Source organism: Mastigoproctus giganteus, chromosome 4, assembly GCF_048544385.1.
Source record: "Mastigoproctus giganteus isolate SK-2022 chromosome 4, ASM4854438v1, whole genome shotgun sequence".
Taxonomy (NCBI): Eukaryota; Metazoa; Arthropoda; class Arachnida; order Uropygi; family Thelyphonidae; genus Mastigoproctus; species Mastigoproctus giganteus.
The window spans coordinates 240,797,252-240,941,430 of record NC_143578.1 but is presented as its reverse complement, the minus strand read 5'-3'; the positions used below and the strand labels follow the sequence as shown (position 1 = coordinate 240,941,430).

Below are 144,179 nucleotides of genomic sequence, written 5' to 3'. Positions count from 1 at the left end.
TGGGACCATGCACCTTTGCGATCGCTCTTTGTCTTCTTCCACTTAACCTTTCATCCACTGTAATATTCGCATCCACTGGATATCGTATGTCGGGGAGCAGTTAATGATAGTAGAGGGCTTGCTCTTCGCGTCAGGGACGGGCACCGAAGAGCACCTATCCTGGTTATCGCTGCTTTCTGGAGCTCTGACAAGAGTGTCCTACTACACTTAGTAAGAGTAGAAGTAGTAGTAATGACAAATGATGCAAGGAAGCAAGTTTATACATCACCGGCCAAGAAAACAACAAAAACTAACCTTCCCCATTATCCATTCACCCCAAATGCTTGTCTAGAACTTATTTAAGTGTCAAATTCCACTGCGACAGATGGAAGTTTGTTCCAGCAATCAACCACCCTTTGGCTGAAGGCAAATTTCCGCACATCTATTCTACAACTGTCTTTGCTCAATTTGACTCAATGTCCCCTCAGGTGGTAATCTGAGCAAGGGAATGTCCAGACCACTCAAAATATGAGCAAATAAAAAAATAAATAAAATAAAATAAGTCGGGAAAACACAGTGGTATCGTTCGACGTCGTGCACATAAGATTAGAAACTCTCCAAGTCGAAGGTGGTGGTGGTGGTGAAGATGGTTGTTGAGCTAAAGATAATGGTGGTATTACGAAATGGCGTCGATGGAGGTGATGGTCTGGACCGGAGGTAGAGCCAGAATAGAAGTAGTTCCTGGAATTGAAACACTACCGATCAGTTGTCCACGTCTAGACGGCTTTATATGCACAGTATTGCAGAAGATTGTGCATATAAATCTTGATTTTCAAACTTAGAATCTGATGAGAGATTTTTGAATCCTTTCGAGCGTATTAATATTATTTATCCCAAAAGTACTCCAGAATTGGACGAAAAACGATGTATAAGCCAGTTTAGGGATACCAGGACCAACAAAGTCAAAAGATTAAGCCAAGTAATTGAGAGGCTCTGCTGCCAGTATTCTAGGCTGCAACAGTTACTGAGGGGAGAATCAAACAGGTTAAACAAAGCAAGTTTAACACGAAAGGAACCATGGCCGGTTAGAAGAAAAAGATGTGGAGACTCGGACTGAACCATTTTGAATTGAGGAAAGAAAGTTGTAGAAGAGATGTGCGGAAATTTGCGATTTGCCAGCGGGTAGTTGATTGCAAGAACGAACTTCCATCTCTCTATTAGCTAGTGGATAGATAAGTATTATTAAATAAATCAATATCTTCTTACTTTCTTGTCCATTTTGCCCTCAAATGCTTTTCTTCATCTTCTTAGGTTTTCTTCAGTTTCAGTTTTAACGCAATTCAAAACAAGCGAGTTGAATTTCCTTTCTACACTTTAAATACAAGCGAACCTTGTTACAAAATACTAAGAAATTTCTTTCTGACAAACCTCTAACAAAGAAATTTATAAAACGAATCGTGGTGTGGTAGATAAATTGAGATTTTCTGAGAATATATTTTATAATTATTTTCATTTGTAATTTCAAATATAAGATCTTTCTTAATAGAAATATAATTTCAAAATATTTTAGAATTGTTTTAAACTTTATTAATTATAAAGGAATGTTTTATAAGAAATAATAAAAACATTTTATATTTTAAAAACTCGTTTAAATTTTAATCACCCTGTTGGCCCGGGTGGACACTACAATGTTGGGTCAGTTTGCTGCGACATCAGCAATGGGTAAATAAAAATTAGAGCAACAGAGTGTTGTTGGACTAAAGGCTGCGATGACTACAATGTGAGGAGTTCGTGTGACATCCTAAATGGATGTCAGATGAACTAATGAGACTCGTGGCAGGGAAGAATAATGCGTGGGATCCACCCAAATTATCGCATGATAATTTTTATTCATGATAAATATGCATTCCTTGCGTACAACTCCTCGGTCACTTGGTGGGGTGAATGGGATTTGTGCGCTGGTGGGAGAATGGGATTTGTTGCCACAGAATCTCATAGAGATCCTCATATGGAGCATGGTTGACAGCTGTCAGGGCTGTTAGCGTTTAAAGGGATCATACGCAGTACTGCTGTTATATGACCACATTTTCGAGCATCTTGTTCCGATTTCTGTAATGCAATCGGTTTGGTTATTCTTATAGAAACCCTAAAAATGTCCCTTATACTTGTCCGAAGTCTCTCGCTGTCTCCTCACATCACCGACTGCGAAATGAAACAGTTCCATTTCGCAGTCGAAAATAGATCCACCCTAACAAACCTAATGGCCGCACAGACATCAATTCTTCAAGGCTTCGAAACTAAATCCGAATTAGCTGTAGTGTACGCCGATATCGAACCTGCTTTTGACAGCCTAGACGTCGCAGCCCTTCTCAGGCTCCTGGAATTCTTTTTCAGGATTAATGGAGACCTACTAGCTTTCCTCACCGCCTTATTGAGGAACAGAAGTGTCCACGTCACTTTGAAGAAGACCACTTTACAAGAAAAATCAATGCAGGAGTCCCACATGGTGGTGGTGTCCTGTCTGGCCTTCTCTTCTCAGCCATTCTGATTCCTTTCATGAGTCCTCGTGATGATGCTCTAATATATGGAGGCGATATAAAGTTTCTTACCTTAATCTCACCGTCTGCAAACCCAATGACAATTACGTCTTCCATCACAGAGAACTTGACCGCCCTTTCAACTTACTTGAAGATGTTTGGATTAAACCTTAACCCTTCAAAATCTGCAATAATGATTTACTCATTGAAACAGCAACCAACTATTTTATTCGCTGCTGAGATTTGGGCATCTGCGTCGCCCTCACTTCAAAAACCGGTGTTCGCGTGTGAATACTGGACCCTGAAATGGGCCACAAATAAGCATCCCCGACCCCCTCAATTGAGAACAACTGACATGGCTGAGCAGCTAAATGTACCCAGGCTCCCGAGGTTAATTGACAGCAGGCGTTTAATGACTTCAGTAAAAATGTACACAGGAGTGATAAACGCCCCAAACATCTGGGATTTCTGTCAGTGGCACAATCCTCTGCCATCCTTGAGGTCAGACCCCATACTAATCCTCAAATACAACCGGTTGAAATTGTGTAGTCAGTTCCTACCTGCCCAGGCACTTCTCCGCCTTGGAGTCCAACTTCAGAAATTGGCTACCGACTACAAATACCGTCACACGCTCCTCGAGTGGATTCCATCTGTGGATAATTTCCTCCATATGACGTTCAGTCCTCGTATTTTCATTATTATAATTTTACACGTTTGTAACTCATAATTTTCATGTAACGCTAAATTTTTCTTTTTTTGCCAATTAATCTAATTTATAATGTAAAACTCCTGGCCATGTCGAGTATTATTGTCTCTAGTACATGTCCTGTACTTATTAGCAATAAAGAATTTATTTATTTATCGTTATTCCACGCCACCTCACCGTGCCAAATAGTTTTCCACTTCATCGCATGCTGCACGACTTAAACACGTTCATAGGTGGTGTTCTGTTAATTTTGTCGATCAGTGTAGATCCAATAAGCCCGGGTAGTAAAATTCACACAATTCAGTTTTATTTTGTATGAAGAAGATTGTGGGCATGAAGTGTGACTAGAAAACTTTGTCAATTCTTAAAATTACTTTAAACAACAGCGCTTCACTGTGACATCCGTGGAACTTTTTTTCTAATCTTAATTTTTTTTTCTAATATAAAATTTTCAATATTAAACAGCAATGTGCACGTTAAAGAGCGCTTGCTGCAGTACATAAGAAAATGCAACACTATTCAAAACATCCTTTCTGTTTTGGTACTCGTAGGAATGCAATACCGAGGCAACTCGTTGAGAATAGAAGCGCCTACGCCATTTTATGCTTATTGTCCCACCGAACTGTACATCCTGAAAGAAGCCTGATTTTAAACTCCTAATCCTTCACATTTTTGTTACACTCCTGAAAGAAGAATTTTATGATCATGCTCTTTCAATTTTCTTTTTTTTTTTTCACACTTTTGAACGCTCCATTGCAAACATACTTCAGTTCTTCAAAAAATACAAAACATTTAGTGGTGTGCTTTATAAATCAATTAAATTTTCCAAATATTTCATAAATTTTAAACTATTTTATAACCTTTTTAATAATTAGTAATAGTAAATGAAGATTTTATAAATTAATTTTGAGGATTTTTAATTTTTCACAACCCATTTAAAATAAAGTTGTCGCTTATAAACTTGCGTTGAAATCTCTTGCAAGTTTGCATTTCCAACCAACATTATTACAGTACAACTCGGATAAGAAGTTTTCCAAGGGACTGCAAAACTTCTTATTTAGGTTTTTCTCGAAATCTCCTGGAAAAATTTCAGGAAGTTTACAAGTGCTCGTCGCCTGCGTATCCAGGAGGGCAAGAGCAGCACGCGCTGCTTGATCAGACCGGGGTTCGAACCCGTGACCACCAAATACGGAGGATGTGGAAAGGTCAGGAATAACCACAGCAATATGGCCTTAGTTGCTAATGCTCCTAAAAACCAAATAACAAAAACTTCTCACGTGAAAAATGACGTTAATGGTACGAAATATTAACTTCACAAATGAAAATGAAATAATTTAAAGATGATTTTTAAGTACTGTTTCAGAATTTATAAACGTTTTACTCTGAATCCATGGGAAACATTTTTAAACTGAACATTTCTAATTGCTTAATATTCTGTTCATTAAACTCCTTACCAAATGCTCATTGCCAAGTTGGAAGGATGAGTTCCTTTGGAGTTTGAACGTCCTTAAAAGGTCGCAATTACAATAAAACAGAGAACAATCCAAGAAGTAATGAGAACTTCAGAAAAATCAGAACTTAACGGCAAATGATGGTCTTCACGTGGTCTACGTATCCAATTATGGATATCATGAAAACAATTGCAACATGTCACTTCCATTATACAACTAACAGAAAACAATATTATTATTCATATGGCGGAAGGAAGCCTGAGGCTTATGCTGCACCAGCCAAAAAAAATTCTCAGTTACCCTGAGAGGGACAGAAGTAAAAAGGAATCACCAAGAAAGAGAAGAATGATGATATCCATCTCAGGACCCTAGTTGTACCAAGCCTATACTCACCAGGTGTGAGCCCCTGATTTTCCCTGATATTGAACTACCTAGAATAAACAATGACAATGGATTCTCGGCGGATACCACCACCACCACCACCACCCCTGGATGGTGATATCTGCCGAGAATAAGTAATATTAGTCTTCTCAGTGGTGAAGCGTTGCTTATTGGAGGTAGTGCAATATCAGGGCAACTCGTTGTGAAGCCATTCACAATATGAGATGTAAAAAACGATGCCAATTCACCTACTTTGGTTTATTTCCAGCTAAAATGATGCTTGCCAATAACTTGTTCGGTTTCCAAATGTTTATTTCGTTTAATATTTTTTTATTATTTTATTCTTAATATTAGTATTATTATTTTTTCAGTAATGCTCGCATGAAAACAATCAACGCCTTCACAACGAGTTGCCCTGACATAGCACTACTTTTTCGAAAACTATCTTATTTGTGTCATTAAATCACCAAAATGAGTTTCACGACTTAATACGAAGATCAGTTCGTGAAATCTAGGATTAAACATTATGCGTTCAATCCTTTGCAGTCGTAGCATATGATAATAATAATAATAATTTAAATTTACATACCTTAAGAGTTCTTAACTGTTACCCCAACGGGACATGTTATCTAGATGTTCTGGGGGCAGAAACATTTCACGTGAGCCGGTAGCTAATGCCAGGTAGGAGAGCCTAAAAATCTTCAAGGGTTGTGTTACGGTTGTTAAATATACAAGAACAGTAAGTCTTAATTGCTTATATAGTAATGTATTTAGGAAGGATAGGGTAGATAGAAGGGGTGGTGGGGTAATCCTTATCAGAAGCAGCCTGAGTGTGACGATAGCTTTCCCGGATTCAGACATTTCACATGCTAGTATAGAGTCTGTATGGTGTGAGATAGTTGGAAACAAAGGTATAATGCGAGTAGGAGTAATCTACAGACCAGGTGATTGTGACCATTATGACAAAAGCCTCTACATGCAAATGGAATGGGCAAGTCAATGTCTTATTATGGGTGATTTCAATCTGCCACTAATTGATTGGAATGAAAGGGAAGGAAACTCGACATGGGGAACAAAATTTTTAAATCAACTAGATGACTGTTATTTGTATCAACATGTCAGGGAAAAGAATACTAGAGAAAAGAATATCCTAGACCTCATTATCACACATGAATCAGATGACATAACAGGGCTGATAGTAGAGGAACCAGTAGCAGGAAGTGATCATGGAGTTCTACCCTGGATGATGGGGAGAGAGGTAGCAGCATCATCATGATGATGATGATGATGAGAGAGGTAGCAGCAGTAAATGGGTTTTAATTTCAGAGAAGGAAGCCTGAAGCATATGTTGCCCAGCTGAGGACCCTAGATGTGCCAAGCCCATACTCTAGATGTGAGCCCCCGGGGTTGTATATGGACTGTGAGGCATATGAATGTAAACAATCAGCATATACCAAGATCAACGCAATTCCTTTAAAACGCGTAAGATGGCGTTATGTACAACCGAAGGACTTCAGGAGGGTTGTACCATTGGGTTGTTAGAAGCTGGATGGTCAAAGCTGCAAACTGGCAGTCGTGTAGATTATGATGTCCAAATGGTTCAGCTTTTTGGGGAACATTGGGTACAAGCAGATATTCGGACAATTCGTCATGACTCGGGTGGCATCACAAGAACGTTACAACTGGATCGATGATCGACAGGTTCGCCAACTAGCGAAAAGAGTCGTCATTCTCGCCTTCAGCTGCCTCGTCTGCCTCTTGCGCCATTCCATTGCAGCCGGCCTTTGTAGTGGTGTAAACAGAAAGAACTGCTTGGATTTTGATATTGCGGTGGATTACTGTAGACTTCACCGGACCGCTGTTAATGATTTCTGCTGATTATTTATTTATTCAGTTGGAGATCATAATCTCACCCCTGGACAGTAAGTTGCTAGCGGGGTTTACATTAATTACAAATCAGTAATGACAATAATTATTTATAAGACTCAAGAGACAAATAATTAGTGTATAACAGTAATAAAAAAAGAGATTTAGGAAGTTATGGGAATAAATAAAATTACATTAAATGTATAAAAACAAGAGTAAATTTGTTCAAATTAATTTTATAAAAATGAACAGAATTGATCAATCCAAATAGTACAATAAAGTCTGAGGTCCATTTTGAACTTCATCTTAAAAAGTGACCATTGGAAAATCCAAGACTAAAACAGCACATCCCGAATTGGGCCCTGTCAGCAGCTGACTTGGAGTTTCTGGTTTGTAGAGCTAATGAACCATTGAATCGCTCGTGCTGCATCAGAATTGGACCACGGATAAGGTTTCAGCCAGCATTAGTTTTCTATATTTCTTTTCAAAACATATTTTACTAGGGTCTATTTCAAGGACGTTGTAGAAATTATGGTATTGGAGGACAACGTGTATTTCATACATGTTCCTCTCCAATACCATCAGAACAATTTGGTCATTTTCCCCGAGTTCCCCTGGGGAAAGATGACCAAATTTCTGATGAGTACGTAATCACTGGGACGATATCATCTCTGGACATACTGAACGATTAGACTTGCATTACCAAAACGGGTGAGCTCTTGCTCAATGGCTCACGCAGCAGAGAAGTAATTGCTTCTAATGTCCATTAAGTGAGGGAAGAAAGTGAGGCTTTGGTCCCATGTTAACCCGAGGTCTTTGTGATGAGAAACCTTCCTGATTTCGGAACTATTAATGATGGCAGGAATGTGATCCTTCATTTTCTTTTTAGTGGAAGGAAACTGCGCTGATTTGTCTTTATTTATTTGTAAAGCAATGGAATGTAGATACTCTTCAAAGAATGCGACTTTCCGTGCTACTTCATCTGAGATTAAATGGGCGGAGTTTGGATCTCCCGGAGTGATGAATAGTTTCAAATCATCGGCATAGGACAGGCAGTCTTGGTTCACATACAGAAAGGGTTCCAGTTCAGCCTCAAATAGTGTTCAGGAGAGGACGCCCTCTTGTGCAACATCCCTCGAAATGGTGAAACTTCTGCTGAAGTACTTATGTGCGACTAGCAGATGTCTTGGCTGAAGGATTGATGCCAGAACTTTCAGGAGATTGTCGGTTATATTGAAATAGGATTCCAGAACGTGGAGGAGGACACGGACATCTGATCATATGCCATCTTTATATCAAGAAAAAAAAATTTAAAAAGTTGCGACTTGCGGTTAAAAGCCCTTTGTATCCTGAAAAGTGTGTCTAGGTGGTTGGTGGTGGTGGTAGATCTTCCACTAATCACTGAATGCAGATAGGAAGGTCTAGTGGTTAGAGCAGTGGTCGATTATTGCTGTGTGGATGACTTTTTCAAAAACTTTTAAGTAGTAAGCATCCTACTGAGATGGGCTGAATATCTTTTGGACACTTTGGAGTTGTAATTTTCGGGATTGGCTTAACAAAGTAGATGATCCAGATTCTAGGTATCATAGCAGTTTTGAGGATTTTACGAAAAATTCTTAAGAGAGTGTAAATTATGTAAGCTGCATAACTTGATTATGAATACGGGAAATCCATCTGGTACCATCGTCGCTTTATTGGAGATATCGTTAATTACTGCGATGAGGTGATCTTTCGAGATAGTGACTGCTGATACGGCAGGTCTATTAGAGGGTTCAATATACGAGTTGGACATCATCACGTGCGAACTCACCGAATGTATTGTCAGCCCACTCAGAGAAGGTATGCTCGTCAAGAACAGTACTGGAATGTTTGGAATAGACCCGCTTGGCTTTTGAAGGACAATTGAAAATCATAAGAGTGAGCTTGCCTCTTCAGTCTGATGAAGTGGGCTCTCTGTCTTTCTTAAAGACGACTTGATATTCTGTTGTTTCAGTTGTTTTTTTTTTTTTTTATATATTTTCTAAAAGCTTTTTGCTTTCTAGGGAAGGCTTTTTCAAATCTCTGGAGAACCTCGGAGTGATAGTCTGATCTTTGGAAGCACCAGAAAGTGCAATTTGAGAAAACTCTTTTTAGAGCTCTAGTCTCGCGTCTTATATTGATAAGGAGCACATGCTCTGCCAATCACTGATCCTCGGTTGCTGAATAATGACCTCTGTTTTAATAAATTTTGCCGGCGAACATAAGTCATCAGTGGAGAATTCAAATGAGGGAGGCTGATGATCAGATCTAAGTTTGAAATTTCGTAGGATCGGAACCATGCTTGATAGATTGCGAATCTGCGCGATAGTGGTATTGTCACTGTCCTCCCCTCCTCACACTGGTTGGTAAAGGGCCAGGCTCGAATTCCGTCGATGAGGCGAGGAACTTTTGTGGGCTTTTTTCACTCCGTGGCTGAGTTAGTCGGTCTCAGGCGTAGATAACGAAGTTTTTTCCCCCACAAACTGTGATTTTTTCGTCCAGCAAAACAGGCAAATCGACCAGAGAACACATGCAATTGAGAACACATGCATTCAATTGCGGGTAACCCTAATATAATAATATATTTTTTTTTTATTGTGATAGATAAGATAAGATCGAGGGCATCAGATCCACTGGTAGGTGGAATAATCTCTTGCTTAAGTCCAAAAGGCATTACGGTGGAGTCAAGATTCTGTTTGGCTTCCTGCATACCGTAGTTGAGGCGTGTTAAAGTCGCCCACTAAACAGTAGGAAGGGCTGGTTGTAGGTGATGCGCAATCCAAGCCTGGAGTTCTATTCTTGAATCTTCATTTTGGTCTGGAGGAAGATATATATATATACCAACCAGACATGGGTGTAACACTTGTCAACTTTAAAGGAACTACAAAGAGCTTCAAAGTTATCCGATATACTCGATTCGACTCTCAGTTGTTGACAGCAGTTGGAGTAGAAAAGGAACACTCCGCCACCACGTCCGTTCTTCCTATCATTGCTGGTGCAGTCATAAGTGGAAGACCCAATAAGTAGGTCAAGCTGTTTTGTGCTGCGGCCGAGCCAGATCTCAGAGAGGCAAATGATGGTGAATTCAGCGTGGAAGAGCAGGGTTTGTAGATTGTGGAGTTTGTTAGATATACTCCTCACATTCTGGATACAGCAGGAGAGGAAACGACTTGTGTGTATTGATCTGTCATGCCTGGTTGGCGCATACTTTCGATCCTTAAGGCCACATATTTGGGCTGAGAACAGCAGGGAGATGTTGCACTGTGCATGTTGTCTGAAAAGATGCACAAGAGGAATGTTTCGTTTTCATTTTTCTTACGTTCTTTTTTAAACCGAGTTGGTCCCTGATCATGGCTCGAAGAGTTGTGTGGACAGTAGAAGGGTTACATTTTAGAATCCTGGCTCCGTATCATTTGTTGTGCTTAGTTGGGAAAGATTTGTAAAGAGCAGTTGGGTCTTAAAGAAAGGAAAGTACGCTGGATTGAGTCTTGGAGTAGGATATTTGAGAGACGTTTCACTGAAAGTTAGTTTATAGGATGTCAGGTTTCCGAGGCTTAGAGGAATAAGGAATATAAGGCTTAGAGGATATAAGGATTCCAAGTTTTCCCAAGTTTTCTAGGAATATTTTGCACGAGTACAGCACACTGAAAGTCCCCAGCCTGTCCACATTCTACTCTGTGAACACGATAATCAGTAAATTCATTGTTTCCTTCGCACAACTTTCTGACCAGAATGTCATTTCAGAGACGGTTCAATATTTTTATCATCTGTGTGTGGAAAGCTCCAAAGAAACGAAGGCTGTGAGAATCCGTATATTGCCGAGGAAACAATTGCTGCTAGAATTAGTGAGTATACAAATCAAATTTAATGTTTGGTATGCAATTCGGAGGACTGGATATCAGTTTGTATGACAACATCTGAACATTTACGGGTTAAGAACAGATGCTTATAAGCAGATTTTGGGAAGAAAGCGAGAACAGAAAGAAGTAAAATAACATTAAATGAGAAAAGGGAGGGGATTTACCATCGCACGCCTCCAATCTCCTCAATTTATTACTAATTGATAAATTGAGGAGATTGGAGGATATTTCCTACTAATATCCTAATTTATTACTTTAAGTTTCCTTAAAGTAATAAATTAGGATATTGTAGGAAAATGTGAAGCATAGTGGAATCACAACTAGCATAAACAAAACAAATCGTATGATTTTAAAAGCACATCGAAATGTTTAATTAGCATTAGCATTAGTAGAAGCATTTGATGCAAGAAAGCAAGCTTATGCAGCAGCACCCAAAAAAAAAAAAAGAAACCACTTCCACTTCACCCCACTGGACAGGTATTTCCTTCGAAATACCTGTCCAGCTGAGCCTTAAATTTATTTAGGCTATCAACTTCCACGACAAGGGATGGAAGTCTGTTCCACCAATCAACCACCCGCTGGCTAAAGGCAAATTTCCGCACGTCTATTCTACATCTGTCTTTCCTCAATTTGAATTTATGCCCTCTCAGGTGATTATTCTGAGCTAGAGGAAGAATCCCATCAGCATTGAGCATGCTCAAACCATTCAAGGCTTTATACACCTCTATCAGATCACCTCGCTGGTGCCTAGTCTCCAGACACTGTAATTTGCAAAACTTAAGCCTTTCTTCGTAAGAGCACCCCTTTGTTCCATTCACTAATCTTGTTGCCCTTCTCTGTATTCGTTCCAGCAGCTCTACATCCTTCTTGAAATGAGGCCTCCAGACCTGTATACAGTACTCTAGGTGTGGCCTGACCATTGCCTTATACAAGGGAATAATCACCTTCTTATCCCTGCTAGAAAAATTCCTATATATCATTGACAATACACTATGAGCTACTCTCATGGTGTCTTCTCAACGATATGTATTTGTGAGCCCGTCTGCACTGCTCAGAGAACTTCATGTCTGCTTGCACAATTACCCCCAGGTCCCTTTCATTCTATTCCACTGTCAGTGTGGTACTACAGAGTTCATATGTTACTCGGGGATTACTGCTTCACATATGTAGTACTTTACATTTGTCAATGTTAAACTTCATTTGCCACCTCTCAGCCCATCTGCTCAACGTTTCCAGAACCTGTTGCAGCAGCATAGCATCGGTAGTGTCCTTAACAACCCTGCCAACCTTTGTATCGTCTGCAAACTTGGACATTAAGCTTGATATACCATCATCAATATCATTTATAAATACAAAAAAACAATATTGAACACAACAGTGAACCTCGAGGGACTCCACTAATAACATTAGTCCACGTGAGCAGTGTCCATTGATTACCACTCTCTGTCTTCTCCCCCTCAACCACCCCTTTATCCATAGCAGCAATTTGCCTCCAATGTCACACTGCTCCAATTTGTGTAGCAGTCTTCCATGTGCAACAGTATTAAAAGCCTTTCTAAGATCCAAATATATAATATCAAAGTTATTCCCTGCATCCAGTTCTTTTGTGACTGCATCATAGTATCCAATCAAGTTGGTCAGGCAAGACTTCCCCTTAACAAAACCATGCTGTGTCTGAGCTATAACTGAAGTCTTGTCTAAATGATCCTGCAGTGCGTCTTTAACCAGTGCCTCCATTAATTTTCCTGGAACAGAAGTTAAACTAACAGGTCTATAATTACTTTTGTCAGCCTTTGATCCTCCTTTGTGAATTGGGGTTACATTTGCACATCTCCAGTGTATGGGTACCTCCCCTGAGTCCAAGGAAGCTCTCATGCTCGTCATCAAGGATCTCATCAAGGATGGCTCGGGGTTTGCGTACTTCCTCTGCTGCCTGCTTTAATATAACTGGATAGATCCCATTCACCCTGGGTGCCTTTTTTATGTTTATCCTCAACAATTTCTCCTCCACTTTCCTCTCAGTTTTTACAAAATCATCTAGCTCACTGCTAGAGTTTAATTCACATCTGGCATTCCCCTTGCTGAATAACTCCTCATGTGTGAATGTAGATGCAAAATACTCGTTTAGATTGTTAGCCACCTTAGCAGGATCCTCAACGGCTGAAACATTAATATCCAGTGGACGAACTGATTCATTCCTTTCCTTCTTGAGTTTAAATAGGCAAAGAACTGTTTTCTGTTTTCTGATCTAATTTGTAACTTGGTTACAGATCAACTTGTATCTATCATAGGCTTCTGTGTCACGTGTTAATTTGTATGTATCCCATGCATTTTTCTTCTCTGTCACATGTCTAATTAGTTCATCTGACATCTATTTAGGCCTAAACCTTGAACAATATTTCTTAGTTGGTATGTAAAGCCTAGTAGCTTCCAAGATTATTTCTTTGAATGCTTCCCATTTTGAATTTGTTGTTGGTAACATCATCAGTTGGTCCCACTGTATAGAATTTAAATACTGTCTCAGACCATCATAGTCGCCTTTACGAAAGCAATAACCCTTACCCTAATGGTAGTTACCTCTTTGAGTAAATCCCACTTCAGCACACTGTGATCACTGCCACCTAGTGGTTCATTTATCTGCAGATTCTTAATGCATGAAGAATCACTGCTGATAATCAAATCAAGAGTATTACTCCCTCTAGTTGCCTCCCGAACATGCTGATGTAGAAAACAATCATCCAAAGAACTTGCTCAAAAACTAAGTCACTATGGAATACACGACCCTTTACTGTCCTGGTTGATGAGTTATACAAATGTATTTCACATCGAAAACATAGGGTGATCATCGGACAGGAAGTCTGTAGGGGATTTTTTCCATCGAGAGGAGTACCACAGGGATCATCTCTTGAGCCTCTTTTATTCACTATCTTTATCAACGATCTTCGGCAATTTGTTGAGAGAGGTGGTATTAAGATCCTAATGTCTGCCGACGATTCAGGTATCAACAGTCAAGATGATGCAGTTAAGCTTCAGGCTGCTCTCAACCGTTTCGCTGATTGGGTTGCTATGAATGGGCTGGAGGTTATTCCTAGGAAATGCAGCTCTATTTCCTTTGCAGCTTCGAGGAAAACTAAGGGTTTAATTAATCAATATTACATCGAGGAGATGCCGATTTCCAGAGTTGACGAAGTTAAAGATCTGGGAGTTACTTTTACCGCTGCATATGGGTTTGATAAACATGTTAGAAATATATTAAACCGAGCGAAAACACAAATTGGCTTCATTAAACCGCAGACGTACAGATTTCAAGATCCTCTGGTCTCTGTGCTCCTATCCAAGACAACTATACTCCCTATAGTGGAGTTTGCTTCTCCTATATGGAACACACACTATGCATACTTGATACAGCAAATAGAATCGCTCCAGATCAAATTTATCCATCTTTACAGAGGTAACTCCATGTTTTACCACAGAATCTTCCATCGGAATCTCTGTTCCTACTTCAAGCTTCAATCCTTGGAAACTCGACGAACTGTTCTTGATCTCAAACTGTTGTACCACATCTTCGCTGGTTTGACCTAGACGTAACCCCATGTTTTACCGGAATCCATTGCCGAAAGGAGGTCTCACGGCATTATAGACAAAGTACATTGTTAATCCCTTGGGACATTCATATAAATAGTACGCGTTACATTTACATAAATGGTGTCTTAATATTTTTTGAATTATCAAAATTATTCGGAAATATATTTAAAATTTTTTGTAATTTTTGAAAAGAACTATTTATTGACGAACTCTTTTATAAAAGTAAACTAAAAATTCTAAAACCTTTGCGTCGCATTAAAACAATTCCAAACACGACAACAGTTACTGCAAACTGCGTTCACTCCATCACAATTGTCAATCGCTTTTGCTTTTATCCACTCAAATATAAAAGTGCATTTCAAAAGAAACTCAGAAAAATATTTCTTTAATAATACATTTGCATTATGGGTATATTTCTTGGCCATCCACGTCTTCTTTCTTTTCTTTAATTTCACCGCAATATTTTTAGTCGGTTTTAAAACAGGGGGGGGGCGAGTCTTCATTTTTAAACATGCCACGTGTGTGTGTGTGTGTGTGCGTATATATATACACTGAGTGATCACTGAATTATGACTGTCCCTATTAAATCTGAACCTCGTACCACAGATGAGGTGTCAGTGGTTAAACAGGTAGCAAAATTCAGAGTGAGGGGTAAAAGGCGGGATTTGTCGGACTTTGATAAAGGACAGATTGTGGGTGCTCGACAAGCTGGTGCCTCGATTTCCCAAACGGTTGAACTGCTGGAGTGTTCGAGAGCCACCGTTGTTAAAGCGTACCAGGACTGGCGTCAAAATGGTCAAACAACGACGACGGCAAAACTGCAAAGGTCAGCGAAAGGTTGATGTTAGAGGTGAGCGCCGGGTCCAAAGATTCACACAGGATTACAGGCGCAGCAATGTTGAAGGGTTGACTACTCAATACAACAGAGGCCAACCCGAAACAATATTCGACACGAGCACGCGTCACACGTATGGGTTATACCAGCAGACGACCAGACAAATGCTCACTTTTCACGACAGATTTAAACTGTTTCCATGCCGATCGGGCTAGTCGACTGGGTAAAGCGCCTGCCTGGCAACCCAAAGGTCGCGAATTCGAATCCCACCTCGGGCTCGGATCAAAATATAGCAAAAAACCTTGGGAGGTGCATTATGGCTACAGAAGCCGATTCACCAACAACTACCAAAAAAAAAAAAAAAAAAATTGAAGTGTTTCCGTCCCCAGAATGCCACCGATTATTCTGATGTTGTGTTTGAAGATTTCTTGAGTACTGCGTACAGCTCTGGAGGATTCATTTTAGCAAGGATGTAGATTTGCTTGAGCGTGTACAGAGAAGGACAACAAGATTGGTGAGGGGAATGAAGGGATCCTCTTACCAAGAGAGGCTTAAGTTCTGCAAATTGCAGTGGCTGGAGACTAGGCACCTGCGCGGTGATCTGATTGAGTATATAAGGCCTTGAATCGGTTGAGCACGCTGAATTCTGATGGGATCCTTCCACTTGTTCAGATTACGAACCTACGGGGACATAAGTTCAAATTAAGAAAGGACAGATGCAGAATAGATGTGCGGAAATTTGCCTTTAGCCAGCAGGTGGTTAATTGCTGGAACAAACTTCCATCTGTCGTTGTGGAAGTTGATAGGTTAAATAAATTTAAGGAGGAACTGGACAGGCATTTGGAGGGAATGGTGTGATTTTTTTTTTTTTTTTGTAAGCTCATACACTTTCTTTCTTGCATCACATGCCACTACTATTCGCATATTAAATCGAAATAAACTTGCTTAGAGGTTCTCTGTAGTTTATTTTTAAACCCTACTGAAAACGCCACGGCAGAAGAAGGCCATGAAAGGCAAGTCAGCAAAATGGCTTGATTTAGAGAGGGAATTGAAGATATGGATTGAAAAGCAAAGGGCAATTGGAATTCCTGTGTCCACAAAGATGGTTCAGCACGAGGCAAGGAGAATTGCTGATGAAAAAGAAGTTACTGATTTCAAAGGACACAATTGGTGCATTAAGTTCATGAAACGGAATGGACTAAGCACGCGTACACGGACCAGACTTGCCCAAAGGATGCCTGAAAGCTATGAACAGAAGGTCCTTGAATTTCATCGTTTTGTCATTCAACGTCGGAAGACACATCAGTTTCAGTTGGGACACATTGCAAATATGGACAAATATGGAAAAAAAAAACCCTTCAAAGCTGCCATGAGAGACGAATGGAACCAATGGATGAAGTCTTCTGGGGACAATTTGACACCAGCAGGAAGAGCGAAGAAACCAACTATAGGAGAAGTTTGTACCTGGGTGAAAAGATCCTGGTATAATATCAAGATTGAGATCGTTGTCGAATCATTTAAGAAGTGTGGCATTTCAAATGCCATAGATGGAACTGAGGACGAGGCAATATGAAGACAGTGATTCGTCACCAGACACAGATGAGGACAAGCTAATGGATGGGAGTTTTGACAGTGATGAGGAGTTGTATGAATTTTATGATGAATAAAAGTTGAGTTCAATAACTTTATGTAACACATTTTTTTCAAATTTCGGGCTATACAATTAAGGTGCGCCTTATAGATGAGAGCGTCTTATACTTGGAGAAATACGGTAAATTTCACTCGGATTTTGATCCGTATTCGCAGCGCCATCTGTTATTAGGATTAACCAAAAAATACAAATGCTCACTTTTCAAGGATATTGTGGATTTATGTGGACCTAAGTGTGACTCTATTGTCAGGAAACGGGAAACATATTGTGCAAAAAGAATAGCTGGATCAGAACCAGGGGCAAAGGTTGATGACGTTGTACAGCGGAAATCATCTTTTAAGGGCACAAAAGGTGATGTTGTTGTACACGTTGTCACTTACGATATCAAGAGTAGGAAACCGGCAGAATTACTCAACAAGTACAGGTCACTGTTAAAAAAAGCCGTGAAATAGGGTTGAATTTGAAAGTGTCTGCAATTCTGCCCAGACACGATAGGAGGGAGTATATGATGAGAGCCTTGTCGATCAATTCGGCCCTGGAAAGATTGTGCAAGGCTCAAGGGGTAGAATTTTTTTCAGCCTGCTCTGTACTTGTTAACAGGAGAGACTGCTTCTACAGGGATGGGATACACTTAAATAGAAAGGGTGCAAGAATATTTGCTGATGCCGTCGAGGCAGTTTTAGGTGGGTCGGAAAACTGCTAGCTTGGGGGGAGACAAAGACCAATAGGTTAACAGTAGCCACTGGCAGTTGTTGTTGTTTGTTTGTTATTTGGTTTTTAGGAGCATTAGCAACTAAGGCTATATTGCTCCGGGAATATGCGGTGGTCATTCACTTGACCTTTTCGCATCCTCCGTATTTGCTGGTGACGGGTTAGAACCCCGGTCTAATCAAGAAGCGTGTGCTTCGCACTGCTGCTGCTTCCCATAAACACATGGGTTGTGTTATTGTAGCTAAGAATAGAAATAGGTGCATGTATACTTGCGTGTACACCAATGCTAGGAGTTTAGTAAATAAATTTGATGAATTTGAGGTATTGCTCAAAACATCAAAGGCAGATATTGAAAAATCACTACTGATAATCAGATCAAGAGTATTCCTCCCTCTAGTTGCCTCCCGAACATGCTGCTGTAGAAAACAATCATCCAATAAATCCACAAAAGCCTTGCTAGTGGTACGTACGTCGAGGTTCAGATTTAATAGGGTCAGTCATAATTCAGTGATCACTCAGTGTATATATATATATATATATATATATATATATATATATACGCACAGACACACACACACACACGTGGCATGTTTAAAAATGAAGTACTCTCCCCCCCCTGTTTTAAAACCGACTAAAAATATTGCGGTGAAATTAAAGAAAAGAAAGAAGACGTGTTTGGCCAAGAAATATACCCATAATGCAAATGTATTATTAAAGAAATATTTTTCTGAATTTCTTTTGAAATGCACTTTTATATTTGAGTGGATAAAAGCAAAATCGATTGACAATTGTAATGGAGTGAACGCAGTTTGCAGTAACTGTTGTCGTGTTTGAAATTGTTTTAATACGACGCAAAGTTTTTTCGAACTTTTAGTTTACTTTTATAAAAGAGTTCAGCAATAAATAGTTCTTTTCAAAAATTTAAAAAATTTTAAATATATTCCCGAATAGTTTTGATAATTCAAAAAATATTAAGACACCATTTATGTAAATGTAACGCGTACTCTTTATATGAATGTCCCAAGGCATTAACAATGTACTTTGTCTCTAACGTCTGGCTCATTAATAACAGATATTTTGTTCATAAATTTTGCAAATAATGAGTGTGTCTTCCAAGCGGTTTTGTTTTTTGTTTTTTGGTTTTTAGGAGCATTAGCAACTAAGGCCATATTGCTCCGGGATATGCGGTGGTCATTCCCTGACCTTTCCGCATCCTCCGTCTTTGGTGGTGACGGGCTCGAACCCCGGTTTAATCAAGAAGCGTGTGCTACGCACTGCTGCTCCTTCCCACCTGGCTACGGAGGCGCCCTTCCAAGCGGGAACTACCACAAAGAACAAGAAATGTCTCCATGGCATCCATTCTTACCACAAAGGGCACCTCTGTAGCCAGGTGGGAAGGAGCAGCAGTGAGAAATTATTAAGATAACACATTTATAAAAATAAATAAATAATAATAATAATAAATAAGTAAAATGGAAGAAGGTAGTGGTGCTGCTAAAAGCCAAATAAATTAGTAAAAAAAAAAAAAAAAAAAAAATATATATATATATATATGTGTGTATAATATATAAATGCATAAATAACGAAAGTGATTCTACTGAAAAAAAAAAAAAAAAAAAAAAAAAATAATAAATAAATACATAAAAGAAGGAAAGTGGTGCTGCTAAAAAAAAAAAAAAAAAAAAAAAAAAAGATAATATATAAATGCCTAAATAAAGAAATTGATGCTACTAAAAAAAAAAAAAAAAAAAAGAGGAAGAAAGAAAGCACTTAATTTTGTCTGCAGGCCGAAGAAAAAATTCACTTCTTGAGGATTTCAGTTTGTATATTATTAAAGGAGATCTAAGCAGCTATGCATCAGCAGGACTGTTCAGATGCTGCATTCTGTTCAGATCTGTCCACACTGAAGAACGCCTTCGAAAAAATACGCCTTGAGCGAAAGCCTGAAGAATCTGATATTAATCCGAGCTTTGAAGCAGAGGCGATTCCTGTCCTGGTTGAAAATTGGTAAGTGCATGAAGAGGAAGTCTGAGATCGTCATACAGGGTGCAGTGATACAATATGTGATCCCAACTCTCTGGTGATCCACATGAACAGAGGCCTGTTTGGCATAAATTGAACCTAAAAAGACTTTGGTTCATCGATCCGTGTCCTGTCAACAGGGAGGACGTGAACATGTCCATAAATTTTCTCGTTGTTGCACCAACGGGAGCTGTATCCCATCGAGACTGCCAGATTTTAACTAACTCGTTCCACAGTCTCCTTCTTTCTCTTTTTGCATCATCTTGAAGGTTGATGGTTATTCCAATAAATTCGGTCTCATGTGTTGATGAGTTGAATTGTCGGATGATCTCAAAACATCACTCTGGGTAAGAGGAAGGTCGTGAGGAATCCCACTGACGCCCTTTCTTGTGTCGCCGGCCGGACTATGCAAATTAGACTCTTAACACAGGGATAGATGGGCTATCGTGACAGAAAAAAAACCTCCATGGAAACCATTTGAGTGCAACCAACAAGCCATTTCATTCCTCATGCCTTCGTTTCCTTCACACTCTCTTTCCTCCAGCCTTCTTTATTGGAACATAATTTCATCTTCAACCGTGACGTCACTGGCAATGACAGAGCAACGCACGAACAGTCAGAGGATACCGTCACGAATGCACAACTCTCTCTCTCTCTCTCTCTCTCTCTCTCTCTCTCTCTCTCTCTCTCTCAGGCGGCTTTTTCTTTCTTCCTAAGGTCGATGCTGGAGAACAGTTACTGCAAGAATTTATTATTAATAATAATATGAAGATTTTTAACAGACCTCAACAGTTCACCACGTTCTCCAGCTTCTCCGGAGAATCAAACATTGATATCACTTTCTCAAATTCCTTCTGTAATCTAGCTATCAACGATTGGACTGTAAGCCTAACTGGACAACTAGCGACCATCGGGCAATTTCTTTCTCGGTCTCCATACCTTCTCTTCCCTCAGATTCGAGTATCTGTGTGCCCGAATACATTCGCTTCTCAATTAATAACATTAATTGGGACATATTTGAATATTCTGTAAATGCTGACTCCTCCAAACTGACTAACTCTCATTTTGACGCCATGCCTGTGTCTGAAGCTGCGACACAGATTCAGAAATTTCCGATGCATATAAATTATCAAAGAAAAAACGTGTCAATATTCCAGAACTTGTTCGTGGTGGTCGTCAGAATTGTCTTCTCTTCGGAAACAGGTCCACCACGCCCGATACCCACATCGGCTTAATGGTCATTTGTCTCAGGCTGATGTTCGCATCTTTTGTAATTGTTACTTTGGTCTCAAGAAACGGGATGCGAAGACAATTGCTACCAGAAAGAAAGAAACGTGGATGGAATTTGTGCGCAACCCTGGTAATGCAGACCCGTGGGGGCTACTTTATAAAATCGTAAGAAATAAATTATTTACGTAAGAAGTGCATGGATCGATCGTATACAATGGTCCGGAGACCACTAACTGGACGGATTCTGTGAACATTATTCTGGATAGTCTTTTTGTACAGGGCAATATGTGCCCTGATGTTGATTTTTACACTAATATTCGTTCTGCCAATTCTCTGTATGTTTCTTCAATTAAGACTGAGCCTTTTAGTGCTATCGAGCTGGAAACAGCGGTGAAGCGAGTGAAAGTTCAGAAATGCCCAGGGATGGACATGCTGGAGAGTACCTTTATTGTACGGCTCGCCAAGATTAAGCCCAGTATACTTCTTCAACTTTTCAATAAATGTTTAGATGCTGGGACTTTCCCGGATCTGTGGAAAACTGCCCTTATAGAATAGAATCTAGAATAGAATCTTTATTTGCAGCAATGATAGACATACAATTAGTCCCGTCACGGCATGGTGGTGCCAGGGGTTAACAAAACATATTTACAAAAGAGATACACATGAGAAAAAAAGATAAATCAGATTATTAACAAAGCACAGTTTTACATTTTCAATTCGACGAGGATACCCTTCCTGTACTTTTTATTATTGACCACTTCTTGGAGGTCCCCGTCGATGGCTTGCAGTGAGGGCAGCATTTGCTTTGGCAGGAATCTGTCGGTTAGTACTAGCCGGTTACGGTTTGCTAGCAGCTGTGCTGAAGACCGGAGATAAGGGGGAGGAATGCGCCAAGAGCAGTGATCCCAGAAGTTCGGCTCTGTAATTTTACCGGTGGCCATCTTGATGGTGAACAGCAGCCTTCTTTCTCCGATGTAGGACCGGAGCCTGCGTAGGTGAAGAGCTTCTGCCAACTCCGTTGATCTGAGAGCTGGGGGAAGGGGGAGTTTGCTGTTGGCCCATTTTAGAAGCCAGAATTCGGCAGAGAATATTCTTTTAATGTTGGATTCGGCAGCCGAGGCCCATATCTCTGAAGCATACAGTATTGTCGGGTAAAGGATTGATACGATGTATCTTTTTACCAGTTGTGGGTCGATGGTGTGGAGCAGCTGTTGTTTGGCGACCCAGCGTAGTGAATTCAGCCTCAACTGTATGAGGTTTATGTGATCGTTGAAAGATAGTTTGGAGTCGAAAACGACCCCCAGGTCTTTGTGTGTTTGAACACTTGGAACTGAGGAGCCGTTACGCACAGGCTCCAACGTTGTTGGGCTGCCCTTTAGAGAATAAGTTATTTGTGCCGATTTTAGGGGGTTGATTTGGAGGTTGAAGGTATTGAGGTAGTCAGCCATGTCCTGCAGTTTGCTAGTGATTTGCTGAGTGATTTCGGCTGCCGAGTTGGATGGCGATATTCTAGTAAGGAGCTTGACATCGTCAGCATATGTGATCCAATTGCACTTATTGGTCACAAATGGCACCATGATTGCTGAGAAGAGAATGCCAGACAGGACCCCCCCCCTTGAGGTACACCGGCAGTTATGTGGCGCGTGAAGGTCTTTGTTCCGATCTTTAGAACAAGGGTCCTCTTGGATAGGAGAGATTCTAGGAACCAGAGAACATCGCCGCGAAAATTGAAGTAGTTTTCTAAGAGACGTAGGAGATTAGGTATATAGATGGCATCAAATGCGGAATGGATGTCAAGATATATAACTGACAATTCCTGTCTTTGTTCGAAGGCTTCTAAGATGTGCAGAGTGGTTGTTACAAGGTTAGTTATAGTTGACCTTCCTGATATCCCATAGTGTATTTGCTGAGGACTGTCACGGAGAATTTGATGGGTGACAGACGGTAGCAATGCGTTCTCCAGAATTTTTAGCAATACAGAGGCGCAAGCGATGGGCCTATGTTGGCTTGGGAGCGTCGATTGTTGGTGCTTAGGAAGGGGCCAGACAGAGTACCTGTTCCACTGGGGTGGAAAGAAATGAACTTCGAGGCATCTGTTGTATAGGTTGAGGAGTGAGTCGATGATGAAGACACGTAAACATTTGATTATGAACTGGGGGATGCCATCGTCACCGGTGGTTGTTGTGAGAGGGAGAGTATTAATGGCCTGCATCAGTTGTTGCTTGGAAATTCGGATCGTAGCGAGACTATCAAGCTGATTAGGAAACCAGACAAGTCCCCTCGGGAACCGAGGTCTTATCGGCCTATAGCCTTATTGGCCAACCTTGGTAAACTATTAGAACATTCAATAGTCCTGCAATTAAACAACTTGTTATTGGAACGGCGACTATCACTCCTGTAAAGTCCTGCGAGGACGCCCTTGTTGACTTCATTTCTTCTGTTGAACACTCCAGTTTCAAGTATAGTCTTGTCTTTTTTGATTCCCTTTGGTGGGAAAGGACCCTCGAACGTTTACGTCATGCCGAATGTTCCCAGCAACTTTATCTTCTAATTAACAGCTATTTCTCTAACAGAATAATCGCCGTCAGATCTAAGTTCACACAAATTTGCGTTAGTTCCTTCGAGGGTGTCCTCAAGGCTCCATTTTGGGACCAATTTTCTGGAACTTTTTTCTGCAAGGCTGGATTACCCGAAACTTTGACAACGCGAAGATCATCGCCTGCGCGGATGATTTGACAGTCCTCGTTAGTGCCAATTCAAAATCTACTATTGAAATATCTGCTGAGAAAGTTTTATCTGATCTTGAACTTGGACGGTTGAATATAAGTTAAAAATTAGTTCTACCGAGACAAAAATTACGTCCTTGGCTCTAAATTGGACATTCATCGACCACCAAGAGTTAAAATAAACAATATACAAATACCTGTAGTAACGGATATTAAACTTTTAGGAATAGCTAGTGACAGCAGGTGAAATTTTCTCCTTCATTTATCAGAAATTTCACTGGCGCTACTGTCAGAGTTTCCAGAACCGAGTGGAGTGTTTCTAGACGATCTTTAAACACTTACTATACCTCTGTGATTTTCCCTACAGTTGTCTATGCTGTTGGCGCTTCGTTGTATAGGGTGCGAACTGTAAATTTCAGTCAAAATTGATGTTAATCCAGAGTACAATGTTACTTTGCATTTTGAAGATTCGTCGAACGGTTTCAAAATGTGCTTTGCAGGTTCTATCTGGGACATTACCAATCGATGTCTATGCAATTTTCAGTCTTATATTTTCACCCGAAACGTCAGATTTCCACTGAGATCCTCGGAATTTCTATTAATACTAAAGTCGATGTTAAAGCTGAACAACAAAGAATTTGGCAAGAGTTGACCAATTTGTGGCAGAGTAGGTAGGATAGCACAACGCTTACTCCCGAGTGACTGATTCTGCTCTTATTCTTTGCGTTTATGTCATGCGGTTTTTTTGGTTAAAGGTAAGATTTTTATTATTTTATTTTCAATTTTTATTTATTTTTTTTCATTACTTCTTTTGACATCCTGTTTGATAACATCCAGATTAAAAGTTTCAGATAGTTGTCTAAGTCGCGAGTTATTGTGTACGCGAACGTGAGAAACAAAAAACGACTTGTAAAGCTGCTAAGTAAAGAAAGTAGGTTTTTCTTCAAAATGGATACACCGGAAACGGAAATTACAACATAATGCTGCTCTTTAATCATTTATATTAACTATAAAATGGCGTATGTCTACAAATGATAAATGTGTTATAAAAATTTAAAAACAATAAAACATTTAAAAAAAAACAAGTTTCAAATTACAATTTACATCTTTTTACTAAAAAGTATTTTTATTTTATTTTAATATTAATATTTAAATGGATTTCGTTCTATTTGATTAATAGCTCCAACAGGAACTTGTCTCTAATGGTTCAATATTGTATCGACTGAAGTTGCCGTGTTTGTTAAAGCTTTTTCTTATTTTCTCACTTCTATCTCTCTCTTAATAAAATTGTTACGTTCTTTTAAGGGAATATATTGCAATCGTCAACATCAGTATATTCCTACATTCTTTCTTCGGTTTACTTCAACATTACAGTTTACTGCTTTTCTTTGTTAATACACCAAATATTTTCTTATTTATTGAATTTTCAAATTTACTATAAATGGAATGAATTCTGAACTTTGCCTGTTTCAAATGTTTTTTTTTCACCACAAATCTTTTAGAAATAGACATATGCCCTTCGCGCATTTAAAGTAATAACATAAGTTAAACCATGTTTTACCACAGAATCTTCTACTGGAATCTCTGTTCCTGCTTCAATCTTTGCAAACTGGACGAACTGTTATTGTTACCATTGCCGAAAGCAGGGCTCACGGCATTACAGACAAAGTAATTTATTAATGCCTTGGGACATACATATAAATAATAAGCGTTACATTTACATAAATGGTGTCATAATATTTTTTGAATTATCAAAACTATTCGGGAATATATTTAACATTTTTGAAAAGAACTATTTATTGCCGAACACTTTTATAAAACTATACTAAAAATTCTTAAAAAAAATTGCGTCGTATTAAAACAATTTCAAAAACAACAACAGTTACTGTAAACTGCGTTCACTCCATTACAATTGTCAATCGATTTTTCTTTTATCCACTCAAATATAAAACTGCATTTCAAAAGAAACTCAGAAAAATATTTCTTTAATAATACATTTGCATTATGGGAATATTTCTTAGCCATCCACGTCTTCTTTCTTTTCTTTAATTTCACCGCAATATTTTTAGTCGGTTTTAAAACAAGGGGGGGGGGGGCGAGTACTTCATTTTTAAATATTAGTATTTTTTAGTATTACTATTAGTAACGGCCGCATGGTGCAAGAAAGCCTATGGCTTATGCTGCACCAGCCAAAAAAAAAAAAAAAAAAAAAAAATTAAAAAAATATAAATCCGAACAAAACAATGATAAAAACAAAAAAATAAAAATAAATAACTAAATAATAATAATTAATAAAATAAAAAATAAATAAAAAGGAAATTAAACCTATCATCCTATGTGCTTCCCTTACCCGAAAGTACTATCCAGATGACCTTTGAATTTCCCCAAACTGTCGGCCTCTACCACCCATGAAGGCAACTTATTCCAGTAATTTATAACTCGCTGGCTAAAATAGAATTTCCTGCAATCCAATCTAAACATTTCCCCCCGTAACTTGAATTTATCCCCTAGTTCTAGCATCATTTATAATCTTGAAAATTTTGTCCTCATTCATTTTACTGATGCCTCTCAGAGCCTTAAACACCTCAATCAAATCTCCTCTAAGGTGTCTAGTTTCCAAACTCTGCAACCCACATATTCGAAGTCTTTCTTCATAAGGACGCCCTTTTGCCGATCTCACCAGGCGAGTTACCCTTCTTTGCACCCTTTCAAGAAGCTCGATGTCTTTCTTCAGGTGCGGTCTCCATACTTGAACAGAGTATTCCAAGTCTGGTCTAACGTAAGCCTTATATAATGGGATTATCACGTCCCTATCTCTACTTGCAAAAGTTCGATAGATCATCGATAGGACACCATGGGCCTTCCTTGCAACCTGTTTACAATGCTCAGAGAATTTCATGTCTGACCGTATCGTAACACCCAAGTCCCTTTCCTCCAGTACTGGGTTTAGTTGAACTCCACCAAGTGAATAAGTTTTTTTGGGATTACTGTTTCCCAGGTGTAATACCTTACACTTTGTTGGATTAAAGCACAGCTGCCATTTTTCTGACCATTCTTGAAGTCTATCGAGGTCTCTCTGAAGAAACTCAGCTTGACAGTGATCATTAACTACTCTACCAATTTTAACATCATCTGCAAATTTAGACATCACGCCCTCTATCCCTTCATCAATGTCGTTTATGAAAATTAAAAACAACAGTGGTCCTAATACTGATCCTTGGGGAACCCCACTTCTTACATCAACCCAATCTGAGGAATAGCCATTTATCACAACCCTCTGCCTCCTGCCCTGAAGCCATCCTTCTATCCATCTAAGGATTTTCCCAGTGATTCCAACCTGTTCCAGCTTATAAAGCAACAGCTCATGTGAGACTGAGTCAATAGCTTTGCTGAAATCTATATAAACAATGTCGAAATTATTCCCTAAATCCAGCTCGTGAGTGACCCTTTCGAAATAGCGAACCAGATATGTTAAACATGATTTTCCCTTTACAAAACCATGCTGAGTATCCTTGAGAATTTCAATTCGATCCAAATGATTCTGAATTCCACCATTGATCATTGCCTCCATAATTTTCCCTACTACTGAAGTCAGACTGACAGGTCGATAATCTGCCACATCATTTTTAGAGCCACCCTTATGTATGGGAGATACATTTGCACTTTTCCAATCCAAGGGAATCTCCCCAGAGTCTAGTGATGCTCGCATAATTAGCCTCAATGGTTCAATGCACTCGCTTGCCGCCTCTCTTAAGATTATAGGGTATATTCCATCAACTCCAGGAGCCTTACTGGTCTGTAATATGCCATGTGTGTGTGTGCGTATTGAGTGGTATGAGTGATCACTGAATTATGACTGTCCCCATTAAATCTGAACCTCGACCTACGTACCACAGATAAGGTGTCACTGGTTAAACAGGTAGTAAAATTCAATGGTGAGGGGTAAAAGGCAGGATTTGTTGGACTTTGATAAAGGCCAGATTGTGGGTGCTCGACAAGTTGGTGCCTCGATTTCCCAAACGGTTGAAGTGGTGGAGTGTTCGAGAGCCACGGTAGTTAAAGCGTACCAGGACTGGCGTCAAAATGGTCAAAAACGACGACGGCAAAACTGCAAAGGTCAGCGAAAGGTTGATGTTAGAGGTGAGCGCCGGGTCCAAAGATTCACACAGGTTACAGGCGCAGCAAGGTTGAAGGGTTGACTACTCAATACAACAGAGGCCAACTCGGAACAATATTTGACACGAGCATGCGTCACACGTATGGGTTATACCAGCGGACGACCAGAACGGAATCCTCTCCAGCATATCGATTCTCCTCCAAGGCTCATCGCCGTAAAACACTCGCCTGCTGCAAAGAGCGTGCAAGTTGGAGGTTAGAAGACTGGAAGAAGGTGTGCTGCTCGGACGAGTCACGTTATTTACTCCACACCGTGGATGGTCGTGTACGGATTTGGCGTCAACAACTGTTCATCCATCGTGCACGACATCAAAACTGAAGGGGAGGCGGTTGTACGGTGTGAGGAATGTTTCGCAGATAGGAAATGGAACCCCCCCTGGTGCATACGGAACAACGTATCAGTCTAAAAAAAATGTGAATTTATTCGAAGTGAACTGTTCGCAGCATCACTTTCACCTCAGTTTAAGAAGCATGCATTGGAGTTGTTAAAATACGGTGGACACAATTTTTAAACCAGTGACTGCTTATTTAAATTTTTTATCCCGAATGGACATCATTTTATCTTATAAGATGACTTTCTTATAAGATCAAACCCATTGACACGACAGATTTAAACTGTTTCCATGCCGATCGAGCTAGTCGTGTGGGTAAATTGTCTGCCTGGCAACCCAAAGGTCGCGAGTTCGAATCCCACCTCGAGCTTGGATTCGAAATATAGCAAAAAACCTTGGGAGGTGCATTATGGCTACAGAAGCCGATTCGCCAACAGAAACTACAAAAAACAAAAAAAAAATTGAAGTGTTTCCGTCCCCAAAATGCCACCGATTATTCTGATGTTGTGTTTGAAGACGCCTTGAGTACTGCGTGCAGGTCTGGAGGCCTCATTTTAGGAAGGATGTAGATTTGCTTGAGTGTGCAATAAGATTGGTGGGAATGAAGGGATCCTCTTACCAAGAGAGACTTAAGTACTGAAAATTGCAGTGGCTGGAGACTAGGCACCTGCGCGGTGATCTGATTGAGGTGTATAAGGCCTTGAATGGGTTGAGCACGCTGAATTCTGATGGGATCCTTCCACTTGTTCAGATTACGAACCTAAGGGGGCATAAATTCAAATTAAGAAAAGACAAATGTAGAATAGATGTGGAGAAATTTGCCTTTAGCCAGCGGGTGGTTAATTGCTGGAACAAACTTCCATCTGTCGTTGTGGAAGTTGATAGGTTAAATAAATTTAAGGAGGAACTGGCCAGGCATTTGGAGGGAATGGTGTGGTTTTTTTTTGTTTTTTTTTTTTGTAAGCTCACACACTTGCTTTCTTGCATCACATGCCACTACTATTCGCATATTAAATCGAAATAAACTTGCTTAGAGGTTCTCTGTAGTTTATTTTTAAAATTACTTGGCCAAATCATAATACAATTTGATATTCTCGTTTAAATATGATTACATTACGCGAGATCGCCTTCAATTGCAAATCCCGTATGAAATCATGCAGTTAATATTACGGATGATTAGAAATTTGTGTAATGAAAAATGTTTCTAAAACGAAAGAATTAATGGAATGACGATCGTTATACAACTGTGCTGCCATCTATCGACAGTGCATCGAACCACTATCAGCTGTCTTTCGAATGACCTTAAATTATTGATTGACGCCCAAGACCGCCACAATTTATGCGTTCTGTTAACACACTTCTTGTTTTGCCTTGAATCCCTTACTGCTCTCTTTTATTCAAGTCGTTTACAAGCGCCACATTAAGAAGTTACTGATTTCAAAGGACACAATTGGTGCATTAAATTCATGAAACGGAATGGACTAAGCACGCGTACACGGACCAGACTTGCCCAAAAGATGCCTGAAAGCTATGAGCAGAAGGTCCTTGAATTTCATCGTTTTGTCATTCAACGTCGGAAGACACATCAGTTTGAGTTGGGACACATTGCAAATATGGACAAATATGGAAAAACAAACCCTTCAAAGCTGCCATGAGAGACGAATGGAACCAATGGATGAAGTCTTCTGGGGACAACTTGACACCAGCAGGAAGAGCGAAGAATCCAACTAGAGGAGAAGTTTGTACCTGGGTGAAAAGATCATGGGATAATATCAAGATTGAGATCGTTGTCAAGTCATTTAAGAAGTGTAGCATTTCAAATGCCATAGATGGAACTGAGGACCAGGCAATATATGAAGACAGTGATTCGTCACCAGACACAGATGAGGACAAGCAAATGAATGGGAGTTTTGACAGTGATGAGGAGTTGTATAAATTTTATGATGAATAAAACGTGAGTTCAATAACTTTATGTAACACATTTTTTTCAAATTTCGGGCTATAAAATTAAGGTGCGCCTTATAGATGAGAGCGTCCTATAATTGGAGAAATACGGTAAATTTCACTCGGATTTTGATCGGTATTCGCAGCGCCATCTGTTATTAGGATTAACCAAAAAATACAAATGCTCACTTTTCAATGATATTGTGGATTTATGTGGAACTAAGTGTGACTCTATTGTCAGGAAACAGGAAACATATTGTGCAAAAAGAATAGCTGGATCAGAACCAGGGGCAAAGTTGGACGTTGTAGAGCGGAAATCATCTTTTAAGGGCACAAAAGGTGATACAGTTGTACATGTTGTTACTAATGATATTAAGAGTAGGAGACCGGCGGAATTACTTAACAAGTACAGGTCACTGTTGAAAAAAAGCCGTGAATTAGGGTTGAATTTGAAAGTGCCCAGACAAGATAGGAGGGAGTATATGATGAGAGCCTTGTCGATCAATTCGGCCCTGGAAAGATTGTGCAAGGCTCAAGGGGTAGAATTTTTTTCTGCCTGGTCTGTACTTGTTAACAGGAGAGATTGCTTCTACAGGGATGGGATACACTTAAATAGAAAGGGTGCAAGAACATTTGCTGATGCTATCGAGGCAGTGTTAGGTGGGTCGGAAAACTGCTAGTTTGGGGGGAGACAAAGACCAATAGCTTGGGGGGATACAAGGACTAATAGATTAACAGTGGCCACTGGCAGTTGTTGTTGTTTGTTTGTTATTTGGTTTTTAAGAGCATTAGCAACTAAGGCCATGTTGCTCCGGGAATATGCGGTGGTCATTCCCTTGACCTTTCCGCATCCTCCATATTTGCTGGTGACGGGTTCGAACCCCAGTATAATCAAGAAGCGTGTTTTTCGCACTGCTGCCGCTTCCCACCTGACGACGGAGGCGCCGCCACTGGCAGAGGTGGAAATGATTCTTGCAAATGAGCAGCAGCCTCGAAAATCACCGACACTTATATTGCGGTACAAGTGAACACATGGGTTGTGTTAGGGTAGCTAAGAATAGAAACAGGTGCATGTATACTTGCATGTACACCAATGCTAGGAGTTTGGTAAATATATTTGATGAATTTGAGGTATTGCTCTAAACATCAAAGGCAGATATTGAAGAATCACTAATCATAATGAGATCAAGAGTATTCCTCCCTCTAGTTGCCTCCCGAACATGCTGATGTAGAAAACAATCATCCAATAAATCCACAAAAGCCTTGCTAGTGGTACGTAGGTCGAGGTTCAGATTTAATAGGGACAGTCATAATTCAGTGATCACTCAGTGTATATATATATATACGCACAGACACACACACACACACACACACGTGGCATGTTTAAAAATGAAGGACTCTCCCCCCCCCCCCCCCCCGTTTTAAAACCGACTAAAAATATTGCGGTGAAATTAAAGAAAAGAAAGAAGACGTGGATGGCCAAGAAATATTCCCATAATGCAAATGTATTATTAAAGAAATATTTTTCTGAGTTTCTTTTGAAATGCGCTTTTATATTTGAGTGGATAAAAGCAAAGTCGATTGACAATTGTAATGGAGTGAACGCAGTTTGCAGTAACTGATGTCGTGTTTGAAATTGTTTTAATACGACGCAAATTTTTTTAGAACCTTTAGTTTTCTTTTATAAAAGAGTTTAGCAATAAATAGTTCTTTTCAAAAATTTCAAAAATTTTAAATATATTTCCGAATAGTTTTGATAATTCAAAAAATATTAAGACACCATTTATGTAAATGTAATGCATACTAATAAGCTACGTTACTTTCAATGATGAGCAAAATCTGTTCAACTGTGCCTCGATCCGGAAAACTGCTAAAATAACGAACACAACACATGACCAAGACTCTAATTAACATATCCACTTGTAAAGCTGTTATTTTGTCCATAAATCTTGCAAATAATCAAATAATGAGTGTGTCTTCCAAGCGGGAACTACCACAAAGAACAAGAAATGTCTCCATTGCATCCATTCTTACCACAAAGGGCACCTCTGGAGCCACGTGGGAAGGAGCAGCAGTGAGTAGCACACGCTTCTACATTAGACCGGGGTTCTCGGGGTTCGAGCCTGTCACCACCAAATACGGAGGATGCGGAAAGGTCAGGGAATGACCACCGGATATCCCCGGAGCAATTTATATGGCCTTAGTTGTTAATGCTCCTAAAAAACCAAATAACCAACAAACAATATTCCCATAATGCAAATGTATTATTATTAAAGAAATATTTTTCTGAGTTTCTTTTGAAATGCACTTTTATATTTGAGCGGATAAAAGCAAAATCGATTGACAATTGTAATGGAGTGAACGCAGTTTGCAGTAACTGTTGTCGTGTTTGAAATTGTTTTAATACGACGCAAATTTTTTTAGAATTTTTAGTTTACTTTTATAAAAGAGTTCAGCAATAAATAGTTCTTTTCAAAAATTTCAAAATTTTAAATATATTCCCGAATAGTTTTGATAATTCAAAAAATATTAAGACACTATTTACGTAAATGTAACGCATTCTACTTATATGAATGTCCCAAGACATTAACAAGGTACTTTGTCTATAAGGCCGTGAGGCCTGCTTTCGGCAATGGTACTAGTACAAAGAACAAGAATAACAATTGGCTCAATTTCTAATTATTGAATGAAACGTAACAATCGTTTTGTTTCACTTAAAACGCAACAAAGAGCCTCATTCTTAGACCAGCTCTGAGGGTCAGTTAAATGAACGCAATGTTTCGAGAACGAGTGCAAACAAATAGGGGAATCCATTTATTTACATTTACATTTCCTTTAAAACAATTTTGTCATTGGCCGTTTTGCGACAATAACTCTTATCTAACTGCAGCACGTTCATCGGTTTCCCCGAGATAATCAATCACACCGCCAACTGAAATTCCGATACTCACCGGCATATCCAACATTTGACGCCATACAAAAATAACTCTTAAAGAACAACTACCATCATTTCGTCTGTATCTCGTAGTGTGCTCTTCCTTCACAACGAGTTGCCATTGCACTACCTCGAATAAGTAACGCTGCACTAATACAGAATACTGTAGTTTCTCGATGTCTGCTCCGTTTCAAAGCTAGTTGGCTTTTCATCGGTGGGTGGTGGTAAGAAAACTAACAATAGTCTTGTTCCACTTAGTGCAATACATGGGCAACTCGTTTTGAAGGAAGAGCACAATATGAGACGATGCCTTTCGCGCTACTATCGTACTTTAACAGATGGATCTACACCAATATTATATAGAATCTTAAACTCTTAAATATTATTGCATTTAGTTTATTTAAGTAAATTAATTAATTAATTAATTACCCGGTAATAGATCTATCATATTTTTTTTTTTTTTTTTTTGGTTTTTGCAGCATAAGCCGTACTGTTTCTTACAACATGCGGTCGTTACTAATACTAATTATAAAATAAGATTGTGTTCGTTATCCAAAGTGATTAATTTGCAGTTATATTTTCTGTTTATGCTTCGGCGGTTCTACATCGTAAGAGGATCTTTACAGATAATATTTTTTTATTAGAAAGCACTCGGTATCGTATTTAGCAGTTACGTGAGCTCGAACCAGTCAATCCAAGCTAGTGGGCAACCGCACTTCTACGCTTCACCAGGCAGATATGTAAGATGATCGACGTTCCACTGTATCTTGTTCGTTTTGATTGATTCGTGAAATTCCTGCGAATCGTGGTACTGTGTCATCAACCAGATTCGCTTATAATCGAGATTCAGTTCTTTGCAAATAAGCAATCTGCACTTTGCTATTATGCGACTAAAAGTTTCTTCGTCCCAAATAGTTGGATGGTTGTACATTTGAAAGGAGAATAGAAGAGAGAAAGCAAATAAAAGAAAGATTCACTTTGAGAATAACTTCGTATTTTCAAAGAATAAACTCGAAAGAAAAGTGATAGCAAATGAAGCGTACGAAAGAGTACCAAGTGAGGAGTGAATTATCTGTCCCGGGTTGAAATCACGACCACAAACGTATCCCCGCAGTGCACAACTCATTCTGCTTCGTACTTTGAAGAAATAAAGCAAATCTCATTAATTAGTATAAAATTTAAACTGGCGCGTGATACGCGTCCATTTATGTGGAAACAACTGAGGGGTGTTGTAAATGAATTAATATTAGGTTTCGGATTAACCGGATACGTGGTAGTGCTGCTAATCGATGCTTTAGATATTTTCACGTTTATACTATTTATCATTATTATAAATACTATAAACTCGTTATTATTATTATTATTATTATTCCACTGGAGGGCTAAGTCTACTGTATCAGGGCTCTTAGAGTAAATCGGAAACATTTGCAATTTGTAAGTTAATAATAACAATAACATTCTTTATTAACATAAATTTTATACACTAGCCATTCCTTACACAGACAGCCAGAGGAATCTTACAATTTGTTGTTCATACTATTGATTTTGTTTTATAAAAAAAATAAAAAATAAAAATAAATAAATAATAATAATAATAAAATAATAATAATAACTATATAATAATTAATAGATCAAAGCAAAGATGATAATCAAAATGTGAAAATGAATGAAGTAGTAATTACAGCGAAAAAGGACTACAAGTTGAGCAGAACATGAAATTACATCGGCTAACTAAGATCGGCACTTACATAAATGTCCTTTACAAACAGCAAGATGGGCAAGATGCCATCTCGATATGCCTTCTCTATAGTCCACAGGTCGATGTCGATGTTGAACGAGTTGAGAGTGTCCAGAGTCACATTTGGGAAGTGTCTCTTGAAATTCTGTAACTGCTGGAGCCTTGAGCACAGGGAGGGGGTACTACGGAGATGTCTGCCTGGCAAACGCCAACCAACCGTGTTCCAGATGTTGATGTGATCCTGCTTAGCTGAGCACAGATGAAGGAATGCGTTTATTTTTAGCACATGGGCTCTGTGGACTATGGGCCTATTGTATTGCAGGTTGCAGCAGAGAGTAGATTTAGATGTTGTGTAGATCTGGTGCGACCACAAGTTGGCCCACTTCAGCACCCAGAATTCGAGGCCCCACAGTTTCCTGAGGCTGGTGGGAGGTGCCGCCGACCACATTTACACGGCATTGGACAGTACACTACAGAAATAAGTTGTGAGATACTTCTTGATTATTTTCTTATTGTGCATTTTGCACAGATCAATTTTCATTCCCCAGAACGCTCTCAGGGCTTTGGAATACTGAGCTTGGATTTGTTTTTTTTAGGTGAGGTTAGCATCAAGGATTACTCCGAGGAATTTGACACTGTCTGTGGGACTCAGGACGTTTCCTGCCAATTTCGGAAGTAGAGAAGATGCAGTATCAGTAGAAGTCATTCGACTTGGCGTAAAGATGAGATAGTTTGACTTCTCTGGATTGACTGACAGGCAAAAAAATTTAGCATACTTATAGAATGTATTTAGGAAGCTGTTTACAGATTCAGAGGCGGTTTGTCTTTCTTGTGAAGGACCAACATTGCGTCTGCATGGCATGTAGCAAACAATATCATCAGCATACGATAGGAACGATGGAATTTGATCCATCAGTGGAACGAATATTGCTGCAAATAACAAGGCTGAGAGACAACTACCTTGTGGGATCCCGACTTCGACGCTTTTAGTGACTGTAATGCCATTGCCTGTGAAGTGAAGCATTCTCCTAGATAGCAGGTTATTGAGGATCTCGAGCATCTTTCCGGATATCCGGTAGAATCTCTCAATTAAGGCAGGAAGGGGTGTTATTTGGACTGAGTCGAAAGCAGATTTCATGTCCAGAAAAATGGTGTGAAGATCTTCGTTGTCATTCCAGGCCTGAAGTATTTTCTGTGATAATGACTGTACCGTAGATCTATTAGGCATGGCATAATGGGTATGTTCTGGCCTATGCGCAAAGATTGCGAGTGCTACATCATTATAGATGCACTTCTCGAGGCATTTCAGGAAGGGAGAGGCAATTGATATTGGCCTGAAGTCAGCCGGTCTTTTCGCATGAGGCTTTTTCGGAACTGCTACGACTCTGTATGATAACCAGCTTGAAGGCACCTGTGCAAATTTGAGTACTTTGTTGTAGAGCTGAGTGAGCTCTTTGCTGATGAAATAAGCAACTTTTAGACTAAAAAGGGATATTGCGTCAATTCCTGTAGTGGACTTGTCAGGTAGTGAATTCATTATTTTTATTAGTTGTTCTTCGGAGATTTCTGTATTACTAGTAGGTGAAGAAATGTTAAACGCTTCGCTCCAAGGATATGCTTCGGACACACGGTGATCTCGCTTAAAACGCAGCACATGCTCACACCATTCCTGGACATCTAAAGATAGAGGGACGCAAGTATGACTAGTGGACCACACACGTTTCCACTGGATAGCTGTCCGTTTATGAAATTGTCAATAGAAAATTGTTTCCTCTTCTGGAAATCCATCCTTGCTTTGGAAAATTTCGCGTATGGCTCTTGTGAAGGCGACTTCTTGTAAGAGGCGCGGGCTTCCTGTTTTTCCCTAAAGGCCTTGGTCAGGAGGTCATTCCACCAGGGCTTTGAGTGGGGACTTAGAATGCAAGTGTTGGACATTGCAGACCTTGCAATGAATTCCATCCATCTCGAAAGCCAGTAGGCAGCCTCATTTATGTTAAGCTCAGCAAGTATGTTCCATGGGTAAAGTTGGAAAAGGGTAGTAACTTTTCCAATGTTGATGTATTTTGGACTGTATACTCTACTGACAGAGTTTGTAGTTTGTACTTGTGTACGTTCATCCTTAGGTGCCTGCAGAGATATCCTCGCAGCAATCGGAACATGATCGGACGGGAGGAAGTTCTCAGTTATGGTCAGGGTTTCCTCTACTAAACAGTTTGAGAAGATCCGCTGCAGGGTGGCATCGCCGTGTGAGGGAGGAACATGAATAAGACCAATGTTTAATCCTTTCTTCTGTTGTTTATTTAGTGCGAGTGAATTATCTGAAGCGTCCGTACTGAAATATGGTATAAGGGGAAGACTCAATCAACTCCTAGCAAATTATTTAACCGAAACAAAAATAACTGTAGAAGTAGAAAATACAAAGGGAAAAACACAAGAAATGCGTTGGTGTAGGTTGGTGTGTTTGTATTCTGTTGTTGTGTCTGGCCGCTCGGCCCTCAGAAGCATCAATCACCTGGAGAGACGATTCTGGGTACTCGTCCACTCCACGGAAGGAGGGCTACTCGATGTAAAGCTTGTACTTTTTCTGAAAGACTCTGACCCACCAAGTGTTTGCGTGCAGGTGGGCCAAGTTCGTCTCTGAACCCATTCAAGACGGACAAACAAAACAGAGAACAGTGAGAAAATAAAACCGTGGCGCAGTGAATTAAAAAAAATAAAAGTTAAATTAAAATAATAATAAATGAAAAATCGCGCAGAGTCCTAGTTGGTGCGGGTTTTTCATTAAGGGAGCCGTGTCCAGTAAGCAGGAAGGAAATCTCGGTGGTAAAGGAAAGCCAGGATTGGACAGACTTAGAGGATGTAAAGGAAAAGTAGAAAGAAGAAATGCGTAAGTTTGTCCAAGAGCTACGTCAACCAGAACAGACCTCTCTAACAGCAAGACGAGACCCTGTGTCCTCTCATTAACTGTGGCTGGAAGTTACTGCGGTCACAGATGAAAATATTTCCAACCTGACTCTTAGGGAGGCTTAATTAAAGTGGACTCTACACAAGGAAGGCTAAGATTTCTGTCCCATTAAACCCAAACCAAAATTATGATATTTCTAATTTTCATATCACACTAGTCTTCCTAATGTCGTGTCCAGATGTGTGTGTGTGTGTGGAGTTTTTCAAAGGTCTGCAGATTAATAATTTTATAAGAATCCCCAGCAGTTTTGTTTTTCTGCTCTGGCCGAGAATCTTTCCACAAAAGTTCTTTTTGTCTCTGTCCTACATTACTGACGTCAGCCTCAACCAATTCGATATGCTTGTTTACAATATGAACATATTAAGCGAGATCTCCTCGAATTACTCTATGAAATAATGCAGTTAACATTAGGTATGATTCGAAATTGTGTATTTTTCTCTAATGAAAGAATTAATGGAGTGCCGATCGTGTAGTTTCAGTTATACAATTGGTGTACGCTGCCATCTATCGACAATGCATCGAACTACTATTCGAATAACCTTAAATTAATGATTCACGCCCAAGACAGCCATAATTTATGCATTCTGTTTACACACTATGATCAGTTATTTTATTCGAGTTATTCACAAGCACCACATTTATTTTTACTGTTAGTACATTAAACTATATTTGTTCAAAATCAATACATAAATTTCACTCGCATTTTGGTTCGTATTCGTGGATTAACCATAAAATAGAAACGCTCAGCATTCCTAAGTGGAACAGCAAAATGTGATGAAGTAAATCGAGTTGCGTCTGAATCGATTCATTCTGTACAGTGTAATTGCCAAATGCCATGTGGCGACCTGAAGAGGGCACCCTAGCCACCTTCATCTTTGAATCACACTTCCCTGGGTGGAAGGGAGGGGATGGGGGTTCCCCCCTCGTCGAAAGAATCCCTCTTGTGGCACTCCTCGCGAGATGGTAAAGCAAGATTGTAGCTTTTGGTGCTTAACAATAAATTTTCTATGTTCTAGCAGGCTGGTTATTATAGTTAACAAATTTCCTCTTACATTAAAATAATTCCTTAAAATCGCAATGAGCGCTGGAATTGAGACGTTGTCGTAGGCTGCGGAGATATCCAAAAAAATAATATCAATTTGCTTTTTCTCATTTAGTGCTTTCTGCACGCGAAAAAGGGTTTCCAGTAAGTTTGTTATTGTTGATCTACCGGAAATAACTGAGTGCAAATGTGGTGGTCCATGGCTGAAGCAGTGTTGATTGATGGTGGGAAGCAGTGCTTTTTCGAATACCTTCTGTAGGGTGCAGCTGACAGAAATTGGTCTGTAATCCTTAGCCAATTTTGGGTGTTTAATCTTTGGTATTGGGGTTACAATGTAATTTTTCCAGGCTTGCGGGAAAGCTCCTGACCTAATGATTTCCTGATAGATGTGCAGTAATAGATCTATTATAAATGGGCTACTTATTTTAAGGATGAACATTGGAAATTTGTCTGGTCCAACAGTGGCCTTATTGGGCAGATCGTTGATTGCTTTCATTGCGCTCTCTTTGGCGATTTGTATTTCACTCAAAGGAGGTCTTGTTGGTTTCTCTATTGCCGAATAGTTTCGCTTGTTTAAATCTTTCAGGAATTCAAAAATTTTGTTACCATTATCAGTGTTCTCAATTTGATTCAGTCCATGCAGGTTACTAAAAGTGTTATTAGCCCATTCCTTGAAAATGCATTCGGTCATATTCTCTGTGCTATTTCTATTGCTAGTAATTCTTTTTGCTCTTTTTAGTTTATTTTGAACAACACTGCAGTGTGCCTGTCGTTTTGCTTCGATGAAACGTGCTCTTTCTTTCTTATAACGAATGTGATCGGCAGGATGACCCGTTCTTTGCCATTTTCTGTATAGTTTATGCTTCCTGAGGAAACTTGCTTTCAGTTGTGGGTTAAACCATTCTTTTGTTCTCTCAGATATTTTGATTTCTTTTGCTGCTCCTTCCATTGCTGTTTGGTATAGCTCTTTCTTGAGGGATCATTTCTAAAGCTTCGTCTACTGGCTTTCCTTGCAGGTCGTTCCAGTTGTAACTAGTCAGGTGACTGAGAATGACCTCTGCATTAATATACTTCACGGAGAAAAGATACTTACTTTGCTTTTCCCAGTTCGTGTGGTTACCCTGCATGTATTTGTGTATCTTCAGTGCTGCTTCTATTTCAATGGGATTGTGGTCCAACTTAAATTTTTGTGGTCCGACTTTCTATCACGTCAGGCCCATTTACAGTTGATCTGTCAAATAAATGTGAACTAGGTGGAGATGGCCGAATGCCTAGGGACCACCTCGACACGCACGCCATCTTTTTAAATAAAATACTGGCGCCACCTGTTTTAAAATCGACTATAAAATATTGCAGCCAAATTACAGAAAAGAAATAAAAAGACCTGACTGGCCAAACGCCTGGTTGTTGTGGGTATAAAGATCACTCGTTATATCCATATCGAGTGGGCTTTTATTGATATATCTGTTATTAAGCAAACCTATTATTAAGAAATATTTTGATGAGTTTCTTTTATGTTTAAGTCGATAAGAAATCGGCTGAACGCAATCTACAGTAACTACCATAGAATTTATACGTTAAGTTGTAATTGTTTCAATGCAATGTAAAATTTCGATGTTTGCATCTGTTTTCTTTAGAATTTTTAAATTAATTTCATAAAACAGCATAGCGATTAAACAGTACTTTTTAAAAAGTTTAAAAATTATTAATATATTTCCGAATAGTGTTTTAAATTCGAATAAAAAATTAATCCGCCACTTATAATAGAATTGATTGGTTGTCGTTAACTTTTAGAACTATCGACGACTAAGGCCGTGTTGCACTGTGTATTTTGTCTGTAAATTGCCTGTGTTCTGAGGTCGATTTTCTCTTTGCTGGATGAAAAACTCAAATTGACGGTTGATAAACCACCACACTCCTTACCACCGACTAACTCAGCTGCGTTGTGAAAAAGCCCATAAAAATTCTACTCGTCATCGATGGGACTCGAACTGAGGTTTTTCCACCCGGTGTGGGGAGGAAGATGATTTTATTAACCCTGCTACGCACGAGGGCTGTGTGGGAGCCAATAACTATGCCATATGTTATTTAAAATTATGTACAGATAGAGGCCATCAGAAGAGTACTCTGTTGACAGTTTATACTCGTACTAAGTTATGCTGTTCATGTTTGGTAAAGGGCTTTTGGCCCAGATGCCCGCTGAGCATGCAAATAAAGCAAAAAACAACAGATTTGCACAAAATCGGTGGGGCAAGACTTGGGGTTGAAGAATAATGAGAGAGATATGCAATTGGTTCGTTAGGACAAACATGGATGGACCAGGTGATAAAACTGAGTGTAGAGTATAATGTGGGGACGACAACAGCAATTTTCAGCATGACAATTAGACTGTCCACCGCCTGCTCATACTGAAGACATGACATACGAGGTTTCTTGTGCATCAGAGACACGTACGTTTCATCTCGTGGTGCAAAATATTAAGCTGAAAAACGAATCATTGCAAGAAGATGCCGTTGACGGACACCTTTTGCTTTTCTTTAATGCCCACAGAAAGGTGTATGGTTCGATACCTTTAGCAATAAACAGAAGTGTTGCGCTTCACAGGCATAGACAGTGCAGTTTAATTCCATCAAAATTTGTTCTTCCAAATGTTTTCTGGATTCTCTGATAGATGTTACCAAACCAGATGTATGAGGAAATGAGTTTTTGAACACTCTGAAAACTTCCACCTCACCCATTCTCTTATGACTCCATCGAATATCAGTGGAAGAACAAACGAGCTAATCAGATTTGTAGTACGTACCATCAACCTCCATATACGCTACGCGATAAATAGATCTTGTAATCCCTAACCTTGATTTTTTCAAGAAGTTTGTAATAGCCATCAATAATGTGTGCAAACCATTTTCGAAGCCATACGCGATGTTAAGTAGTTGCTCCAGATTCAATGTCTTCAGAGCAATCGTAAATTGAACTTTCAAAAATTGTATCCCGTAGTTGACAAGTGCGATTGCGGTTATTCAGAATATTCAGGAAGCCAATCAGTGCAATGCATCCGAAAAGTGCCTGCACAGTATATTCAATCCAACTACCAGCCGATTATAATGTCAATCCCCAAATTTATTATAGTAAGCGTATTAATTTTTTTAATAAGCTATAAAACACCAAATTTGTTATTGTTAAAGTATGTCAAAGAATGTTATGCAGTCTGCATTTTATTCTCCTCAGAACAACCGAAGAAAAACAGTAATACACAATAAAATATTAGAACGAGTAAAACCTTTTCAATATCTACGATGTGATATAACGTATGATGTCCAAGAAGATATGAACCAGAAATTGGCAAAATTTCAAATTATATGTGGAACAATAAAAAGAACTTCGGCTAAGAAAACAAGGAAAGAAACACAATTGAAATATTATAAAGTAATGGCAATACCAAAACATGGATACCGAAACAAAGAGACATTAATAGAATACAAGCTGCGCAAATGAAGATGGAAAGAACATGTAGAAAGAATGGAAGATAATAGGTCGATCAGATATTAATCAAATAGAAACGAAAATCCATTTAAATATTAATATTAAAATATAATAAAAATACTTTTTAGTAAAAAGATGTAAGTTGTAATTTGAAACTTGCATTTTTTAAATGTTTTATTGTTTTTAAATTTTTATAACACATTTATCATTTGTAGATATACGCCATTTTATAGTTCATATAAATGATTAAAGAGAAGCATTATGTTGTAATTTCCGTTTCCGGTGTATCCATTTTGAAGAAAAACCTATTTTCTTTACTTAGCAGCTTTACAAGTCGTTTTTCGTTTCTCACGTTCGCGTACACAATAACTCGCGGCTTAGACAACTATCTGAAACTTTTAATCTGGATGTTATCAAACAGGATGTCAAAAGAAATAATGAAAAAAAAATAAATAAAAATTGAAAATAAAATAATAAAAATCTTACCTTTAACCAAAAAAACCGCATGACATAAACGCAAAGAATAAGAGCAGAATCAGTCACTCGGGAGTAAGCGTTGTGCTATCCTACCTACTCTGCACAAATTGGTCAACTCTTGCCAAATTCTTGGTTGTTCAGCTTTAACATCGACTTTAGTATTAATAGAAATTCCAAGGATCTCAGTGGAAATCTGACGTTTCGGGTGATAATATAAGACTGAAAATTACATAGACATCGATTGGTAATGTCCCAGATAAAACCTGCAAAGCACATTTTGAAACCGTTCGACAAATCATCAAAATGCAAAGTAACATTGTACGCTGGATTAACATCAATTTTGACTGAAATTTTACAGTTCGCACCCTATGCAACGAAGTCCCAACAGCATAGACAACTGTAGGGAAAATCACAGAGGTATAGTAAGTGTTTAAAGATTGTCTAGAAAGACTCCACTCGGTTCTGGAAATTCTGACAGTAGCGCCAGTGAAATTTCTGATAAACGAAGGAGAAAATTTCACCTGCTGTCAATAGCTATTCCTAAAAGTTTAATATCCGTTACTACAGGTATTTGTATATTGTTTATTTTAACTCTTGGTGGTCGATGAATGTCCAATTTAGAGCCAAGGACGTAATTTTTGACTTATTTTCAACCGTCCAAGTTCAAGATCAGATAAAACTTTCTCAGCAGATATTTCAATAGTAGATCTTGAATTGGCACTAACGAGGACTGTCAAATCATCCGCGCATGCGATGATCTTCGCGTCGTCAAAGGTTCGGGTAATCCAGCCTTGCAGACAAAGTTCCAGAAAATTGGTCCCAAAATGGAGCCTAGAGGACACCCTCGAAGGAACTGACGCAAATTTGTGTGAACTTAGATCTGACGGTGATTATTCTGTTAGAGAAATAGCTGTTAATTAGAAGATAAAGTGGCATGACGTAAACGTTCGAGGGCCCTTTCCCACCAAAGGGAATCAAAAAAGACAAGACTATACTTGAAACTGGAGTGTTCAACAGAAGAAATGAAGTCAACAAGGGCGTCCTCGCAGGACTTTACAGGAGTGATAGTCCCCGTTCCAATAACAAGTTGTTTAATTGCAGGACGTTCTAATAGTTTACCAAGGTTGGCCAATAAGGCTATAGGCCGATAAGACCTCGGTTCCTAGGGGGGGCTTGTCTGGTTTCCTAATCAGCTTGATAAGGGCTGTCTTCCACAGATCCAGGAAAGTCCCAGCATCTAAACATTTATTGAAAAGTTGTAGAAGTATACTGGGCTTAATCTTGGCGAGCCGTACAATAAAGGTACTCTCCAGCATGTCCATCCCTGGGCATTTCTTAACTTTCACTTGCCTGACCACTGTATCCAACTCGATGGCACTAAAAGGCTCAGTCTTAATTGAAGAAACGTGCAGAGAATTTTCAGAACGAATATTAGTGTGAAAATCAACATCAGGGCACATATTTCCCTGTACAAAAAGATTATCCAGAATAATGTTCACAGAATCCGTCCAGTTAGTGGTCTCCGGACCATTGTATACAATCGATCCATGCACTTCTTACGTAAATAATTTATTTCTTACAATTTTATAAAATAGCCCCCACGAGTCTGCATTACCAGGGTTGCGCACAAATTCCATCCGCGTTTCTTTCTTTCTGGTAGCAATTGTCTTCGCATCCCGTTTCTTGAGACCAAAGTAACAATTACAAAAGATGCGAACATCAGCCTGAGACAAATGACCATTAAGCCGATGTGGGTATCGGGCGTGGTGGACCTGTTTCCGAAGAGAAGACAATTCTGACGACCACCAGGAACAAGTTCTGGAATATTGACACGTTTTTTCTTTGATAATTTATATGAGGCATTCGTCGGAAATTTCTGAATCTGTGTCGCAGCTTCAGACACAGGCATGGCGTCAAAATGAGAGTTAGTCAGTTTGGAGGAGTCAGCATTTACAGAATATGTCCCAATTAATGTTATTAATTGAGAAGCGAACGTACTCGGGCACACAGATACTCGAATCTGAGGGACGAGAAGGTATGGAGACCGAGAAAGAAATTGCCCGATGGTCACTAGTTGTCCAGTTAGGCTTACAGTCCAATCGTTGATAGCTAAATTACAGAAGGAAATTCAGAAAGTGATATAATGTTTGATTCTCCGGAGAAGCTGGAGAACGTGGTGAACTGTTGAGGTCTGTTAAAAATCTTCAAATTATTATTAATAATAAATTCTTCCAGTAACTGTTCTCGAGCATCCACCTTAGGAAGAAAGAAAAAGCCGCCTGAGAGAGAGAGAGAGAGAGAGAGAGAGAGAGAGAGAGAGAGAGAGAGAGAGAGAGTTGTGCATTCGTGACGGTATCCTCTGACTGTTCGTGCGTTGCTCTGTCATTGCCAGTGACGTCACGGTTGAAGATGAAATTATGTTCCAATAAAGAAGGCCGGAGGAAAGAGAGTGTGAAGGAAACGAAGGCATGAGGAATGAAATGTCTTGTTGGTTGCACTCAAATGGTTTCCATGGAGGTTTTTTTTCTGTCACGATAGCCCATCTATCCCTGTGATAACAGTCTAATTTGCATAGTCCAGCCGGCGACACAAGAAAGGGCGTCAGTGGGATTCGGGTGGCGTCAGAGGAAGGGCCTCACGACCTTCCTCTTACCCAGAGTGATGTATTGAGATCATCCGACAATTCAAGTCATCAGCACATGAGACCGAATTTCTTGGAATAACCATCAACCTTCAAGATGATGCAAAAAGAGAAAGGAGGAGACTGTGGAACGAGTTAGTTAACATCTGGCAGTCTCGATGGGATACAGCTCCTGTTGGTGCAACAACGAGAAAATTTATCTGCATGGACATGTTCACGGCCTCCCTGTTGACAGGACATGGATCGATGAACCAGAGTCTTTTTATGTTCGATTTATCCCAAACAGACCTCTGTTCTTTTGGATCACCAGACAGTTGGGATCACATATTGTATTACTGCACCCTGTATGACGATCTCAGACTTCCTCTTCATGCACTTACCAATTTTCAACCAGGACAGGAGTCGTCTCTGCTTCAAAGCTTGTTGTTTAAGTGTAAGTTAAAAAAGTCTACTAAGTTCTCTAATAATGTCTGTGTGCTCTTGCCCTTCTGATATGAGAATAGAGAGTTGTTTATCAGTCCATATTGATGGAAATATTTGCTTATATTTGTTAATTTTATATCTCCGTATGGATGTTTCTTCGAATATTTATCTACTATTAGCTGTACATCTTCTGTGATCTGAAAGTTGATTTAATAAAATGTACGAATTTCTATACTTTATATTTGTTATAAGGTGATCCAAGCAAGAGTTTACTGTTCTATCTCTCTCTATCCTTTCTTGCCTAGTTGTTCCAAATAAGGTATGTTCCAATCCATAATAGTTTAAGGATTAAGGGAGACTTAGATGTGTAGCTTCCAAGACTTCGTTCACTTCTTTTAGTGAATGCAGCAAATCGTGGAATTCTTCTGCCGAGGAGGAAATTTCACTTCTTTCTTCCCTCTCTTCTTTCCTCCAAAATACACACCTCCACCGCTGTTTCTTTTGTCTGGCCATCCCCTTATAGGTTGCTTCTTTCAACGAGCGTCGATAATGATACCCACCTGTAGCGCGTGCAGCGAAAGGTCGCGCTTTTTGCATAAATTATGATTCGTGTTTGCAAACCTTTGGATTAGCCAACACAGGACGCTTCAGATAATTCACTCGCACTAAATAAACAACAGAAGAAAGGATTAAACATTGGCCTTATTAGCATTAGCATTAGCATTAATAGAGGCATATGATGCAAGAAAGCAAGCTTATTCAGCATCAGCCAAAAAAAAAAAAAAAAAAACAACCATTACTCCCATTTCACCCCTCCGTTCGTTCGAAATACCTGTCCAGTTGAGCTTTAAATTTGTTTAGGCTATCAACTTCAACAACAAGGGATGGAAGTCGGTTCCACCAACCAACCACCCGCTGGCTAAAGGCAAATTTCCGCACATCTATCCGACATCCGGCCCTCTGAGGTGATTATTCTGAGAAAGATGAAGAATCTCATTGGCATTGAGCATGCTCAAACCATTCAAAGCCTTATACACCTCTATCAGATCACCTCGCCCGTGCCTAGTCTCCAGACTCTGTAATTTGCAAAACTTAAGCCTTTCTTCGTAAGAGCACCCCTTTGTTCCATTCACTAATCTTGTTGCCCTTCTCTGTACCCGTTCCAGCAGCTCTACATCCTTCTTGAAATGAGGCCTCCAGACCTGTATACAGTACTCAAGATGTGGCCTAACCATTGCCTTATACAAGGGAATAATCACCTCCTTATCCCTGCTAGAAACATTCCTGTATATCATTGACAAGACACCATGAGCTACTCTTGCAGCTCGTCTGCACTGCTCAGAGAACTTCATATCTGCCTGCACAATTACCCCCAGGTCCTTTTCATTCTCCACCACTGTCAGTGTAGTACCGCAGAGTTGATACATTGCTCTGGGGTTACTGTTTCCCATGTGTAGTACTTTACATTTGTCAATGTTAAATTTCATTTGCCACCTCTCAGCCCATCTGCTCAACCTTTCCAGATCCTGTTGCAGCAGCATAGCGTCAGTAGTGTCCTTAGCGACCCTGCCAACCTTTGTATCATCTGCAAACGTAGACATTAAACTTGATATCCCATCATCAATATCATTCATAAACACCGAAAACAACAATGGACCCAACACTGAACCTTGAGGAACTCCACTAATAACATTAGTCCACGTTGAGTAGTGTCCATTGATTACCACTCTCTGTCTTCTGCCACTCAACAATCCCCTTATCCATAGCAGCAATTTGCCTCCAATGCCACACTGCTCCAATTTGTGCAGCAGTCTTCCATGTGCAACAGTATCAAAAGCCTTTCTAAGATCCAAATATATAATATCAAAGTTATTCCCTGCATCCAGTTCTTTTGTGACTACATCATAGTATCCAATCAAATTGGTCAGGCAAGACCTGCCCTTAACAAAACCATGCTGCGTCTGAGCTATAACTGAATTCTTGTCTAGATGATCCTGCAGTGCTTCTTTAACCAGTGCCTCCATTAATTTACCTGGAACAGAAGTTAAACTAACAGGTCTATAATTACTTGTGTCAGCCTTTGATCCTCCTTTGTGAATTGGGGTTACATTTGCACATTTCCAGTCTATGGGTACCTCCCCTGAGTCCAAAGAAGCTCTCATAATTATGGCTAGGGGTTTGCATACTTCCTTCGCTGCCTCCTTTAATATAACCGGATAGATCCCATCTACCCCAGGTGCCTGGGATCTATCCGGTTATATTAAAGGATATTATATTAAAGGATATTATATTATTCATGTTCCTCCCTCACACGGCGATGCCACCCTGCAGCGGATCTTCTCAAACTTTTTAGTAGAGGAAACCCTGACCATAACTGAGAACTTCCTCCCGTCCGATCATGTTCCGTTTGCTGCGATGATATCTCTGCAGGCACCTAAGGATGAACGTACACAAGTACCAACTACAAACACTGTCAGGAGAGTATACAGTCCAAAATACATCAACATTGGAAAAGTTACTACCCTTTTCCAACTGTACCCATGGAACATACTGGCTGAGCTTAACATTAATGAGGCTGCCTATTGGCTTTCGAGATGGATGGAATTCATTGCAAGGTCTGCAGTGTCGAACACTTGCATCCTAAGTCCCCACTCAAAGCCCTGGTGGAATGACCTCCTGACCAAGGCCTTTAGGGAAAAACAGGAAGCCCGCGCCTCTTACAAGAAGTCGCCTTCACAAGAGCCATACGCCAAATTTTCCAAAGCAAGGATGGATTTCCAGAAGAGGAAACAATCTGCTATTAAAAATTTCATGAACGGCCGGCTATCCAGGGGAAAACGTGTGTGGTCCACTAGTCATACTTGCACCCCTCTGCCTTTAGATGTCCAGGAATGGTGTGAGCATGTGCTGCGTTTTAAACGAGATCACCGTGTGTCCGAAACATATCCTTAGAACGAAGCGTTTAACATTTAGTATTAGTATTAGTATTAGTAACGGCCGTATGGTGCAAGAAAGCCTATGGCTTATGCTGCACCAGCCAAAAAAAAAAAAAAAAAAAAAAATCCGAAAAAAACAATGATAAAAACAAAAATTAAATAAATAAATAATAATAATTAATAAATAAATAAAAATAATAAAATGAAATTAAAAATTAAATAAAAAGGAAATTAATCCTATCATCCTATGCGCTTCCCTTACCCGAAAGTACTATCCAGATGACCTTTGAATTTCCCGAAACTGTCGGCCTCTACCACCCATGAAGGCAACTTATTCCAGTAATTTATAACTCGCTGGCTAAAATAAAACTTCCTGCAGTCCAATCTAAACATTTCCCCGCGTAACTTGAATTTATGTCCCCTAGTTCTAGCATCGTTTATAATCTTGAAAATTTTGTCCTCATTCATTTTACTGATGCCTCTCAGAGCCTTAAACACCTCAATCAAATCTCCTCTAAGGTGTCTAGTTTCCAAACTCTGCAACCCACATATTCGAAGTCTTTCTTCATAAGGACGCCCTTTTGCCGATCTCACCAGGCGAGTTACCCTTCTTTGCACCCTTTCAAGAAGCTCGATGTCTTTCTTCAGGTGCGGTCTCCATACTTGAACACAGTGTTCCAAGTGTGGTCTAACATAGGCCTTATATAATGGGATTATCACGTCCCTATCTCTACTTGCAAAAGTTCGACAGATCATCGATAGGACACCATGGGCCTTCCTTGCAACCTGTTTACAATGCTCAGAGAATTTCATGTCTGACCGTATCGTAACACCCAAGTCCCTTTCCTCCAGTACTGGCTTTAGTTGAACTCCACCAAGTGAATAAGTTATTTTGGGATTACTGTTTCCCAGGTGTAATACCTTACACTTTGTTGGATTAAAGCACAGCTGCCATTTTTCTGACCATTCTTGAAGTCTATCTAGGTCTCTCTGAAGAAGCTCAGCTTGACAGTGATCATTAACTACTCTACCAATTTTAACATCATCTGCAAATTTAGACATCACGCCCTCTATCCCTTCATCAATGTCGTTTATGAAAATTAAAAACAACAGTGGTCCTAATACTGATCCTTGGGGAACCCCACTTCTTACATCAACCCAATCTGAGGAATAGCCATTTATCACAACCCTCTGCCTCCTGCCCTGAAGCCATCCTTCTATCCATCTAAGGATTTTCCCAGTGATTCCAACCTGTTCCAGCTTATAAAGCAACCGCTCATGTGGGACTGAGTCAAAAGCTTTGCTGAAATCTAAATAAACAATGTCGAAATTATTCCCTAAATCCAGCTCGTGAGTGACCCTTTCGAAATAGCGAACCAGATTTGTTAAACATGATTTTCCCTTTACAAAACCATGCTGAGTATCCTTGAGAATTTCAATTCGATCCAAATGATCCTGAATTCCACCCTTGATCAATGCCTCCATGATTTTCCCTACTACTGAAGTCAGACTGACAGGTCGATAATTTCCAACTTCACTTTTAGAGCCACCCTTATGTATGGGAGATACATTTGCACTTTTCCAATCCAAGGGAATCTCCCCAGAGTCTAGTGATGCTCGCATAACCAGCCTCAGTGGTTCAATGCACTCGCTTGCCGCCTCTCTCAAGATTATAGGGTATATTCCATCAACTCCAGGAGCCTTACTAGTCTGTAGGCTTGAAAGTTTTTTCATTAAATAATCTTGCGAAATTTCAATATCATTAATTACATATTTTTTAACTTCGCTCCCACAATTTCCCATTGCCACAAAAGGCTTTTCATTTGTAAAATCGATGCAAAATAACTGTTGAGTTCATCTGCAACGGCATTTCTTCACCATTAGTAATACAGAAATTTCCGAAGAACAACTAATAAAAATAATAATAAAATTTTTAAGCCAGACTTGTTGAAAGGCATTGTGAAAAGATTGTTTGTTGGTTATTTAATTTTTTTTTAGCATTAACAACTAAGGCCATATATATTGCTCCGGGGATATCCGTTGGTCATTCCCTGACCTTTCCCCATCCTCCGTATTTGGTGGTGACAGGCTCGAACCCCAAGAACCCCGGTCTAATCTAGAAGCGTGTGCTACTCACTGCTGCTCCTCCCACCTGGCTACAGAGGTGCCCTTTGTGAAAAGAATGGATGCGATGGAGACATTTCTTGTACTTATGTTCTTTGTGGTAGTTCCCGCTTGGATGACACACTGATTATTTGCAAGATTTATGGATAAAATAACAGCTTTACAACTGGATATGTTAATTAGAGTCATGTTAGCAGTTTTCCAGATCGAGGCATAATTGAACAGATTTTGTTCATCGTGGAGATTAACGTAGCATATTTAATATCTTTTATTAATGAGTTATAGACAAAGTACATGGTTAATGCCTTCGGACATTCATATAAGTAGTACGCGTTACATTTACGTAAATGGTGACTTAATATGTTTTGAATTATCAAAACTATTCGGGAATATATTTAATATTTTTGAAATTTTTGAAAAGAACTATATATTGTTCAACTCTTTTATAAAAGTAAAATAAAAATTCTGAAAAAAAATGCGTCGTATTAAAACAATTTCAAACACGACAACAGTTACTGTTCTTTTCTTTATTTGCGATCATCTTGTAAAACTAAAAGTTATAATTGCCCGCTTAACATTAACGAGTGACGATTTGTGCCATCTTCGTGTAATTAATTGTAATCGCAATGAGAGAGCGAATGAGAGAGAGAGCGCATTCTCTTCCTATTTCGGTAAACTCCAAAAGTTCTCCAAAGTTGTTCCTTTCAGTTTCTTTACCATTCTGTTGTAAAGGGTTTCTTCTTGTTGGGCGGAAATGTGAGTTCTCCAATTGTTTGTCATTCCTCGCCAGAAGAAATCCATTTTTTCTTCTTTCTTCAACTCCTCTTCGTCCTCGTCATCTGCGAGGTTCTTAAATTTTTCTAACAAATCCTCAAGATTGTGAGTATGCGAATCCTTTTTGGGTCTGCCCATTACCACGTTCTCTTTCATATAAGAGAACTCGGTGTGCTTCAGTATTCTTTTCACCAGTTCCTCGTCTTCCTCCAACTTCTGCTTGTACTTCTGCCCGATGAATTCGGCAACCGCGAAGAGCGCAGTACGAGGATCCCTCTTCATGTCTTCATATGTAAGGAAAAGTACATTTGGGTCGTCTTTGTGGACGTGCCAAGAAGATGTATGATCGAAATAATCCCCAAATGGTACTTCTCCCTTCAAGAAAGCCTCGAAGAACTCGTCGAACGTTATGTCTTTTGAATGAGGCATATTCTTCTCGTGGTGGAAGTACGACACGCAGCAATCCCAAGGATTCCTTGTGACATTTACGTACTTGGCCAAAGGACTGTAAGGTTGAAGATGGAAAGCAAGGTGAGTTTTCATCACTCGGGGTTTTGGTCGGTCACCAATATTCTTAACACCTGTGACTTCAAGGAACGGAATTAGAGCGAAAAGCATACGTTTGCCGTTGCGAGGAGGAGGAAGACCGTCGTTCAGGATCTCCCAAACTATATACTGCATCCAAGTAGTTCCACACTTGGGGTAAGTTACGATGAAGATGTCTCCTTCTTCTGGAGAAAATTTTAACAGTTCCCGAAAATTTGTTTCAGATAAAGGAGCTGGTAGGGGGAACCCATCGACATATCGTAGAGGGATCTTTGTAACTTTGGGTTCGGAGTCCATCACAGCCCAAGGGAACACCTGAATAAAATTAAAAACTGCGATTAACAAATAGCGAGTCGTTGATATTCAGAGTAAACAAAGAATTTAATGTTCAAATTGCAAGGTAATGTTAAAGTATAATAGATCATAAAGAATTGTAACACTTTTAATGTCATTACAAAGTACAAGGAAAACACAGCTGAACTTTCATTGGTCCTAACATAATTAATAAAAGAGAAGTCGTTTCAAATACAGGTTATTTCAGTATTTGAAACAGTTCCCAAAAATAACTCTTGTCTCCATTAATTTTTGTAATCGACTTGCAAGGGACGCTGTGGTCTTTCCAGTAACGGTGACAGCCTCTACTGGAGAGAACACAGCACAGTTGCATCCTCAAGGATCGACCTTGGGACCGCTGTTCTTTCTGACTTTCTTAAATATCGCTGAGGGAGGAATGGACGATGTGAGGGAAAAATTTCCCATGATGACTAGATCGTGATTGTGATCTCTGCCAGAAGAGTTCCTCTAAAGGAACTTAGATAAGGTAACTTAAAACAACTTCAAGGATGATCAAAAAGGTGGCAGCTGTGTTGTAATGGGGCAGGAATGCAAGTTTTCCACTTTCGTAGCAACATCCCCAAAACAACTTATACATTTCGTGAAGCCGAATTAAAAACGATAGAGGAAGAAAGAGATCTGAGAGTCATGATATGGTTGGACGAGTTTCTCAGTGCAGTGCAGACAGGAGTAAAGGAAGTCCCATGGTGTCCAATCAGTGATTTATTGAACATTTTCTTTATAGATAAGGAAGTCATAATCCGGCTATAGAAGGCAATTTGTAAGATCGCACTTTAAAGGTCTTCCAATTGCCATGGTCTCCGTACATTGCTGCAAGTATGGAGACCACACTAGGCATAACAGAAGAGAGAAATTGTACTTGCGGAGAACCCGAATCATGGACTCATATCATGCATGAATGTGAAAATTATGACGACGTAAGAGCGAGCCTCATTACAAACATCGAGTACAATCCAATTAACCAAGAGTCCCGACTCCTGAATGCACAAGAAGGGTTTGTAGCGTTTACCAACTTTGCAACTCAACTATTTACAAGAAGGAAAACAATTATTGCAATACAACCTGTCCAGCAGGAAGACAACAACACTCAATAGAAAAGCCTAAACTTAGAAGGAATGGATGAACCAGAACAATGGGGAGAAACTGAAACAAACCAGAATCAAAGAAGAAAATTCAACAGTACAGCAAAATGCACCATTAGTTCCTAAAAGACTAATCAAAGTTGCTCACAGGAAAAGGAGAAAACAATTATTTTGAGGAAGACTACCCCAGACAAGACAAATTCTTGTCACACTGACGAAATTCCTGAAAGAGACCAACACTGAAGCGTCCCAGAGCTAGAGTAGAGCGCCATCTGGCTCTCAGATCCTGCACCTGCAGGAAACCCCATTTCCTCGCAGGGGGAACTGTCTTCCCCCTTGCCACCCTTCTTTCCCTCTGGTGGGGCATGGGCACTGAAAAACGGGGGGTCATCCTCTCTATCGACCCCTTTGCTTCCCATTTCCACCCCCAGTCTTCTGCCTCCCCACCCAAAACTGTCATCTCACATAGCGATCAGCCCAACATCAAAATTTAAGACACCAAAATTTATGCCCGACCTTTTAGGCCTTACAGACTTTCAGTGTAAACCCCAAATGATTTTTAAAAGAACCTTAACTAACTAAACTACGCTCGCGACTTCTCCAAAGTATTTTATTTTATATTTATATATATATATATATATATATTTTTTTTTTTTTTTTTTTAGGTCCTAGTGAGTGAAATCTCAGGAAGGTAAGTGGCAAGACCTGCCCGAGTAAAATAGCCTCACTGGGTACACCCGGCCAACCTCCCCGTGGCAGCGTGTGGAAACGTCAAGTCCCACTAGGGGCCTGGCGGCTAATAGGCCGGAAGAACAAAGGGCACAACAGGCCACATAGCACATGAACCATACATTTAAAAAAAAAAAAAAAATCTCAGACTTGCCCGAAACAGAAAACACGCGGAGGTGGGGGAAACCCAGGAGCCGTTAGACCCTCAACACACCTTACCTGAAAGTTGGGGAGTACAACGTCTACAGAAAGGATAGACAGGATAGGAAGGGGGGAGGGGTTATGCTATTAGTTAATATTTAAAATAAATAAATGCACAAGGCATAATACTTTAAGAGTTTGGTATCTATATAATATCGGTGTTTAGATACACCATAGATAACTCTTAAGAAACTACAAAGTAGTTGTTGTGGACATCATTTGCTCTTTCTCATATTGTGCTCTGCCTTCACGACGAGTTGCCATGATATTGCACTACTTCGCAACTGGGTCGTCATGTCTGCAATACCAGGGTACCTGCCCACCCACTGATGATCGGCCAATAGCCGTGAAACAGTGCTGTCTGGGTGGTGGTACTCAACTGAGAATAAGTAACAATAGCCTTCTCTATTAGTGAAGCGTTACTTATTCGAAGTAGTGCAATATCATGGCAACTCGTCGTGAAGGCAGAGCACAATATGAGAAAGAGCAAATGATGCGTACAACAACTACTTTGTAGTTTATTAAGAGCTATTAGTTAAGAAACACATAAAATCCAAGGAAGTGAAGCCAGTCGACATTGCTGGACAGTGCAGTGTTGAGTCAGTTTGGTGTGATATAAGCATTGGGAGATCAAAATTGAGAGTAGGAGTGTGCTATAGGCCTAATGACTCTGATGAGTATAATAAGGAACTGTACAGGGAAATAAAGTGGGCCAGTAAATCAGAGAGTCTTATAATGGGGGATTTTAATTTCACAGATATTGACTGGAATTTGGGGGCCGGTCACTCACACACTAGCAAGACCAAGACTTTTGTGGATTTATTGGATGATTGTTTTCTACATCAGCATGTTCGGGAGGCAACTAGAGGGAGTAATACTCTTGATTTGATTATCAGTAGTGATTCTTCATGCATTAAGAATCTGCAGATAAATGAACCACTTGGTGGCAGTGATCACAGTGTGCTGAAGTGGGATTTACTCAAAGAGGTAACTACCATTAGGGTAAGGGTTATTGCTTTCGTAAAGGCAACTACGATGGACTGAGACAGTATTTAAATTCTATACAGTGGGACCAACTGATGATGTTACCAACAGCAAATTCAAAATGGGAAGCATTCAAAGAACTTATCTTGGAAGCTACTAGGCTTTACATACCAACTAAGAAATATTGTTCAAGGTTTAGGCCAAAATGGATGTCAGATGAACTAATGAGGCATATGGCAGAGAAGAAAAATGCATGGGATACTTACAAATTAACACATGACACAGAAGCCTATGATAGATACAAGTTGATATGCAACCAAGTTACAAAGGAGGTTAGGCAGGCGAAGGCAGATTACGAGAAATCCTTGGCAAGGGATGCACAGAAAAACAGCAAAGAGTTCTTTACTTATGTAAACTCTAGAAGGAAGGGGATGAATCAGATTGGTCCACTTGATATTGATGGGTCAACTGTTGATGATCCTGCTCAGGTAGCTAACAAACTAAATGATTATTTTGCATCGACATTCACACATGAGGAGTTATTCAGCGAGGGGAATGCCAGAGGTGTATTCAACTCTAGCAGTAAGCTACAGAATCTTGAAATCACTGGGAGTAAAGTGGAGAAGAAATTGTTGAAGATAAACACAAGAAAGGCACCTGGGGTGGATGGGATCTATCCAGTTATATTAAAGAAGGCAGCAAAGCAACTAAGCAAACCCTTAGCCATAATTATGAGAGCTTCCTTGGACTCAGGGGAGGTACCCATAGACTGGAGATGTGTAAATGTAACGCCAATTCACAAAGTAGGATCAAAGGCTGACACAAGTAATTATAGACCTGTGAGTTTAACTTCTGTTCCAGGAAAATTAATGGAGGCACTGGTTAAAGAAGCACTGCAGGATCATTTAGACAAGACTTCAGTTATAGCTCAGACACAGCATGGTTTTGTTAATGGGAAGTCTTGCCTGACCAATTTGATTGGATACTATGATGCAGTCACAAAAGAACTGGATGCAGGGAATAACTTTGATATTATATACTTGGATCTTAGAAAAGCTTTTGATACTGTTGCACATGGAAGACTGCTGCACAAATTGGAGCAGTGTGGCATTGGAGGCAAATTGCTGCTATGGATAAAGGGGTGGTTGAGGGGGAGAAGACAGAGAGTGGTAATCAATGGACACTGCTCATTGTGGACTAATGTTATTAGTGAAGTCCTTCAGGGCTCAGTGTTGGGTCCATTATTGTTTTCTGTATTTATAAATGATATTGATGATGGTATATCGGGCTTAATGTGCAAGTTTGCAGACAATACAAAGGTTGGCAGGGTTGTCAAGGACACTACTGACACTATGCTGCTGCAACAGGATCTGGAAAGGTTGAGCAGATGGGCTGAGAGGTGGCAAATGAAGTGTAACATTGACAAAAGTAAAGTACTACACATGGAAAACAGCAACTCCAGAGCAACGTATCAACTCTGTGGTACTACACTGACAGTGGTAGAGAATGAAAGGGACCTGGGGGTGGTTGTGCAGGCAGATATGAAGTTCTCTGAGCAGTGCAGACGGGCTGCAAGAGTAGCTCATGGAGTATTGTCAATGATATACAAGAATTTTTCCAGCAGGGATAAGGAGGTGATTATTCACTGTATAAGGCGATGGTCAGGCCACACCTAGAGTACTGTATACAGGTCTGGAGGCCTCATTTCAAGAAGGATGTAGAGCTGCTGGAACGAGTACAGAGAAGGGCAACAAGATTAGTGAATGGAACAAAGGGGTGCTCTTACGAAGAAAGGCTTAAGTTTTGCAAATTACAGTGTCTGGAGACTAGGCACCGGCGAGGTGATCTGATAGAGGTGTATAAGGCTTTGAATGGTTTAAGCATGTTCAATGCTGATGGGATTCTTCCTCTAGCTCAGAAAATTCACCTGAGAGGGCATAAATTCAAATTGAGGAAAGACAGATGTAGGATAGACGTGCGGAAATTTGCCTTTAGCCAGCGGGTGGTTGGTTGGTGGAACAGACTTCCATCCCTTGTGGTGGAGGTTGATAACCTAAATAAGTTTAAGGCTCAGCTGGACAGGTATGTTGAACGAACAGAGGGGTGAAGTGGAAGTGGATTTTTTTTTTTTTTTTTTTTTTTGGCTGATGCTGCATAAGCTTGCTTTCTTGCATCAAATGCCTCTACTAATGCTAATGCTAATGCTAATCAAATAACAGCACGCAGTAGGAAATCCAATATTCATTTAAAACTTGAAGGCACTGTTTTGACTAGTTCTGGACCTATTTGGATCACTTATTGACAATGGGTAGCCTTACTGACATGTGTCAAGCAGTGAATGTCATTCAAATCTAAATGGTAAATGAGCGAAAGAAAAACTTCCAATGGAAGATATCTTTTGATACTTGTATAATAAACACCTATTAGTAGGTGTATTAGCCCATTCAGCAATCATTTGACCAGGAGTAAGATACTATTTTCAATACCTACATTGAAAGAGTACCCCACCTCTTTATTTGATTACTTTTACTGTACATATTTGAAGGGGAGGAATTCTACTCTCAAAAACAAAACTAAGAAAAACTAACACCCAAGCTTTTGTTCAAAAATTGTAAACAAGTTTAGAGGAGAGTTAAAACTGAATTTCTTGAGAGCCTTGTCGATCAATTCGGCCCTGGAAAGATTGTGCTAAGCTCAAGGGGTAGAATTTTTTTCTGCCTGGTCTGTACTTGTTAGCAGAAGAGACTGCTTCTACAGGGATGGGATACACTTAAATAGAAAGGGTGCAAGAATATTTGCTGATGCTATCGAGGCAATGTTAGGTGGGTCGGAAAACTGCTAGTTGGGGGGGATACAAGGACTAATAGATTAACAGTAGCCACTAGCAGAGGTGAAAGTGACTCTTGCACTGCTTCTATTGGAATGAGCAGAAGCCTGGAAAACAAGAAGCAGGATGTTTCAGAGACTGCTGGGAGTCATTGCGGTACAAGAAAACACATGGGCTGTGTTAGGGTAGCTATGAATAGGAACAGGTGCATGTATACAAAGGGTACTAGGGAAGTTTTGCAATATGACGCAACAATGAATCACAGGAAGCTGCTTGTTGCTGCATGTTGAGACATGTTCATACGTGCATAGTAGCCGCCGCGCCAAGTCGATGGGCTCAGTTATTCATTAATAGTGAGAGTGTAAAGTGCTTGCGATGGCATCGTGGTCACGAAATGAGATAAGGACAGTTTTGCGGTATAATTTCGTGCGTGGTTTAACCATAGACCAGTGCTTAGAAGAAATGACTCTTGCACTAGATGATGATTGTCCACATCGTACAACGATATTCAGGTGGTATAGAGAATTCCAAAGGGGAAATTTCACTCTGGAGGATTCTGAGAGGCCGGGAAGGCCACGAACGTCAGTTACGGAGGAAAACGTTACTGCTGTGAGGAAAATGCTTGACGAAAACAGGCGAGTGACCTACCAACAGATAGAGGATACTTTGGGCCTAAATGCACCAGCAATTCGTTCGATTCTGCAAGATCATTTGCACGTGAAGAAACTTTGTTCTCTCTGGGTGCCGCATCAACTGACTGAAGAGCAGATGACACGACGTGTGACTTGGTGCCGGGAGATGTTAAAAAAGTTTGATAAGGGACAATCTCGGTATGTGAACAACATCGTGACAGGTGACGAGACTTGGCTGTACTATTACGATCTGCCGACCAAGGCTCAAAACAAAGTTTGGGTCTTTGATGATGACGACACACCCGTAATTGTCAGAAAATCCCGATCTGTAAAGAAGAAAATGATAGCTGTATTTTTCAAATCGAGTGGAATTGTGGAACGTGTCGTTTTGGACAGGCAGAAGACAGTCACAGCTAAGTGGTATACTGAACAATGCCTGCCTAAAGTCATTGGATCTATGAAGAACCTGCGGCCAAAGTCAAGAATGGACACCAGGTACCTCCATCACGATAATGCTGCAGCTCACCGCGCCAAAGCCTGCACCGAATATTTGACCACGATAGGACTGAAACTTCTCGAGCACCCTCCCTACAGTCCAGACCTTGCTCCCTGCGACTTTGCACTGTTCCCGCATGTGAAAATGAAGCTAAAAGGGAGGCGGTTTTCCAGTGATGAGGACCTTCTACGGGCTTGGGACAACGAGTGTGCTTTACTCCCTAGTGAAACTTGGCAGAACTGGTTTAAAGATTGGTTTCGGAGGATGGAGAGGTGTATTGAATGTAGAGGAAATTACTTTGAAAAAAATAAATAAACAAAGCTGTATTGCAAAACTTTCCTAGTACCCTTTGTACTTGCGTGTACACCAATGCTAGGAGTTTGGTAAATAAATTTAATGAATTTGAGGTATTGCTCAAAGCATCAAAGGCGGATATTGTTGGGATATCAGAGATGTGGTGTCACACAGATATAAGGAATGCAGAACTGGAATTTGGGGAGTACCACGTCTACAGAAATAATAGGAAGGGAGGAGTGGTTATGCTATTAGTTAAGAAACACATAAAATCCAAGGAAGTGAAGCCAGTCAACATCGCTGGACAGTGCAGTGTCAAGTCAGTTTGGTGTGACATAAGCATTGGAAGATCAAAATTGAGAGTAGAAGTGTGCTATAGGCCTAATGACTCTGATGAGTATATTAAGAAAATGTACAGGGAAATAAAGTGGGCCAGTAAATCAGAGAGTCTTATAATGGGGAATTTTAATTTCCCAGATATTGACTGGAATTAGTGTGTTGGTCACTCACACACTAGCAAGGCTTTTGTGGATTTATTGGATGATTCTTTTCTACATCAGCAAGTTCGGGAGGCAACTAGAGGGTATTACTCCCACATAGCACATGAACCATACATTTAAAAAAAAAAAAAAAAATCTCAGACTTGCCCGAAACAGAAAACACGCGGAGGTGGGGGAAACCCAGGAGCCGTTAGACCCTCAACACACCTTACCTGAAAGTTGGTGAGTACAACGTCTACAGAAAGGATAGACAGGATAGGAAGGGGGGAGGGGTTATGCTATTAGTTAATATTTAAAATAAATAAATGCACAAGGCATAATACTTTAAGAGTTTGGTATCTATATAATATCGGTGTTTAGATACACCATAGATAACTCTTAAGAAACTACAAAGTAGTTGTTGTGGACATCATTTGCTCTTTCTCATATTGTGCTCTGCCTTCACGACGAGTTGCCATGATATTGCACTACTTCGCAACTGGGTCGTCATGTCTGCAATACCAGGGTACCTGCCCACCCACTGATGATCGGCCAATAGCCGTGAAAGGAGTAATATACTTGATTTGATTATCAGTAGTGATTCTTCATGCATTAAGAATCTGCAGATAAATGAACCACTTGGTGGCAGTGATCACAGTGTGCTGAAGTGGGAGTTACTCAAAGAGGTAACTACCATTAGGGGTAAAGGGAAGGGTTATTGCTTCCGTAAAGGCGACTACGATAGTCTGATACAGTATTTAAATTCTATACAGGGGGACCAACTGATGATGTTACCAACAGCAAATTCAAAATGGGAAGCATTCAAAGAACTTATCTTGGAAGCTACTAGGCTTTACATACCAACTAAGAAATATTGTTCAAGGTTTAGGCCAAAATGGATGTCACATGAACTAATGAGGCATATGGCAGAGAAGAAAAATGCATGAGATACTTACAAATTAACACGTGACACAGAAGCCTATGACAGATATAAGCTGGTCTGTAACAAAGTCGCAAAGGAGGTTAGGCAGGCAAAGACAGATTACGAGAAATCCTTGCAAGGGATGCGAAGAAAAACAGCAAAGAGTTCTTTACTTATGTAAACTCTAGAAGGAAGGGGATGAATGAATCAGATTGGTCCACTTGAGATCGATGGGTCAACTGTTGATGATCCTGCTCAGGTAGCTAACAAACTAAATGAATATTTTGCATCGACATTCACACACGAGGAGTTATTCAGCAAGGGGAATGCCAGAAGTGTATTCAAATCTGGCAGTAAGCTAGATAATCTTGTAATAACTGAGAGTAAAGTGGAGGAGACGTTGTTGAAAATAAACACAAGAAAGGCACCTGGGGTGGATGGGATCTATCCAGTTCTATTAAAGGAGGCAGCAAAGAAAGTAAGGAAACCCTTAGCCATAATTATGAGAGCTTCCTTGGACTCAGGGGAGGTACCCACAGACTGGATAATTAAAATGGCTTCTTATAAATAAATGCTTTAAATAAAATATAAAATTAATTGAAAGTTAATTGTAAACAATTAATATTTATAATTATTTATAAAGAAATTAGTTGAAATAACTAATACAGTATTTTACAAGGTATTTGAAGCATTATAAAAAGCAGGAGAATAATAAAGATATGAGTACAGGAAATAATGATATCAGAAAGAAAAAGTAGGAAATATATGTTGACAGGACTGAGAATAAAGTTAATGAGTAGAACAGACAAAACATCTTGAAAAGGAACATAATTTTAAAAAGACTCAGGAAATAAGAGTGCATAGAGAAAAAGACAAAAGAAAAATTGTGCAAGGGATAGTGATGATTATGTGCACGTTAAGTGCCAAAGCAACTAAGGCTATGAGTCATAACTATATTGTGTCTGTAATTTCATGTATTCTTTGGTCAGTTTTCAGGACAAAAAGGCTGAGTTTCTAGAAGGGAAAAAAGCCATGCGACCGTTGCTTGAGACCAACTAACTCAGCCAAGTTATGAAAAAAAAGTTCATAAAAAACATTTCTCACATCACTGACAGAATTTGAACTCAAGCTTTTTCCAAATGGTGTAGGAGAATGGTGACTATAACAATTGTGCTGCCCACAAGGGAAGAGATTGCAAAAAGCAATATTCAGAGATTTTTCAAGAAGTAAGCATTAAGAAATAAGATATACACGGACGACAGTAAAATGGTACAGCTGGCGAGCAGATTTAGAATTAGTTGGCAACAAATTGCTGGAAAGATAGGGAAGATGAAGCATTAATTAAAACAATTTAACCAAATTTTAAAAATAAAAGTTTTTATGAAATATATGCTATGAAAAGGAGAAAGCAAAACATCGCTCAAAGAGAAATGGCAAACAAAACTCACATACCAAGTGCTTCCTTTTCACTTAAAATTAACTTATTTAAATGGAATGAATTCTAAATTTATACACTTTTCTGATTCAAATGTTTGTTTTCACCACAAATCTTTTAGATTTAAACATATGCCCTTCGCGCATTCTAAAGTAATAATATAAGTTAATAATAATATAATATAAGTAATATCAACTACTGAATAATATAATATAATATGATAAAATAATATAATATAATAATAAATAATAATATAAGTTAATAATATATGTTACTTAACAGTAACACCACTACTTTGTGCATAGTGGTGTTACTGTTAAGTAACATAAAACCCATTTCGGGAAAAGAATAAACATATTCCATTATGAATAATATATATTATCATTTTTTTAAGGAAAAAGCAATAAAAAAAATAAATGCTAAAAGTATATCGGTAGTATTGATTTCAGAAAAGCTTAAAAATCGGAAAAACAACATCCGCTAGGTGGCGCAGATGACAACAGTGTGATTATTGTGCTCCGTATTTTGTGATATTTTCAGTTTAACCTATGCATAAATATAGTGCAAATGCATCAGGAATACATATAGCTATATCTGAATAAATCAGATTATTAATAAAACGGCATCGTTTTAAGTTATATCTCATATTGTGAATACCTTCACAACCAGTTGCCATGATATTGCACTACTTCGAATAAGTAACGCTTCACCTAAGGAGAAGACTAATGTTACTTATTCTCAGATGGATACCACCACCCAGACGGCACCGTTTCAGGGCTATTTGGCCCTTCTTCGGTGGGTGGGTAGGTACCCGAGTAATGCAATGATGGCAAAACAGTTATGAAGTATAACTCCACAATATAGTTATAACTACTAAGAGAATAAGAAATATTAATGACGTCAAGTCCAGCGCCATGAAAAATCACAGAGAGCAGGTTGCTGCAGGATACATCACACACACACACACACACACACACACACACGAAATAATGAGGACATCTTTAGCCCAGAACTCATCCGCCAATCGGTCAACCTACTCCAAATAGTTCTGTGAAATTGTTTCTTGTTCACAGTCATATCCAAATCAAACTTCTTCATGAGTGCCAATGTTTTTCTGAAGAAGGAATTCCTGGATATCTCTAATCTAGAATTACCGATGTGGAATGTAGTCTTCTGTCTAATAGGCACCGCTGGAGCGTGAAGGTCAAGATGGCACAAAAGATCCTGCAGGAAGGTCTAACCAGCGAAGATGTGGTACAGCAGTTTGAGATCAAGAACAGGTCGTCGAGTTTCCAAGGATTGAAGCTTGAAGTAGGAACAGAGATTCCGATGGAAGATTCTGTGGTAAAACATGGAGTTACCTCTGTAAAGATGGATAAATTTTATCTGGAGCGATTCTATTTGCTGTATCAAGTATGCATAGTGTGGGTTCCATATAGGAGAAGCAAACTCCAGTACAGGGAGTATAGTTGTCTCTTGAATAGGAGCACAGAGACCTGAGGATCTTGAAATCTGTACGTCTGCGGTTTAATGAAGCCAATTTGTTTTTTCGCTAGGTTTAATATATTTCTAACATGTTTATCAAACCCACATGCAGCGGTAAAAGTAACTCCCACATCTTTAACTTCGTCAACTCTGGAAATCGGCATCTCCTTGATGTACAGCCTTGGTTTTCCTCGAAGCTGCAAAGGAAATAGAGCTGCATTTCCTAGGATTAACTTCCAGCCCATTCACAGCAACCCAATCAGTGAAACAGTTGAGAGCAGCCTGCAGTTTAACTGCATCATCTTGACTGTTGATACCTGAATGGTCGGCAAACATTAGGATCTTAATACCACCTCTCTCAACAAATTTCGGAAGATCGTTGATAAATATGGTGAATAAAAGAGGCTCAAGAGATGATCCCTGTGGTACTCCTCTCGATGGAAAAAATTCCCTTCAGACTTCCTGTCCGATGATCACCCTGTGTTTTCGATGTGAAATATAACTCATCAACCAGGACAGTAAAGGGTCGTGTATTCCATAGTGACTTAGTTTTTGAGCAAGTTGATTGTGCTGGACACTGTCAAAAGCCTTAGTAAGGTCTCTGTAGATTACATCAACCTGTCCTCCGCGATCGACGGTGGTTAGAACCTGCTGCCAGATAGTTCTGAGCTTGTTAATGTGGGGGTTGAAAGTCAGTTTGTAATCGAAGAAGGCTCCCAAGTCCGTATGTATATTTACCCCTCTACTTACTATGTGTTGCCTATGCAAAGTCATGAAATGTTGGGCTCCTGGTTTTGGTGTTTTCTTAAGTGTTTTTGATGGCACACATTATTGTTGGCTATTACAAACTTCTTGAAAAATTCAAGGTTAGGGATTCCAAGTTCTATTTATCGCGTAGCGTATATGGAGGTTGGTGGTACGTACTACAAATCTGATTAGCTCGTTTGTTCTTCCACTGATATTCGATGGAGTCATAAGAGAATGGGTGAGGTGGAAGTTTTCAGAGTGTTCAAAAACTCATTTCCTCATACATCTGGTTTGGTAACATCTATCAGAGAATCCAGAAAACATTTGGAAGAACAAATTTTGATGGAATTAAACTGCACTGTCTATGCCTGTGAAGCACAACACTTCTGTTTATTGCGAAACGTGTCGAACCATTCACCTTTCTGTGGGCATGAAAGAAAAGCAAAAGGTGTCCGTCAACGGCATGTTCTTGCAATAATTCGTTTTTCAGCTTAATATTTTGCACCACGAGATGAAACATACGTGTCTCTGATGCACAAGAAACCTCGTGTGTCATATCTTTAGTATGAGCAGGCGGTGGACAGTCTAATTGTCCTGCTGAAAATTGCTGTTGTCGTCCCCACATTATACTCTACACTCAGTTTTATCACCTGGTCCGTCCTTGTTTGTCCTAACGAACCAATTCCATATCTCTCTCATTATTCTTCAAACCCAAGTCTTGCCACACCGATTTAGTGCAAATCTGTTGTTTTTTGCTTTATTTGCATGCTCAGCGGGCATCTGGGCCAAAAGCCATTTACCAAACATGAACAGCATAACTTAGTACGAGTATAAATTGTCACTCTTCTGATGGCCTCTATCTGTACATAATTTTAAATAACATATGGCATAGTTATTGGCTCCCACACAGCCCTCGTGCGTAGCAGGGTTAATAAAATCATCTTCCTCCCCACACCGGGTGGAAAAACCTAAGTTCGAGTCCCATCGATGACGAGTACAATTTTTATGGGCTTTTTCACAACGCAGCTGAGTTAGTCGGTGGTAAGGAGTGTGGTGGTTTATCAACCGTCAATTTGAGTTTTTCATCCAGCAAAGAGAAAATCGACCTCAGAACACAGGCAATTTACAGACAAAATACACAGTGCAACACGGCCTTAGTCGTCGATAGTTCTAAAAGTTAACGACAACCAATCAATTCTATTATAAGTGGCGGATTAATTTTTTATTCGAATTGCAAACACTATTCGGAAATATATTAATAATTTTTAAACTTTTTAAAAAGTACTGTTTAATCGCTATGCTGTTTTATGAAATTAATTTAAAAATTCTAAAGAAAACAGATGCAAACATCGAAATTTTACATTGCATTGAAACAATTACAACTTAACGTATAAATTCTATGGTAGTTACAGTAGATTGTGTTCAGCCGATTTCTTATCGACTTAAACATAAAAGAAACTCATCGAAATATTTCTTAATAATAGGTTTGCTTAATAACAGATATATCAATAAAAGCCCACTGAATATGGATATATCGAGTGATCTTTATACCCACAACAACCAGACGTTTGGCCAGTCAGGTCTTTTTATTTCTTTTCTGTAATTTGGCTGCAATATTTTATAGTCGATTTTAAAACAGGTGGCGCCAGTATTTTATTTAAAAAGATGGCGTGCGTGTCGAGGTGGTCCCTAGGCATTCGGCCATCTCCACCTAGTTCACATTTATTTGACAGATCAACTGTAAATGGGCCTGACGTGATAGAAAGTCGGACCACAAAAATTTAAGTCGGACCACAATCCCATTGAAATAGAAGCAGCACTGGAGATACACAAATACGTGCAGGGTAACCACACGAACTGGAAAAAGCAAAGTAAGTATCTTTTCTCCGTGAAGTATATTAATGCAGAGGTCATTCTCAGTCACCTGACTAGTTACAACTGGAATGACCTGCAAGGAAAGCCAGTAGACGAAGCTTTAGAAATGATCACTAAAAAGCTATACCAAACAGCATTGGAAGGAGCAGCAAAAGAAATCAAAATATCTGAGAGAACAAAAGAATGGTTTAACCCACAACTGAAAGCAAGTTTCCTCAGGAAGCAAAAACTGTATCGAAAATGACAAAGAACGGGTCATCCTGCCGATCACATTCGTTATAAGAAAGAAAGAGCACATTTCATCAAAGCAAAACGACAGGCACACTGCAGTGTTGTTCAAAATAAACTAAAAAGAGCAAAAAGAATTACTAGCAATAGAAATAGCACAGAGAATATGACCGAATGCATTTTCAAGGAATGGGCTAATAACACTTTTAGTAACCTGCATGGACTGAATCAAATTGAGAACACTGATAACAAAATTTGGGAATTCCTGAAAGATTTAAACAAGCGAAATTATTCGGCAATAGAGGAACCAAGAAGACTTCCTTTGAGTGAAATTCAAATCACAAAAGAGAGCGTAATGAAAGCAATCAACGATCTGCCCAATAAGGCCACTGTTGGACCAGACAAATTTCCAATGTTCATCCTTAAAATAAGTAGCCCATTTATAATAGATCTGTTACTGCACATCTATCAGGAAAATCTGAAATGAGGGGTGTTCCTGCAAGTTTGGAAAAATTACATTGTAACCCCAATACCAAAGATTAAACACCCAAAATTGGCTAAGGATTACAGACCAATTTCTCTTAGTTGCACCCTACAGAAGGTATTCGAAAAAGCGCTGCTTCCCACCATCAATCAACACTGCTTCAGCCATAGACCACCGCATTTGCACTCAGTCATTTCGGGGAGATCAACAACAACAACAAACTTACTGGAAACCCTTTTTCGCGTGCAGAGAGCACTAAATGAGAAGGAGCAAATTGATATTATTTTTTTGGATATCTCCGCAGCCTACGACAACGTCTCAATTCCAGCGCTCATTGCGATTTTAAGGAATTATTTTAATGTAAGAGGAAATTTGTTAACTATAATAACCAGCCTGCTAGAACACAGAAAACTTACTGTTAAGCACCAAAAGCTACAATCTTGCTTTACCATCTCGCAAGGAGTGCCACAAGAGGGATTCTTTAGACGAGGGGGGAAACCCCCATCCCCTCCCTTCCACCTAGGGAAGTGTGATTCAAAGATGAAGGTGGCTAGGGTGCCCTCTTCAGGTCGCCACATGGCATTTGGCAATTACACTGTACAGGATGAATCGATTGAGACGCAACTCGATTTACTTCATCACATTTTGCTGTTCCACTTAGGAATGCTGAGCGTTTCTATTTTATGGTTAATCCACGAATACGAACCAAAATGCGAGTGAAATTTATGTATTGATTTTGAACAAATATAGTTTAATGTACTAACAGTAAAAATAAATGTGGTGCTTGTGAATAACTCGAATAAAATAACTGATCATAGTGTGTAAACAGAATGCATAAATTATGGCTGTCTTGGGCGTGAATCATTAATTTAAGGTTATTCGAATAGTAGTTCGATGCATTGTCGATAGATGGCAGCGTACACCAATTGTACAACTGAAACTACACGATCGTCACTCCATTAATTCTTTCATTACAAAAAAATACACAATTTCGAATCATACCTAATGTTAACCGCATTATTTCATAGAGCATTTGTAATTCGAGGAGATCTCGCTTAATATGTTCATATTGTAAACAAGCATATCGAATTGGTTGAGGCTGACGTCAGTAATGTAGGACAGGGACAAAAAGAACTTTTGGGGAAAGATTCTCGGCCAGAGCAGAAAAAGAAAACTGCTGGGGATTCTTATAAAATTATTAATCTGCAGACCTTTGAAAAACTCCACACACACACACACTCACACATCTGGACACGATATTAGGAAGACTACTGTGATATGAAAATTAGAAATATCATAATTTTGGTTTGGGTTTAATGGGACAGAAATCTTAGCCTTCCTTGTGTAGAGTCCACTTTAATTAAGCCTCCCTAAGAGTCAGGTTGGAAATATTTTCATCTGTGACCGCAGTAACTTCCAGCCACAGTTAATGAGAGGACACAGGGTCTCGTCTTGCTGTTAGAGAGGTCTGTTCTGGTTGACGTAGCTCTTGGACAAACTTACGCATTTCTTCTTTTTACTTTTCCTTTACATCCTCTAAGTCTGTCCAATCCTGGCTTTCCTTCACCACCGAGATTTCCTTCCTGCTTACGGGACACGGCTCTCTTAATAAAGAACCCGCACCAACTAGGACTCTGCGCGATTCTTCATTTATTATTATTTTCATTTAACTTTTATATTTTTTTTTTAATTCATTGCGCCACGGTTTTCTTTTCTCACTGTTCTCTGTTTTGTTTGTCCGTCTTGAATGGGTCCACAGACGATCTTGGCCCACCTGCAGGCAAATACTTGGTGGGTCAGAGTCTTTCAGAAAAAGTACAAGCTTTACATCGAGTAGCCCTCCTTCCGTGGAGTGGATGAGTACCCAGAATCGTCTCTCCAGCTGATTGATGCTTCTGGGTGCCGAGCGACCAGACACAACAACAACAGAATACAAACACACCAACCTACACCAACGCATTTTTTGTGTTTTTCCCTTTGTATTTTCTACTTCTACAGTTATTTTTGTTTCGGTTAAATAATTTGCTAGGAGTTGATTGAGTCTTCCCCTTATACCATATTTCAGTAATTTCTGTCGCAATATTGGGATATCAATTAGGTCATATGCTTTGGTGAAATCTATAAGTAAAATCAATATGAAGTTATTGTTGTTTAAATGTAAGTTTAGAGAGTCTACTAAGTTCTCTAATAATGTCTGTGTGCTCTTGCATTTCTGATATGAGAATAGAGAGTTGTTTAACAGTCCATATTGATGTAAATATTTGCTTATATGGGAAAAAATATAATTTTCTATGATCTTATTAATAACTGACTGTTTTGTTATTGGTCTGTAGTTGCAAAAGTCATCTGGTGGTCCCTTTTCATGTATAGGAATTACCTTAAATGAAAGAACATTTGTAGGATGTCTTCTTCCCGACTCTAACATCCGTGCTATAAGCTCCACCAACAGAACAGAGAACTGTTCTTTATTTCTCTTTACTTCAGTTACTCTGGTAATGTCCAGTTCATAAGATTTCTTGTTCTTTAACTGTTCTATAATCTTAAGAATATCAGTGTACTGTATTGTGGAATTAAGACTACACTTACAGTGTCTCTCAGCCCTTAAGGTGTCCTCAATGACACTGACAATAATCGTCGAACCGCCTTTTCTTGAAACAAAATCTACGAAACAGATTCCTTCTACGTACAAGTGTGGGAGGTGCTGATAAATTACAAGAGTTCGCTATCTGAGGAAGATTATCTTGTGGATTGAAGGAATTTTGGCAATAATGAATATAATATCTGCTGAGATGTAATACAGCTTTGGCAAACCTATTTGCAGCCTCATATTGTTTGTTTGTACCAGAAATCTGTTCTAATAGTCTTTTCATTTGATTTCCCCTTGATGTTTTCCCCCTTGTACTTATTATAATGTTCCATTCATCCTTTTGAGTTATCCACAAAAAGTTGATTGTAATAAAAGTGTTTTTTTGTTTTCTACTCATGCCCGTCAATTTATTTCTGAGTGTTTTTTTATAATTGAGATAATGTTCTGTCTTTGATGGACAATTTCTATACTGCCTGAAGCGTTTGTCCCTTTGTACCATTAATTCCTCTGTTTATTTTGTCATCCCAGGTTTCTTAAGCTTAATCCTGTTACTCCTAGAATTTATGTTGCAAGCTCAGTGATTTACTTTTCTCTCTGTATTGAACCTAGAATTGTTTATAATTTGTATTACCTTATTTGAAAACACATTTACATTTGTTGTGTAAGATACTTGCTCTTCTATTAACATATTATCACTGTTCTGTTTCAGTTTACCCGTTGATAAACAATTTTTCTTCGTAATATTTGTTAATTTTATATCTTCGTACGGATGTTTCTTCGAATATTTATCTACTATTAGGTGTACATCTTCTGTGATCTGAAAGTTGATTTAATAAAATGTACGAATTTCTATACTTTATATTTGTTATAAGGTGATCCAAGCAAGAGTTTACTGTTCTATCTCGCTCTATCCTTTCTTGCCTAGTTGTTCCAAATAAGGTATGTTCCAATCCATAATAGTTTAAGGATTAAGGGAGACTTAGATGTGTAACTTCCAAGTCTTCGTTCACTTCTTTTAGTGAATGCAGCAAATCGTGGAATTCTTCTGCCGAGGAGGAAATTTCACTTCTTTCTTCCCTCTCTTCTTTCCTGCATAATACACACCTCCACCGCTGTTTCTTTTGTCTGGCCATCCCCTTATAGGTTGCTTCTTTCAACGAGCGTCGATAATGATACCCACCTCTAGCGCGTGCAGCGGCAGGTCGCGCTTTCTGCATAAATTATGATTCGTGTTTGCAAACCTTTGGATTAGCCAACACAGGACGCTTCAGATAATTCACTCGCACTAAATAAACTACAGAAGAAAGGATTAAACATTGGCCTTATTCGTGTTCCTTCCTCACACGGCGATGCCACCCTGCAGCGGATCTTCTCAAACTGTTTAGTAAAGGAAACCCTGACCATAACTGAGAACTTCCTCCCGTCCGATCATGTTCCGATTGCTGCGAGGATATCTCTGCAGGCACCTAAGGATGAATGTACACAAGTACAAACTACAAACACTGTCAGGAGAGTATACAATCCAAAATACATCAACATTGGAAAAGTTACTACCCTTTTCCAACTTTACCCGTGGAACATACTGGCTGAGCTTAACATTAATGAGGCTGCCTACTGGCTTTCGAGATGGATGGAATTCATTGCAAGGTCTGCAATGTCCAACACTTGCATCCTAAGTCCCCACTCAAAGCCCTGGTGGAATGACCTCCTGACCAAGGCCTTTAGGGAAAAACAGGCAGCCCGCGCCTCTTACAAGAAGTCGCCTTCACAAGAGCCATACGCCAAATTTTCCAAAGCAAGGATGGATTTCCAGAAGAGGAAACAATTTTCTATTGACAATTTCATGAACGGCTGTCTATCCAGTGGAAAACGTGTGTTGTCCACAAGTCATACTTGCACCCATCTGCCTTTAGATGTCCAGGAATGGTGTGAGCATGTGCTGCGTTTTAAGAGAGATCACCGTGTGTCCGAAGCATATCCTTGGAACGAAGCGTTTCACGTTTCTTCAACTACACAGAAATACAGAAATTTCCAAAAAACAACTAATAAAAATAATAAATTCACTACCTGACAAGTCCACCATAGGAATTGACGCAATACCTCTGTTTAGTCTCTGCTCAGATTACCACCTGAGGGGACATTAATTCAAATTGAGCAAAGACAGTTGTAGAATAGATGTGCGGAAATTTGCCTTCAGCCAAAGGGTGGTTGATTGCTGGAACAAACTTCCATCTGTCGGATTGGATTTTGACACTTAAATAAGTTCTAGACAAGCATTTGGGGTGAATGGATAATGGGGAAGGTTAGTTTTTGTTGTTTTTTTGGCCGGTGCTGTATAAACTTGCTTCCTTGCATCATTTGTGATTACTACTACTACTTCTACTGTTACTAAGTGTAGTAGGACACAAAGACTTTGTCCACAAAGATGGTTCAGCATGAGGCAAGAAGAATTGCTGATGAAAAAGAAGTTACTGATTTCAAAGGAGGACACAATTGGTGCTTCAGGTTTATGAAACGGAATGGACTAAGCATGCGTACACGCATCAGACTTGCCCAAAAGAAGCCTGAAAGCTATGAGCAGAAGGTCCTTGAATTTCATCGTTTTGTCATTGAACGTCGGAAGACGCAACTGGGGATACATTTGCTCTGAGTCCAAGGAAGCTCCCGTAATTATGGATAAGAGTTTTCTTACCTCATTCTCTTCCTCTCATCAATGGATAGATGCCATTCACCGCAGGTGCTTTTCTTACGTTTAACTCGAACAATTTCAATTCCACTTTCGTCTCACCAATTAAAAAATCATTTCATTTGGCTCTCCGTTCGGATTGGATAAACTTCCGGCATCAGCATCCCTGAAGAGTTTCTCGTGTGTGAATTCAGATGCAAAATACTCATTCAGATTTTTGAGCAGGATCATCGACAGCAGTCAACCCATCGATATCGAGGTGTCCAATTTGATTTATCGCCTTCATGCTAGCGTTTGCATGAGCAACGAAGTCTTTGGTGCTTCTCTTTGCTTCCTTTTCCAAACACTTCTCGTAATCTGCTTTGGCCTGCCTGACCTCCTTTGTGACCTGATTACAGACTAGCTCATATCTGCCATAGGCTCCTGAGTCGCTTGATAATTCATGTGCACTAAAAGACAAATTGACGACAGACGCAATTAACAGACTTGTAAATGGCGCAGTACAGTAGAGGAAGGGTGATGCAAGAAAGGGAGCTTATATAGCATCAGCCAAAGACAAAACAAACACCCCTCCCCTTTCATCCATTCATTTCAAATGTTTGTCCAGTTCCTCCTTGAATTTATTTAGGCTACCAACTTCCACAACAAGGAAAGGAAGTCTGTTCAACCAACCAACAATCCACAGGCTAAAGGCAAACTTCCAACGTCTTTCTTCATTTCCAATTGATACTGGCTGTTGAGATGGATTTTTGGCGAAGATCCGCAAGAAAGTCTTGAACTGAAGAAGTGAGAAATGACGTGAAAGGAATACAACGAACGTTCATAATATAGAGAAAAAAAGAGTGCATAAGTTAGTCGATGTAACGAAAATGGGTGACGACAGACATGGAGAAGGAAAAAGAGAAAGAAATCCTTCCTTTTAGCCATCACGCAACGATGTTTATTGCCTACTGAACCACTGACACCTTATGTATGCTACGTAGGTCCACTAACCCCGCGGCCAACGGGTCGCATTCATTTTTTAATAGCCATAATTCAGTGATCACTGAGTGTATATTAGTAGAAAAACTAATAGCATTTCTCAACCGAAGCATTACTCATCTTTTGGCGAATAAATAGATGCAACAATGAAAGCTAAATTATTCTGTTGTTGCGTCCTGTATTGTTGAATGCGTCTTTTTGACGTTGCTCGATGAATTGTTGTCATCCTATTTTTGCCACGGGTCTTTGTTTCACCATTTTTAAGCCAGACTTGTTGAAAAGATTGTTTGTTGGTTATTTCTTTTTTTAGGAGCATTAACAACTAAGGCCATATTGCTCCGGGATATCCGGTGGTCATTCCCTGACCTTTCCGCATCCTCCGTATTTGGTGGTGACGGGCTCGAACCCCGGTCTAATGTAGAAGCGTGTGCTACTCACTGCTGCTCCTTCCCACCTGGCTACAGAGGTGCCCTTTGTGAAAAGAATGGATGCGATGGAGACATTTCTTGTACTTATGTTCTTTGTGGTAGTTGGAAGACGCACTCATTATTTGCAAGATTTATGGACAAAATAACAGCTTTACAACTGGATATGTTAATTAGAGCCTTTGTCATCTGTTGTGTTAATTATGTTAGCAGTTTTTCAGATAGAGGCACAATTGAACAGATTTTGTCGATCATCGAGTGTAACATGGCGTATTTAATATTTATCGAAATTGTACGCTCTTTTATTAACGAGGGAGGCCACAGAGAACAAGCCATTCGGATTAGAAGAGGATAGAAAATTACCGAAATAATTGTTTAATAGAGTAAATTTAAAAATTTCCACGCAGTAAATAAATAAATTTTAATCCCGGTAACTCAGTTATCCTTGTGACTGTGACTGCTTCAAGAAGATTCTTTTTTTATCTATCCTTCTTACTACACTCGCAACATTTATAGGCCAAAATCAGAAAATTTGAAGAAAAGAAAGTCGATAAACATTCAATTGTGTGTCTCCAGGGCCGTGTCCGAAGCTTCAGTGGTGTGGAGTGGACTGTCGTAAGTTGGAATTAGCGTTTCCTGCTGCGCGTATTGCGTGTCACGACCATCAAACTCCCCACTATCAGCCCTCTAGCAATGTGGGGGGAAATATCCGCCGGGCTCCCTCAAATAAAGAAGAAAAAAAAATAATTATTAGTGATAAAAGCTGTTATATGTTTATTTACGTATATCGTGCACCAGATGGCGCAACTATATTAAAACATTAAGTGAATACATAAAATAACGTTTACAAATACAAAACAGTAAAAATAAAAATTCGTTTTTAAAACATTCCACGAGATGGCAGCACTGGATAAGAATATTTTAAAAGATGAAAATCGATTATCTAATTAACGAAAGTCTCCACAAGATTTTTTATTATCAGAAAAGATTTTTTATTATCAGAAAAGATTTTTTATTATCAGAAATATGAGCGCGCTTGCAAATTTGAAGCCAGACTCATTAAATCGACACGCATTTCTGTAAGGAAGGGGCGGCTCCTAGGATGTCCATTCGACTCCTCCTCGTATCTCTGTGGCGTATACTCGATTCTACACTGCTCACATATCTGCAAATGGACCAGATTACGTGAAGAGTGTGGGTTCGTGTGTGTTCTGTTGAGTCTGCACACTTGGCTACCCAGAAGCATCAATCGGCTGGAAAGATGATTCTGGGTACTCGTCCACACCACGGGAAGGTGGGCCAGTCCCATCTGTGCTCCTAGTCTCTCAATTCGAGGCTGAGGCTGTGACCCATCCAATATTCCGAAATTAAAAAATAAATAAAACACTAACAAAGTTCCCCGTTGTGTATACACCGATGTGCCAAAACATTATCCCCTATCAACAAATCCTTGCTGGCTGAACACCCAGAAATGACACCTATAAACTTGACGCTACTAAATAGGGAAGGCTTTTTGGTTTGGTTTAGTTTAGTTTTATTGGCGCATCAGCGACTAAGGCTATAATGCGCCAAAACCTTGTCAATAGGGAAGGCAAGAACAAAGAGGAGGATGCCAATGGCAACCCGACACTGATGAAGGATATGCCCCAAATCAGCCTCATGTCTCATGGACCAGAATCTACAAAGCGCAAAGTAGTAGTAAAAGACTCCCCACCAAAACCGAAACTAGCAAATGGAAAAACTGAAAATACAACTGAAGGATGACAAATACCAACTAATGGGATGACCTTCTAGTCCCCCAGTCGGGGTGTTAGAAACCACATCCGGAATCTGACCTTCTCCCATTTGGCGGTCTAAACCGGGTGTCCTAACCTGGTTTCGTTAAATCCCCATCCCCTGGCATGGGGGAAGTGGACGGGTTCCTGTCTCCTTCCCCCTACCTCCCCCTCTTCTCCTGATGGAGCCTGTCCCCACTGATCTTTGCCGGGAAGCCTTTCCTATTGTCCCCTTATCTCTATCTGTTCCTCCCAGTCTTCAGTCTCTCCCCCACTAAAACTTAACTTACCGAGTATGCCCCTAAAGTAACTTAATTGAACTAGCGCAAAATTTAACCCCTTCTTTCCGAAATGTGAAACCAATCTTTCTTTCTTATACCCCAATTTGGCTGTAAATTCACCGCAGTTCTCCCCCTTTTGTTTCTATAGGTTAAAAATCTACTGGGTGCCTGATCTGCCTTCTCGTGGCAAAGTGTGCACAAGGGTAAGTTGCCCACACTTTGGGGGCCCTTGGAGGCCAATGGAGGTCCAACGGCTAAATGGTCAGAAGAACAACAGAACATAACATTTCACGAATATCACGAATGATATTCGTGAAATGTTCTCTTCGAAACTAAACGAAGAAGGGACTTCTTTCTACCATCTGATCTTACGGATAAGCGCGAGTATCGGTGTTTATCTGGCTGGTGACCTGTACCGATAAAGTTTATCGATTACCGATTAAAGGCAACCCGATCTCGGTTGATCAAAGAGAACAGTTGCCGATGCGGTTGCTCCATGGAAACCACATCGGAAAGATGGAAGGAAGTATTTTTCACCTCCGGACATTATTTTCATCAAGAGAAACAAGTGGAACGTCACTTGTTATCCTGTAGCCACAGTCTCCAGAGGTTAACGGTACGGTACTCCAGTGGATCAGTGGACGTCGTTAGTAAGAGACCCTCTGGACTGCCAGGGAACAGGCTGCAGTACCGCTTTGAATACCTTTCGTTATGTGGGAACGGCGTCCCCTATTGAGCAGCAATCGAAACTTCACACATAATGACACCTGAGTTCTTAGATGAACTTAGGTGTCATTTGCTGTTTACCAACCTACGGGATTCATTAAAATATTCATTGAAGGTAAGTGACGTTCTTCTGGCCGACATTTTCAAGGTTTCCGCCATATGACTGTTGTGGCTGACAGTTTGGAGACTACAGTGTATGTGTGTGCTCTCTCTCTCTCTCTCTCTCTCTCTCCTCATAATCTTGAGGAATCGACCTTCAAGACGTTCGACAGATCCACTCAGTTTCTGCTGTGAAACTACAGGAACTAAGTGGATTGATTTCTTCTGGGTTTTCAGCTTGAAACAGTGGATTTGATATTTGTGGAGCTAAATGACCCTCACAACTGTCACTCAACAGAGACCGCGAGATAAGTTTCTGTCTGATGACAATTCTCATTTCACTTTATAAATAAAATAAACTGCTATATTAGGGTTACCCGGAAAAAACCGTCATCCACCCATGTGTAATATGTTCATGAGTTACGTGTGTTATTTGATCGGTTTGCCTATTTTCTGGACAAAAAACTCAAGTTTAGATAGCTGGGACGATGCGTTTCTGTCCTCACTTGAGTTCGGCTAACTCAGCGCTCAACCATAGAATGAAACGAGTCCGTAAAAGTTCCTCATCATGGATTCGAACCCGGACATTTTCCACCGGGTGGAGGATCGTGATTATACTACTGTGTAAGTCGCGAAGACAACTATTTATAAGAGTGAAATTATCACTCTCATCCGTTTTATTTTGTGCCCTCAGACCACAATCAGGTTCCTTCCAGAAAAAGACATCGCTCTTCTTGAAAGGGATTTTGGACTATTTGAAGAAGCATGATGTCTTCTTTCAGGTAAGGGGTGTTAAGGGTCTAACGGCTCCTGGGTTTCCCCCACCTCCGCGTATTTTCTGTTTCGGGCAAGCTGAGATTTTTTTTTTTTTTTTTAAATGTATGGTTCATGTGCTTTGTGGCGTGTTGTGCCCTTTGTTCATCCAGCCTATTAGTCGTCAGGCCCCTAGTGGGACTTGACGTTTCCACACGCTGCCACGGGGAGGCTGGCCGGGTGTCCCAGTGAGGCTATTTTACTCTGGCAGGTCCTGCCACTTACCTTCCTGAGATTTCAGTCGCTAGGAACTAAAAAAAAAATATATATATATATATAATAAATTACTTTGGAGAAGTCGCGAGCGTAGTTTAGTTAGTTAAGGTTCTTTTAAATATCATTTGGGGTTACACTGAAAGTCTGTAAGGCCTAAAAGGTCGCGCATAAATTTTGTTGTCTTAAATTTTGATGTTGGGCTGATCGCTATGTGAGATGACAGTTTTGGGTGGGGAGGCAGAAGACTGGGGGTGGAAATAGGAAGCAAAGGGGTCGTTAGAGAGGATGACCCCCCATTTTTCAGTGGGCATGCCCATGCCCCACCAGAGGGAAAGAAGGGTGGCAAGGGGTAAGAGAGTTCCCCCTGCGAGGAAATGAGGTTTAAAGAAGATCCTGTAGGTACAGGATCCGAGAGCCAGATGGCGCTCTACTCTAGCTCTGGGACGCTTCAGTGTTGGTCTCTTTCAGGAATTTCGTCAGTGTGACAAGAATTTGTCTTGTCTGGGGTAGTCTTCCTCAAAATAATTGTTTTCTCCTTTTCCTGTGAGCAACTTTGATTAGTCTTTTAGGAACTACTGGTGCATTTTGCTGTACTGTTGAATTTTCTTCTTTGATTCTGGTTTGTTTCAGTTTCTCCCCATTGTTCTGGTTCATCCATTCCTTCTAAGTGTAGGCTTTTCTATTGAGTGTTGTTGTCTTCCTGCTGGACAGGTTGTATTGCAATAATTGTTTTCCTTCATGTAAATAGTTGAGTTGCAAAGTTGGTAAACGCTACAAACCCTTCTTGTGCATTCAGGAGTCGGGATTCTTGGTTAATTGGATTGTACTGGATGTTTGTAATGAGGCTCGCTCTTACGTCGTCATAATTTTCACATTCATGCATGACATGAGTCCATGATTCGGGTTCTCCGCAAGTACAATTTCTATCTTCTGTTATGCCTAGTGTGGTCTCCATACTTGCAGCAATGTACGGAGACCATGGCAATTGGAAGACCTTTAAAGTGCGATCTTACAAATTGCCTTCTATAGCCGGATTATGACTTCCTTATCTATAAAAGAAAATGTTCAATAAATCACTGATTGGACACCATAGGACTTCCTTTACTCCTGTCTGCACTGCACTGAGAAATTCGTCCAACCATATCATGACTCTCAGATCTCTTTCTTCCTCTATCGTTTTTAATTCGGCTTCACGAAATGTATAAGTTGTTTTGGGGATGTTGCTACGAAAGTGGAAAACTTGCATTCCTGCCCCATTACAACACAGCTGCCACCTTTTTGATCATCCTTGAAGTTGTTTTAAGTTACCTTATCTAAGTTCCTTTAGAGGAACTCTTCTGGCAGAGATCACAATCACGATCTAGTCATCATGGGAAATTTTTCCCTCACATCGTCCATTCCTCCCTCAGCGATATTTAAGAAAGTCAGAAAGAACAGCGGTCCCAAGGTCGATCCTTGAGGATGCAACTGTGCTGTGGTCTCTCCAGTAGAGGCTGTCACCGTTACTGGAAAGACCACAGCGTCCCTTGCAAGTCGATTACAAAAATTAATGGAGACAAGAGTTATTTTTGGGAACTGTTTCAAATATTGAAATAACCTGTATTTGAAACGACTTCTCTTTTATTAATTATGTTAGGACCAATGAAAGTTCAGCTGTGTTTTCCTTGTACTTTGTAATGACATTCCCTTCAAAGTGTTACAATTCTTTATGATCTATTATACTTTAACATTACCTTGGAATTTGAACATTAAATTCTTTGTTTACTCTGAATATCAACGACTCGCTATTTGTTAATCGCAGTTTTCAATTTTATTCAGGTGTTCCCTTGGGCTGTGATGGACTCCGAACCCAAAGTTACAAGATCCCTCTACGATATGTCGATGGGTTCCCCCTACCAGCTCCTTTATCTGAAACAAATTTTCGGGAACTGTTAAAATTTTCTCCAGAAGAAGGAGACATCTTCATCGTAACTTACCCCAAGTGTGGAACTACTTGGATGCAGTATATAGTTTGGGAGATCCTGAACGACGGTCTTCCTCCTCCTCGCAACGGCAAACGTATGCTTTTCTCTCTAATTCCATTCCTCGAAGTCACAGGTGTTAAGAATATCGGTGACCGTCCAAAACCCGAGTGATGAAAACTCACCTTCCTTTCCATCTTCAACCTTACAGTCCTTTGGCCAAGTACATAAATGTCATAAGGAATCCTTGGGATTGCTGCGTGTCCTACTTCCACCACGAGAAGAATATGCCTCCTTCAAAAGACATAACGTTCGACGAGTTCTTCGAGTCTTTCTTGAAGGAAGAAGTACCATTTGGGGATTATTTTTATCTTACATCTCATTGGCACGTCCACAAAGACGACCCAAATATACTTTGGGGTACAAATAATCACATGGGTTGTGTTAGGGTAGCTAAGAATAGGAACAGGTATATGTATACTTGCGTATACACCAATGCTAGGAGTTTGGTAAATAAATTTGATGAATTTGAGGTATTGCTGAAAGCATCAAAGGCAGATATTGAAGAATCACTACTGATAATCAAATGAAGAGTATTCCTCCCTGTAGTTGCCTCCCGAACATGCTGATGTAGAAAACAATCATCCAATAAATCCACAAAAGCCTTGCTAGTGGTACGTAGGTCGAGGTTCAGATTTAATAGGGACAGTCATAATTCAGTGATCACTCAGTATATATATATATATATACGCACACACACACACACACACACACGTGGCATGTTTAAAAATGAAGTACTCGCCCCCTCCCCTGTTTTAAAACCGACTAAAAAATTGCGGTGAAATTAAAGAAAAGAAAGAAGACGTGGATGGCCAAGAAATATTCCCATAATGCAAATGTATTATTAAAGAAATATTTTTCCTGAGTTCCTTTTGAAATGCACTTTTATATTTGAGTGGATAAAAGCAAAATTGTAATAGAGTGAACGCAGTTTGCAGTAACTGTTGTCGTGTTTGAAATTGTTTTAATACGACGCAATTTTTTTTCGAACTTTTAGTTTACTTTTATAAAAGAGTTCAGCAATAAATAGTCCTTTTAAAAAATTTCCAAAATTTTAAATATATTCCCGAATAGTTTTGATAATTCAAAAAATATTAAGACACGATTTATGTAAAATGTAACGCCTACTATTTATACGAATGTCCCAAGGCATTAACAATGTACTTTGTCTATAATGCCTCCGGCAATGGAAGTACTACAAAGAACAAGAATAACTTGTAACAATTAGCTCAATTTCTAATTATTGAATGAAACGTAACAATCCTTTTGTTTCACTTAAACGCAACAATGAGCCTCATTCGAAGACCAGCTCTGAGGGTCAGTAAAATGAACGCAATGTTTTGAGAACGAGTGCAAACAAATAGGGGAATCCATTTATTTACATTTACATTTTCTTTAAAACAATTTTGTCATTGGCCGTTTTGCAACAATAACTCTTATCTAACTACAGCACGTTCATCGGTTTCCCCGAGATAATCAATCACACCGCCAACTGAAATTCCGATACTCACCAGCATATCCAACATTTGACGCCATACAAACATTTGATGTTACAAACATTCGTCTTATTAATACGGCGCGCAGGAAGGATTAACGTGTAGGCGCTACTCAACGTCCACATTCTCCAAACAAAAAAAAAACATAAAAATCCCCGTGGCTCGAGCTGGACAAAATTAACGTACAAAACGTGGCGTAACCTTTGCGGCTTGCGATGAAACGGGACAAAAGTCGATACGTCGGTGTACCATCGAATAATATTTATTTTAATTAAATATAACAGAGATTTAATATTAAATAAATCAAAGAACAACATCACCCCCCCCCACAGTATGTTATGACAAGGGTTCGGATTTCTTTTGTAGAAGAGTCTAAAGACAAATACCAAACGGATGGAAAAATAATATATTGCAAGGCGTGCAATAAAGACGTACGCAAATAACTCTTAAAGAACAACTACCATCATTTCGTCTGTATCTCGTATTGTGCTCTTCCTTCACAACGAGTTGCCATGCATTGCACTACCTCGAATAAGTAACGCTGCAGTAATGGAGAATACTGTAGTTTCTCGATATCTGCTCCGTTTCAAAGCTAGTTGGCTTTTCATCGGTGCGTGGTGGTAAGACAACTAACAATAGTCTTGTTCCACTTAGTGCAATACATCGGCAACTCGTTTTGAAGGAAGAGCACAATATGAGACGATGCCTTTCGCACTACTTTCGTACTTGTTCTTTAAGAGATGGACCTACACCACTATTATATAGAATCTTAAACTCTTAAATATTATTGCATTTAGTTCATTTAAGTAAATTAATTAATTAATTACCTGCTAATAGATCTATCATATTTTCTTTATTTCTGGATGCTTCCATATATGCACATTCCAAATTTAATGCTCACGCATAATTAGATTGATGATGCGCTGCGATGTAATCGTGGATGTTTTCAGCACTCCCCTCCTAGTAATCCGCTTAGTTGGTGGGAAGTTTTGCCACGTGCATAGTGGTTAAGAGATTCTAATAACTTACCGGGATTAGAAATTTAAAAACTAAGTTATGGGCTTTAAAAATTTTGCTAAGAAAGGAAAGTGCACCTTCCATTCTACGGTTGTCTAATTAAAATTAATTAAATGAAGCGAGGGAAAAGCGAATAGCCGCTCACGAGCGACTTTCCAAATCGTTTTCAATTAGCTGTAGTGGGGAGCGAAGAGCACGCGACTGTGTTATATACGGGTTGGGTTGTCGAAATGCATTTCAGTGCTATTGTTGTTTTCATTATTATTTTTGGATTTTAGGAGCATTAGCAACTAGGGGACGTAGCACTACCTTTTTCCTCAATCCTTTTTCCTTATTGCTCCGGGGATATGCGGTGGTCATTCCCTGACCTTTCCGCATCCTCCGTATTTGCTGGTCACTGGTTCGAACCCCGGTCTAATCAGGAAACGTGTGCTACGCACTGCTGCTCCTGCGTACGGAGACGCCGCATTTCAGTGCACGCGGAAACTTAATTCCAAATAGGGGAGAAGTTAACGGGAATCTTTTTGTTTAAAGTGATGTGTTGTGGCGCTTAAACCACTCAATGACGAGGGATTCATTTTGAAGGATTTTATAACTGGAATTTAGTTTAACTATTGTGATCGCTGAATCGACGAGTGGGTTATGATTATAAGATTGAACTTGTTGTGTTAGTTCTGTACTCGCTAAATTACATTTGAAGCTATTAAAGTGGTAGTATGCACGCCTGTTAGAAATTTTTGATGTCCTAATTTTGCTGTTGTACTGCAAAATTTGGGAGAGTAAAATGAATGAGGACGGAATTTTCCAGATTACAAATGACGTTAGAACTAGGGAAGATAAGTTCAAGTTACGGGGGGGGGGGGGGAGAGATGTTTAGATTGGACTGCAGGAAGTTTTATTTTAGCCAGCGAGTTATAAATTACTGGAATAAGTTGCCTACGTGGGTGGTAGAGGCTGACAGTTTGGGGAAATTCAAAGCTCATCTGGATAATACCTTCGGGTCAGGGAAGCGCATAGGATGATAGGTTTAATTTCCTTTTCTTTTATTAATTATTCTTGTTTTTTTAATCATTGTTTTATTCGTTCTTTTTTTTTTTTTTTTTTTTTTGGTTTTTGCAGCATAAGCCGTAGTGTTTCTTGCAACATGCGGTCGTTACTAATACTAATTATAAAATAAGATTGTGTTCGTTATCCAAAGTGATTAATTTGCAGTTATATTTTCTGTTTATGCTTCGGCGGTTCTACATCGTAAGAGGATCTTTACAGATAATATTTTTTTATCAGAAAGCACTCGGTATCGTATTTAGCAGTTACGTGAGCTCGAACCAGTCAATCCAAGCCAGTGGGCAACCGCACTTCTGCGCTTCACCAGGCAGATACGTAAGATGATCGACGTTCCACTGTATCTTATTCGTTTTGATTTATTCGTGAAATTCCTGCGAATCGTGGTACTGTGTCATCAACCAGATTCGCTTATAATTGAGATTCAGTTCTTTGCAAGTAAGCAATCTGCACTTTGCTATTATGCGACAAAAAGTTTCTTCGTCCCAAATAGTTGGATGGTTGTACATTTGAAAGGAGAATAGAAGAGAGAAAGCAAATAAAAGAAAGAGAATAAGAAACTAACTTCGTATTTTCAAAGAACAAACTCGAAAGAAAAGTGGTAGCAAATGAAGCGTACGAAAGAGTACCAAGTGAGGAGTGAATTATCTGTCCCGGGTTGACATCGAGACCACAAACGTATCCCCGCAGTGCACAACTCATTCTGCTTCGTACTTTGAACAAATAAAACAAATCTCATTAATTAGTATAACATTTAAACTCGCGCGTGATACGTGTCATCCATTTATGTGGATATATCGGAAACAACTGAGGGGTGTTGTAAATGAATTGATATTAGGGTTCGGATTAACCGGATACGTGGTAGTGCTGCTAATCGATGCTTTAGATATTTTCACGTTTATACTATTAACATTATTATAAATACTATAAACTCGTTATTATTATTATTATTATTATTCCACTGGAGGGCTAAGTCTACTGTATCAGGGCTCTTAGAGTAAATCGGAAACATTTGCAATTTGTAAGTTAATAATAACAATAAAATTCTTCATTAACGTAAATTTGTTGTTTATACTATTGATTTTGTTTTATAAAAAAAATAAAAAATAAAAATAAATAATAATAATAATAATAATCATAAATGTCCTTTACAAACAGCAAGATGGGACAAGATGCCATCGGGATATGTCTTGTCTATCGTCCACAGGTCGATGTCCATGTTGAGCGAGTTGAGAGTGTCCAGAATCACATTAGGGAAGTGTCTCCTGAAATTCTGTAACCGCTGGAGCCTTGAGCACAGGGAGGGAGTACTACGGAGATGTCTGCCTGGCAAACGCCAACCAACCGTGTTCCAGATGTTGATGTGATCCTGCTTAGCTGAGCACAGATGAAGGATTGACTTTATTTTTAGCACATGGGCTCTGCGGACTATGGGCGTATATTGCAGGTTGCAGCAGAGAGTAGATTTAGATGTTGTGTAGATCTGGTGCGACCACAAGTTGGCCCACTTCAGCACCCAGAATTCGAGGCCCCCCACAGTTTCCTGAGGCTGGTGAGTGGTGCCGCCGACCAAACTTCCACGGCATAGGACAGTACACTGCAGAAGTAAGTTGCGAGGTGTTTCTTGATTATTTTCTTATTGTGCGTTTTGCACAGATCAATTTTCATTCACCAGAACGCTCTCAGGGCTTTGGAATTTGTTTTTGATAGGTGAGGTTGGCATCAAGGATTACTCCTAGGAATTTGACGCACTCTCTGTGGGAGTCAGGTCCTTTCCTGCCAATTCCGGAAGTAGAGAAGATGCAGTATCAGTAGAAGTCATCCGACTTGGCGTAAAGATGAGATAGTTTGACTTCTCTGGATTGACGGACAGGCCGAAAAATTTAGCATACTTACGGAATGTATTTAGGTAGCTGTTTACAGATTCAGAGGCGGTTTGTCTTTCTTGTGAATCACCAACATTGCGTTTGCATAGCAAGTAGCAAACAATATCATCAGCATACGATAGGAAGGCTGGAATTTGATCCATTAGAGGAACGAATATTGCTGCAAATAACAAGGCTGAGAGACAACCACCTTCTGGGATCCCTACTTCGACGCTTTTAGTGATTTTAACGCCATCGCCTTCGAAGTGAAGCATTCTCCTAGATAGCAAATTATTGAGGATCTCGAGCCTATTTCCGGATATCCCGTAGAATCTCTCAAGTAAGACAAGAAGGGGTGTTATCTGGACTGAGTCGAAAGCAGATTTCATGTCCAGAAAAATGGTGTGAAGATCTTCGTTGTCATTCCAGGCGTGAAGTATTTTCTGTAATAATGACTGTAGGCAGGTTACGGTAGATCTATTAGGCATGGCATAATGGGTGTGTTGTGGCCTATGCGCAAAGATTGCGAGTGCTACATCATTATAGATGCACTTCTCGAGGCATTTCAGGAAGGGAGAGGCAATTGATATTGGCCTGAAGTCAGCCGGTCTTTTCGCACGAGGCTTTGTCGGAACTGCCACGACTCTGTATGATAACCAGCTTGAAGGCACCTGTGCAAATTTGAGAACTTTGTTGTAGAGTTGAGTGAGCTCTTTGCTGATGAAATAAGAAGCAATTTTTAGACTAAACAGAGGTATTGCGTCAATTCCTATGGTGGATTTGTCAGGTAGTGAATTTATTATTTTTATTAGTTATTCTTCGGAGATTTCTGTATTACTAGTAGGTGAAGAAATGTTAAACGCTTCGTTTCAAGGATATGTTTCGGACACACGGTGATTTCGTTTAAAACGCAGCACATGCTCACACAATTCCTGGACATCTAAAGACAGAGGGGTGCAAGTATGACTTGTGGACCACACACGTTTTCCCCTGGATAGCCGGTCGTTCATGAAATTGTCAATAGAAAATTTTTTCCTCTTCTGGAAATCCATCCTTGCTTTGGAAAATTTGGCGTATGGCTCTTGTGAAGGCGACTTCTTGTTAGAGGCGTGGGCTGCCTGTTTTTCCCTAAAGGCCTTGGTCAGGAGGTCATTCCACCATGGCTTTGAGTGGGGACTAAGGATGCAAGTGTTGGACATTGCAGACCTTGCAATGAATTCCATCCATCTCGAAAGCCAGTAGGCAGCCTCATTTATGTTAAGCTCAGCCAGTATGTTCCATGGGTACAGTTGGAAAAGGGTAGTAACTTTTCCAATGTTGATGTATTTTGGATTTTATACTCTCCTGACAGTGTTCGTAGTTTCTACTCGTGTACGTTCATTCTTAGGTGCCTGCAGAGATATCCTCGCAGCAATCGGAACATGATCGGATGGGAGGAAGTTCTCAGTTATGGTCAGGGTTTCCTCTACTAAAAAGTTTGAGAAGTTTCGTTGCAATGTGGCATCGCCGTGTGAGGGAGGAACATGAATAAGACCAATGTTTAATCCTTTCTTCTGTTGTTTATTTAGTGCGAGTGAATTATCTGAAGCGTCCGTACTGAAATATGGTATAAGGGGAAGACTCAATCAACTCCTAGCAAATTATTTAACCGAAACAAAAATAACTGTAGAAGTAGAAAATACAAAGGGAAAAACACAAGAAATGCGTTGGTGTAGGTTGGTGTGTTTGTATTCTGTTGTTGTTGTGTCTGGTCGCTCGGCACCCAGAAGCATCAATCACCTGGAGAGACGATTCTGGGTACTTGTCCACTCCACGGAAGGAGGGCTACTCGATGTAAAGCTTGTACTTTTTCTGAAAGACTCTGACCCACCAAGTGTTTGCCTGCGGGTGGGCCAAGATCGTCTGTGGACCCATTCAAGACGGATAAACAAAACAGAGAACAGTGAGAAAATAAAACCGTGGCGCAGTGAATTAAAAAAAAAAAAATAAAAATTAAATTAAAATAATAATAAATGAAGAATCGCGCAGAGTCCTAGTTGGTGCGGGTTTTTCATTAAGAGAGCCGTGTCCAGTAAGCAGGAAGGAAATCTCGGTGGTGAAGGAAAGCCAGGATTGGACAGACTTAGAGGATGTAAAGGAAAAGTGAAGAGAAGAAATGCGTAAGTTTGTCCAAGAGCTACGCAACCAGAACAGACATCTCTAACAGCAAGACGAGACCCTGTGTCCTCTCATTAACTGTGGCTGGAAGTTACTGCGGTCACAGATGAAAATATTTCCAACCTGACTCTTAGGGAGGCTTAATTAAAGTGGACTCTACACAAGGAAGGCTAAGATTTCTGTCCCATTAAACCCAAACCAAAATTATGATATTTCTAATTTTCATATCACAGTAGTCTTCCTAATATCGTGTCCAGATGTGTGAGTGTGTGTGTGTGTGGAGTTTTTCAAAGGTCTGCAGATTAATAATTTTATAAGAATCCCCAGCAGTTTTCTTTTTCTGCTCTGGCCGAGAATCTTTCCCCAAAAGTTCTTTTTGTCCCTGTCCTACATTACTGACGTCAGCCTCAACCAATTCGATATGCTTGTTTACAATATGAACATATTAAGCGAGATCTCCTCGAATTACAAATGCTCTATGAAATAATGCGGTTAACATTAGGTATGATTCGAAATTGTGTATTTTTTCTAATGAAAGAATTAATGGAGTGACGATCGTGTAGTTTCAGTTGTACAATTGGTGTACGCTGCCATCTATCGACAATGCATCGAACTACTATCAGTTGTCATTCGAATAACCTTAAATTAATGATTCACGCCCAAGACAGCCATAATTTATGCATTCTGTTTACACACTATGATCAGTTATTTTATTCGAGTTATTCACAAGCACCACATTTATTTCTACTGTTAGTACATTAAACTATATTTGTTCAAAATCAATACATAAATTTCACTCGCATTTTGGTTCGTATTCGTGGATTAACCATAAAATACAAACGCTCAGCATTCCTAAGTGGAACAGCAAAATGTGATGAAGTAAATCGAGTTGCGTCTCAATCGATTCATCCTGTACAGTGTAATTGCCAAATGTCATGTGGTGACCTGAAGAGGGCACACTAGCCACCTTCATCTTTGAATCACACTTCCCTGGGTGGAAGGGAGGATTTGGGGGTTCCCCCCTCGTCGAAAGAATCCCTCTTGTGGCACTCCTTGCGAGATGGTAAAGCAAGATTGTAGCTTTTGGTGCTTAACAGTAAGTTTTCTATGTTCTAGCAGGCTGGTTATTATAGTTAACAAATTTCCTCTTACATTAAAATAATTCTTTAAAATCGCAATGAGCGCTGGAATTGAGACGTTGTCGTAGGCTGCGGAGATATCCAAAAATTTAATATCAATTTGTTTTTTTCTCATTTAGTGCTTTCTGCACGCGAAAAAGGGTTTCCAGTAAGTTTGTTGTTGTTGTTGATCTCCCCGAAATGACTGAGTGCAAATGTGGCTGAAGCAGTGTTGATTGATGGTGAGAAGCAGTGCTTTTTCGAATACCTTCTGTAGGGTGCAACTAAGAGAAATTGGTCTGTAATCCTTAGCCAATTTTGGGTGTTTAATCTTTGGTATTGGGGTTACAATGTAATTTTTCCAAACTTGCAGGAACACCCCTCATTTCAGATTTTCCTGATAGATGTGCAGTAACAGATCTATTATAAATGGGCTACTTATTTTAAGGATGAACATTGGAAATTTGTCTGGTCCAACAGTGGCCTTATTGGGCAGATCGTTGATTGCTTTCATTACGTTTTCTTTTGTGATTTGAATTTCACTCAAAGGAAGTCTTCTTGGTTCCTCTATTGCCGAATAATTTCGCTTGTTTAAATCTTTCAGGAATTCCCAAATTTTGTTATCAGTGTTCTCAATTTGATTCAGTCCATGCAGGTTACTAAAAGTGTTATTAGCCCATTCCTTGAAAATGCATTCGGTCATATTCTCTGTGCTATTTCTATTGCTAGTAATTCTTTTTTGCTCGTTTTAGTTTATTGTGAACAACACTGCAGTGTGCCTGTCGTTTTGCTTTGATGAAATATGCTCTTTCTTTTTTATAACGAATGTGATCGAAGGGATGACCCGTTCTTTGCCATTTTCTATACAGTTTTTGCTTCCTGAGGAAACTTGCTTTCAGTTGTGGGTTAAACCATTCTTTTGTTCTCTCAGATATTTTGATTTCTTTTGCTGCTCCTTCCAATGCTGTTTGGTATAGCTCTTTCTTGAGGGATCATTTCTAAAGCTTCGTCTACTGGCTTTCCTTGCAGGTCGTTCCAGTTGTAACTAGTCAGGTGACTGAGAATGACCTCTGCATTAATATACTTCACGGAGAAAAGATACTTACTTTGCTTTTCCCAGTTCGTGTGGTTACCCTGCATGTATTTGTGTATCTCCAGTGCTGCTTCTATTTCAATGGGATTGTGGTCCGACTTAAATTTTTGTGGTCCGACTTTCTATCACGTCAGGCGCATTTACAGTTGATCTGTCAAATAAATGTGAACTAGGTAGAGATGGCCGAATGCCTAGGGACCACCTCGACACGCACGCCATCTTTTTAAATAAAATACTGGCGCCACCTGTTTTAAAATCGACTATAAAATATTGCAGCCAAATTACAGAAAAGAAATAAAAAGACCTGACTGGCCAAACGTCTGGTTGTTGTGGGTATAAAGATCACTCGATATATCCATATTCAGTGGGCTTTTATTGATATATCTGTTATTAAGCAAACCTATTATTAAGAAATATTTTGATGAGTTTCTTTTATGTTTAAGTCGATAAGAAATCGGCTGAACACAATCTACTGTAACTACCATAGAATTTATACGTTAAGTTGTAATTGTTTCAATGCAATGTAAAATTTCGATGTTTGCATCTGTTTTCTTTAGAATTTTTAAATTAATTTCATAAAACAGCATAGCGATTAAACAGTACTTTTTAAAAAGTTTAAAAATGATTAATATATTTCCGAATAGTGTTTGCAATTCGAATAAAAAATTAATCCGCCACTTATAATAGAATTGATTGGTTGTCGTTAACTTTTAGAACTATCGACGACTAAGGCCGTATTGCACTGTGTATTTTGTCTGTAAATTGCCTGTGTTCTGAGGTCGATTTTCTCTTTGCGGGATGAAAAACCCAAATTGACGGTTGATAAACCACCACACTCCTTACGACCGACTAACTCAGCTGCGTTGTGAAAAAGCCCATAAAAATTCTACTCGTCATCGATGGGACTCGAATTTAGGTTTTTCCACCCGGTGTGGGGAGGAAGATGATTTTATTAACCCTGCTACGCACGAGGGCTGTGTGGGAGCCAATAACTATGCCATATGTTATTTAAAATTATGTACAGATAGAGGCCATCAGAAGAGTACTCTGTTGACAGTTTATACTCGTACTAAGTTATGCTGTTCATGTTTGGTAAATGGCTTTTGGCCCAGATGCCCGCTGAGCATGCAAATAAAGCAAAAAACAACAGATTTGCACAAAATCGGTGTGGCAAGACTTGAGGTTGAAGAATAATGAGAGAGATATGGAATTGGTTCGTTAGGACAAACAAGGACGGACCAGTTGATAAAACTGAGTGTAGGGTATAATGTGGGGACGACAACAGCAATTTTCAGCAGGACAATTAGACTGTCCACCGCCTGCTCATACTAAAGATATGACACACGAGGTTTCTTGTGCATCAGAGACACGTACGTTTCATCTCGTGGGGCAAAATATTAAGCTGAAAAACGAATTGAAACATTGCAAGAACATGCCGTTGACGGACACCTTTTGCTTTTCTTTAATGCCCACAGAAAGGTGTATGGTTCGATACCTTTAGCAATAAACAGAAGTGTTGCGCTTCACAGGCATAGACAGTGCAGTTTAATTCCATCAAAATTTGTTCTTCCAAATGTTTTCTGGATTCTCTGATAGATGTTACCAAACCAGATGTATGAGGAAATGAGTTTTTGAACACTCTGAAAACTTCCACCTCACCCATTCTCTTATGACTCCATCGAATATCAGTGGAAGAACAAACGAGCTAATCAGATTTGTAGTACGTACCACCAACCTCCATATACGCTACGCGATAAATAGAACTTGGAATCCCTAACCTTCAATTTTTCAAGAAGTTTGTAATAGCCAACAATAATGTGTGCCATCAAAAACACTTAAGAAAACACCAAAACCACGAGCTCAACATTTCATGACTTTGCATAGGCAACACATAGTAAGTAGAGGGGTAAATATACATACGAACGTGGGAGCCTTCTTCGATTACAAACTGACTTTCAATCCCCACATTAACTATCTGGCAGCAGGTTCTAGCCACAGTCGATCGCGGAGGACAGGTTGATGTAATCTACAGAGACCTTACTAAGGCTTTTGACAGTGTTCCGCACAATCAACTTGCTCAAAAACTAAGTCACTATGCAATACACGACCCTTTACTGTCCTGGTTGATGAGTTATATTTCACATCGAAAACATAGGGTGATCATCGGACAGGAAGTCTGAAGGGAATTTTTTCCATCGAGAGGAGTACCACAGGGATCATCTCTTGGGCCTCTTTTATTCACCATCTTAATCAACGATCTTCCGCAATTTGTTGCGAGAGGTGGTATTAAGATCCTAATGTTTGCGGACGATTCAGGTATCAACAGTCAAGATGATGCAGTTAAACTGCAGGCTGCTCTCAACTGTTTCACTGATTGGGTTGCTATGAATGGGCTGGAAGTTAATCCTAGGAAATGCAGCTCTATTTCCTTTGCAGCTTCGAGGAAAGCCAAGACTTTACATCAAGGAGATGCCGATTTCCAGAGTTGACGAAGTTAAAGATCTGGGAGTTACTTTTACCGCTGCATGTGGGTTTGATAAACATGTTTGGCATATATTAAACCAAGCGAAAAAACAAATTGGCTTCATTAAACGGCAGACGTACAGATTTCAAGATCCTCAGTTCTTTGTGCTCCTATTTAAGACAACTATACTACCTATAGTGGAGTTTGCTTCTCCTATATGGAACCCACACTATGTATACTGGATTCAGCAAATAGAATCGCTCCAGATGAAATTTATCCATCTTTCCAGAGGTAACCCCATGTTTTACCACAGAATCTTCTACCGGAATCTCTGTTCCTACTTCAAGCTTCAATCCTTGATCTCAAACTGTTGTACCACATCTTTGCTGGTTCGACCTTCCTGCCGGATCTTCTATGCCATCTTGACCTTCACGCTCCAGCGGTGCCTATTAGACAGAAGACTACATTCCATATGGGTAATTCTAGATTAGAGTTATCCAGGAATTCCTTCTTCAGAAAAACATTGGCACTCATGAACAAGTTTGACTTGGATATGACTGTGAACAAGAAACAATTTCACAGAACTATTTGCAGTAGGTTCGCTGGCTGACGGTTGAGTTCTGGGCTAAAGATGTCCTCATTATTTCTTGTGTGTGTGTGTGTGTGTGTGTGTGTGTGTGTGTGTGTGTGTGTGTGTGTGTGTGTGTGTGTGTGTGTGTGTGTGTGTGTGTGTGTGTGTGTGTGTGTGTGTGATGTATCCTGCAGCAACCTGCTCTCTGTGAATATCTTTTTTACTTCCGTGTATTGGACTTTTCCCGTTTGAACGAACTTTCATTGTGCAAAGTGTGTTATTTATTTTTTTTATGTTTTGTACAATCTTTCTTCTCTTATCTTTTTTCTACTCTGTTATACACTTTAACTGGGCGCATGTCTGTCGTCTATATTATATGTTAAAATAAAAAATAAAAATAATAACAAAATTCTGCCAAATGCGCAGGACTTCCAAACAACAACTGGTCCACGTTAAGGGTCTGCATGTGACTCGTCGGTACGTATACACCTCTGTATCCTCCGTCGTGTTATACGCCACAGAAATCTGGGCATCTGCAGCTCCCACCAACATTAAGCGCGTGTACTCCGCTGGATACTGGCTCCTTCATTGGATCACACATAAACATCATCGTCCACCCCAGCAAAGAACAACTGCAATGGCAACTGCACTGAACTTTGCCCGACTGCCAAATCTTATAATGGAAAGACGCCTCACCCTAACTGCCAAAATGACCATTGGAATAATCTCGGAGCCAAACATATGGGAATTGTGCAGCTGGAGAATCGCTCAACCCGGACTGAGGTCAGCTCCAATACTTATAGCCAACCATAATAGACTCGTCGTTAGCGACCGTTTTCTCCCCTTGCAGATGCTCATCACAGTCCAAGCAATCGACACCGACCTCTACAAATTTGCCAAGGATCGCAAATGCCGGAGACAGATACTTGATGGTCTAAACTGAAACTGGTAAACTGCACAGTAATGTGGGCAGTATAATAATGTACATAATGTGAAAAGTACAGTTTATTATCTTTATGAATATATTGCAAATAATTTAAGTGAAACTTATTATAAACATATAATTTTTATTGTCTGCCACGAGTGTCGTTAGTTCGTCTGACATCCATTTGGACCTCGCCCTCGAACTGTATTTCTTAGTTGGTATGAAAAGCCCAGTAGACTCTGCTAATTGGGTAAACAAGTGGGTTCTTTTCTAAAACAGTCATGTGAGCAAGTTGAATCTGTGGGTTCACTCTAACCTTGTGGACAAAAAGGCCCAAGATCGAATCCCATCAATGACGCTAGGAATTTGTGTCTTTTTTGGAACGTGGCTGAGTTAGTCGGTCTTAGGCAGGAGTAGCACGTGTTTGACTCGCGGAAACTCGAGTTTTCCGTCCAGCAAATCGACCGCCGCAGAAGACGTTGCTAGTTTTCCTCTAGATGAACGTTATCTTTATATTTGTAGGTGTCCAGATATTATTGGAAGGGCAGCGTATCATCATTAAGAAAACTCCGAGTGCAAATATTCAAAAGTGTGCGTTGATAACAAAATAATAAATGTATAAATAAACAGAAACTGTACAGTTAGTCCTGCCACTTGTAAAGCATAAATTGCACGCTCAACACTGAACATTACTTAGTATTAGTATTAGTAATAGCCGCATGGTGCAACAAAGCCCATGGCTTATGCTGCAACAGCCAAACACAAAAAAAAAAAAAAAAAAAAAAAAACACCGAACAAAACAATGATAAAGAAATAAAATAAATAAATAATAATAATTAATAAAAGAAAAGGAAATTAAACCAATCATCATACGCGCTTCCCTTACCCGAAAGTACTATCCAGATGACCTTTGAATTTCCCCAAACTGTCAGCCTCTACCACCCATGAAGGCAACTTATTCCAGTAATTTATAACTCGCTGGCTAAAATAAAACTTCCTGCAGTCCAATCTAAACATTTCCCCACCCCCTGTAGCTTGAATTTATGTCCCCTAGTATGGATTGGCCCTAGTTCTAGCATCATTTATAATCTTGAAAATTCCGTCCTCATTCATTTTACTGATGCCTCTCAGAGTCTTAAACACTTGCTAGTGCTTCGAACCCGGATCCTACAAAAACTACGGAATTGTACAGAACAGTCGAAATCTTGGAGCGGGATACTGTTCGTTATAAAAATACCCACAGAACAGAATACGAAGATAAAAGGATAACTACTGCAAGTAGTTCCAAATGAAAATGACAGTTTGTGAAAAGCAATTTCGTTTGTGTGGAATTATTTGACGCCTTCAAAATTCGGCGTCGTAGGCAGTTGCCTGTGTCCGTTTGGTTCGTCCATCCGCATTTAATAAAGCTGTACTCCAAGTAAGTTTTCTACTGGGAGTAGACTTATTACATGCGGACGGACATAGTGAATACAACATCCACCGTAAACAGAAGAGGGCAGATATTTCGCACACATCTCTTCTAAAACCACACGTACATCAATTAAGAAATCATCACGGTTAATGGAAAGGAATTTCCTTTATAGTTTTCAATATTTCAATATTTTCAATATTTGCGAAGCACGCTTAATGTTTTGTTATTGAAAATAACAAAACATTAGGAAAGAGTGGAGAGGTTTGTCGATGTAACGAAAATGGGTGACGACAGACATGGAGAAGGAAAAAGAGAAAGAAATCCTTCCTTTCATAAAGATGATTCATCTTAAATTTATTATAGTAAGCGTATTACTTTTAATAATAAGCTATAAAACACCAAATTTGTTATTGTTAAAATATGTGAAAGAATGCTATGCAGTCTGCATTGAGACTGTTCTGAAAATTTTAATTTTCGTTCTCCTCCATAAAGTTCTTGATCCCAAGACCATATTTCAAGATTTTGTTGTCCTTTTGGAAACGTACATGGCGTTCCAGCTGATTCTGATGGCAATTTACACGTTGATCATTAAGGGAACTAGGAAGGGCAACAGAAGAGAAAAAAAGAGATCCAATACGTTTAAGAAGGTATTAAACTGTACAACAGTGAAAATATTAAAATAAATCCTGGTGAGTCAGTTATCCTTGGGCCTCTGACTGCTTTAACAAGATTTTTTTAAATCTATTTTAGCTAGATTTTAAATTGAGTGAGGCAAAATTGACAACGCAAAATTTAATTATAGAAACTGACAAAAAAAATTGATCAACAAAACTTCCCATATTATGGACGTTCCCCACAGACACAAATACAATAATTCCGTTGTGAGCATCTCATCACTAAACTGAAAAATAGGTCCTCTACGACGTCCAACTTCTTTATCCTCTGCTATCTGTTAGGTTGGTCAAATTTGTCACAGTTACGATTCCACAATGCCTTTCTTCCTCTTTTTCGGTTATTTCCTCGACTAGAAATAATAATACGAAACGGTAATTACAATAACTTTCACTTCTCCAAGTTTTTAGCCAGCCCCTTTATCTTCTAGCACTTTCTTTAACGGCTTCCACATTCCAAGCTGCTGACGACGGCCCATCAAGCACTCAGCTACCCTCATCAATGCCAGAGCTTGCACTTGGGCATTACGTGACACAGAGGCAACCCCCAAGGCAGAATGCGCTGGTCCCGAAGGAACTAGTAGTTGTTGGTGACTCTTCTGTCAGGGGAAACGGGGAACATGCTTCGTAAAAAAGATAGGTGGAACAGGACCAGGGTATGTGTGCCAGGGGCAAAGGTTGATGACGTTGTAGAGCAGATATCATCTTTTAAGGGCTGAAAAGGTGATATAGTTGTACACGTTGGCACTAATGATATTAAGAGTAGGAGATGGTACAATTACTTAACAAGTACAGGTCACTGTTGAACAGAAGCCGAGAATTAGGGTTGAATTTGAAAGTGTCTGCAATTCTGCCCAGACACGATACGAGGGAGTATATGATGAGAGCCTTGTCGATCAATTCGGCCCTGGAAAGTTTGTGCAGGGCTCAAGGGGTAGAATTTTTTTCAGCCTGGACTGTGCTTGTTGACAGGAGAGACTGCTTCTACAGGGATGGGATACACTTAAATAGAAAGGGTGCAAGAATATTTGCTGATGCTATCGAGGCAGTGTTAGGTGGGTCGGAAAACTGCTAGGTTGAGGGGAATACAAGGACAAATAGATTAACAGTGACCACTGGCAGAGGTGAAAGTGATTCTTGCACTGCTTCTATTGAAATGAGCAACAGCCTGGAAAACAAGATGCAGCAATACAGTAATCAGCATATGCAAAGTGAGGTAATTCATTTGTTTCAAATGTTAAGGAATCGTTAGTTAAATGTACTTTCGATTAAAAATCTGGGATACTTATTGGAGGAGAGGAGAGTACCGATGACGAATGCAACGGTATAATTCTAAACATAAAAGCAATAAAAGGAAAATTTCAATAATAATTTTTTTTGCAATTTCGAAGTGTTAATTAATTAAATTGCTATGAGGCAATGATAACTGCACAATTTCAACGAGATAAGTACCAACTGAAATTCATTAATAGATGCCTAATTATCATCTTGATCCGGTTTACACGTTTTATCGCACGTTCACATCTAAAAACGCTTCGTTTCTTTCATTTTCAGAAGCTAATCTGCGACGAAAACTAGAACTTTTAAAGGGAAAAACACGGTGAGAACAAAAATAGTCATACAGTAAAATATTAGAACGAGTAAAACCTTTTAAATATCTAGGATGTGATATAACGTATGATGTCGAAGAAGATATGAACCAGAAATTGGCAAAATTTCAAAATAAAAAAGAACTTCGGCTAAGAAAACAAGTAAAGAAACACAATTGAAATTTTACAAAGTAATGGCAATACCAAAACATGGATACCGAAACAAAGAGACATTAATAGAATACAAGCTGCACAAATGAAAATGGAAAGAACATGTAGAAAGAATGGAAGATAATAGGTCGATCAGATATTAATCAAATAGAAACGAAAATCCATTTAAATATTAATATTAAAATATAATAACAATACTTTTTAGGAAAAAGATGTAAATTGTAATTTGAAACTTGTTTTTTTTAAAACGTTTTATTGTTTTTAAATTTTTATAACACATTTATCATTTGTAGATATACGCCATTTTATAGTTAATATAAATGATTAAAGAGGAGCATTATGTTGTAATTTCCGTTTCCGGTGTATTCATTTTGAAGAAAAATTGAAAATAAAATTATAAAAATTGAAAAAAAATAATAAAAATGTTACCTTTAACCAAAAAAACCGCATGACATAAACGCAAAGAATAAGAGCAGAATCAGTCACTCGGGAGTAAGCGTTGTGCTATCCGACCTACTCTGCCACAAATTGGTCAACTCTTGCCAAATTCTTTGTTGTTCAGCTTTAACATCGACTTTAGTATTAACAGAAATTCCAAGGATCTCAGTGGAAATCTGACGTTTCGGGTGATAATATAAGACTGAAAATTATATAGACATCGATTGGTAATGTCCCAGATAAAACCTGCAAAGCAGACTTTGAAACTGTTCGACGAATCTTCAAAATGCAAAGTAACATTGCACGCTGGATTAACATCAATTTTGACTGAAATTTTACAGTTCGCACCCTATACAACGAAGCCCCAACAGCATAGACAACTGTAGGGAAAATCACAGAGGTATAGTTAGTGTTTAAAGATCGTCTAGAAAGACTCCACTCTGACAGTGAAATTTCTGATAAATGAAGGAGAAAATTTCACCTGCTGTCAATAGCTATTCCTAAAAGTTTAATATCCGTTGCTAGAGGTATTTGTATATTGTTTATTTTAACTCTTGGTGGTCGATGAATGTCCAATTTAGAGCCAAGGACGTAATTTTTGTCTCGGTAGAACTAATTTTTAACTTATTTTCAACCGTCCAAGTTCAAGATGAGATAAAACTTTCTCAGCAGATATTTCAATAGTAGATCTTGAATTGGCACTAACGAGGACTGTCAAATCATCCGCGCATGCGATGATGTTCGCGTTGTCAAAGGTTCGGGTAATCGAACAAGTTAGTGTGTGGTGGCATAATTTTAGTTAGTAGTAAATGACCGAAGTACTGGACATCGTTTTAGTAATATTCTCATATTTCTAACGCCTACCGGGCTAGCCAGGTGGGTAAAGTGCCTGCCTGACAACCCAAAGGTCACGGGTTCAAATCCCGCCTCGGGCTTGGATCAGAGTAAAATGCGAAAACTGTGGAAGGCGCATTATGACCACAGAAGCTGATGCGCTAACAGAAAAAAAAAAAAATATATATATATATATATATATTTCTAATTTCTTCAACGAGATATTATTAGTCACATGGCGGAAGGAAGTGTGAGGCTTAGGCTACACCAGCCAAAAAAACATTCTCAGTTGCCCTGAGAGGGACAGAAGTAAAAAAGAATCACCAAGAAAGAGAAGAATGATGATATCCATCTCAGGACCCCCAGTTGTACCAAGCCTATACTGACCAGATGTGAGCCCCTGATTTTCCCTGATATTGAACTACCTAGAATAAACAATGACAATGTATTCTCGGCGGATATCACCACCCCCACCTCTGGATGGTGATATCTGCCGAGAATAAGTAATATTAGTCTTCTCAGTGGTGAAGCGTTGCTTATTGGAGGTAGTGCAATATCAGGGCAACTCGTTGTGAAGCCATTCACAATATGAGATGTAAAAAACGATGCCAATTCACCTACTTTGGTTTATTTCCAGCTAAAATGGCAATAACTTGTTCGGTTTCCAAATGTTTATTTCGTTTAATATTTTTTATATTAAAAATAATTAATTTTAATATCTAAAAAATGTATTAAGTGGGAAAACGTCATTATAATACAGTAATACAATGGGAATTCTTTATGTGGGAAAACTTTTTACAGGGGAAGTTTCTTACGCTGAAAAATAATAAATAAATACATATTATTAAAAATATATATGCAATTTTTTTTTTTTTTTTTTCAATTTTAAAAAGTTTTTCCGCTTAACAAAATAAATAATATATTTAGTAGATTATTTTGTTTTTTATTATTTTATTATTAATATTAGTATTATTATTTTTTCAGTAATGCTCGCATGAAAACAATCAACGCCTTCACAACGAGTTGCCCTGACATAGCACTACTTTTTCGAAAAATATCTTATTTGTGTCATTAAATCACCAAAATGAGTTTCACGACTTAATACGAAGATCAGTTCGTGAAATCTCGGATTAAACATTATGCGTTCAATCCTTTGCAGTCGTAGCATATGAGCTGCAGCAGGTATAGAAAAAATAGGGATTAAACATCAGAGTCAGCATTCACTCGTGTGATACTACAGAGCGCAGTCTCACAAGAATCATCCTTAGTCCCCCCACTTATCATTTACGAGTAATCTGAGCAAAATCTACATTATACAAGTACTAAATACACAAATAATGAATTATTACCATACGCACTAAAACACACGCTCTACTTAAAATTTTATTAAAATCTGGGAGGGAGAAAAGAACTTTACAAAACTGTTTACTTCCTATTAAACGATATTGCCTTTTTCTTTATTTGAGTAAATCACAGAAGATCCACGAAATTATCTCTGCTTTGATGTGTTATTTAAATCCCCCAAATATGAACAAGTTAGGTAATATTATCTAACGTCCTCAGTGCGTTACATTTCACGTAAGTTCGTTTTTTCAGCATAATATTCATTCGCTCTTAATAATGTACTTTCATTTAATAAAAATGTAAATACAACACACACTGTGCTGCCACTTTATTAGTTACACCCCTGGTGTGCAGTCGCACAACGTTGCAAGTCACATGACCAGAGTTGTGGATAAAAATGCAGCGCAACAACAACCGTTCTAGTATCAACCTACAAACCGTAGCAAGAATTGTGAAAAGGAATGATTTAACGGACTTCGAACGTGGCATGGTAGGAGGTGAAAGAAGTGCTGGACAAAGCATCTCTGAAACGGCAGTTCTCCTGAACTTTTCACGCACCACAGTTTCAAGGGTGTGTCGAGAATGGTGCAACGAACAGAAAACATCCGTTCAACGGCACTCCTGTGGAAGAAGTTCGCTTGTTGATGAGACAGGTCAGAGGAGGATAGCTAGAATTGTGCAAGCAAACAGACTGGCCACAATTTCGTACATCACGTTAGAATACAACCTTGGTGCGCAGAACAAAATATCGCAACGGACGACTTTGTCACGAATGGGGTACAACAGCCGACGGCCACATCGCGTACTTTCGTTATCAATGAAGAACAAGAGAGCACGCCTCCTGTGGGAACAGCAACACCAGCACTGGACTATCGAGGATTGGAAAACAGTTGCTCAGTCTGACGAGTCCAAGTTCCTGGTACATCATGTTGATGGAAGGCTCAGAATTTGGCGAAAACAACATGAATCCATGGATCTTCCATGTCTAACTAATACTGTGCAAAGTTTGGGGGCAGTGTTATGGAGTAGGGAATGTTTCCTTGGCACAGGTTGGGTCCACTGATACTCATAGATTCACGTCTGAATGCCCCATTGTACCTAAACATCGTTGCTGAACAAGTGCATCCATTCATGTTGACAGTTTATCCTCAGTTAGATGGTTCGATGGGGTGACCGTTGATGATCCTGTTCAGATAGCTGACAACCTCATTTTGCATTCAGGGAAGGGGATGCCGGGAGTTTATCGAACCCCAACAGAGAGAGAGAGAGAGAGAGAGAGAGCTAAACGAAACGATTTCGTATTAGTATTTGATGCAAGAAAGCAAGCTTATGCAGCATCAGCCAAAAAAAAAAAAAAAAAAAACCACTTCCACTTCACCCCTCTGTTCGTTCAAAATACCTGTCCAGCTGAGCCTTAAACTTATTTAGGCTATCAACCTCCACTACAAGGGATGGAAGTCTGTTCCACCAACCAACCACCCGCTGGCTAAAGCAAATTTCCGCACGTCTATCCTACATCTGTCTTTCCTCAATTTGAATTTATGCCCTCTCAGGTGATTATTCTGAGCGAGAGGAAGAATCCCATCAGCATTGAGCATGCTCAAACCATTCAAGGCTTTATACACCTCTATCAGATCACCTCGCTGGTGCCAAGTCTCCAGACACTGTAATTTACAAAACTTAAGCCTTTCTTCGTAAGAGCACCCCTTTGTCGCCATTCACTAATCTTGTTGCCCTTCTCTGTACCCGTTCCAGCAGCTCTACATCGTTCTTGAAATGAGGCCTCCAGGCCTGTATACAGTACTGTAGGTGGGATCTGACCATTGCCTTATACAAGGGAATAATCACCTCCTTATCCCTGCTAGAAAAATTCCTATATATCATTGACAATACACCATGAGCTACTCTCATGGTGTCTTGTCAACGATATGTATTTATGAGCCCGTCTGCACTGCTCAGAGAATTTCATATCTGCGTGCACAATTACCCCCAGGTCCCTTTCATTCTATTCCACTGTCAGTGTGGTACCACAAAGTTGATACGTTACTCGGGGATTACTGCTTCCCATATGTAGTACTTTACATTTGTCAATGTTAAACTTCATTTGCCACCCCTCAGCCCATCTGCTCAATGTTTCCAGATCCTGTTGCAGCAGCAGCAGCAGCATAGCATCAGTAGTGTCCTTAACAACCCTGCCAACCTTCGTATCGTCTGTAAACTCGGACATTAAGCTTGATATACCACCATCAATATCATTTATAAATACAAAAAAACAATATTGAACCCAACAGTGAACCTCGAGGGACTCCACTAATAACATTAGTCCACGTGAGCAGTGTCCATTGATTACCACTCTCTGTGTTCTCCCCCTCAACTACCCCTTTATCCATAGCAGCAATTTGCCTCCAATGTCACACTGCTCCAATTTGTGTAGCAGTCTTCCATGTGCCACAGTATCAAAAGCCTTTCTAAGATCCAAGTATATAATATCAAAGTTATTCCCTGCATCCAGTTCCTTTGTGACTGCATCATAGTATCCAATCAAATTAGTCAGGCAAGACTTCCCCTTAACAAATCCATGCTCTGTCCGAGCTATAACTGAAGTCTTGTCTAGATATTCCTGCAGTGCTTCTTTAACGAGTGCCTCCATTAATTTTCCAGCAACAGAAGTTAAACTCACAGGTACTGTAATTACTCGTGTCAGCCTTTGATCCTCCTTTGTGAATTGGGGTTACATTTGCACATCTCCAGTCTATGGGTACCTCCCCTGAGTCCAAGGAAGCTCTTATAATTATGGCTAAGGGTTTGGTTATTTCCTTTGCTGCCTCCTTTAATATAACTGGATAGATCCCATCCACCCCGGGTGCCTTTCTTGTGTTTATCTTCAACAGTTTCTCCTCCACTTTACTCCCAATTATTTCAAGATTCTGTAACTTACTGCTAGAGTTGAATACACCTCTGGCATTCCCCTCGCTGAATAACTCCTCATGTGTGAATGTCGATGCAAAATATTCATTTAGTTTGTTAGCTACCTGAGCAGGATCATCAACAGTTGACCCATCGATATCCAGTGGACCAACTGATTCATTCCTTTCCTTCTTGAATTTAAAGAGGCAAAGAGCAAAGAACTCTTTTCTGTTTTCTGATCTCCTTTGTAAGTTGGTTGCATATCAACTGCTATCTATCATAGGCTTCTGTGTCACGTGTTAATTTGTAAGTATCCCATGCATTTTTCTTCTCTGCCATATGCCTCATTAGTTCATCTGATCCATTTAGGCCTAAACTTGAACAATCTTTCTTAGTTGGTATGTAAAGCCTAGTAGCTTCCAAGATAAGTTCTTTGAATGCTTCCCATTTTGAGTTTGCTGTTGGTAACATCATCAGTTGGTCCCACTGTATAGAGTTTAAATACTGCCTCAGTCCATTGTAGTCGCCTTTACGAAAGCAATACCCCTTCCCTTCACCCCTAATGGTAGTTACCTCTTTGAGTAACTCCCACTTCAGCACACTGTGATCACTGCCACCTAGTGGTTCATTTATCTGCAGATTCTTAATGCATGAAGAATCACTACTGATAATCAGATCAAGAGTATTGCTCCCTGTAGATGCCTCCCGAACATGCTGATGTAGAAAGTACCTCAAATTCATCAAATTTATTTACTAAACTCGTAATGCTAGGAGTTTAGTAAATAAATTTGATGAATTTCAGGTATTGCTGAAAATATCAAAGGCCGATATTGAAGAATCAGTACTGATAATCAATTCAAGAGTATTACTCCCTCTAGTTGCCTCCCGAACATGCTGATGTAGAAAACAATCATCCAAAGAACTTGCTCAAAAACTATACACGACCCTTTATTGTCCTGGTTGATGAGTTATATTTCATATTGAAAACATAGGGTGATCATCGGAGAAGAAGTCTCAAGGGAATTTTTTCCATCGAGAGGAGTACCACATGGATCATGTCTTGGGCCTCTTTTATTCATATTCTTCTTATACGGAACCCACACTATGCATACTTGATACAGCAAATAGAATCGCTCCAGATGAAATTTTTCCATCTTTCCAGAGGTAACCCCATGTTTTACCACAGAATCTTCCACCGGAATCTCTGTTCCTACTTCAACCCTTGGAAACTCGATGAACTTATTGCTTTATTTTTCTGCCATTGCCGAAAGGAGGTCTCACTGCATTATAGACAAAGTACATTGTTAATGCCTTGGGAAATTCAAATAAGCAGTACGTGTTATATTTACATAAATGGTGTCTTAATATTTTTTGAATTATCAAAACTATTCGGGAATATATTTAATATTTTTGAAATATTTTAAAAGAACTATTTATTAGTGAATTCTTTTATAAAAGTAAACTAAAACTTCTGAACAAAATAGCGTCGTATTAAAACAATTTCAAACACAACAACAGTTACTGCAAACTGCGTTCACTCCATTACAATTGTCAATCGATTTTGCTTTTATCCACTCAAATATAAAAGAAATTCAGAAAAATATTTCTTTAATAATACATTTGCATTATGGGAATATTTCTTGGCCATCCACGTCTTCTTTCTTTTCTTTAATTTCACCGCAATATTTTTAGTCGGTTTCAAAACAGAGGGGCGAGTACTTCACTTTGAAATATGCCACCTGTCTGTGTGTGTGTGTGTCTGTGCGTATATATATATATATATACACTGAGTGATCACTGAATTATGACTGTCCCTATTAAATCTGAACCTCGTACCACAGATAAGGTGTCACTGGTTAAACAGGCAGTAAAATTCAGATGTGAGGGGTAAAAGGCACGATTTCTCGGACTTTGATAAAGGACAGATTGTGGGTGCTCGACAAGCTGGTGCCTCGATTTCCCAGACGGTTGAAGTGGTGGAGTGTTTGAGAGCCACGTAGTTAAAGCGTACCAGGACTGGCGTCGAAATGGTCAAACAACGACGACGGCAAAACTGCAAAGGTCAGCGAAAGATTGATGTTAGAGGTGAGCGCCGGGTCCAAAGATTCACACAGGATTACAGGCGCAGCAATGTTGAAGGGTTGACTACTGAATACAACAGAGGCCAACCCGGAACAATATTTGACACGAGTATGGGTTATACCAACAGACGACCAGAACGGCATCCTCTCCAGCATATCGATTCTCCTCCAAGGCTCATCGGAGTAAAAGACTCGGCTGCTGCAAAGAGCGTGCAAGTTGGAGGTTAGAAGACTAGAAGAAGGTGTGCTGGTCGCATGAGTCACGTTATTTACTCCACACCGTGGATGGTCGTGTACGGATTTGGCGTCAACAACTGTTCATCCATCGTGCACGACATCAAAACTGAAGAAGAGGCGGTTGTACGGTGTGAGGAATGTTTCGCAGATAGGAAATGGGACCCCCCTGGTGCATACGGAACAACGTATCAGTCTAAAAAAAATGTGAATTTATTCGAAGTGACCTGTTCGCAGCATCACTCTCAACTCAGTTCAGGAAGCATGCGTTGCAGTTGTTAAAATAGGGTGGACACAATTTATAAACCAGTGACTGCTTATCTAAATTTTTTATCCTGAACGGCCATCATTATAAGATGACTTTCTTAAGATCAAACCCATCGACACGAGAGATTTAAACTGTTCCATGCCGATCGGGCTAGTGGTGTGGGTAAAGTGCCTGCCTGGTAACCCAAAGGTCGCGAGTTCGAATCCGACCTCGGGTTTGGATCAAAATATAGCAAAAAACTTTGGGAGGTGCAAAAAAAAAAAAATTAAAGTGTTTTCGTCCCCAGAATGCCACCGATTATTCTGATGTTGTGTTTGAAGACGCCTTGAGTAGTGCGTGCAGGTGTGGAGGCCTCATTTTAGGAAGGATGTAGATTTGCTTGAGCGTGTACTGAGAAGGGCAACAAGATTGGTGAGGGGAATGAAAGGATCCTCTTATCAAGAGAGGCTTAAGTTCTGTGTCAAGTCATTTAAGATGTTGGTTTCTTCGCTCTTAATGCCGGTGTCAAATTGTCCCCAGAAGACTTCATTCATTGGTTCCATTCGTCTCTCATGGCAGCTTTGAAGGGTTTGTTTTTCCATATTTGTCCATATTTGCAATGTGTCCCAACTCAAACTGATGTGTCTTCCGACGTTCAATGACAAAACGATGAAATTCAAGGACCTTCTGCTCATAGTTTTCAGGCATCCTTTGGGCAAGTCTGGTCCGTGCACGCGTGCTTAGTCCATTCCGTTTCATGAACTTAATGCACCAATTGTGTCCTTTAAAATCAGTAACTTCTTTTTCATCAGCAATTCTCCTTGCCTCGTGCTGAACCATCTTTGTGGACACAGGAATTCCAATTGCCCTTTGCTTTTCAATCCATATCTTCAATTCCCTCTCTAAATCAAGCCATTTTGCTGACTAGCCTCTCATGGTCTTCTTCTGCCGTGGCGTTTTCAGTAGGGTTTAAAAATAAACTACAGAGAACCTCTAAGCAAGTTTATTTCGATTTAATATGCGAATAGTAGTGGCATGTGATGCAAGAAAGAAAGTGTATGAGCTTACAAAAAAATTAGCCAAAAAAAAAAAAAAATCACACCATTCCCTCCAAATGCCTGTCCAGTTCCTCCTTAAATTTATTCAACCTATCAACTTCCACAACGACAGATGGAAGTTTGTTCCAGCAATTAACCACGTGCTGGCTAAAGGCAAATTTCCGCACATCTATTCTACATCTGTCCTTTCTTAGTTTGAATTTATGCCCTCTTGGGTTCGTAATCTGAACAACTGGAAGGATCCCATCAGAATTCTGCGTGCTCAACTCATTCAAGGCCTTATATACACAATCAGATCACCGCGCAGGTGCCTAGTCTCCAGCCACTGAAATTTGCAGAACTTAAAGCTCTCTTGATAAGAGGATCCCTTCATTCTCCTCACCAATCTTGTTTCCCTTCTCTGTACACGCTCAAGCAAATCTACATCCTTCCTAAAATGAATCCTCCAGAGCTGTACGCAGTACTCAAGAAGTCTTCAAACAAAACATCAGAATAATCGGTGGCATTCTGGGGACGGGAACACTTCAATTTTTTTTTTTTTTTTTTTTTTTTTGTAGTTGTTGGCGAATCGGCTTCTGTAGCCGTAATGCTCCTCCCAAGGTTTTTTGCTATATTTTGATCCGAGCCCGAGGTGGGATTCGAACTCGCGACCTTTGGGTTGCCAGGCAGGCACTTTACCCACACGACTAGCCCGATCGGCATGGAAACAGTTTAAATCTGTCGTGTCAATGGGTTTGATCTTAAGAAAGTCATCTTATAATGATGGCCGTTCAGGATAAAAAATTTAAATAAGCAGTCACTGGTTTATAAATTGTGTCCACCCTATTTAACAACTCCAACGCATGCTTCCTAAACTGAGGTGAGAGTGACGCTGCGAACAGTTCACTTCGGATAAATTCACTTTTTTTTTAGACTGATACGTTGTTCCGTATGCACCAGGGGGGTCCAAGTTCATATCTGCGAAACATTCCTCACACCGTACAACCGCCTCCTCTTCAGTTTTGATGTCGTGCACGATGGATGAAGAGTTGTTGACGCCAAATCCGTATACGACCATCCACGGTGTGGAGTGAATAACGTGACTCATCCGAGCAGCACACCTTCTTCCACTCTTCTAACCTCCAACTTGCACCTTCTTCGCAGCAGGCGAGTCTTTTACGCCGATGAGCCTTGGAGGAGAATCGATATGCTCGAGGGGATGCCGTTCTGGTCGTCTGCTGGTATAACCCATACGTGTGACGCATGCTCGTGTCAAATATTGTTCCGGGTTGGCCTCTGTTGTATTGAGTAGTCAACCCTTGAACATTGCTGCGCCTGTAATCCTGTGTGAATCTTTGGACCCGGCGCTCACCTCTAACATCAACCTTTCGCTGACCTTTGCAGTTTTGCCGTCGTCGTTGTTTGACCATTTTGACGCCAGTCCTGGTACGCTTTAACGATTGAGACCGTAGAAGCGTTACTTATTTGTTTTACTTAAATCTGGATCGTTGGCCAGATATTTCACTTATTTCTCGATGAAAGGTGCGGTAGTGGGGAGAGCTATACACTCCACACCCAGTTACGGTTTAATTGGAGCGACCTTGAGAGAAGATTAGTGGTGGGGAAAGCTGAGTAGTTGAACTTTCCGCAGACAAGAAAACTTATCTATAGCTGTACCACATATAGCAAAGTTCATGCATGAGACCAAAAACAATAATCATAATTTACCTGATTGTTCATTTCTTCCTTAGTTAGTATATTTAGATAGGGGCACTTCCGAACTTTCGATTAATACTAAATATAGCTAGTACATATTATTGTATCTTCTACATGACTCATAATTAAACTGAAAATATCACAAAATACGGAGCACGATAATCACACTCCGCCACCTAGCGGATGTTGTTTTTCCGATTTTTAAGCTTTTCTAAAATACTTTTAGCATTTATTTTTTTATTGCTTTTTCCTTAAAAAAATCATTCACATTTTACGCGTGTATATTTACTGAATACAAGGCATTATTTTGGGATATAACAATGAGAATAATATTTCTCATAATGGAATATGTTTATTCTTTTCCGCAAATGGGTTTTACTTAATATGCACAAAATAGTGGTGTTATTAAGTAACATAAGTTACATTATTTCATTGGAATACTACCCTGGAATGCGCCAAGGGCATATGTTTAAATCTAAAAGATTTAAATCAGGCAAGTGTATAAATTTAGAATTCATTCCATTTATAGTAAATTTGAAAATTCAATAAATAAGAAAATATTTGGTGTATTAACAAAGAAAAGCAGTAAACTGTAATGTCGAAGTAAACCGAAGAAAGAATGTAGGAATATACTGATGTTGACAATTGCAATATATTCCCTTAAAAGAACGTAACAATTTTATTAAGAAAGAGATAGAAGTGAGAAAATAAGAACAAAAATGCTTTAAAAAACACGGCAACTTCAGTCGATACAATATTGAACCATTAGAGACAAGTTCCTCTTGGAGCTATTAATCAAATAGAACGAAAATCCATTTAAATATTAATATTAAAATATAATAAAAATACTTTTTAGTAAAAAGATGTAAATTGTAATTTGAAAGTTGTTTTTTTTAAATGTTTTATTGTTTTTAAATTTTTATAACACATTTATCATTTGTAGAAATACGCCATTTTATAGTTAATATAAATGATTAAAGAGCAGCATTATGTTGTAATTTCCGTTTCCGGTGTATTCATTTTGAAGAAAAACCTACTTTCTTTACTTAGCAGCTTTACAAGTCGTTTTTCGTTTCTCACGTTCGCGTTCACAATAATTCGCGGCTTAGACAACTATCTGAAACTTTTAATCTGGATGTTATCAAACAGGATGTCAAAAGAAGTAATGAAAAAAAAAATAAATAAAATAATAAAAATCTTACCTTTAACCAAAAAAAGCGCATGACATAAACGCAAAGAATAAGAGCAGAATCAGTCACTCGGGAGTAAGCGTTCTGCTATCCGACCTACTCTGCCACAAATTGGTCAACTCTTGCCAATTCTTTGTTGTTCAGCTTTAACATCGACTTTAGTATTAATAGAAATTCCAAGGATCTCAGTGGAAAACTAACGTATCGGGTGATAATATAAGACTGAAAATTGCATAGACATCGATTGGTAATGTCCCAGATAAAACCTGCAAAGCAGATTTTGAAACCGTTCGACGAATCTTCAAAATGCAAAGTAACATTGTACGCTGGATTAACATCAATTTTGACTGAAATTTTACAGTTCGCACCCTATACAACGAAGCGCCAACAGCATAGACAACTGTAGGGAAAATCACAGAGGTATAGAAAGTGTTTAAAGATCGTCTAGAAAGACTCCACTCGGTTCTGGAAACTCTGACAGTAGCGCCAGTGAAATTTCTGATAAACGAAGGAGAAAATTTCACCTGCTGTCAATAGCTATTCCTAAAAGTTTAATATCCGTTACTACAGGTATTTGTATATTGTTTATTTTAACTCTTGGTGGTCGATGAATGTCCAATTTAGAGCCAAGGACGCAATTTTTGTCTCGGTAGAACTAATTTTTAACTTATTTTCAACCGTCCAAGTTCAAGATCAGATAAAACTTTCTCAGCAGATATTTCAATAGTAGATCTTGAATTGGCACTAACGAGGACTGTCAAATCATCCGCGCATGCGATGATCTTCGCGTTGTCAAAGGTTCGGTTAATCCAGCCTTGCAGAACAAAGTTCCAGAAAATTGGTCCCAAAATGGAGCCGAGAGGACACCCTCGAAGGAACTGACGCAAATTTGTGTGAACTTAGATCTGATGGTGATTATTCTGTTAGAGAAATAGCTGTTAATTAGAAGATAAAGTTGCTGGGAACATTCGGCATGACGTAAACGTTCGAGGGTCCTTTCCCACCAAAGGGAATCAAAAAAGACAAGACTATACTTGAAACTGGAGTGTTCAACAGAAGAAATGAAGTCAACAAGGGCGTCCTCGCAGGACTTTACAGGAGTGATAGTCCCCGTTCCAATAACAAGTTGTTTAATTGCAGGACTATTGAACGTTCTAATAGTTTACCAAGGTTGGCCAATAAGGCTATAGGCCGATAAGACCTCGGTTCCCGAGGGGGCTTGTCTGGTTTCCTAATCAGCTTGATAAGGGCAGTCTTCCACAGATCCGGGAAACTCCCAGCATCTAAACATTTATTGAAAAGTTGTAGAAGTATACTGGGCTGAATCTTGGCGAGCCGTACAATAAAGGTACTCTCTAGCATGTCCATCCCTGGGCATTTCTTAACTTTCACTCGCTTCACCGCTGTGTCCAACTCTATGGCACTAAAAGGCTCAGTCTTAACTGAAGAAACATACAGAGAATTGGCAGAACGAATATTAGTGTGAAAATCAACATCAGGGCACATATTGCCCTGTACAAAAAGATTATCCAGAATAATGTTCACAGAATCCGTCCAGTTAGTGGTCTCCGGACCATTGTATACGATCGATCCATGCACTTCTTACGTAAATAATTTATTTCTTACGATTTTATAAAGTAGCCCCCACGGGTCTGCATTACCAGGGTTGCGCACAAATTCCATCCACGTTTCTTTCTTTCTGGTAGCAATTGTCTTCGCATCCCGTTTCTTGAGACCAAAGTAACAATTACAAAAGATGCGAACATCAGCCTGAGACAAATGACCATTAAGCCGATGTGGGTATCGGGCGTGGTGGACCTGTTTCCGAAGAGAGGACAATTCTGACGACCACCAGGAACAAGTTCTGGAATATTGACACGTTTTTTCTTTGATAATTTATATGAGGCATTCATCGGAAATTTCTGAATCTGTGTCGCAGCTTCAGACACAGGCATGGCGTCAAAATGAGAGTTAGTCAGTTTGGAGGAGTCAGCATTTACAGAATGTTCAAATATGTCCCAATTAATGTTATTAATGGAGAAGCGAACGTACTCAGGCACACAGATACTCGAATCTGAGGGACGAGAAGGTATGGAGACAGGGAAAGAAATTGCCCGATGGTCACTAGTTGTCCAGATAGGCTTACAGTCCAATCGTTGATAGCTAGATTACAGAAGGAATTTGAGAAAGTGATATCAATGTTTGATTCTCCGGAGAAGCTGGAGAACGTGGTGAACTGTTGAGGTCTGTTAAAAATCTTCATATTATTATTAATGATAAATTCTTCCAGTAACTGTTCTCGAGCATCCACCTTAGGAAGAAAGAAAAAGCCGCCTGAGAGAGAGAGAGAGAGAGAGAGAGAGAGAGAGAGAGAGAGAGAGAGAGTTGTGCATTCGTGACGGTATCCTCTGACTGTTCGTGCGTTGCTCTGTCATTGCCAGTGACGTCACGGTTGAAGATGAAATTATGTTCCAATAAAGAAGGCCGGAGGAAAGAGAGTGTGAAGGAAACGAAGGCATGAGGAATGAAATGGCTTGTTGGTTGCACTCAAATGGTTTCCATGGAGATTTTTTCCTGTCACGATAGCCCATCTATCCCTGTGTTAACAGTCTAATTTGCATAGTCCGGCCGGCGACACAAGAAAGGGCGTCAGTGGGATTCCTCACGACCTTCCTCTTACCCAGAGTGATGTTTTGAGATCATCCGACAATTCAAGTCATCAACACATGAGACCGAATTTCTTGGAATAACCATCAACCTTCAAGATGACGCAAAAAGAGAAAGGAGGAGACTGTGGAACGAGTTAGTTAACATCTGGCAGTCTCGATGGGATACAGCTCCCGTTGGTGCAACAACGAGAAAATTTATGTGCATGGACATGTTCACGTCCTCCCTGTTGACAGGACATGGATCGATGAACCAGAGTCTTTTTAGGTTCAATTTATCCCAAACAGACCTCTGTTCTTTTGGATCACCAGACAGTTGGGATCACATATTGTATCACTGCACCCGGTATGACGATCTCAGACTTCCTCTTCATGCACTTACCAATTTTCAACCAGGACAGGAGTCGTCTCTGCTTCAAAGCTCGGATTCATATCAGATTCTTCAGGCTTTCGCTCAAGGCGTATTTCTTCGAAGGCGTTCTTCAGTGTGGACAGATCTCAACAGAATGCAGCATCTGAACAGTCCTGCTGATGCATAGCTGCTTAGATCTCCTTTAATAATATACAAACTCAAATCCTCAAGAAGTGAATTTTTTCTTCGGCCTGCAGACAAAATTAAGTGCCTTCTTTCTTCGTCTTTTTTTTTTTTTTTTTTTTTTTTAGTAGCATCAATTTCTTTATTTAGGCATTTATATATTATATATACATATATATATATATTTTTTTACTAATTTATTTGGCTTTTAGCAGCACCACTACCTTCTTCCATTTTACTTATTTATTATATATTATTTATTTATTTATTTATTTATTTATTTATTTATTTATTTATTTTTATAAATGTGTTATCTTAATAATTTCGGTTCCAAATCCAGCACCATGGGTGATCGTTTTTTTTCCCTCTGGAATGGGCCCCCAGAATATCCTGGCCTACCTTCTGGCAACATCAGATGGATCAGAGTCTCTCTTGAGACAGTACGTGCTTTACATGGACTGGCCCACCTTCCCGTGGTGTGGACGAGTACCCAGAATCATCTGTCCAGGTGACTGATGCTTGTGGGTAGCCAAGAGGCCAGAACAGAACAACAGACACCACACAGAATACACACAAACCTGCTACACACACACACATCTGGCCCATCTGTAATGATACTGTTCTTCACAGAGACACGAGGCGGAGTTGAACAGACGTTCTAGGAGCCGCCCTTACATATACAGTCCACATCAACACATTTGGAACATCATTAAAATTGGAAAATTTCATTAAAATTGTTCCAATGGGAAATACGGCAATTATTATTTCTTTGTCTGTCCGTCCGCATGTAATAACTCGACTTCCAGCGGTTCGCTTTATACGTATGATATAACCTATCTATATCCTGTACATTGTAGATGAAGCAGTGGACATTATGTTTGTTGCCAAGCGCTGGTTAATTGAACAGATGGGCAAGCAGTGTGGCAGAGCAGTCAACCAAATACGAGGAAGGAAAGAGGCATTGGAGAAAAGCGCAACCACTAAGTTCCGATGATGGAATTTACGCGTAATGAAGTGATTATTAATTTCATAGGGATGAAAAATCGTTTTCGTTCTAGGGTTGGCATAGGTTACCACAGTTTATTTTGATACGTTGAGAGTCAGGTTATCGTTGCAAGTCCATTTTGAAAATTTGTTGAGTGCCTGGTTCAGAAGGGCGCACCGAAGGAAACAGTCACGTAGACCCGGTCTAATCACGCTTCTTAATTAGACAGGGGTTCGAGCCCGTGACCACCAAATACGGAGGATGCGGAAAGGTCAGGGAATGTCCACCGCATATCCCCGGAGCAACATGGCCTTAGTTGCTAATGCTCCTAAAAAGGACAAATAACAGCTTAATGTCATCTGCGTAAGGCGATTTAATAGGAGATGTCTCCTATTGGGGATACATCGGCACATCTCCATTTAGTGGGTACCTCCCCTGGGTCCAACGATGCTCATATTTATGGCTAAGGTCTGCTTAATTCCTTTGCTGGATCCTTTAGTATGACTAGACAGATTCCTTCAACCCCAGATGCCTTTCTTATGTTTAACTTCAACAATTTATCCTCCACTTCCCTCTCTCAGTTATTACAAAATCGTTTCGCTCCGTTTTGGAGTAAAATAAGCTTCTGCACTCCACTTCCGTACAGATATTCCTCATGTGAGAATGTAGATGCAAATTACTCCTTCAGTTTCTCAACTACCTCAGCAGAATCAGCAGTCCCACCATCGATATCAAGTGGACCAATTTGATTCAGCCCCATCCATCTAGAGTTTCTAGAATTTAAGAAGCCTTTGCTGTTTTCTTAGCATCCTTTGCTAAACACTTCTCGTAATCTGCTTTCGCTTGTCTAATCTCCTTCTTAACTCGATTACAGACCAGCTTATATCTAAAACAAGCTTCTGTGTCTCCTGATAATTTATATCCACCAAATGCATTTTCTTTCCTGCCACTGGACTCATTAGTTCATCCGACATCCATTTGGGCCTAAACCTTGAAGTTTAGTTGCTCCCAAGATTAAATCCTTGAACGCTGGTGGAATTTAGAATTTGTTGGTGGTCCTACTGTATACAATTTCAAAACTGTGCTAATCAGTGGAAGGCTTTTAGTCCCTCCGGTGGCCTCTCGAACGTGCTGCTGGAGAAAACAATCCTCCAATAAATGCACAAAATCGTTGTTAGGGTGCCAGAGACCAAACCTGAATTAACTGTCTAGTAGGATAAATTGGCCCTTCCTTAGACATTCGTAGCTGCTTAGCTTCCTGTTTACACTATGCGGATAAATATCATATTTGAAACCCGATATCTCGAGTTTTGAATCAATATTTGAATCGAGAGAAATCATATGACGAGGGGGAAAACCCCCATCCCCTCCATTCCACCCAGGGAAGTGTGATTCGAAGATGAAGGTGGCTAGGGTGCCCTGTTCAGGTCGCCACATGGCATTTGGCAATTACACTGTACAGGATGAATCGATTCAGACGCAACTCGATTTACTTCATCACATTTTGCTGTTCCACTTAGGTCCACAATATCATTGGAATGCTGAGCGTTTGTATTTTATGGTTAATCCTAACAACAGATGGCGCCACGAATACGAACCAAAATGCGAGTGAAATTTATGTATTGATTTTGAACAAATATAGTTTAATGTACTAACAGTAAAAATAAATGTGGTGCTTGGGAATAACTCGAATAAAATAACTGATCATAGTGTGTAAACAGAATGAATAAATTATGGCTGTCTTGGGCGTGAATTATTAATTTAAAGTTATTCGAATGACAACTGATAGTAGTTCGATTCATTGTCGATAGATGGCAGCGTACTCCAATTGAATAACTGAAACTACACGATCGTCACTCCATTAATTCTTTCATTAGAAAAAAATACACAATTTCTAATCATACCTAATGTTAACTGCATTATTTCATAGAGCATTTGTAATTCGAGGAGATCTCGCTTAATATGTTCATATTGTAAACAAGCATATCGAATTGTATTATGATTTGGCGAAGTAATTTTAAAAATAAACTAAAGAGAACCTGTAAGCAAGTTTATTTCGATTTAATGTGCGAATAATTTCAGTCCAGACTAAACAGCCGTGTTTCGTTGTTCAGCATTTATTCTTTAATATTACTGAAGACACGAGATGGGAATTCCCTTTTGGTGATACCATATTTATTAATGAAAAACAGTACTGCTTGAGATCGAAGTTAAATGATGGTGAGCTTCTAGAACAGTACACGCAGAATAACTGAAATCAAAAATTAACATTATTAACATTAAATATTAACATTAGTAGAGGCATTTGATGCAAGAAAGCAAACTTATGCAGCATCAGCCAAAAAAAAAAAAAAAAACCCACTTCCACTTCACCCCTCTGTTCGTTCAAAATACCTGTCCAGCTGAGCCTTAAACTTATTTAGGCTATCAACCTCCACCACAAGGGATGGCAGTCTGTTCCACCAACCAACCACCCGCTGGCCAAAGGCAAATTTCCGCACGTCTATCCTACATCTGTCTTTCCTCAATTTGAATTTATGCCCTCTCTGCTGATTTTTCTTAGCTAGAGGAAGAATCCCATCAGCATTGAGCATACTCAAACCATTCAAGGCTGTATCAAGTATGCATAGTGTGGGTTCCATATAGGAGAAGCAAACTCCACTATAGTTGTCCCTTGAATAGGTGCACAGAGAACTGGGGATCTTGAAATCTGTACGTCTGCCGTTTAATGAAGCCAATTTGTTTTTTCGCTTGGTGCAGCTCATATGGTACGACTGCAAAGGATTGAACGCATAATGTTTAATCCTAGATTTCACGAACTGATCTTCGTATTAAGTCGTGAAACTCATTTTGGTGATTTAATGACGCAAATAAGATATTTTTCGAAAAAGTAGTGCTATGTCAGGGCAACTCGTTGTGAAGGCGTTCATTGTTTTCATGCGAGCATTACTGAAAAAGTAATAATACCAATTTAATAATAAAATAATAAAAAAACAAAATAATCTACCAAATATTTTATTTATTTTATTAAGCGGAAAAACTTTTCAAAATTGAAAAAAAAAAAAAAATTGTATATATATTTTTAATAATATGTATTTATTTATTATTTTTTTATAAGTATTATTTTTCAGCGTAAGAAACTTCCCCTGTAAAAAGTTTTCCCACATAAAGAATTCCCATTGTATTACTGTATTTTAATGACGTTTTCCCACTTAATACGTTTTTTAGATATTAAAATTAATTATTTTTAATATAAAAAATATTAAACGAAATAAACATTTGGAAACCGAACATTTTAGCTGGAAATAAACCAAAGTAGGTGAATTGGCATCGTTTTTTACATCTCATATTGTGAATGGCTTCACAACGAGTTGCCCTGATATTGCACTACCTCCAATAAGCAACGCTTCACCACTGAGAAGACTAATATTACTTATTCTCGGCAGATATCACCATCCAGGGGTGGGGGTGGTGGTATCCGCCGAGAACCCATTGTCATTGTTTATTCTAGGTAGTTCAATATCAGGGCAAATCAGGGGCTCACATCTGGTGAGTATAGGCTTGGTACAACTGGGGTCCTGAGAGGGATATCATCATTCTTCTCTTTCTTGGTGATTCCTTTTTACTTCTGTCCCTCTCAGGGTAACTGAGAATGTTTTTTTGGCTGGTGCAGCATAAGCCTCAGGCTTCCTTCCGCCATGTGACTAATAATATCTCGTTGAAGAAATTAGAAATATATATATATATTTTTTTTTTTCTGTTAGCGCATCAGCTTCTGTGGTCATAATGCGCCTTCCAAAGTTTTCGCATTTTACTCTGATCCAAGCCCGAGGCGGGATTTGAACCCGCGACCTTTGGGTTGTCAGACAGGCACTTTACCCACCTGGCTAGCCCGGTAGGCGTTAGAAATATGAGAATATTACTAAAACGATGCCCCCTACTTCGGTCATTTACTACTAACTAAAATTACGCCACCACACACTAACCTGTTCGATTACTCAATTTTTCTGAACAGTCCTCAAGTACTTCGTGGATTGTTCTCTGTTTTATTGTAATTGTGACCTTTTAAGGACGTTCAAACTCCAAAGGAACTCATCCTTCCAACTTGGCAATGAGCATTTGGTAAGGAGTTCAATGAACAGAATATTAAGCAATTAGAAATCTTCAGTTTAAAAATGTTTCCCATGGATTCAGAGTGAAACGTTTATAAATTCTGAAACAGTACTTAAAAATCATCTTTAAATTATTTCATTTTCATTTGTGAAGTTAATATTTCATACCCTTTACGTCATTTTTCCACGCGAGAAGTTATTGTTGTTGTTGTTTGGTTTTTAGGAGCATCAGCAACTAAGGCCATATTGCCCCAGGGATGTGCGGGGGTCATTCCCTGACCTTTCCGCATCCTCCGTATTCGGTGATGACGGGCTCGAACCCCGGTCTAATCAAGAAGCGTGTGCTGCTCCTGCCCATCTGGATACGCAGGCGGCGAGCAGTTGTAAACCTCCTGAAGTTTTTCCTGGAGATTTCTAGAAAACCTCCTAAATAAGAAATTTTGGAAAACTTCTTATCCGAGTTCTACTGTAATAATGTTGGTTGGAAATGCAAACTTGCAAGAGATTTCAACGCATGTTTATAAGCGACAACATTATTTTAAATAAAGGGTTATGAAAAATTAAAACTCCTCAAAATTAATTTATAAAATCTTCGTTTATTTTTAATAATTATCAAAGAGTTTGCAAAATATTTTAAATTTTATAGAAATTTTGGAAAATTTAATTCATTTATATTCCACACCACTAAATGTTTTGTATTTTTTCAAGAACAGAAGTATGTTTGCAATGGATACTTGCTGAATGGCTGAGAACAGAAGGGCAGACAGGATACCACCTTGTGGGACTCCTGCATTGATTTTTCTTGTAAAGTTGGTCTTCTTCAAAGTGAGGTGGACACTTCTATTCCTCAATAAGGCGGTGAGGAAAGCTAGTAGGTCTCCATTAATCCTGAAAAAGAATTGCAGGAGCCTGAGAAGGGCTGCGACGTCTAGGCTGTCAAAAGCAGCTTCAATATCGGCGTACACTACAGCTAATTCGGATTTAGTTTCGAAGCCTTGAAGAATTGATGTCTGTGCGGCCATGAGGTTTGTTATGGTGGATCTATTTTCGACTGCGAAATGGAACTGTTTCATTTCGCAGTCGATGATGTGAGGAGACAGCGAGAGACTTCGGACAAGTATAAGGGACATTTTTAGGGGTTCTATAAGAATTGCCAAACAGATTGCATTACAAAAGTGGGAACAAGATGCTCGAAAATGTGGTCACATAACGGCAGTACTGCGTATGATCCCTCTAAACGCTAATGAGCCCTGACAGCTGTGAACCGTGCTCCATATAAGGGTGTCTATGAGATTCTGTGGCAACAAATCCCATTCTCCCACCAGCGCACAAATCCCATTCACCCCACCAAGTGACCGAAGAGTTGTACGTAAGGAATGCATATAAATTGTCATATTTATCATGAATAAAAATTATCATGCGATAATTTGTGTGGATCCCACACATTATTCTTCCCTGCCAAGAGTCTCATTACTTCATCTGACATCCACTTAGGCCTAAACCTTGAACAATATTTCTTAGTTGGTATGTAAGAAGATATTGATTTATTTAATAATACTTATCTATCCAATAGCTAATAGAGGGATGGAAGTTCGTTCTTGCAATCAACTACCCGCTGGCAAATCGCAAATTTCCTCACATCTCTTCTACAACTTTCTTCCCTCACTTCAAAATGGTTCAGTCCGAGTCTCCACATCTTTTTCTTCTAACCGGCCATGGTTCCTTTCGTGTTAAACTTGCTTTGTTTAACCTGTTTGATTCTCCCCTCAGTAACTGTTGCAGCCTAGAATACTGGCAGCAGAGCCTCTGAATTAGTTGGCTTAATCTTTTGACTTTGTTGGTCCTGATATATCTCTAAACTGGCTTATACATCGTTTTTCGTCCAATTCTGAAGTTCTTTTGGGATAAATAATATTAATACGCTCGGAAGGGTTCAAAAATTTCTCATCAGATTCTAAGTTTAAAAATCAAGATTTATATGCAAAATCTTCTGCAATATTGTGCGTATAAAGCCGTCTAGACGTGGAAAACTCATCGGTAGTGTTTCAATTCCAGGAACTACTTCTATTCTGGCTCTACCTCCGGTCCAGACCATCACCTCCATCGACGTCATTTCGTAATACCATCATTATCTTTAGCTCAACAACCATCTTCACCACCACCACCACCTTCGACTTGGAGAGTTTCTAATCTTATGTGCACGACGTCGAACGATACCACTGTGTTTTCCCGACTTATTTTATTTTATTTATTATTTTTTTTTTATTTGCTCATATTTTGAGTGGTCTGGACATTCCCTTGCTTAGATTACTCACCTGAGGGGACATTAATTCAAATTGAGCAAAGACAGTTGTAGAATACATGTGCGGAAATTTGCCTTCAGCCAAAGGGTGGTTGATTGCTAGAACAAACTTCCATCTGTCGCAGTGGATTTTGACACTTAAATAAGTTGTAGACAAGCATTTGGGGTGAATGGATAGGTGGAATGGGGAAGATTAGTTTTTGTTGTTTTCTTGGCCGGTGATGTATAAACTTGCTTCCTTGCATCATTTGTCATTACTACTACTTCTACTATTACTAAGTGTAGTAGGACAGTCTTGTAAGAGCTCCAGAAAGCAGCGATAACCAGGATAGGTGCTCTCTGGTGCCCGTCCCTGACGCGAAGAGCAAGCCCTCTACTATCATTAACTGCTCCCCGACAAACGATATCCAGTGGATGCGAATATTACAGTGGATGAAAGGTTAAGTGGAAGAAGACAAAGAGCGATCGCAAAGGTGCATGGTCCCAAAATGCACTGACCTTACGAATAGGGTTCTATTGAGTTCTACGCTGGCACCTTGGGATTTTCCTTTTATTTTCAATAATGATATTGAGAACGGTATTACAAAGTCCATATAAAAATTTAAAATCATTTTCACAATCGCTCTTCGTCTAATAATGTGTTGGAAACCGATATATTTTAGAGAAATACAATGTGCAGCTAAAACGAAACGACAATCGTTGCCTACCAGCGCCTTACTACTGCGCATGTCAACAATATTCATAACATGCTGTAGCTTGTTTTATTCTGAACAGATCAGTTTCTGTTTCGTTGCAATCGGTTAAGTTTTGATTGAACTCTGCCCCTCTAAGTGAACATTCAGTTTTTTAAAAATCAGTGATCGAGCGAGGAATTGTTATTTCATTTTTAGTGAAACTCGGTAGAAATGGTGGAGAAACGTTGGAGATATTACAGAAAATGTACCTGGATGAAACTATGCATCAGTCACGTGTGTGTTGAAGTACTTTGAAGGGGATAAACATTGAAATTATTCAATTTAAACATTTAAATTGCTGCATGTGTTTTAAATAATAAATGATTTAAAAAAGATTTCTCCTTTCTTTTCTTCCGCACCTTGTATTTAAGAAAAAAAATTGATTTCATTTTTCCCTAATGGAATAAGCTGGTTATGCATTGACCAGCATCAAACCTGCCCTTACCAAACCCTCGCTGGGATCTATTCAACTCAGTCAGCTGGACAACATGTGTGCAGGATTCATTTTATCGTTTTTGCTGCAATGAGGATTACATCTTTTGAAGACTATTAAATGATCGGGATTGGTTATATTTTTCTGCTGATTGTTCAGGACATCCTTGACTCCATCTAATTCCATCCAATTTTATGTTATGTGTGGTTCTGCAGTTTGTATGCAATTTGTAAAATCCGGGAAATAGGGTTGTGTGTGGGATGAAAGAAAGACATGTCTTGGGACATTCATATAAAGAGTACGCGTTACATTTACGTAAATGGTGTCTTAATATTTTTTGAATTTTCAAAACTACTCGGGAATATATTTAAAATTTTTGAAATTTTTGAAAAGGACTATTTATTGGTGAACTCTTTTATAAAAGTAAACTAAAAGTTCTAAAAAAATTTGCGTCGTATTAAAACAATTTCAAACACGACAACAGTTACTGCAAACTGCGTTCACTCCATTACAATTGTCAATCGATTTTGCTTTTATCCACTCAAATATAAAAGTACATTTTAAAAGAAACTCAGAAAAATATCTCTTTAATAATAATACATTTGCATTATGGGTATATTTCTTGGCCATCCACGTCTTCTTTCTTTTCTTTAATTTCACTGCAATATTTTTAGTCGGTTTTAAAACAGGGGGGGCGAGTACTTCATTTTTAAACATGCCACGTGTGTGTGTGTGTGTGTGTGTGTGTGTGTGTGTGTGTGTGTGTGCTGATCACTGAATTATGACGGTCCCTATTAAATCTGAAACTCGACCTACGTACCACTAGCAAGGCTTTTGTGGATTTATTGGATGATTGTTTTCTACATCAGCATGTTCGGGAGGCAATTAGAGGGAGGAATACTCTTGATCTGATTATCAGTAGTGATTCTTAAATATCTGCCTTTGATGCATTGAGCAATACCTCAAATTCATCAAATTTATTTACCAAACTCCTAGCATTGGTGTACACGCAAGTATACATGCTCCTGTTCCTATTCTTAGCTACCCTAACACAACCCATGTGATTATTTGTACCCCAATGACTCCCAGCAGTCTCTGAAATATCCCGCATCTTGTTTTCGAGGCTGCTGCTCATTTGCAAGAATCACTTCCCCCTCTGCCAGGGGCGGCGCCTTCGTACCCAGGTGGGAAGGAGCAGTAGTGCGTAGCACACGCTCCTTGATTAGACCGGGGTTCGAACCCATCACCAGCAAATACGGAGGATGCGGAAAGGTCAAGGGAATGACCACCGCATATTCCCGGAGCAACATGGCCTTAGTTGCTAATGCTCCTAAAAACCAAATAACAAACAAACAACAACAACTGCCAGTGGCTACTGTCAATCTATTAGTCCTTGTCTCCCCCCAAACTAGCAGTTTTCCGACACACCTAACTTTGCCTCGGTAGCATCAGCAAATATTCTTGCACCCTTTCTATTTAAGTGTATCCCATCCCTGCAGAAGCAGTCTCTCCTGTTCACAAGTACAGACTAGGTTGAAAAAATTCTACCCCTTGAGCCTTGCACAATCTTTCCAGGGCCGAATTGATCGACAAGGCTCTCATCATATACTCCCTCCTATCGTGTCTGGGCAGAATTGCAGACACTTTCAAATTCAACCCTAATTCACGGCTTTTTTTCAACAGTGACCTGTACTTGTTAAGTAATTCTGCCGGTCTCCTACTCTAAATATCGTTAGTGCCAACGTGTACAACTATATAGTGTTTTATGACTAGAATAAGGACAAATTCTTATCAAAAATATGGGAAATATTTAAGATTTGAGGCTTAGAAAAATAAACACCAACAAAGTGAAACATTGTTCAATAACATCACAAAGCGTGACAATATTACGAACCCCGAAATTCTAACTTTATTGTAATCCGAAATCAATGGTTTAAATTTAATAAGAAATGGAGACATTTCTTGTACTTATGTTGTTTGTGGTAGTTCCCGCTTGGAAGACTCACTCATTATTTGCAAGATTTATGGACAAAATAACAGCTTTACAACTGGATATGTTAATTAGTGTTTGTCATCTGTTGTGTTTGTGTTAGCAGTTTTCCAGATCGAGGCATAATTGAACAGATTTTATTCCTAATCGAGATTAACGTGGTTTATTAATAGCTTTTATTAATGAGCCAGACTATAGACAAAGTACATTGTTAATGCCTTGGGACATTCATATAAAGAGTACACGTTACATTTACATAAATGGTGTCTTAATATTTTTTGAATTATCAAAACTATTCGGGAATATATTTAAAATTTTTGAAATTTTTAAAAAGAACTATTTATAGCTGAACTCTTTTATAAAAGTATTCTAAAAAAAATTGCGTCGTATTAAAACAATTTCAAACACGACAACAGTTAGTGCAAACTGCGTTCACTCCATTACAATTGTCAATCGATTTTGCTTTTATCCACTCAAATATAAAAGTGCATTTCAAAAGAAACTCAGAAATATATTTCTTTAATAATACATTTGCATTATGGGTATATTTCTTGGCCATCCACGTCTTCTTTCTTTTCTTTAATTTCACGGCAATATTTTTAAGTAAACTTAAAAACTAAAGTAGGTGAATTGGCATCGTTTTATCTCATATTGAAAAACCTTAACAACGAATTGCCCTGATATTGAACTACTTCCAATACACAATGCTTTAGTAACCAATGGTGAAGAATAGTGTTCCTTAGTGGGTGGATAAAGGCCCGTCTGGGACCTTCAAAGGTCCCAGACGGACCTTTGAAGAGTTTTTGACTTCTCCTTTTTGGTCGGGTATGTACCTCCGTGTTGAAATGATGGATAAATTCAATGAAAAGGTATTGTGAAACTGAAGCAGTTTCTCTCGAAATTTCAGAAAGATTTAGATCGTGTTTGTTGCAATGATTTTCTAAAAAATCTTCCATCTAATGGTTTGTCAACTGTTTTTGTAATTGGGTATCAGTTTTCTCTGTGATCGATCTCTGCGGGTGATAGGTGAGGGCTCTCTGTCTTCTAATTTTTCCAGTAATGCTGGTGATGTCCAAGGTTCAGTTCTTTCTCCCTCTCTATACCTTACGTAGTATCTATCAGCCAGAAAAAAAAAAAACAAATCACACATGCAATCCCTCTAAAAGTTTGTTCAGTTCCTGCTTGAATTTATTTCAGCTATCAACTTCCACAACGACAGTTGGACGTTCGTTTCAGTAATTAACCACTCGCTGGCTAAAAGCCAATTTCCGAACATCTATTTTACAACTATTTCCTCAATTTTAATTTCTTTCTCCCCTGAGGTTTGTAATCTGGGCAAGAGCAAGACTCCCATTAGCATTCAGCTTGTAAAATCCATTCGAGGCCTTATAAACCTCAATAAGATCACCTTGCAGGTGCCTAGTCTCCAGACACTATAATTTGCAAATCTTAAGCCTCTCTTGGTAAGAGGACCCCTTAGTTCTCCTCACCAATCTTGTTACCCTTCGCTGTACAAGCAACTCTACATCCTTCCTGAAATGAGGCCTCCAGACCTGTACGCATTACTCAAGGCGTTCAAGTCTAATGACAACAATATCTTCTGAAACTGCACCCAATGCACGGTACTAAGCACTATATATTCGAACCCCTCGTCCTCGAGCTATTCATTTCCCTTCTCAGTCAGGATAAGTCTAATTATAAATAACTAAATTTTATCTCTATCTTCTGTTTAAGTTGTTAACAATTTTGCCTTCTACCCGATATCTCCTTTTTGGTTCCGTGACTCTGTGCACACATTAATTAATAGAGATGGCCTCACATTTTGATCGAATGGATGAATATGAACGGTGCTACTTTGTTTCCTCTTTTGTTATATATTTCAACAGATCCTGGTTCATTCAGCAGAGGATTATTTTTTATGTGCAGTGTAGTTCTTTCATCAGAAAATCGAAAGAAACCCAGCGGTGGTAGTTTAATAATAAATGAATATTTTTTCTTTTGAACGTTTAAAATGGTCTTGCATTTATTCATTAAGATAATTTGCAGCTGATGTATTTCAGCCTGAAGACCCGGACAGTCTTTTTCATTTATTCCATGCTTTTAAAGTCCTTTGTTCTAGTTAAAGATTAACCACTTTGTATAGTGATTTTGTAAATACTCTTCAACTCAACTTTTCATTTATTATTTAAATTCGTTGATCCCTGATCGCGTAAACCCCCGTCCTGTGTCCGTAAAGGTAGATTGCAAAAAAAATGTATTTTGTACATCTTATCATAATTACTTTTGAAATAAAATTCTTTCTGTCTCTCTAATATTGTTCCAATATCTGGAGCAGTGTCCATATAATGTCTGTCACGCTTCTAAGCTCCGTAAAAAAGAGGGCAGTTGGGTTAATCAAGAATCCATCTCTCTCTCTCTCTCTCTCTCTCTCTCTCTCTCTCTCTCTCTCTCATAGACATACTGATTTTATTTTATGCCTTTTCATAGTTACTACCATTGGCACTTTTCTGTTTAGTTGGCTTCAATAATCTCTTTGAAACCGTGCTAGAGACAACCAACTTCCTTTTACTGACAAACTTCAAATTTATGAACCAACTTCGCTTCTTTCTCATTTGTTTCTTCAACTTCCGTTTTCTGCCTCTTTCATAGAATACAACGAATTTCCTGTATTGTTTTCAAACGGCCATCCACAATCTTAATTTCTTAACGGATTTCGAAATCCTGCGAGTGATGTTCAACCGAAGCAAGTCTACCCCCTACACTCCTGGCTCTCCAAACTATTATAAAACTGCTACAACATACAAATGTAAATTTTCTTCGTAATATTTGGAAAACTTTTCGGACATTTTTAAAGTTTTAATGGATTACAATAGTTATTGTGTTGTACCAAAGGTGTATCTTTTTTTTTCACTGTTACTTTCAAGAAAAGTATTTATAGACATAGAAAATGAAGAACAAAAATTCCGTCCATTTTTGTAATCAAAAAACAGCTAAACGAGCAAAATTTTACACATGGGTAGGTCATAAACTTCTGCCTGTTAATTAATAGTTGCAAAAGTTTAAAGATAGTTTTAAATACATTTAATAAATAGTCTTAAAAATGTAAAAACTATATACATTTTAAGAAAATGTTATTTACTACTATATTTCAACAATTTTTATAATTTACTTTAAATTTGGCAAGGATTAAATTGAATTTTGATAAAAAAAAAAAATTGGCGTTATAGAACAAAAGAAAGCTTTAAAAATATTTAAGAAAGTTTAAAAAATTTAAATCATATATTTTTATTTCTCCAAAGCATGCTCAGTGTTTTCGAAGAGAACCCCACATGTGTAGAACACCGCTACATGATTAATATGTAGAAACAGATTTTTTTTTTTTTTTTTTTTTTTTTTTTAATTTTCTTGCGAGTATAACAATATTTCACAATTTATTAAAGGTTCCTATAATTGCGTTTTTTTTAAGTTTCTAATTATAAATAAATAAAATTTTTTAACAAGATTCTTTCTAATACCATTTATTTAAAAGATATTCTACCGAAAATTAAAAAAATACAGTCTAAAAAAAACGCGCCGTTAAAAAGCGAGAGTTTTAAAAGGGCTGCAGTAAAGATATTTGCTTATTATGTGTATAAGTTGATGCAACTATTTCAGAAATATATAACGATTTATACACTATTATCTACTTACACTTTAAAATACTTTTAAAATTTATTTAAAATGACGACAAAAATTTTGTAAAATACTATCCGAGGTAATTGTCACCTTCAGCAGTTTGTCTCGATTATTCAAAATAATAAAGAAATTTTATATTAAAACAATATTTTCACAATTTTACTCTTCCCAAGCTTTCTTCTAAGTTCTTAAATAACAGGAGCAGTGTGTGAAATCAAGGAAAGAATAAACCAGTCTGATGAAAAGCCACTTAAAAGAAAATGAGGGATTCCAATATTTATACCACAGCGACCTTGCAGTTAGCATTAGCAAAGGCACATGATGCAAGAAAGCAAGTTATATAGCATCAGCCAAAAAAAGAAAAAAAAAAAGAAAAAAATCTAATTTCATCTATCCACTAGCTCCAAATATTTGTCAAGTTCTGCCTTGAATCTATTTAAGCTATCAACTTCAACAACGACAGATGGAAGTTTGTTCCAGCAATCAACCACTCGCTGGCTAAAGGCAAGTTCCGCACATCTATTCTACAACCGTCTTTCCTCAATTTGAATTTATGCCCTCTCAGGCGATTATTTTGAGCAAGAGGAAGAATCCCATCAGCATTGAGCATGCTCAAACAATTCAAGGCTTTATACACCTCTATCAGATCACCTCGCTGGTGCCTAGTCTCCAGACACTGTAATTTGCAAAACTTAAGCCTTTCTTCGTAAGAGCACCCCTTTGTTCCATTCACTAATCTTGTTGCCCTTCTCTGTACTCGTTCCAGCAGCTCTACATCCTTCCTAAAATGAGTCCTCCAGAGCTGTACGCAGTACTCAACGTGTGGCTTCACCATTACCTTGTACAATGGGACAATCAGCTCCTTGTCTCTGCTATCAAATTTCCTGTATATCGTTGAGAAGACCCCACGAGCTCTCCTGGCTGCTTCTCGGACAACTTCATATTTGAAGGCCCAATTACCCACAGGTCTTTTCCATTCTCCACTGGCCCGAGTGTAGTACCAGGCCTGACGCGGCCGAGTGGTCAGGAGTGACAGTGCGTGGCACGCGTTATTGATTGGACCGGGGTTCAAGCCCGTGACTACTAAATACGATAAATATTGGTATCGACGATTTATTGTAAGTTCTACCGACTTGGTTATCGTGCTGGAGTATAAACAGAATTTATTTATTTACCACACTGTTGGTACGTCACTCGTGGGTGGGTTCCTGCTACTCATATGCAACACTTTTCATTCATCGTGTGAAACTTCAGTTTTCACTTCTTAGCCCATCTGACTAACGTTAATAGATCCTGTTGAAGTAGTGTAAAGTGTTTAATGAACCCTGGGGGCAATGGTGTTGAAAAAGTAACATTAGTCACGAAGACCAATGTCCATTCGTTACTACTGTCTGTTTCCTCCCACTGAACCATTCCTTTTATCCACCGCAGCAAGTTTCCCTTAATGCCATACTGCTCACATTTGTACAGCAGTGTTGCACGTGCAACAGTGTTAAAATCTTTCTCGAAATCCAAGAAAATGATATAAATTATGTTTTTCATCCAATTCCTTTGTGACCACATCGTAATATCCAATCAAAGTGGTGAAAGAGGTCCCTCCTCAACAAATCCACGCTTTGATTGCAGCATAATTGCCCAGATGGTCTTACATTACTACTTTAATCGGTGATTCCATTATTTTTTCTGGAACAGACGTTAAGCTAACAGATGTGTGATTACTCCCTCACTCCACCACCTTTTGATCCCCCTTATGAACTGAGGATACATCTGTACACCTCTAATCGATGCGGATCTCCTCTGAATCCAAGGAAGCTCTCATCCTTTTGGGTAAGGGTTCTCTCTCGCATCCGCTGTCTTCCTTAATAACTGCAGGTGCTTTTCTTACGTTTCACTCGAACAATTTCTATTCGACTTTCGTCTCACTAATTACAAAATCGTTTCGTTTAGCTCTCTCTCTCTCTCTCTCTCTCTGTTGGGGTTGGATAAACTCCCGGCATCCCCTTCCCCGAAGAGTTCCTCGTGTGTGACTGCAAATGCAAAATGTCTGAGCAGGATCATCAACAGTCACCCCACCGAACCACCCGATATGGAGGTGACCAATTTAATTAATTCTGCAGTTTATATACACTGGTGTTCAAAGAGAAAATGCATCAGCCCTTAAAATTGTTATAGTCAGTCGGAATAACGTAAGCGTATAGCATTTTATCTTAAAAACAGTATGGCTGTTTTCTTAAATTTCCAATATTTCTTAAAAACAGTACGGCAAGATTAAAATTAACTTAGAATTTATAGCATTGGCATTCTTACTACAAATTATAAGAATTAAAACTTAAACATTCTTCAGCCTACAGTTTATTTATTACTATTTCATTCGATTATAAGCTGTGTTTTTTTTTTGATCGAAACTGGAAATTAATCGGTAACTTGCCATACTGTTTTCAGAAATATTGTTGGAAATTTAAGCAAATAGCCATTACTGTTTTAAACAAACATTGCCATACCGACGACAATTACAATTTTAAGGGCTCGTGCACTTTCTTTGAACACCAGCGTAAACAAAATCATATTAAGAGTACGACCACCGGCCGAATAACTTAACAAGTACAGTGATCTGTACTCAACAAGTACAGATCACTTTTGAAAAAGGTTCAAGGGGTAGTATTTTTTTCAGCCTGGTCTGTACTTGTTAAAAGAAGGGACTGCTTCTACAGGGATGGGATACACTTAAATAGAAAGGGTGCAAGAATATTTGCTGATGCTATCGAGGCAGTGTTAGGTGGGTCGGAAAAATGCTAGCTTGGGGGGGATACAAGGACTAAGAGTTTAACAGTAGCCACTGGCAGAGTTGAAAGTGATTCTTCCACTACCTCTATTGGAATGAGCAAAACCTGGAAAACAGGTTGCAGGATATTTCAGAGACTGCTGGAAGTCATTGCGGTACAAGTAAACACATGGGTTAGCTACCCTAAAGGCACCTCCTTTAGGGTAGCTAAGAAAAAGAACATGTGCACGTATACTTGCATGTACACCAACGCTGGGAGTTTGGTAAATAAATTTGAGGTATTGCTGAAAACATCAAAGGCAGATATTGTTGGGATATCAGATACGTGGTGTCACACAGATATAAGGGATGCAGAACTGGAATGAATTTGGGGAGTACAACGTCTACAGAAAGGATAGACAGGATAGGAAGGAAGGAGGGGTTATGCTATTAGTTAAGAAACACATAAAAACCAAGGAAGTCAAGCCAGTCGACATCGCTGGACAGTGCAGTGTCGAGTCAGTTTGGTGTGACACAAGCATTGGGAGATCAAAATTGAGAGTAGGAGTGTGCTATAGGCCTAATGACTCTGATGAGTATAATAAGAAACTGTTCGGAGAAATAGAGTGGGCCAGTAAATCAGAGAGTCTTATAATGGGAGATTTTAATTTCCCAGATATTGACTGGAATTTCGGGGTTGGTCCCTGACACACTAGCAAGGCTTTTGTGGATTTATTGGATGAATGTTTTCTACATCAGCATGTTCGGGAGGCAACTAGAGGGAGTAATACTCTTGATTTGATTATCAGCAGTGATTCTTCATGCATTAAGAATCTGCAGATATAGGACCCACTAGGTGGCAGTGATCACAGTGTGCTGAAGTGGGAGTTACTCAAAGAGGTAACTACCATCAGGGATAAAGGAAAGGGTTATTGCTTTCGTAAAGGCGACTACAATGGACTGAGACAGTATTTAAATTCTATACAGTGGGACCAACTGATGATGTTACCAACAGCAAATTCAAAATGGGAAGCATTCAAAGAACTTATCTTGGAAGCTACTAGGCTTTACATACCAACTAAGAAATATTGTTCAAGGTTCAGGCTTAAATAGATGTCAGATGAACTAATGAGACATATGGCAGAGAAGAAAAATGCATGGGATACTTACAAATTAACACGTGACACAGAAGCCTATGATAGATACAAGTTGATCTGTAACCAAGTTACAAAGGAGGTTAGGCAGGCGAAGGCAGATTAAAAGAAATCTTTGGCAAGGGATGCAAAGAAAAACAGCAAGGAGTTCTTTACTTATGTAAACTCTAGAAGGAAGGGGATGAATCAGATTGGTCCACTTCATATCGATGGTTTAATTGTTGATGATCCTGCTCAGGTAGCTAACAAACTAAATGAATATTTTGCATCGACATTCACGCATGAGGAGTTATTCAGCGAGGGGAATGCCAGAGGTGTATTGAACTCTGGCAGTAAACTAGATAATCTTGTAATAACTGAAAGTAAAGCGGAGGAGAAATTGTTGAAGATGAACTCTTGGAGTGGTAATTGATCACAAACTGAGCTTCCTGCCACACCTCACCCATCTCAGATCAAAAGTCAAGAAGCTCTCGGCTCCATTATTCGTATCTCCAGGAATGACTGGGGGCTTTCCAAGAGGACACTTCGTCTGTACTATAAAGCAGTCTTCCTGCCAATTGTCACATATGCAGCCGGTGCCTGGTTTCACCGAGTTGGCTTGGTGAAGATGAGAGACAGATTGAGTTCCATCCAACGTACAATGCTACTGGCTACCCTTAGAATTTGCATAACACTTTTACAGCAGCCATCCAGGTCATAGCTGGAACTCTTCCTCTGGATTTGTATGCTGCTTACAAAAAAAACTAAAAACAGCATCCCCACTAAGTTCCTTGACATCGAGCTTGATCTTGACACTGACCCAAAAGCTAAGAAAGCCAGATGCTACAACGAGTTAGTGAACATCTGGCAGACCCGCTGAGATACATCCCAGGTTGGAGTGGTTACTAGAAGATTCCTTCCTGTTGTAACCTTTACATCCTCTAATTCGGTCCAATCCTGGCTTTCCCTCACCATGGAGACTTCCTTCCTAGTTACTGGACATGGCTCTCTTAATGAAAAACTGCACCAACTAGGCCTCTGCACGACTGACCTGTGCTACTGTGGAGCCAAGGAAAACTGGAGGCACCTCCTTTTTGACTGTATTCTGTACGAAGACTTGAGACAAGGTTTAGTGAACACCATCCCAATATCGGAAAACCAATTAGACCAGTTACTCCAAACCCCTGAACGTTTATTTGCTCTTCACAACTTTGCTACGAAAGTCTTTGCTCGAAGGAGGAGATCATATAAAGTGGTCAACACCCCTGGCATTGGGCCTGAAGTGGATTAGACAATGGTGTTTTTTTTTGTTTTTTTTTCCTGCATTCTGTTTGGAGTCAGCCACTCCACACTTACTTTTATTATATAAATATATATATATATATTTTTAATTATTTTAATTTTATATTATTTTTTTTTAAATTATTATTTCTATTTATTTTTTTTCTCCAAATTTATTTTATTTTATTTATTTTTTTTATCTTTTCATTTATTTATTAATTTTTATTATTTTTTTTGTTTTATTTTTTTTATTTTTATTTTATTTTTTTTTCCCATTACCTACACCACGGGTGGGTTTGTTTTTTTTTTTTTCCTTTTTTTTTGCCTGCCCCTCTGGAATTGGCCCCCAGAGGATCCTGACCTACCTGCTGGCAACATCATGTGGGTCAGAGTCTCATTTGAGACAGTACGTGCATTACTGGGACTGGCCCACCTTCCCGTGGTGGGGACGAGTACCCAGAATCATCTGTCCAGGTGATTGATGCTTCTGGGTAGCCAAGTGGCCAGACACAACAACAGAACACACACAGAATACACACAAACCTACGTCACGGATATATCTGACCCATTTGTAGTGATTCTGTTCTTCACAGAAACATGAGGTGGAGTTGAAGGACGTTCTTGGTGGCGCCCATTACATATACACATGTCCACATGAAGATAAACACAGGAAGGCGTTAATTGCTTCAAGACTGTTACTCCTTGCTTCTTCTCTTCACCAGATACTGCCTTCTCGACGTAAAAAAGAGGAAAATAAAATAAAATAACTGGTGTGTGCCATTAACTGAGTGTTTACAGAAAATAAGCAGGCGATTTTCCGGAATATGTGTGGAGTTTTTTAGACAAGGTACAGCCCAGAACCAGACTTATAGAATTATTATTGGTTCAGTTTGATTTATATTGATTGTGCAAATAATGACGTCTAATGACAGCTCCTCTTCATCCGGTGAGGATGAAGAGGAGCTGATGAAGATGAGGATGAATCTGAAAATTTTCCTTCTCTTCCGCCTAAGGCGCCACGGAGGACTCCCCGTCCTTCACATAAGAAAAAAAAAGAATAAGAGCAAGAAGAAACCGAAGCTCCTTTTGTCCCAGTGTGAGACTGCTGCTTCTGCAGATGAACAAGTTAAGCTAAAGTCTTTAGAGGCAGTGGAAAGTCCTCCCGGACGCCCTGATGCTGACTCTCCTGATATCAACCTTGTTTCCAAGGATCCCCCTCCAGCTACTCCTGTTGCGGCATGTGTTTTGGACCGCACATTTGCTTCTGGTCTTAGTTCTTCTGGCTGGGGATTCCTTCCTATTCTGGAATTGCAGAAAATAAGAGTCTTGAGGATGCTCCACAGCGTCACCAAATCATCTCTAAGCTGCATAAAGAACTGATATCTTTTATTAATTGCAGTGCAAACGGATACACAGAAACAGCAGCGAACTACATCCATGACCTGTGGTCAAGCCTGGAGATAATTGCCACGGAGCTGCTAATCGACAACGAGAAGCTACGCGCCGTCAACGATGAGCTACGATCCAGAGCGATCATCCTCGAAAAAGTCTTTGACATTTTCACTATAAACCCACCTACATCTTCATATATCCCAGATCCCACTCCATCATTTGCAGAAGCTCTGAGGAAGGGCATCTCCCCACTTTCTTGTGGTTCCAACAAATCTTCCACATCCTCGGCTCCAAACAGTCTTCAACTTGGTCCCAAAACCCAACCACCACAGAATGTCCTTCTCCTGAGAGCCAATGACACCAGCGAACTGAAAACTAGCCATGAGGTGAAGGAATTTGTATCCAAAACGCTCAAAAGCGATTTCAAGATGGTTAAAGTAAAATCTCTCAGAGCGATAAGAAATCGCGGAGTCATCGTGGAAACCGCGTCCAAGCAAGATCTCAATACTCTCTTTTCCTCTGAGTCACTCTCTGCTGCTGGCGTCGCCACTTCTGCTCCAAAAAGAGCAGATCCTGCCATTATATTCTATGGCGTTCCCAAAAACTACGCAAATGAGGACTTCTTAGAGGACCTTTACTTTAAGAATCTCATTGATTTAGGGTTCTCAAACGAGGAAATAAAGGAGGCCACTACGTTCCGGTTCAACACCAAATCAAACTCATCCTCGACTAATCATTTGGTGATCAGCTTTACACCAAAGATTTATAAAGAAGTACTATCCCGTGAACGGGTGTTCCTTGGCTGTGGCTGCGATAAGTTTAAAGCATTTACGATAGTAATCAAATGCTTTCTTTGTCTAGGCTACGGGCACACCACACAACATTGCACTCACAGTTCTCCTACCTGTAGTCACTGTGCCCGTAGTGGGCACGTCATTGCAGAGTGTCCACACAAAGAGGAACAGCCTGTCTGCATTAACTGTAAGAGGCGAAAGAGGGCTTCACAGCACTCGGTGAGAGATACAACCTGCCCTGAATACCAAGGTGCCCTGGAAATGATACTGCTCAGAACTGCTGATGGAGAGTAAACCGAACAACTCTGCATATCAGGTGAATCAGAATAAAATATCTCCTGATGATGTTCACTCTCATTCTTTCCCCAGCACTCCACAAAACTTTAAACTTAAAGTTCTTCAAATCAATGGACAGAGGTCGCGAATCGTCGCGGATGAGATTCGGCTGGCTGCAGAGCAAAACGCTGTGGATGTGATCTCTATCCAGGAGACATACTTCTCGAAGGGTCAGTTTCGGTATATCTCCAAGATTATGGGCTATTCCATTTATGCTCGAGTGGTACAACCTGTGCCCCAAGACCCTAACACATGCATCATCATTTTAAACAGAGATTTAGATGTTGTTGTTGTTGTTGTTCATGGTCTCTGTAACAAACTGGCAACTTGTGTGCAAATCACATTCTCATCTCTCTCGTTCTATCTTTTGTCAATCTGCTGTCCCCCTTCTGCAGACTTCAACGACTCATTAAACTTCTTGGAGATTGCGCTCAACTTCCTTGGCTCTAGGAACATCCTGATTACTTCAGATGTCAATGCAAAGTCCCATTTCTGGTTCAGTGCTGTTTCTGACGCCCGAGATCTTCTTCTTGAGGACTTTATTATAAGTCACAACCTAGCAGTCCATAATCGACTAGGCCAACTCTCCACCTATTGCAGCTCAACTGGGGAGTCGAACATTGACGTTACACTCACCACCAGTGACTTAAATTCACGAATCAGTGACTGGGTTACAATTCCAGATTGGACACTCAGTGATCACAGAGCCATTCTGTTCCACCTCTCTGTCGATGCGCCTAACAGCCGCAACTCACCTAGAACACCAGACTTCGTCCGATTCTGCACAAAAACTGTTGACTGAGACTCTTTTGATGCCTCCATCACTAATGACCTTCCATCAAACCCTCCAGACAGCTTCAGCTTAACTTCTGCAGAAAATCTAGCCCAACTTATCCAACAATCTCTTATAAAAGCCTCCTATAAATCAGAAAAGAAGAAGACCATCCGCTCTAAAGTCCGCTCCTGGTGGTCCCAGGACCTTACAACTCTTCGCAAATCAGTTCATCGAGCTCGACGGCTATATCAGCAACACCGCAACTGGCCTGCTGACGACGTTATGCTATTATATAATGACTACATTGCAAAAAAAATGCTTTCTGTAAAGCAATTGCAACGAGAAAAAGAGAAACCTGGACCAACTTTGTAAAAGAATCCAACAGCAAAAACCCATGAGGCCTCATCGTACAAGATAGGTCGGGAGAGAACATTTACCTCTGATGTCTGAGGATTTATGTGGACCTAAGTGTGACTCTATTGTCAGGAAACGGGAAACATATTGTGCAAAAAGAATAGCTGGATCAGAACCAGGGACAAAGTTGGACGTTGTACAGCGGAAATCATCTTTTAAGGGCACAAAAGGTGATATAGTTGTACACGTTGTCACTAATGATATTAAGAGTAGGAGACCGGCGGAATTGCTTAACAAGTACAGGTCACTGTTGAACAAAAGCCGAGAATTAGGGTTGAATTTGAAAGTGTCTGCAATTCTGCCCAAACACGATAGGAGGGAGTATATGATGAGAGCCTTGTCGATCAATTCGGCCCTGGAAAGATTGTGCAAGGCTCAAGGGGTAGAATTGTTTTGAGCCTGCACTGTACTTGTTAACAGGAGACACTGCTTCTACAGGGATGGGATACACTTAAATAGAAAGGGTGCAAGAATATTTGCTGATGCTATCGAGGCAGTGTTAGGTGGGTCGGAAAACTGCTAGCTTGGGGGAAGACAATGACCAATAGATTAACAGTAGCCACTGGCAGTTGTTGTTGTTTGTTTGTTATTTGGTTTTAAAAAGCATTAGCAACTAAGGCCATGTTGCTCCGGGAATATGCGGTGGTCATTCCCTTGACCTTTTCGCATCCTCCGTATTTGCTGGTGACGGTTTCGAACCCCGGTCTAACCAAGAAGCGTGAGCTTCGCACTGCTGCTCCTTCCCACCTGGCTACGGAGACGCCGCCACTGGCAGAGGTGGAAGTGATTCTTGCAAATGAGCAGCAGCCTCGAAAATAAACGTTACTTACATTGCGGTACAAGTAAACACATGGGTTCTGTTAGGGTAGCCAAGAATAGAAACAGGTGCATGTATACCTGCGTGTACACCAATGCTAGGAGTTTAGTAAATAAATTTGATGAATTTGAGGTATTGCTCTAAACATCAAAGGCAGATATTGAAGAATCACTACTGATAATCAGATCAAGAGTATTCCTCCCTCTAGTTGCCTCCCGAACATGCTGATGTAGAAAACAATCATCCAATAAATCCACAAAAGCCCTGCTAGTGGTACGTAGGTCGAGGTTCAGATTTAATAGGGACAGTCATAATTCAGTGATCACTCAGTGTGTATATATATATATATATATATATATACGCACACACACGTGGCATGTTTAAAAATGAAGTACTCGCCCTCCCCCCCCCCCTTTTTTAAAACCGACTAAAAAATTGCGGTGAAATTAAAGAAAAGAAAGAAGACGTGGATGGCCAAGAAATATACCCATAATGCAAATGTATTATTATTAAAGAAATATTTTTCTGAGTTTCTTTTGAAATGCACTTTTATATTTGAGTGGATAAAAGGAAAATCGATTGACAATTGTAAAGGAGTGAACGCAGTTTGCAGTAACTGTTGTCGTGTTTGAAATTGTTTTAATACGACGCAAATTTTTTCAGAATTTTTAGTTTACTTTTATAAAAGAGTTCAACAATAAATAGTTCTTTTCAAAAATTTCATAAATATTAAATATATTCTCGAATAGTTTTGATAATTTAAAAAATATTAAGACACCATTTATGTAAATGTAACGCATACAACTTATATGAATGTCCCAAGGCATTCACAATGTTCTTTGTTACTCTCGATGATGAACAAAATCTGTTCAATTGTGCATCGATCAGAAAAGCTCTAATTGCCATGTCTAGTTGTAAAGCTCTTATTTTGTCCATAAATCTTGCAAATGATGAGTGTGTCTTCCAAGAGGGAACTACCACAAAGAACAAGAAATGTCTCCATTGCATCCATTCTTACCACAAAGAACATAAGTACAAGAAATGCATCCATTCTTTTCACAAAGGGCACCTCTGTAGCCAGGTGGGAAAGAGCAGCAGTGAGTAGCACACGCTTCTTGATTAGACCGGGGTTCGAGCCTGTCACCACCTAATACGGAGGATGCGGAAAGGTCAGGGAATGACCACCGGATATCCCCGGAGCAATATATATGGCCTTAGTTGTTAATGATCCTACAAAACCAAATAACCAACAAACAATATTCCCATAATGCAAATGTATTATTAAAGAAATATTTTTCAGAGTTTCTTTTGAAATGCACTTTTATATTTGAGTGGATAAAAGCAAAATCGATTGACAATTGTAATGGAGTGAACGCCGTTTGCAGTAACTGTTGTCTTGTTTGAAAGTATTTTAATACCACGCAATTTTTTTTAGAATTTTCAGTTTACCTTTATAAAAGAGTTCAGCAATAAATAGTCCTTTTCAAAAATTTTAAATATATTCCCGAATAGTTTTGATAATTCAAAAAATATTAAGACACCATTTATGTAAATGTAACGCGTACTACTTATATGAATGTCCCAAGGTATTAACAACGTACTTTGTCTATAATGCCGTGAGACCTCCCTTCGGCAATGGCAGGATTACAAAGAATATAGGTGAACAATGGCTTGTAACAATTGCCTCAATTTCTAATTATTGAATGAAACGTAACAATCCTTTCGTTTCACTTAAACGCAACAAAGAGCCTCATTCGTAGACCAGCTCTGAGGGTCAGTAAAATGAACGCAATGTTTCGAGAACGAGTGCAAACAAATAGGGGAATCCATTTATTTACATTTACATTTTCTTTAAAACAATTTTGTCATTGGCCGTTTTGCAACAATAACTCTTATCTAACTACAGCACGTTCATCGGTTTCCCCGAGATAATCAATCACACCGCCAACTGAAATTCCGATACTCACCAGCATATCCAACATTTGACGCCATACAATAACTCTTAAAGAACAACTACCATCATTTCGTCTGTATCTCATATTGCGCTCTTCCTTCACAACGAGTTGCCATGCATTGCACTACCTCGAATAAGTAACACTGCACTAATACAGAATACTATAGTTTCTCGATGTCTGCTCCGTTTCAAAGCTAGTTGGCTTTTCATCGGTGGGTGGTGGTAAGACAACTAACAATAGTCTTGTTCGAGTTAGTGCAATACATGGGCAACTCGTTTTGAAGGAAGAGCACAATATGAGATGATGCCTTTCGCGCTACTATCGTACTTTAACAGATGGATCTACACCAATATTATATAGAATCTTAAACTCTTAAATATTATTGCATTTAGTTCATTTAAGTAAATTAATCAATTAATTACCTGGTAATAGATCTATCATATTTTTTATTTCTGGATGCTTCCATATATGCACATTCCAAATTTAATGCTCACGCATAATTAGATTGATGATGCGCTGCGATGTAATCGTGGAATTTTTCAGCACTCCCCTCGTAGTAATCCGCTTAGTTTGTGGGAAGTTTTGCCACGTGCATAGTGGTTAAGAGATTCTAATAATTTACGGGGATTAGAAATTTAAAAACTAAGTTATGGGCTTTAAAGGTTTTGCTAAGAAAGGAAAGTGCGCCTTCCATTCTACGGTTGTCTAATTAAAATTAATAAAATGAAGCGAGGGAAAAGCGAATAGCCGCTCACGAGCGACTTTCGAAATCGTTTTCAATTAGCTGTAGTGGGGAGCGAAGAGCACGCGACTGTGTTATATACGGGTTGGGTTGTCGAAATGCATTTCAGTGCTATTGTTGTTTTCATTATTATTTTTGGATTTTAGGAGCATTAGCAACTAAGGCCTTATTGCTCCGGGGATATGCGGTGGTCATTCCCTGACCTTTCCGCACCTCCGTATTTGGTGGTCACTGGTTCGAACCCCGATCTAATCAGGAAACGTGTGCTACGCACTGCTGCTCCTGCCTACGCAGACGCCGCATTTCAGTGCACGCGGAAACTTAATTCCAAATAGGGGAGAAGTTAACGGGAATCTTTTTGTTTAATACGTTAAGTGATGTGTTGTGGCGCTTAAACCACTCAATGACGAGGGATTCATTTTGAAGGATTTTATAACTGGAATTTAGTTTAACTATTGCGATCGCTGAATCGACGAGTGGGTTATGATTATAAGATTGAACTTGTTGTGTTAGTTCTGTACTCGCTAAATTACATTTGAAGCTATTAAAGTGGTAGTATGCACGCGTGTTAGAAATTTTTGATGTCCTAATTTTGCTGTTGTACTGCAAAATTTGGGAGAGTAAAATGAATGAGGAGGGAATTTTCCAGATTACAAATGACGTTAGAACTAGGGGAGATAAGTTCAAGTTACGGGGGGGGGAGATGTTTAGATTGGACTACAGGAAGTTTTATTTTAGCCAGCGAGTTATAAATTACTGGAATAAGTTACCTACGTGGGTGGTAGAGGCTGACAGTTTGGGGAAATTCAAAGCTCATCTGGATAATACCTTCGGGTCAGGGAAGCGCATAGGATGATAGGTTTAATTTCCTTTTCTTTTATTAATTATTCTTGTTTTTTTAATCATTGTTTTATTCGGTTTTTTTTTTTTTTTTTGGTTTTTGCAGCATAAGCCGTAGTGTTTCTTGCAACATGCGGTCGTTACTAATACTAATTATAAAATAAGATTGTGTTCGTTATCCAAAGTGATTAATTTGCAGTTATATTTTCTGTTTATGCTTCGGCGGTTCTACATCGTAAGAGGATCTTTACAGATAATATTTTTTTATCAGAAAGCACTCGGTATCGTATTTAGCAGTTACGTGAGCTCGAACCAGTCAATCCAAGCCAGTGGGCAACCGCACTTCTGCGCTTCACCAGGCAGATACGTAAGATGATCGACATTCCACTGTATCTTATTCGTTTTGATTTATTCGTGAAATTCCTGCGAATCGTGGTACTGTGTCATCAACCAGATTCGCTTATAATTGAGATTCAGTTCTTTGCAAATAAGCAATCTGCACTTTACTATTATGCGACAAAAAGTTTCTTCGTCCCAAACAGTTCGATGGTTGTACATTTGAAAGGAGAATAGAAGAGAGAAAGCAAATAAAAGAAAGAGAATAAGAAACTAACTTCTTTTTTTCAAAGAATAAACTCGAAAGAAAAGTGGTAGCAAATGAAGCGTACGAAAGAGTACCAAGTGAGGAGTGAATTATCTGTCCCGGGTTGAAATCACGACCACAAACGTATCCCCGCAGTGCACAACTCATTCTGCTTCGTACTTTTGACTAATAAAGCAAATCTCATTAATTAGTATAATTAATAAACTCGCGCGTGATACGTGTGATCCATTTATGTGGATATATCGGAAACAACTGAGGGGTGTTGTAAATGAATTAATATTAGGTTTCAGATTAACCGGATACGTGGTAGTGCTGCTAATCGATGCTTTAGATATTTTCACGTTTATACTATTTATCATTATTATAAATACTATAAACTCGTTATTATTATTATTATTATTCCACTGGAGGGCTACGTCTACTGTATCAGGGCTCTTAGAGTAAATCGGAAACATTTGCAATTTGTAAGTTAATAATAACAATAAGATTCTTTATTAACTTAAATTTTATACAATAGTGATTCCTTACACAGACAGCCAGAGGAATCTTACAATTTGTTGTTTATACTATTGATTTTGTTTTATAAAAAATAAAAAATAATAAAAATAAATAAATAATAATAATAATAATAATCATAAATAATAATAGTGAAATGAATCACTACAGTGAGCAGAACATGAAATGACATCGGTTAACTAACTAAGATCGGCACTTACATAAATGTCCTTTACAAACAGCAAGATGGGCCAAGATGCCATCTCGATATGCCTTTTCTATCGTCCACAGGTCGATGTCGATGTTGAGTGAGTTGAGAGTGTCCAGAGTCACATTAAGGAAGTGTCTCCTGAAATTCTGTAACCGCTGGAGCGTTGAGCATAAGGAGGGAGTACTACGGAGATGTCTGCCTGGCAAACTCCAACCAACGGTGTTCCAGATGTTGATGTGATCCTGCTTAGCTGAGCACAGAAGAAGGAATGACTTTATTTTTAGCACATGGGCTCTGTGGACTAAGGGCGTATATTGCAGGTTGCAGCAGAGAGTAGATTTAGATGTTGTGTAGATCTGGTGCGGCCACAATTTGTCCAGTTAAGCACTCAGAATTCGAGGCCCCATAGTTTCCTGAGGCTAGTGGGTGGTGCCGCCGACCAAACTTCCACGGCATAGGAGAGTACACTACAGAAGTAAGTTGCGAGGTACTTCTTGATTATTTGCTTATTGTGCGTTTTGCACAGATCAATTTTCACTCCCCAGAACGCTCTCAGGGCTTTGGAATACTGAGCTTGGATTTGTTTTTTTATATGTCAGGTTGGCATCAAGGATTACTCCTAGGAATTTGACACTGTCTGTGGGAGTCAGGACATTTCCTGCCAATATCGGAAGTAGAGAAGATGCAGTATCAGTAGGAGTCATCCCACTTGGCGTAAAGATGAGATAGTTTGACTTCTCTGGATTGACTAACAGGCCAAAAAATCTAGCATACTTATAGAATGGATTTAGGTTCACAGATTCAGAGGCGGTTTGTCTTTCTTGTGAAGGACCAACATTGCGTTTGCATGGCAAGTAGCAAACAATATCATCAGCATACGATAGGAAGGCTGGAATTTGATCCATTAGTGGAACGAATATTGCTGCAAATAGCAAGGCTGAGAGACACCACCTTGTGGGATCGCGACTTCGACGCTTTTAGTGACTTTAACGCCATCGCCTTTGAAGTGAAGCATTCTCCTAGATAGCAAATTATTGAGGATCTCGAGCATCTTTCCAGATATCCCGTAGAATCTCTCAAGTAAGGCAAGAAGGGGTGTTATCTGGACTGAGCCGAAAGCAGCTTTGATGTGGAGAAAAATGGTGTGAAGATCTTCGTTGTCATTCCAGGCCTGAAGTATTTTCTGTGATAATGACTGTAGGCAGGTTACCTGATTGTTCATTTGTTCCTTAGTTAGTATATTTAGATAGAGGCACTTCCGATTAATACTAAATATACATGACTCATAATTAAACTGAAAATATCACAAAATACGGAGCACGATAATCACACTGTTGTCATCTGCGCCACCTAGCGGATGTTGTTTTTCCGATTTTTAAGCTTTTCTAAAATGAATACTACCGATATACTTTAAGCATTTATTTTTTTTATTGCTTTTTCCTTAAAAAAATCATTCACATTTTACTCTATTATATTTACTGAATATAAGGCGCTATTTTTTGATATTATGAGAATATATTTTTCATAATAGAATATGTTTATTCTTTTCCCCAAATGGGTTTTATGTTACACCACTATGCACAAAATAGTGGTGTTACTGTTAAGTAACATAACTTATATTATTACTTTAGAATGCGCGAAGGGCATATGTTTAAATCTAAAAGATTTGTGGTGAAAACAAACATTTGAATCAGGCAAGTGTATAAATTTAGAATTCATTCCATTTATAGTAAAATTGAAAATTCAATAAATAAGTTAATTTTAAGTGAAAAGGAAGCACTTGGTATGTGAGTTTTGTTTGCCATTTCTCTTTCAGCGATGTTTTGCTTTCTCCTTTTCATAGCATATATTTCATAAAAACTTTTGAAGAAAACTTTTATTTTTAAAATTTGGTTAAATTGTTTTAATTAATTACAAATCCCGTAAGAGAGAATTAATGGAGTGAGGATCGGGTAGTGCGAGTTTTACAACTGGTACATGCTGCAATCTATCCACAGTGTGTCGAACTACTCTCAGTGTCATTCGAATGACCCGAAATTAATGATTCACGCCCAAGACAGCCGTAGTTTATGCATTCTGATTACACACACTATTGGAGGGAGTATATGATGAGAGCCTTGTCGATCAATTCGGCCCTGGAAAGATTGTGCAAGGCTCAAGGAGACTGCTTCTACAGGGATGGGATACACTTAAATAGAAAGGGTGCAAGAATATTTGCAGATGCTATGAAGGCAGTGTTAAGTGGGTTGGAAAACTGCTAGCTTGGTGGGATACATGGACTAATAGATTAACAGTAGCTGCTGCAAAGGTGAAAGTGATTCTTGCACTGCTTCTATTGGAATGAGCAGCAGCCTGGAAAACAAGATGCAGCAATACAGTAATCGGCATATGCAAAGTGAGGTAATTCATTTGTTTCAAATGTTAAGGAATCGTCAGTTAAATGTACTTTCGATTAAAAATGTGGGATACTTATTGGAGGAGAGGAGAGTACCGATGACGAATGCAACGGTATAATTCTAAACATAAAAGCAATAAAAGGAAAATTTCAATAATAAGGTGTTTCGAAGAAAGAGAAAATGTATCCGGGTAATTTTATGG

The 144,179-nt window shown here is 39.3% G+C and overlaps 1 protein-coding gene across 1 annotated transcript; it reads right to left on the bottom strand.

Moving 5' to 3' along the window:
- Positions 1-51,348: 51,348 nt before the first annotated feature.
- LOC150087562 (sulfotransferase 1B1-like) lies at positions 51,349-111,554 on the bottom strand. Its single transcript, XM_090372537.1, has 2 exons — positions 111,261-111,554; positions 51,349-52,409 (listed from the first exon to the last, which is right to left on the bottom strand). The coding sequence occupies exons 1-2, from the start codon at positions 111,552-111,554 to the stop codon at positions 51,438-51,440; spliced, it is 1,266 nt and encodes a 421-aa protein (XP_090228663.1). The 3' UTR covers positions 51,349-51,437.
- Positions 111,555-144,179: the final 32,625 nt, after the last annotated feature.

What these genes read in the sequence shown, in the direction of transcription:
- LOC150087562 (XM_090372537.1), bottom strand. Translation starts at nt 111,554, where the DNA reads ATGCCTGTGTCTGAAGCTGCGACACAGATTCAGAAATTTCCGATGAAT. An exon ending in GGAATTTGTGCGCAACCCTG is followed by an intron (nt 52,410 to 111,260) that starts GTAATGCAGACC and finishes AATTTTATTCAG; the next exon opens with GTGTTCCCTTGGGCTGTGAT.